This window comes from Crinia signifera, chromosome 19 (genome assembly GCF_055691185.1).
Source record: "Crinia signifera chromosome 19, ASM5569118v1, whole genome shotgun sequence".
Classification (NCBI taxonomy): Eukaryota; Metazoa; Chordata; class Amphibia; order Anura; family Myobatrachidae; genus Crinia; species Crinia signifera.
In genome coordinates this window covers 58,189,607-58,333,785 of record NC_139226.1, presented here as the reverse complement: position 1 = coordinate 58,333,785, position 144,179 = coordinate 58,189,607, and the positions used below count along the sequence as shown (strand labels likewise).

The 144,179-nt window shown below is 46.4% G+C and overlaps 2 protein-coding genes and 1 long non-coding RNA gene across 3 annotated transcripts; 1 reads left to right on the top strand and 2 right to left on the bottom strand.

The window, feature by feature from the left end:
• Positions 1–43,049: 43,049 nt before the first annotated feature.
• On the bottom strand, positions 43,050–85,049 carry LOC146042576 (branched-chain-amino-acid aminotransferase, cytosolic-like). The gene is made up of 11 exons (XM_083162631.1): positions 84,894–85,049; positions 63,737–63,814; positions 63,060–63,260; positions 61,153–61,263; positions 52,982–53,101; positions 51,401–51,564; positions 51,134–51,276; positions 50,363–50,448; positions 48,755–48,895; positions 45,579–45,653; positions 43,050–43,708 (listed from the first exon to the last, which is right to left on the bottom strand). Exons 1-11 carry the CDS (start codon positions 84,918–84,920, stop codon positions 43,670–43,672), a joined length of 1,185 nt encoding a protein of 394 aa, XP_083018757.1. The 5' UTR covers positions 84,921–85,049; the 3' UTR covers positions 43,050–43,669.
• LOC146042577 (uncharacterized) lies at positions 68,078–107,125 on the top strand. Its single transcript, XR_014463925.1, has 3 exons — positions 68,078–68,254; positions 79,206–79,364; positions 106,867–107,125. It is a non-coding gene; the product is annotated as an uncharacterized LOC146042577 (long non-coding RNA).
• On the bottom strand, positions 102,332–141,074 carry HSD17B14 (hydroxysteroid 17-beta dehydrogenase 14). The gene is made up of 9 exons (XM_083162630.1): positions 140,866–141,074; positions 138,348–138,383; positions 136,952–137,049; positions 134,975–135,041; positions 132,801–132,892; positions 115,287–115,391; positions 111,042–111,109; positions 104,848–104,944; positions 102,332–103,048 (listed from the first exon to the last, which is right to left on the bottom strand). Exons 1-9 carry the CDS (start codon positions 140,972–140,974, stop codon positions 102,884–102,886), a joined length of 837 nt encoding a protein of 278 aa, XP_083018756.1. The 5' UTR covers positions 140,975–141,074; the 3' UTR covers positions 102,332–102,883.
• Between the last annotated feature and the right edge of the window lie 3,105 nt (positions 141,075–144,179).

Here is a 144,179-nt window from a genome sequence, read left to right as displayed (position 1 = left end):
AAGTGTGCCCACTTGAGCTGGGTTCCAGTTTTATGTGGTCAAGGGCCACCAACTCGAGGGGGTAGGTGCTCTTGATGGGATGTAAGGGATCCTTTTCGCTGGCCTCTGGATGTCTTTTGAGACTACAAGGTACGCACTTCTGGCACCACTGCTCGATGTCTTCCCTCATGCCGATCCAGAAGAATCTGGTCCTAAAGACCGCTTCGGTCTTTTGCGTACCGAAGTGGCCGGAGGCATCGTGGTATGCTTTGAGTAATCTAATGGCCTGTTGCCGTGGGACGATCACTTGCGTGGTGGTCTGGTGAGTTCCTGGGTGGAGACTAACTCGTACAAGTAGGCCCTGCCGTTTCTGCAGCCGGCCTCGGTGTCTTAGTAGCTTCACCAGTTCAGGGTCTGCTGCCTGTCTCTGTTCTTTAGTCAGGCCACAGCGTCGTTGAAGGAGGCGGGAGAGGTCTTGAATCACCGGGCTCTTCTGTTGAACTTCAACCCAGTCTACCTCAGGCGTCCCAAAGGTGGGGGCGGTATCGGTTTGATTGGCGGCAACCAACAGAGGTTCTGAATAGACCATGGTTCTCCTCTCGGCCTGGAAGAGCAGAGCTTCCAGTTCTTCGGCAACCTCTCCACCCTCTTCGGCCACATCTTCCACAGGGAGGCGGGAGAGGGCGTCTGCGTTCCCGTTCTCTTTGCCACTTCTGTAGGACACTGTATATCGAAAATTGGCGAGGCGTGAGACCCAGCGTTGCTCCATGGCCCCTAGCTGAGCGGTGGTCAGATGGGCCAGAGGGTTATTGTCCGTCATGATGACGAAGGGTGTCGCGGCGAGGTAATTCTTAAACTTTTCAGTGACGGCCCAGATCAGGGCAAGCAACTCGAGTCTGAAGGTGCTGTAATTCTCGCAGTTGCGCTCGGTCTTGCGGAGTCCCCTGCTGGCATACGCGATCACCCTTTCTTTTCCGTCCTGTATCTGGGACAGGACCGCTCCCAGTCCTCTGTGGCTCGCATCTGTGTATACTTGAAAAGGCCTCTCGTAGTCAGGATAAGCCAACAAAGGGGTATTCGTCAAAGAGACTTTTAACTGCTTGAATGCCTGCTGTTGCTCGGGCCCCCAATCGACCGGGGCAGACCCCTTTCTCTCTTGCCCAGACTTTCCCTTTCAGCAGTTCGTGGAGTGGAGCGGAGATGCCGGCGAAGCCCTCTACGAATCGGCGGTAGTAGCCGGCGAAGCCGAGGAAGCTCCTCACCTCCCGCACCGAGCGGGGCACTGGCCAGTCTCGGACGACCTGAATCTTATCGGGGTCTGGTCTCACGCCCCGTGCACCGACGATATGCCCCAGGTAGGCTACTTCAGGCTTGAGGTGGTGACACTTTGCGGGTTTTAGCTTCAACCCAGACTTGGCTAGCAGCCGGAATACCTCTTCTAGGTGCTGGAGATGCTCTTCGTAGGTCCTTGAGAATATGATAACATCGTCTAGGTACAACAATATCATTTCGAAGTTGTGGTGGCCCAGACAATGCTCCATCAGCCGTTGGAACGTGGCGGGCGCATTGCACAATCCGAAAGGCATCCTTTCGAATTCGAAGAGTCCCATCGGCGTCGTGAACGCGGTCTTCTGCATGTCTTCGGGGGCCATCGGGACCTGCCAGTACCCACTCATAAGGTCCAACGTGGAGAAGAAGGCCGCGGTCTTCAACGCCGTCAGCGACTCCTCTATGCGGGGCAGTGGATAGGCGTCTTTGTGAGTCACCGCGTTGAGCTTGCGATAGTCAACGCAAAACCGCAGACTGCCGTCTTTCTTTTTCACGATGACTATCGGAGAGGCCCACGGGCTATGGCTTTCTCGTACGACTCCCGCTTCCCTCATCTCGTCAATCATCTTCCTCACCGGCTGGTACATTGCGGGAGGGATAGGCCGATGTCTCTCCTTGATGGGAGGGTTGGTCCCTGTCGAGATGTAGTGGCACACATCCTTCGCTCTTCCAAAATCGGACGGGCTTTGGCTAAACGCCACCGCATTCCTCCTGACGATCTCGAGGACGCCTTGGCGTTCTGGGTCGGTGGTGTCGGGGCCTCCTATTTTGATGTCTTCCCACCACACTTTCTCACCACACCCCTCTGGTGGGCTCTCCTCGTTTCCCTCGCCGTCCGTCACGGAGGTCACGTTATGCCCAACCACGTCCTGGAAGTCGACCTGGAAGATTCGGGTGACTGGGCAATGTTGATGGAGCTTGATCGGGTAATTGTGAGGATTGACAATTTGGACCGGTACCCTACCGTCCTGGACTCGAGCCAACGTTCTGGCCACAGCAAATGGTGGGTGGCCGTCATGTTCATAAGGTTCCAGGATGGCATCGTATGCTCCTCCTCCTGGGCCAATCCTGGCCTTACACCAGATGATGTGTTCCGAATTAGGCAGGAGCAGGATCGGTCGTCGGTCTGCGACTCGAGCTTTGCCGACTTCGCCTCGTCATCCGTGAACCTCCGTTGTCCTTCCAGAACCCGCATCGTCCGCTGCATCGTCTTTTTCTCTCTAGGGCCAGCTGTCCTCATCCCTTTCTTCAGGGCCTCGACCATCTCTTCTGGACAGTGTTTGAGGATATTCATCCCCAGGATCATCGGGGGCAGATGTCCACAATGGGCGGTCGTGACTAGGCAGCCTTGTCTCTGTAGGGTGGTTTTGCCTATCTTGACATCTGTCTCCCAGTAGCCTTGATAGTCGATGGGTTGACCATTACTTGCCAACAGGTGGAGCCACGTGGTGGGGGGTGCGACAATGTTCTCTCTAGGCCAGTGGCGGTCAAATTCCTCCAGCTTGATGGTTGAAACTTGAGAGCCAGTGTCCAGTAGCGCCTCCATTGTCACCCCATCGATCTCTACACTGATGTGGGGGCACTTCCCTACGAAGCGAGGCCACCAGTCTTCTTTCGGGGGACCTAGTAGCGGGTCTCCTCCCGAGGGTCGGTCCTCCTCCTCGGGGTTTCCCCGTTTAAATCGCCCTGAGGGCAGTTTCTTTTAACGTGGCCGCTTTGGTTACATCTCCGGCAGATTGGTCTGCCTTCTTCGTCGAACCGGTCGGTCGATCGTCTTCCTGATTCTCTGGGCGTACTCCACCGCGGTCTTCCTCCTCCTCTTTCTCTTCGCGGGCGCCACTCATTTTGTCTAGCTTCGCTCTGCTCCAGCCTTTGCCCCATTCTGGCCATGTTTAGAGTCAATTCTGTGAGCTTGCTATTTATAGCGGACAATGGATCTGGGCCTGCCGGCGATTGCGCTTCTTGAAGTACTGTTCTCTTCTTCGCACTACCAGGTCCCTGGTGTCTGGCTTCCCAGTGGTCCTCCGCCTCTTCTTCTCCCGCCGTAGCTCCTTCTTCCGGCTCTTCATTCTGGATTTTTTCCAACACCTGTAGTGCTGATTCTTTGAGTTCCTCGAAGGTGCAGCCTTGTTCTTGTCGCTTTATCATTCGGAGCTGGGCGCGGGTGGTCTCTTCTCTCGCCCCTTCTACAAAGAGGTCTATCAGCATTTCGTCCGCCAGTTGCACTTCTCTTGGGTCTGCGGCTTGGACTGCCTTCATGGCCTCGTGTAATGCCAGTGCGAAATCACGCAGTGATTCTCCTTGTTTCTGCTTCCTGGCATATAACCTGCTCTTCAGCATTGGCACGGTTTTGGCATCGAAGATCTTTGCCAGTTTTTTCAAGATCTTGTCCGCCGTCTCCTTGTCGCTTTTCGACCATGACTTTACTTCTCTCAGGGCAGACCCTCTCAGCTGTGCAAGCAGTATTTCCTTGCTTTGTTCCTCGTTTAGTTGGTATAGGGTGAACGTCGAGTTCATGCGGTCCTTGAATGCCTTGAAAGTGCTTGTGCCTTTCGTCCGCGTATCTCCCGAGAATGTGAGGAGCCACGTGGCCCCGAAGTAGTAGGGCATCGTGATCTGTGCCACCGCTGCCTTTGGCGGTTCTTTGTCTTCCGGTAGTGGTGGGAGACGTCTGCGGGGTGATGGTATTGGGGTACCGTCTTCCGACATTTTCCGGTCTCCTGTTCGTGGACGCCAAAGTTAGATGTGGTGCACCGGAAAAGACGGCCAGTAACCCTTTACCTTTCTCTTGTCCTCAGGAGCTCGACCACGGCGTGTCCTTCTTGCTTGAGACCCGCTGAGACAGGAATGAGGCTAGAGTAGCGGTTCAAGGGTGTTTATTAATAGTGCAATTAATAACTTCAACACGGTAGCCGGCAGGCCTACCACAATACCCTTCACTCTATAATGCAACACAATGCAAATAGGCTAAACACAACAGAATCAATGGTAACAATACAAAGCGATTTGAGCAACCACATAGAGACACACAGAATTATTAGCTCAATGACTTCACAGTGTAAGACAGTGTCACACAATAGTACTCTAAACAATCTTACGCTTACTGGGTACCCAGATTTCTAACATAACCTACTGCCTCTAAGACAGACCTGTGCACGAGGGTTTACAGTCACTGAAGGCCTCTATTCTTTGCTGTGCGGCATTCGTGAAACCTAGAACAGTCCCTCACGGCCGGATGGGCGAACGTTGGGTTGAACAATGTCCCGAAGAAAAAGGGGAAAACTGTGCTTTTTTGTGTAGTTCAAAAAAGTAGTGGCACTACCAAGTTTACGCCACAAGATGGCGCTATTGTTTCAGTGGTAAGAAATGGCTGCACTCTGTATATCGTAGATTCCTGGTCTCACAGCGCAGGGGCTGACGGTGGCTGTGGTGGGCAATTAGTGCGGTCACTGGGGCACTCTGGTCAGTGTAAGTCCAGGTGGGAGATTAACCAGATGCCAACACAGGGGAGTCTCTTGGGCGTATGGGGTGCTGTAATGTGAGTAAACAGACCCTTCTTGCTGCGGGGTACAGTCCCTTTACAGTGTGGAGAAGGGCAGGGGCTTAGTGGGACACTTCTGTAGTGGGCATGGCAGGCCGAGACCAAGGGGCTGTAAGTACCTGAGTAACCCCACCAGTTGCCAGCTCCTGCCGGTCGCGATCGCCTGACGCTCCTCTGCTGGGCACTGGGCGGCTGGCTGCAGTCAGTCTTCTCCTCTGCTCCCCCAACCGCTGGTCAGGCGGGTGTCAGGTCGCTGCCATCTGTGGTAGCTGGCTTCCTCACGCTGGGTCTTCAGCCGCACGCTGTCCTGCGGCTGCTGTATGGCGGTCGGCTCGCTGGACTTGAATGACGGCTGCTGGGCTCTCTCTCCGTCCCCGTCGCCCCGCTCTTCTGTCCTCGGGATGCTGGGGCGTCGGGTGATGACGCCGCAGGACGTCTCTGCGCTGCGTTGATTCTGCGCTGTCCTTCTCCCGGCGGTAGATCTGGAAGACGCTGCTGAGGGACACACTGCCTCACTCGCTGGTAATGGCGTCTCCCCGCAGTCCCTCCTTCGCGCCACACTGTCACTCCTCCTTCTCAGTTTCGCGCTCCTCTCTGGGCACCAATCACAGGGCACCCTTTTTCCCCAGGCTGGGTCTGTGCACCTCGGGCAGCCGCAGGGTCCCAAAGTCCTACTCCTACATTCCCAGCACTCCGCACATAGATTGCAGGGCGGTTGCCTAGCAACCCCCTGGGGTGTCAGCATAAGTTAGGTGACTCTGGCCACCAATGTGGGTGTTGGGTTAAACAAATAGGTATGCAGTCTTCTGGGGTGTCACATGTCCCCCTGCTAGAACGATGCCAGTCCTCTGGTATCAATTTAAAGATTAGCAAAAGTCCTGAACATAAATTCAAGGTAAGGCCCTGAAATGTCCTTTCAAAAGGGGCCACGGCAACCAGCAAAGGTCAGATAAAACTTAACACTGTATGCACTTTTATATACATTATTTACACAGAATTTGGTAGTACAGTACTGTTTACATTCTGTAGCGGAGTGGTAATACCCCTCTTGTGCACCGCTCAAATCTTCTGACAGGAGTACGGTGTTATGATGCCCACGGGGACCTAGGGTACTACAGCTGGTGATGAATACAGGAGGTCAGGCGTGAGCCCGCAGCCGGGACCGCCGGTTAGGACGGCCACAGCGGAAGCTACTCTAACTCTGTTGAGCCCCTGAGGCAGATGGTAAACCCCTGCAGAGCTAGGCTTCACCTGTGGCCGCCGCGTCCGAAGGAGCGAGTTAGGCCCACTCCAACCCCGATGCAGCTAGGTCTTATGTGATGGACAAAGGGTAGACGATCGCCACAGGGTACTCAAAAGGACTGCTAACTACTGGGCCTAGCTGGGAGATGAGCCCCTGGCTGCCGGCACCTGGCCAAACCGGGAAGCGACCGAGTCGCAGACACAAATGGGCCAGAGAAGGAGTCCCCAGCAGAAGCACAACAGGGAGATCGACTCCTCAAAACACAGAAGACCTACCGGAAGGTTCCCTGCCTAAAGAATCCTAATAGGAGGTACAGATAAAGAGACCCGGAAGGATGAATACTACCGAACCCACGGAGGGGTACGGCCACGGCGGGCCACGAGAATATGCTGGACAATGGATGCTGAGCCCACGGAGGGACTAGACCACGGCGGGCCACCGACTTAAAGAGAAAGCGACCCAGGCTCCACAGGAGAACTTACGTGACCCACGAGAGATGGAAGATGAGGGCCGACCGTAAGCGCCCACTGAGGCTGGATCCAGGAAGAAGGAGGACACCGGAGCTCCGGACACAGATGAGCCGGATACTGGAAAGCTGACCAGGAACACCGGCACACAGGAGGAGTGACAATAAATCCTGGGACACTGAAGGGACAATGAGAGAGGACAAGACAACTGGGACACAGGATAGAAAGCTCCAAGACCTAGGGAGCCTAGGGGACTGGGTGAGTGAACAGGGCACTGAGCAAACAACTCAGGGCACCTAAGTCTATAACCGGCGTCTGTGCCCAGCAGACGCCGGCTATTTATTTTGAAACTCGCGCCGCCTGACTGACGTCAGGCGCGCGCTTGCGTCTGACAGGCGGACGCTCGGGGACGTTGCTTGGCAACGTCCCGACGCCCTGTCCCAGAGCGAGGCTTGGAACGCTGCCCGGCAGCGTCCACAGCCTCCTTGCTCTGCCTGCCGTCTGCCGTCCGTCCGGGTATACTGTAGCCCGGACGGCGGCTCGCAACATACGGTGGGCAACAGGAATATCGGCAGGATCCGCTTGTTCTTCAGTTACTGGCCGTGCAGGATTTTCTTGCGGTACAGTCTGCACTGGCTGTCTGGGGATAGACCTCATGAATAACAACAGTTCCATTGGGTCATGAAGAGGAATGGGTTCCGTGGGCTCGATGAGTTCTCGGTCGGAAGAGTCTTCGTCTTCTTCTGGGGGTCCCTCGACGCTTGCGTCTGACAGGCGGACGCTCGGGGACGTTGCTTGGCAACGTCCCGACGCCCTGTCCCAGAGCGAGGCTTGGAACGCTGCCCGGCAGCGTCCAAAGCCTCCTTGCTCTGCCTGCCGTCTGCCGTCCGTCCGGGTATACTGTAGCCCGGACGGCGGCTCGCAACAGTACCCCCCCCTTGAGGAAGGGTTAACAACCCTTTTCCACCGGGCTTATTGGGAAATTGTCGGAAAAAAGACCTTCTTAAGTTGGGCGAATGTAAGTCTCTATCCGAAACCCAAGACCTCTCCTCGGGACCGAACCCCCTCCAATGTACAAGAAATTGCAAAGAACCCTTTACAAGTCTGGAATCCAGGATTTTCTCAACACAGAATTCTTGTTGGCCTTGCACCATTACTGGGGCGGAGCCCTTCCTTAGCCTGCGCGGAAATCTTTGTGAAAAGACCACTGGCTTGAGGAGCGAAGCGTGGAAGGTACTAGAAATTCTGAGGGACTTAGGTAGAGCCAGACGGAACGCTACCGGATTAACCCTCCTGACAATCTGGTAAGGGCCAATAAACCGAGGCCCCAGTCTCGCCGATGGTTGGTGAAGCTTAATATTACGGGAGGATAACCACACCCAGTCACCAACTTTGAAACAGCAAGGACGTCTGGATTTGTCAGAAAATACCTTTTCTCTAAACGAGGCTTCTTTAAGGGCCAGATGGACCTTTCTCCAAATAACTCTGAGTCGAGAGGCTGCTGAAGAGGGTGGACCGGGGGCATCAGGTCCCAAAGAGTTAGCCCGAGGATGAAATCCATAGACCGTAAAAAAGGGCGAGGCTTTGGATGCTGAATGATGTGCGTTATTATACGCAAATTCAGCTAACGGCAGGAAGCTGACCCAATCATTTTGCATTTTGGAAACAAAGACTCTAAGATATTGTTTCAGAGACTGATTGAGACGTTCCGTTTGCCCATTGGCCTGTGGATGGAATGCAGAGGTGAGACTGGTCTTAACTTTCAGGGCTGCACAAAACAGTCTCCAGAACTGTGCCACGAATTGTGGCCCACGGTCGGACACTATATCACTGGGCAATCCATGCAACCGAAAAATGTGCTGAAGAAACAAAGTGGACAGTTCCTTGGCCGACGGTAACTGTTTTAAGGCCACAAAGTGTGCCATTTTGGAGAATCTATCGATCACGACCCAGATGACCTGACACTGGGACGAGATCGGAAGACCAACAATAAAATCCATGGCCAAATGAGACCAAGGCCTGCTGGGAACAGAGAGAGGCAACAATTCTCCTAATGGTCGGGCGCGAGGAACTTTATGACGGGCACAGTCCGGACAAGACAATACAAAGTCTTTATTATCCTTGGCCATCCCTGGCCACCAGACCACACGAGAGAGGAGAGCGAGCGTTTTATATACTCCTGGATGGCCAGCAATTTTGGAGTCATGACATTCTGCCAGAACCCTGCGTCTTAGTAACGGAGGAACAAACAATCTGTTCTCTGGTGTTTGGGCTGGAGCTTGTCCCTGTGCTTGACGGAGGAGACCCTCCAAGGTTTGACTCACTCCAGCATGAATACAGGACGTGGGAACGATGGGCCCCAACTTGACTCTACTCTCCTGTTGAGGTAGAAAACATCTAGAAAGGGCGTCAGCTCTGATGTTTTTTGATCCAGGTCTATACGAAATAATAAAATTGAATCTCATAAAGAAAAGAGCCCACCGAGCCTGGCGAGCGTTTAGTCTTTTGGCTGACTCGATGTACTGTAGATTCTTATGATCCGTTAAAACAAGAATCTGATGAGCTGCACCTTCTAGCCATTGTCGCCACTCGTCAAAGGCCCATTTTATGGCAAGTAATTCCCTGTTGCCTACGTCATAATTGGACTCTGCTTGAGAAAATTTTCGGGACATGTAGGCACAGGGGTGGAATTGTAAAGACTCAGTATCTCTCTGAGAGAGAACCGCCCCGGCCCCTACTTCCGAGGCGTCAACCTCCACGACAAAAGGCAGCTCGGGATTGGGATGTTTAAGAATGGGCGCTGAAATAAAGGCTTGTTTCAGAGTCTTAAAGGCTTGCTCCACCTGCGGACTCCACACTGATGGATCCGCCCCTTTCTTGGTTAGGGCCACCAAGGGTGCCACAATAGATGAAAAAGAATGAATAAAGCGTCTATAGTAATTGGCGAAGCCAAGAAACCGCTGGACTGCCTTTAAATTAGTGGGCCGGACCCAGTCAAGAATGGCCTGTAATTTCTTAGGATCCATTTGGAATCCCCGAGAAGAAATAATATAGCCAAGGAAAGATACTTGGGTCACCTCGAATTCGCATTTTTCTAATTTAGCGAACAACTGGTTCTCCCTCAGCTTCTGTAATACCTGGCGCACTTGTGCTCTATGTGAGTCCAAGTCTCGGGAAAAAATTAAAATATCGTCTAAATAGACCACTACAAATTTGCCCAGGAATTCTCGAAGAACATCGTTTATAAAATCCTGAAAGACGGCTGGGGCATTGGAGAGACCGAATGGCATGACAAGGTACTCGTAGTGCCCCGTCTGAGTACTGAACGCCGTCTTCCATTCGTCCCCTTCCCTGATTCTAATCAGGTTATAGGCCCCTCTCAAATCTATTTTAGAAAAAATAGTAGCGGATCGTAGCTGGTCAAACAGAACAGTAATCAATGGAAGGGGATAAGTGTTTTTTACCGTAATTTTGTTGAGGGACCGGAAATCTATGCAAGGCCTCAACGAACCATCTTTTTTTGACACAAAAAAGAAACCGGCACTGAGAGGAGATTTTGAGGGTCGAATGAAACCCTTTGCCAAACTTTCTTGGATGTATTCATCCATTGCCTTAGTTTCAGGACCAGACAAGGCGTACAGCCTGCATTTCGGAAAAGGGGCATTGGGGATCAATTGGATGGCACAGTCATATGGCCGATGAGGAGGCAGACTATCGGCCTTGCCTTTGGAAAAGACGTCACTAAAATCCTGGTACGGAACGGGAACCCCTGCTAATGAGATGGAATTTACTGGGAGTGAGGAATGGAAGCACTGTTGCTGACAATGGGAACTCCAGTGAGCAATCTCCCCCCGATGCCAATCAATGATGGGATTGTGCTTCTTCAACCAGGGGAAGCCCAAAACGATGGGCACAGAAGGACATGATGTAAGAAGAAAGGTAATCTTTTCCTGGTGAAACATACCAATCTTTAATAGAACGGGAGGAGTCTGAAATGAGACCACCCCATTGGAAAGCACTCCACCATCTAAACCCCGTAGGGAGATGGGAACCGGAAGCGGGAGTTGGGGAATTCCCAAGCTCTGGGCGATGGTTACATCCAGGAAGTTTCCAGCCGCACCACTGTCAATAAAAACAGACCCTGAAAACTTACACCCCTGGAAAGATAAATACCCCGGTACTAATAGTGAATCTAGAGAGGAAAATAACTGAAGGCCAAAGTGAACCCTCTCCCTGTTCACTTGGCCCGGCCTTTTACTGGCCTATTGGGACAATTTCTCAAAAGGTGACCTTTACCACCGCAGTATAAGCAGAGGCCTGAGCTCAGTCGGCGAGCCCTTTCCTCGTGGGAAATGCGGGTTGCCCCAATCTGCATTGGCTCCTCACTTTCCTCAGAGGTCATCGGCACGTAGGGAACAATTCGAGTGAGAGCGCCCTGTTCTGACCTCCGCTCACGAAGGCGACGGTCGATTTTAATGGCTAGCTCCATTAATTTATCCAGCGTTTTAGGAGCTGGATATTGAATAAGACAATCCTTTATCTCGTCAGCCAGACCACAGCGAAATTGGCTGCGTAAGGCTGGGTCATTCCAGCCGCAATCGTTTGCCCATCGACGGAACTCAGTACAGTAGGACTCAGCTGGATCCCTCCCTTGCTTGAGGGCTCTAAGATGAGTCTCCGCTGAGGCTTCTCGATCAGGATCATCATATAATAACCCCAAGGAGCTGAAGAAATTGTCCAACGAGGTCAAGGCTGGGCTGTCTGATGGTAATCCGAAGGCCCAGGTTTGAGGGTCACCTTGCAGTAGAGAAATAACAAGACCGATGCGTTGGGCCTCGGAAGAGAATGAACGTGGCTTGAGCCGAAAATACAGCTTACAGCTCTCACGGAAATTGAAAAAGGTTTTGCGATCCCCCGAAAATCGATCTGGAAGGTTCATCTTAGGGTCTGAACCTCCTGTCTCTGGGGGCCGCATTCTTTGCTCTTGAGCTGTTACTTTTAATGACAATTCTCGCACCATCTGAGTAAGCCCTTGGAGCTGATCCGAGAAGGTCTGGGGAGTACTCATAATAAATAAAAAAAAAAACAACACAAAACAAAACACAGTAAGAGACTAATATGGTCTGCAAATTCTGGCCGGTTATAATGTTATGATGCCCACGGGGACCTAGGGTACTACAGCTGGTGATGAATACAGGAGGTCAGGCGTGAGCCCGCAGCCGGGACCGCCGGTTAGGACGGCCACAGCGGAAGCTACTCTAACTCTGTTGAGCCCCTGAGGCAGATGGTAAACCCCTGCAGAGCTAGGCTTCACCTGTGGCCGCCGCGTCCGAAGGAGCGAGTTAGGCCCGCTCCAACCCCGATGCAGCTAGGTCTTATGTGATGGACAAAGGGTAGACGATCGCCACAGGGTACTCAAAAGGACTGCTAACTACTGGGCCTAGCTGGGAGATGAGCCCCTGGCTGCCGGCACCTGGCCAAACCGGGAAGCGACCGAGTCGCAGACACAAATGGGCCAGAGAAGGAGTCCCCAGCAGAAGCACAACAGGGAGATCGACTCCTCAAAACACAGAAGACCTACCGGAAGGTTCCCTGCCTAAAGAATCCTAATAGGAGGTACAGATAAAGAGACCCGGAAGGATGAATACTACCGAACCCACGGAGGGGTACGGCCACGGCGGGCCACGAGAATATGCTGGACAATGGATGCTGAGCCCACAGAGGGACTAGACCACGGCGGGCCACCAACTTAAAGAGAAAGCGACCCAGGCTCCACAGGAGCACTTACGTGACCCACGAGAGATGGAAGATGAGGGCCGACCGTAAGCGCCCACTGAGGCTGGATCCAGGAAGAAGGAGGACACCGGAGCTCCGGACACAGATGAGCCGGATACTGGAAAGCTGACCAGGAACACCGGCACACAGGAGGAGTGACAATAAATCCTGGGACACTGAAGGGACAATGAGAGAGGACAAGACAACTGGGACACAGGATAGAAAGCTCTAAGACCTAGGGAGCCTAGGGGACCGGGTGAGTGAACAGGGCACTGAGCAAACAACTCAGGGCACCTAAGTCTATAACCGGCGTCTGTGCCCAGCAGACGCCGGCTATTTATTTTGAAACTCGCGCCGCCTGACTGACGTCAGGCGCGCGCTTGCGTCTGACAGGCGGACGCTCGGGGACGTTGCTTGGCAACGTCCCGACGCCCTGTCCCAGAGCGAGGCTTGGAACGCTGCCCGGCAGCGTCCACAGCCTCCTTGCTCTGCCTGCCGTCTGCCGTCCGTCCGGGTATACTGTAGCCCGGACGGCGGCTCGCAACATACGGTGGGCAACAGGAATATCGGCAGGATCCGCTTGTTCTTCAGTTACTGGCCGTGCAGGATTTTCTTGCGGTACAGTCTGCACTGGCTGTCTGGGGATAGACCTCATGAATAACAACAGTTCCATTGGGTCATGAAGAGGAATGGGTTCCGTGGGCTCGATGAGTTCTCGGTCGGAAGAGTCTTCGTCTTCTTCTGGGGGTCCCTCGACGCACAACTTTAGCTGATTTCTCGATACGGTGAGGACAGGCCCACCAAGGTTACGTTGGATCTGGTAAGTGTAGACGTCGCCACCCGGGATGCGAAGCACGGTGTATGGGGCGGTCTCCCACATTGTATCGAGTTTGCTTGACCGATGGTGCTTCCTCTTCCAGACCCTGTCGCCTATCTGGAGTGGCGTGGGGCGAGCATTGGCGTTGTAGTCGGTCTCTTGTCTGACGTGTGCTGCTTCCATCCTCTTCTCCACGATCTCCCGAGCGTTCTCCATCCTCTGCTGGTGTTCTTGCACCCAACTTTGTTGCAAGCGGGGCTGGTGGTCTAGGCCGGGTGACAGCTCCAGGTCCTTTGGCAGCTTTCCCCGTCGGCCAAACAGGAGGTAATAAGGGGTAAACCCCGTGGAGCAATGTTCTACATTGTTGTATATGTAGGTGAGCTCGGGGAGTAGGGTCGGCCAGCGAGTGCGTTGTTCGGAGGATAGGCTCCGGAGCATACCTAAGATGGTTCTATTGGCCCTCTCGCACTGTCCGTTGCCCTGGGGGTGGTATGCTGTAGTCTGGACCTTCTTGCAGCCATAGGTGGAACACAACTCGTGGAACAGCTGAGAGTTGAAGGCGGGCCCTTGGTCGGTCAACACTCTGTCTGGGTACCCGTATGGCTTCACAAAGTGCTTCCAGAAGAGTTCGGCCGTCGTCTTGGCTGTTAAGTCGCGGACTGGTACCACCACCAGGAATTTGGTATAATGGTCGGTCATTGTCAAAGCATAAGTGTGCCCACTTGAGCTGGGTTCCAGTTTTATGTGGTCAAGGGCCACCAACTCGAGGGGGTAGGTGCTCTTGATGGGATGTAAGGGATCCTTTTCGCTGGCCTCTGGATGTCTTTTGAGACTACAAGGTACGCACTTCTGGCACCACTGCTCGATGTCTTCCCTCATGCCGATCCAGAAGAATCTGGTCCTAAAGACCGCTTCGGTCTTTTGCGTACCGAAGTGGCCGGAGGCATCGTGGTATGCTTTGAGTAATCTAATGGCCTGTTGCCGTGGGACGATCACTTGCGTGGTGGTCTGGTGAGTTCCTGGGTGGAGACTAACTCGTACAAGTAGGCCCTGCCGTTTCTGCAGCCGGCCTCGGTGTCTTAGTAGCTTCACCAGTTCAGGGTCTGCTGCCTGTCTCTGTTCTTTAGTCAGGCCACAGCGTCGTTGAAGGAGGCGGGAGAGGTCTTGAATCACCGGGCTCTTCTGTTGAACTTCAACCCAGTCTACCTCAGGCGTCCCAAAGGTGGGGGCGGTATCGGTTTGATTGGCGGCAACCAACAGAGGTTCTGAATAGACCATGGTTCTCCTCTCGGCCTGGAAGAGCAGAGCTTCCAGTTCTTCGGCAACCTCTCCACCCTCTTCGGCCACATCTTCCACAGGGAGGCGGGAGAGGGCGTCTGCGTTCCCGTTCTCTTTGCCACTTCTGTAGGACACTGTATATCGAAAATTGGCGAGGCGTGAGACCCAGCGTTGCTCCATGGCCCCTAGCTGAGCGGTGGTCAGATGGGCCAGAGGGTTATTGTCCGTCATGATGACGAAGGGTGTCGCGGCGAGGTAATTCTTAAACTTTTCAGTGACGGCCCAGATCAGGGCAAGCAACTCGAGTCTGAAGGTGCTGTAATTCTCGCAGTTGCGCTCGGTCTTGCGGAGTCCCCTGCTGGCATACGCGATCACCCTTTCTTTTCCGTCCTGTATCTGGGACAGGACCGCTCCCAGTCCTCTGTGGCTCGCATCTGTGTATACTTGAAAAGGCCTCTCGTAGTCAGGATAAGCCAACAAAGGGGTATTCGTCAAAGAGACTTTTAACTGCTTGAATGCCTGCTGTTGCTCGGGCCCCCAATCGACCGGGGCAGACCCCTTTCTCTCTTGCCCAGACTTTCCCTTTCAGCAGTTCGTGGAGTGGAGCGGAGATGCCGGCGAAGCCCTCTACGAATCGGCGGTAGTAGCCGGCGAAGCCGAGGAAGCTCCTCACCTCCCGCACCGAGCGGGGCACTGGCCAGTCTCGGACGACCTGAATCTTATCGGGGTCTGGTCTCACGCCCCGTGCACCGACGATATGCCCCAGGTAGGCTACTTCAGGCTTGAGGTGGTGACACTTTGCGGGTTTTAGCTTCAACCCAGACTTGGCTAGCAGCCGGAATACCTCTTCTAGGTGCTGGAGATGCTCTTCGTAGGTCCTTGAGAATATGATAACATCGTCTAGGTACAACAATATCATTTCGAAGTTGTGGTGGCCCAGACAATGCTCCATCAGCCGTTGGAACGTGGCGGGCGCATTGCACAATCCGAAAGGCATCCTTTCGAATTCGAAGAGTCCCATCGGCGTCGTGAACGCGGTCTTCTGCATGTCTTCGGGGGCCATCGGGACCTGCCAGTACCCACTCATAAGGTCCAACGTGGAGAAGAAGGCCGCGGTCTTCAACGCCGTCAGCGACTCCTCTATGCGGGGCAGTGGATAGGCGTCTTTGTGAGTCACCGCGTTGAGCTTGCGATAGTCAACGCAAAACCGCAGACTGCCGTCTTTCTTTTTCACGATGACTATCGGAGAGGCCCACGGGCTATGGCTTTCTCGTACGACTCCCGCTTCCCTCATCTCGTCAATCATCTTCCTCACCGGCTGGTACATTGCGGGAGGGATAGGCCGATGTCTCTCCTTGATGGGAGGGTTGGTCCCTGTCGAGATGTAGTGGCACACATCCTTCGCTCTTCCAAAATCGGACGGGCTTTGGCTAAACGCCACCGCATTCCTCCTGACGATCTCGAGGACGCCTTGGCGTTCTGGGTCGGTGGTGTCGGGGCCTCCTATTTTGATGTCTTCCCACCACACTTTCTCACCACACCCCTCTGGTGGGCTCTCCTCGTTTCCCTCGCCGTCCGTCACGGAGGTCACGTTATGCCCAACCACGTCCTGGAAGTCGACCTGGAAGATTCGGGTGACTGGGCAATGTTGATGGAGCTTGATCGGGTAATTGTGAGGATTGACAATTTGGACCGGTACCCTACCGTCCTGGACTCGAGCCAACGTTCTGGCCACAGCAAATGGTGGGTGGCCGTCATGTTCATAAGGTTCCAGGATGGCATCGTATGCTCCTCCTCCTGGGCCAATCCTGGCCTTACACCAGATGATGTGTTCCGAATTAGGCAGGAGCAGGATCGGTCGTCGGTCTGCGACTCGAGCTTTGCCGACTTCGCCTCGTCATCCGTGAACCTCCGTTGTCCTTCCAGAACCCGCATCGTCCGCTGCATCGTCTTTTTCTCTCTAGGGCCAGCTGTCCTCATCCCTTTCTTCAGGGCCTCGACCATCTCTTCTGGACAGTGTTTGAGGATATTCATCCCCAGGATCATCGGGGGCAGATGTCCACAATGGGCGGTCGTGACTAGGCAGCCTTGTCTCTGTAGGGTGGTTTTGCCTATCTTGACATCTGTCTCCCAGTAGCCTTGATAGTCGATGGGTTGACCATTACTTGCCAACAGGTGGAGCCACGTGGTGGGGGGTGCGACAATGTTCTCTCTAGGCCAGTGGCGGTCAAATTCCTCCAGCTTGATGGTTGAAACTTGAGAGCCAGTGTCCAGTAGCGCCTCCATTGTCACCCCATCGATCTCTACACTGATGTGGGGGCACTTCCCTACGAAGCGAGGCCACCAGTCTTCTTTCGGGGGACCTAGTAGCGGGTCTCCTCCCGAGGGTCGGTCCTCCTCCTCGGGGTTTCCCCGTTTAAATCGCCCTGAGGGCAGTTTCTTTTAACGTGGCCGCTTTGGTTACATCTCCGGCAGATTGGTCTGCCTTCTTCGTCGAACCGGTCGGTCGATCGTCTTCCCGATTCTCTGGGCGTACTCCACCGCGGTCTTCCTCCTCCTCTTTCTCTTCGCGGGCGCCACTCATTTTGTCTAGCTTCGCTCTGCTCCAGCCTTTGCCCCATTCTGGCCATGTTTAGAGTCAATTCTGTGAGCTTGCTATTTATAGCGGACAATGGATCTGGGCCTGCCGGCGATTGCGCTTCTTGAAGTACTGTTCTCTTCTTCGCACTACCAGGTCCCTGGTGTCTGGCTTCCCAGTGGTCCTCCGCCTCTTCTTCTCCCGCCGTAGCTCCTTCTTCCGGCTCTTCATTCTGGATTTTTTCCAACACCTGTAGTGCTGATTCTTTGAGTTCCTCGAAGGTGCAGCCTTGTTCTTGTCGCTTTATCATTCGGAGCTGGGCGCGGGTGGTCTCTTCTCTCGCCCCTTCTACAAAGAGGTCTATCAGCATTTCGTCCGCCAGTTGCACTTCTCTTGGGTCTGCGGCTTGGACTGCCTTCATGGCCTCGTGTAATGCCAGTGCGAAATCACGCAGTGATTCTCCTTGTTTCTGCTTCCTGGCATATAACCTGCTCTTCAGCATTGGCACGGTTTTGGCATCGAAGATCTTTGCCAGTTTTTTCAAGATCTTGTCCGCCGTCTCCTTGTCGCTTTTCGACCATGACTTTACTTCTCTCAGGGCAGACCCTCTCAGCTGTGCAAGCAGTATTTCCTTGCTTTGTTCCTCGTTTAGTTGGTATAGGGTGAACGTCGAGTTCATGCGGTCCTTGAATGCCTTGAAAGTGCTTGTGCCTTTCGTCCGCGTATCTCCCGAGAATGTGAGGAGCCACGTGGCCCCGAAGTAGTAGGGCATCGTGATCTGTGCCACCGCTGCCTTTGGCGGTTCTTTGTCTTCCGGTAGTGGTGGGAGACGTCTGCGGGGTGATGGTATTGGGGTACCGTCTTCCGACATTTTCCGGTCTCCTGTTCGTGGACGCCAAAGTTAGATGTGGTGCACCGGAAAAGACGGCCAGTAACCCTTTACCTTTCTCTTGTCCTCAGGAGCTCGACCACGGCGTGTCCTTCTTGCTTGAGACCCGCTGAGACAGGAATGAGGCTAGAGTAGCGGTTCAAGGGTGTTTATTAATAGTGCAATTAATAACTTCAACACGGTAGCCGGCAGGCCTACCACAATACCCTTCACTCTATAATGCAACACAATGCAAATAGGCTAAACACAACAGAATCAATGGTAACAATACAAAGCGATTTGAGCAACCACATAGAGACACACAGAATTATTAGCTCAATGACTTCACAGTGTAAGACAGTGTCACACAATAGTACTCTAAACAATCTTACGCTTACTGGGTACCCAGATTTCTAACATAACCTACTGCCTCTAAGACAGACCTGTGCACGAGGGTTTACAGTCACTGAAGGCCTCTATTCTTTGCTGTGCGGCATTCGTGAAACCTAGAACAGTCCCTCACGGCCGGATGGGCGAACGTTGGGTTGAACAATGTCCCGAAGAAAAAGGGGAAAACTGTGCTTTTTTGTGTAGTTCAAAAAAGTAGTGGCACTACCAAGTTTACGCCACAAGATGGCGCTATTGTTTCAGTGGTAAGAAATGGCTGCACTCTGTATATCGTAGATTCCTGGTCTCACAGCGCAGGGGCTGACGGTGGCTGTGGTGGGCAATTAGTGCGGTCACTGGGGCACTCTGGTCAGTGTAAGTCCAGGTGGGAGATTAACCAGATGCCAACACAGGGGAGTCTCTTGGGCGTATGGGGTGCTGTAATGTGAGTAAACAGACCCTTCTTGCTGCGGGGTACAGTCCCTTTACAGTGTGGAGAAGGGCAGGGGCTTAGTGGGACACTTCTGTAGTGGGCATGGCAGGCCGAGACCAAGGGGCTGTAAGTACCTGAGTAACCCCACCAGTTGCCAGCTCCTGCCGGTCGCGATCGCCTGACGCTCCTCTGCTGGGCACTGGGCGGCTGGCTGCAGTCAGTCTTCTCCTCTGCTCCCCCAACCGCTGGTCAGGCGGGTGTCAGGTCGCTGCCATCTGTGGTAGCTGGCTTCCTCACGCTGGGTCTTCAGCCGCACGCTGTCCTGCGGCTGCTGTATGGCGGTCGGCTCGCTGGACTTGAATGACGGCTGCTGGGCTCTCTCTCCGTCCCCGTCGCCCCGCTCTTCTGTCCTCGGGATGCTGGGGCGTCGGGTGATGACGCCGCAGGACGTCTCTGCGCTGCGTTGATTCTGCGCTGTCCTTCTCCCGGCGGTAGATCTGGAAGACGCTGCTGAGGGACACACTGCCTCACTCGCTGGTAATGGCGTCTCCCCGCAGTCCCTCCTTCGCGCCACACTGTCACTCCTCCTTCTCAGTTTCGCGCTCCTCTCTGGGCACCAATCACAGGGCACCCTTTTTCCCCAGGCTGGGTCTGTGCACCTCGGGCAGCCGCAGGGTCCCAAAGTCCTACTCCTACATTCCCAGCACTCCGCACATAGATTGCAGGGCGGTTGCCTAGCAACCCCCTGGGGTGTCAGCATAAGTTAGGTGACTCTGGCCACCAATGTGGGTGTTGGGTTAAACAAATAGGTATGCAGTCTTCTGGGGTGTCACATGTCCCCCTGCTAGAACGATGCCAGTCCTCTGGTATCAATTTAAAGATTAGCAAAAGTCCTGAACATAAATTCAAGGTAAGGCCCTGAAATGTCCTTTCAAAAGGGGCCACGGCAACCAGCAAAGGTCAGATAAAACTTAACACTGTATGCACTTTTATATACATTATTTACACAGAATTTGGTAGTACAGTACTGTTTACATTCTGTAGCGGAGTGGTAATACCCCTCTTGTGCACCGCTCAAATCTTCTGACAGGAGTACGGTGTTATGATGCCCACGGGGACCTAGGGTACTACAGCTGGTGATGAATACAGGAGGTCAGGCGTGAGCCCGCAGCCGGGACCGCCGGTTAGGACGGCCACAGCGGAAGCTACTCTAACTCTGTTGAGCCCCTGAGGCAGATGGTAAACCCCTGCAGAGCTAGGCTTCACCTGTGGCCGCCGCGTCCGAAGGAGCGAGTTAGGCCCACTCCAACCCCGATGCAGCTAGGTCTTATGTGATGGACAAAGGGTAGACGATCGCCACAGGGTACTCAAAAGGACTGCTAACTACTGGGCCTAGCTGGGAGATGAGCCCCTGGCTGCCGGCACCTGGCCAAACCGGGAAGCGACCGAGTCGCAGACACAAATGGGCCAGAGAAGGAGTCCCCAGCAGAAGCACAACAGGGAGATCGACTCCTCAAAACACAGAAGACCTACCGGAAGGTTCCCTGCCTAAAGAATCCTAATAGGAGGTACAGATAAAGAGACCCGGAAGGATGAATACTACCGAACCCACGGAGGGGTACGGCCACGGCGGGCCACGAGAATATGCTGGACAATGGATGCTGAGCCCACGGAGGGACTAGACCACGGCGGGCCACCGACTTAAAGAGAAAGCGACCCAGGCTCCACAGGAGAACTTACGTGACCCACGAGAGATGGAAGATGAGGGCCGACCGTAAGCGCCCACTGAGGCTGGATCCAGGAAGAAGGAGGACACCGGAGCTCCGGACACAGATGAGCCGGATACTGGAAAGCTGACCAGGAACACCGGCACACAGGAGGAGTGACAATAAATCCTGGGACACTGAAGGGACAATGAGAGAGGACAAGACAACTGGGACACAGGATAGAAAGCTCCAAGACCTAGGGAGCCTAGGGGACCGGGTGAGTGAACAGGGCACTGAGCAAACAACTCAGGGCACCTAAGTCTATAACCGGCGTCTGTGCCCAGCAGACGCCGGCTATTTATTTTGAAACTCGCGCCGCCTGACTGACGTCAGGCGCGCGCTTGCGTCTGACAGGCGGACGCTCGGGGACGTTGCTTGGCAACGTCCCGACGCCCTGTCCCAGAGCGAGGCTTGGAACGCTGCCCGGCAGCGTCCACAGCCTCCTTGCTCTGCCTGCCGTCTGCCGTCCGTCCGGGTATACTGTAGCCCGGACGGCGGCTCGCAACATACGGTGGGCAACAGGAATATCGGCAGGATCCGCTTGTTCTTCAGTTACTGGCCGTGCAGGATTTTCTTGCGGTACAGTCTGCACTGGCTGTCTGGGGATAGACCTCATGAATAACAACAGTTCCATTGGGTCATGAAGAGGAATGGGTTCCGTGGGCTCGATGAGTTCTCGGTCGGAAGAGTCTTCGTCTTCTTCTGGGGGTCCCTCGACGCTTGCGTCTGACAGGCGGACGCTCGGGGACGTTGCTTGGCAACGTCCCGACGCCCTGTCCCAGAGCGAGGCTTGGAACGCTGCCCGGCAGCGTCCAAAGCCTCCTTGCTCTGCCTGCCGTCTGCCGTCCGTCCGGGTATACTGTAGCCCGGACGGCGGCTCGCAACAGTACCCCCCCCTTGAGGAAGGGTTAACAACCCTTTTCCACCGGGCTTATTGGGAAATTGTCGGAAAAAAGACCTTCTTAAGTTGGGCGAATGTAAGTCTCTATCCGAAACCCAAGACCTCTCCTCGGGACCGAACCCCCTCCAATGTACAAGAAATTGCAAAGAACCCTTTACAAGTCTGGAATCCAGGATTTTCTCAACACAGAATTCTTGTTGGCCTTGCACCATTACTGGGGCGGAGCCCTTCCTTAGCCTGCGCGGAAATCTTTGTGAAAAGACCACTGGCTTGAGGAGCGAAGCGTGGAAGGTACTAGAAATTCTGAGGGACTTAGGTAGAGCCAGACGGAACGCTACCGGATTAACCCTCCTGACAATCTGGTAAGGGCCAATAAACCGAGGCCCCAGTCTCGCCGATGGTTGGTGAAGCTTAATATTACGGGAGGATAACCACACCCAGTCACCAACTTTGAAACGGCAAGGACGTCTGGATTTGTCAGAAAATACCTTTTCTCTAAACGAGGCTTCTTTAAGGGCCAGATGGACCTTTCTCCAAATAACTCTGAGTCGAGAGGCTGCTGAAGAGGGTGGACCGGGGGCATCAGGTCCCAAAGAGTTAGCCCGAGGATGAAATCCATAGACCGTAAAAAAGGGCGAGGCTTTGGATGCTGAATGATGTGCGTTATTATACGCAAATTCAGCTAACGGCAGGAAGCTGACCCAATCATTTTGCATTTTGGAAACAAAGACTCTAAGATATTGTTTCAGAGACTGATTGAGACGTTCCGTTTGCCCATTGGCCTGTGGATGGAATGCAGAGGTGAGACTGGTCTTAACTTTCAGGGCTGCACAAAACAGTCTCCAGAACTGTGCCACGAATTGTGGCCCACGGTCGGACACTATATCACTGGGCAATCCATGCAACCGAAAAATGTGCTGAAGAAACAAAGTGGACAGTTCCTTGGCCGACGGTAACTGTTTTAAGGCCACAAAGTGTGCCATTTTGGAGAATCTATCGATCACGACCCAGATGACCTGACACTGGGACGAGATCGGAAGACCAACAATAAAATCCATGGCCAAATGAGACCAAGGCCTGCTGGGAACAGAGAGAGGCAACAATTCTCCTAATGGTCGGGCGCGAGGAACTTTATGACGGGCACAGTCCGGACAAGACAATACAAAGTCTTTATTATCCTTGGCCATCCCTGGCCACCAGACCACACGAGAGAGGAGAGCGAGCGTTTTATATACTCCTGGATGGCCAGCAATTTTGGAGTCATGACATTCTGCCAGAACCCTGCGTCTTAGTAACGGAGGAACAAACAATCTGTTCTCTGGTGTTTGGGCTGGAGCTTGTCCCTGTGCTTGACGGAGGAGACCCTCCAAGGTTTGACTCACTCCAGCATGAATACAGGACGTGGGAACGATGGGCCCCAACTTGACTCTACTCTCCTGTTGAGGTAGAAAACATCTAGAAAGGGCGTCAGCTCTGATGTTTTTTGATCCAGGTCTATACGAAATAATAAAATTGAATCTCATAAAGAAAAGAGCCCACCGAGCCTGGCGAGCGTTTAGTCTTTTGGCTGACTCGATGTACTGTAGATTCTTATGATCCGTTAAAACAAGAATCTGATGAGCTGCACCTTCTAGCCATTGTCGCCACTCGTCAAAGGCCCATTTTATGGCAAGTAATTCCCTGTTGCCTACGTCATAATTGGACTCTGCTTGAGAAAATTTTCGGGACATGTAGGCACAGGGGTGGAATTGTAAAGACTCAGTATCTCTCTGAGAGAGAACCGCCCCGGCCCCTACTTCCGAGGCGTCAACCTCCACGACAAAAGGCAGCTCGGGATTGGGATGTTTAAGAATGGGCGCTGAAATAAAGGCTTGTTTCAGAGTCTTAAAGGCTTGCTCCACCTGCGGACTCCACACTGATGGATCCGCCCCTTTCTTGGTTAGGGCCACCAAGGGTGCCACAATAGATGAAAAAGAATGAATAAAGCGTCTATAGTAATTGGCGAAGCCAAGAAACCGCTGGACTGCCTTTAAATTAGTGGGCCGGACCCAGTCAAGAATGGCCTGTAATTTCTTAGGATCCATTTGGAATCCCCGAGAAGAAATAATATAGCCAAGGAAAGATACTTGGGTCACCTCGAATTCGCATTTTTCTAATTTAGCGAACAACTGGTTCTCCCTCAGCTTCTGTAATACCTGGCGCACTTGTGCTCTATGTGAGTCCAAGTCTCGGGAAAAAATTAAAATATCGTCTAAATAGACCACTACAAATTTGCCCAGGAATTCTCGAAGAACATCGTTTATAAAATCCTGAAAGACGGCTGGGGCATTGGAGAGACCGAATGGCATGACAAGGTACTCGTAGTGCCCCGTCTGAGTACTGAACGCCGTCTTCCATTCGTCCCCTTCCCTGATTCTAATCAGGTTATAGGCCCCTCTCAAATCTATTTTAGAAAAAATAGTAGCGGATCGTAGCTGGTCAAACAGAACAGTAATCAATGGAAGGGGATAAGTGTTTTTTACCGTAATTTTGTTGAGGGACCGGAAATCTATGCAAGGCCTCAACGAACCATCTTTTTTTGACACAAAAAAGAAACCGGCACTGAGAGGAGATTTTGAGGGTCGAATGAAACCCTTTGCCAAACTTTCTTGGATGTATTCATCCATTGCCTTAGTTTCAGGACCAGACAAGGCGTACAGCCTGCATTTCGGAAAAGGGGCATTGGGGATCAATTGGATGGCACAGTCATATGGCCGATGAGGAGGCAGACTATCGGCCTTGCCTTTGGAAAAGACGTCACTAAAATCCTGGTACGGAACGGGAACCCCTGCTAATGAGATGGAATTTACTGGGAGTGAGGAATGGAAGCACTGTTGCTGACAATGGGAACTCCAGTGAGCAATCTCCCCCCGATGCCAATCAATGATGGGATTGTGCTTCTTCAACCAGGGGAAGCCCAAAACGATGGGCACAGAAGGACATGATGTAAGAAGAAAGGTAATCTTTTCCTGGTGAAACATACCAATCTTTAATAGAACGGGAGGAGTCTGAAATGAGACCACCCCATTGGAAAGCACTCCACCATCTAAACCCCGTAGGGAGATGGGAACCGGAAGCGGGAGTTGGGGAATTCCCAAGCTCTGGGCGATGGTTACATCCAGGAAGTTTCCAGCCGCACCACTGTCAATAAAAACAGACCCTGAAAACTTACACCCCTGGAAAGATAAATACCCCGGTACTAATAGTGAATCTAGAGAGGAAAATAACTGAAGGCCAAAGTGAACCCTCTCCCTGTTCACTTGGCCCGGCCTTTTACTGGCCTATTGGGACAATTTCTCAAAAGGTGACCTTTACCACCGCAGTATAAGCAGAGGCCTGAGCTCAGTCGGCGAGCCCTTTCCTCGTGGGAAATGCGGGTTGCCCCAATCTGCATTGGCTCCTCACTTTCCTCAGAGGTCATCGGCACGTAGGGAACAATTCGAGTGAGAGCGCCCTGTTCTGACCTCCGCTCACGAAGGCGACGGTCGATTTTAATGGCTAGCTCCATTAATTTATCCAGCGTTTTAGGAGCTGGATATTGAATAAGACAATCCTTTATCTCGTCAGCCAGACCACAGCGAAATTAGCTGCGTAAGGCTGGGTCATTCCAGCCGCAATCGTTTGCCCATCGACGGAACTCAGTACAGTAGGACTCAGCTGGATCCCTCCCTTGCTTGAGGGCTCTAAGATGAGTCTCCGCTGAGGCTTCTCGATCAGGATCATCATATAATAACCCCAAGGAGCTGAAGAAATTGTCCAACGAGGTCAAGGCTGGGCTGTCTGATGGTAATCCGAAGGCCCAGGTTTGAGGGTCACCTTGCAGTAGAGAAATAACAAGACCGATGCGTTGGGCCTCGGAAGAGAATGAACGTGGCTTGAGCCGAAAATACAGCTTACAGCTCTCACGGAAATTGAAAAAGGTTTTGCGATCCCCCGAAAATCGATCTGGAAGGTTCATCTTAGGGTCTGAACCTCCTGTCTCTGGGGGCCGCATTCTTTGCTCTTGAGCTGTTACTTTTAATGACAATTCTCGCACCATCTGAGTAAGCCCTTGGAGCTGATCCGAGAAGGTCTGGGGAGTACTCATAATAAATAAAAAAAAAAACAACACAAAACAAAACACAGTAAGAGACTAATATGGTCTGCAAATTCTGGCCGGTTATAATGTTATGATGCCCACGGGGACCTAGGGTACTACAGCTGGTGATGAATACAGGAGGTCAGGCGTGAGCCCGCAGCCGGGACCGCCGGTTAGGACGGCCACAGCGGAAGCTACTCTAACTCTGTTGAGCCCCTGAGGCAGATGGTAAACCCCTGCAGAGCTAGGCTTCACCTGTGGCCGCCGCGTCCGAAGGAGCGAGTTAGGCCCGCTCCAACCCCGATGCAGCTAGGTCTTATGTGATGGACAAAGGGTAGACGATCGCCACAGGGTACTCAAAAGGACTGCTAACTACTGGGCCTAGCTGGGAGATGAGCCCCTGGCTGCCGGCACCTGGCCAAACCGGGAAGCGACCGAGTCGCAGACACAAATGGGCCAGAGAAGGAGTCCCCAGCAGAAGCACAACAGGGAGATCGACTCCTCAAAACACAGAAGACCTACCGGAAGGTTCCCTGCCTAAAGAATCCTAATAGGAGGTACAGATAAAGAGACCCGGAAGGATGAATACTACCGAACCCACGGAGGGGTACGGCCACGGCGGGCCACGAGAATATGCTGGACAATGGATGCTGAGCCCACAGAGGGACTAGACCACGGCGGGCCACCAACTTAAAGAGAAAGCGACCCAGGCTCCACAGGAGCACTTACGTGACCCACGAGAGATGGAAGATGAGGGCCGACCGTAAGCGCCCACTGAGGCTGGATCCAGGAAGAAGGAGGACACCGGAGCTCCGGACACAGATGAGCCGGATACTGGAAAGCTGACCAGGAACACCGGCACACAGGAGGAGTGACAATAAATCCTGGGACACTGAAGGGACAATGAGAGAGGACAAGACAACTGGGACACAGGATAGAAAGCTCTAAGACCTAGGGAGCCTAGGGGACCGGGTGAGTGAACAGGGCACTGAGCAAACAACTCAGGGCACCTAAGTCTATAACTGGCGTCTGTGCCCAGCAGACGCCGGCTATTTATTTTGAAACTCGCGCCGCCTGACTGACGTCAGGCGCGCGCTTGCGTCTGACAGGCGGACGCTCGGGGACGTTGCTTGGCAACGTCCCGACGCCCTGTCCCAGAGCGAGGCTTGGAACGCTGCCCGGCAGCGTCCACAGCCTCCTTGCTCTGCCTGCCGTCTGCCGTCCGTCCGGGTATACTGTAGCCCGGACGGCGGCTCGCAACATACGGTGGGCAACAGGAATATCGGCAGGATCCGCTTGTTCTTCAGTTACTGGCCGTGCAGGATTTTCTTGCGGTACAGTCTGCACTGGCTGTCTGGGGATAGACCTCATGAATAACAACAGTTCCATTGGGTCATGAAGAGGAATGGGTTCCGTGGGCTCGATGAGTTCTCGGTCGGAAGAGTCTTCGTCTTCTTCTGGGGGTCCCTCGACGCACAACTTTAGCTGATTTCTCGATACGGTGAGGACAGGCCCACCAAGGTTACGTTGGATCTGGTAAGTGTAGACGTCGCCACCCGGGATGCGAAGCACGGTGTATGGGGCGGTCTCCCACATTGTATCGAGTTTGCTTGACCGATGGTGCTTCCTCTTCCAGACCCTGTCGCCTATCTGGAGTGGCGTGGGGCGAGCATTGGCGTTGTAGTCGGTCTCTTGTCTGACGTGTGCTGCTTCCATCCTCTTCTCCACGATCTCCCGAGCGTTCTCCATCCTCTGCTGGTGTTCTTGCACCCAACTTTGTTGCAAGCGGGGCTGGTGGTCTAGGCCGGGTGACAGCTCCAGGTCCTTTGGCAGCTTTCCCCGTCGGCCAAACAGGAGGTAATAAGGGGTAAACCCCGTGGAGCAATGTTCTACATTGTTGTATATGTAGGTGAGCTCGGGGAGTAGGGTCGGCCAGCGAGTGCGTTGTTCGGAGGATAGGCTCCGGAGCATACCTAAGATGGTTCTATTGGCCCTCTCGCACTGTCCGTTGCCCTGGGGGTGGTATGCTGTAGTCTGGACCTTCTTGCAGCCATAGGTGGAACACAACTCGTGGAACAGCTGAGAGTTGAAGGCGGGCCCTTGGTCGGTCAACACTCTGTCTGGGTACCCGTATGGCTTCACAAAGTGCTTCCAGAAGAGTTCGGCCGTCGTCTTGGCTGTTAAGTCGCGGACTGGTACCACCACCAGGAATTTGGTATAATGGTCGGTCATTGTCAAAGCATAAGTGTGCCCACTTGAGCTGGGTTCCAGTTTTATGTGGTCAAGGGCCACCAACTCGAGGGGGTAGGTGCTCTTGATGGGATGTAAGGGATCCTTTTCGCTGGCCTCTGGATGTCTTTTGAGACTACAAGGTACGCACTTCTGGCACCACTGCTCGATGTCTTCCCTCATGCCGATCCAGAAGAATCTGGTCCTAAAGACCGCTTCGGTCTTTTGCGTACCGAAGTGGCCGGAGGCATCGTGGTATGCTTTGAGTAATCTAATGGCCTGTTGCCGTGGGACGATCACTTGCGTGGTGGTCTGGTGAGTTCCTGGGTGGAGACTAACTCGTACAAGTAGGCCCTGCCGTTTCTGCAGCCGGCCTCGGTGTCTTAGTAGCTTCACCAGTTCAGGGTCTGCTGCCTGTCTCTGTTCTTTAGTCAGGCCACAGCGTCGTTGAAGGAGGCGGGAGAGGTCTTGAATCACCGGGCTCTTCTGTTGAACTTCAACCCAGTCTACCTCAGGCGTCCCAAAGGTGGGGGCGGTATCGGTTTGATTGGCGGCAACCAACAGAGGTTCTGAATAGACCATGGTTCTCCTCTCGGCCTGGAAGAGCAGAGCTTCCAGTTCTTCGGCAACCTCTCCACCCTCTTCGGCCACATCTTCCACAGGGAGGCGGGAGAGGGCGTCTGCGTTCCCGTTCTCTTTGCCACTTCTGTAGGACACTGTATATCGAAAATTGGCGAGGCGTGAGACCCAGCGTTGCTCCATGGCCCCTAGCTGAGCGGTGGTCAGATGGGCCAGAGGGTTATTGTCCGTCATGATGACGAAGGGTGTCGCGGCGAGGTAATTCTTAAACTTTTCAGTGACGGCCCAGATCAGGGCAAGCAACTCGAGTCTGAAGGTGCTGTAATTCTCGCAGTTGCGCTCGGTCTTGCGGAGTCCCCTGCTGGCATACGCGATCACCCTTTCTTTTCCGTCCTGTATCTGGGACAGGACCGCTCCCAGTCCTCTGTGGCTCGCATCTGTGTATACTTGAAAAGGCCTCTCGTAGTCAGGATAAGCCAACAAAGGGGTATTCGTCAAAGAGACTTTTAACTGCTTGAATGCCTGCTGTTGCTCGGGCCCCCAATCGACCGGGGCAGACCCCTTTCTCTCTTGCCCAGACTTTCCCTTTCAGCAGTTCGTGGAGTGGAGCGGAGATGCCGGCGAAGCCCTCTACGAATCGGCGGTAGTAGCCGGCGAAGCCGAGGAAGCTCCTCACCTCCCGCACCGAGCGGGGCACTGGCCAGTCTCGGACGACCTGAATCTTATCGGGGTCTGGTCTCACGCCCCGTGCACCGACGATATGCCCCAGGTAGGCTACTTCAGGCTTGAGGTGGTGACACTTTGCGGGTTTTAGCTTCAACCCAGACTTGGCTAGCAGCCGGAATACCTCTTCTAGGTGCTGGAGATGCTCTTCGTAGGTCCTTGAGAATATGATAACATCGTCTAGGTACAACAATATCATTTCGAAGTTGTGGTGGCCCAGACAATGCTCCATCAGCCGTTGGAACGTGGCGGGCGCATTGCACAATCCGAAAGGCATCCTTTCGAATTCGAAGAGTCCCATCGGCGTCGTGAACGCGGTCTTCTGCATGTCTTCGGGGGCCATCGGGACCTGCCAGTACCCACTCATAAGGTCCAACGTGGAGAAGAAGGCCGCGGTCTTCAACGCCGTCAGCGACTCCTCTATGCGGGGCAGTGGATAGGCGTCTTTGTGAGTCACCGCGTTGAGCTTGCGATAGTCAACGCAAAACCGCAGACTGCCGTCTTTCTTTTTCACGATGACTATCGGAGAGGCCCACGGGCTATGGCTTTCTCGTACGACTCCCGCTTCCCTCATCTCGTCAATCATCTTCCTCACCGGCTGGTACATTGCGGGAGGGATAGGCCGATGTCTCTCCTTGATGGGAGGGTTGGTCCCTGTCGAGATGTAGTGGCACACATCCTTCGCTCTTCCAAAATCGGACGGGCTTTGGCTAAACGCCACCGCATTCCTCCTGACGATCTCGAGGACGCCTTGGCGTTCTGGGTCGGTGGTGTCGGGGCCTCCTATTTTGATGTCTTCCCACCACACTTTCTCACCACACCCCTCTGGTGGGCTCTCCTCGTTTCCCTCGCCGTCCGTCACGGAGGTCACGTTATGCCCAACCACGTCCTGGAAGTCGACCTGGAAGATTCGGGTGACTGGGCAATGTTGATGGAGCTTGATCGGGTAATTGTGAGGATTGACAATTTGGACCGGTACCCTACCGTCCTGGACTCGAGCCAACGTTCTGGCCACAGCAAATGGTGGGTGGCCGTCATGTTCATAAGGTTCCAGGATGGCATCGTATGCTCCTCCTCCTGGGCCAATCCTGGCCTTACACCAGATGATGTGTTCCGAATTAGGCAGGAGCAGGATCGGTCGTCGGTCTGCGACTCGAGCTTTGCCGACTTCGCCTCGTCATCCGTGAACCTCCGTTGTCCTTCCAGAACCCGCATCGTCCGCTGCATCGTCTTTTTCTCTCTAGGGCCAGCTGTCCTCATCCCTTTCTTCAGGGCCTCGACCATCTCTTCTGGACAGTGTTTGAGGATATTCATCCCCAGGATCATCGGGGGCAGATGTCCACAATGGGCGGTCGTGACTAGGCAGCCTTGTCTCTGTAGGGTGGTTTTGCCTATCTTGACATCTGTCTCCCAGTAGCCTTGATAGTCGATGGGTTGACCATTACTTGCCAACAGGTGGAGCCACGTGGTGGGGGGTGCGACAATGTTCTCTCTAGGCCAGTGGCGGTCAAATTCCTCCAGCTTGATGGTTGAAACTTGAGAGCCAGTGTCCAGTAGCGCCTCCATTGTCACCCCATCGATCTCTACACTGATGTGGGGGCACTTCCCTACGAAGCGAGGCCACCAGTCTTCTTTCGGGGGACCTAGTAGCGGGTCTCCTCCCGAGGGTCGGTCCTCCTCCTCGGGGTTTCCCCGTTTAAATCGCCCTGAGGGCAGTTTCTTTTAACGTGGCCGCTTTGGTTACATCTCCGGCAGATTGGTCTGCCTTCTTCGTCGAACCGGTCGGTCGATCGTCTTCCCGATTCTCTGGGCGTACTCCACCGCGGTCTTCCTCCTCCTCTTTCTCTTCGCGGGCGCCACTCATTTTGTCTAGCTTCGCTCTGCTCCAGCCTTTGCCCCATTCTGGCCATGTTTAGAGTCAATTCTGTGAGCTTGCTATTTATAGCGGACAATGGATCTGGGCCTGCCGGCGATTGCGCTTCTTGAAGTACTGTTCTCTTCTTCGCACTACCAGGTCCCTGGTGTCTGGCTTCCCAGTGGTCCTCCGCCTCTTCTTCTCCCGCCGTAGCTCCTTCTTCCGGCTCTTCATTCTGGATTTTTTCCAACACCTGTAGTGCTGATTCTTTGAGTTCCTCGAAGGTGCAGCCTTGTTCTTGTCGCTTTATCATTCGGAGCTGGGCGCGGGTGGTCTCTTCTCTCGCCCCTTCTACAAAGAGGTCTATCAGCATTTCGTCCGCCAGTTGCACTTCTCTTGGGTCTGCGGCTTGGACTGCCTTCATGGCCTCGTGTAATGCCAGTGCGAAATCACGCAGTGATTCTCCTTGTTTCTGCTTCCTGGCATATAACCTGCTCTTCAGCATTGGCACGGTTTTGGCATCGAAGATCTTTGCCAGTTTTTTCAAGATCTTGTCCGCCGTCTCCTTGTCGCTTTTCGACCATGACTTTACTTCTCTCAGGGCAGACCCTCTCAGCTGTGCAAGCAGTATTTCCTTGCTTTGTTCCTCGTTTAGTTGGTATAGGGTGAACGTCGAGTTCATGCGGTCCTTGAATGCCTTGAAAGTGCTTGTGCCTTTCGTCCGCGTATCTCCCGAGAATGTGAGGAGCCACGTGGCCCCGAAGTAGTAGGGCATCGTGATCTGTGCCACCGCTGCCTTTGGCGGTTCTTTGTCTTCCGGTAGTGGTGGGAGACGTCTGCGGGGTGATGGTATTGGGGTACCGTCTTCCGACATTTTCCGGTCTCCTGTTCGTGGACGCCAAAGTTAGATGTGGTGCACCGGAAAAGACGGCCAGTAACCCTTTACCTTTCTCTTGTCCTCAGGAGCTCGACCACGGCGTGTCCTTCTTGCTTGAGACCCGCTGAGACAGGAATGAGGCTAGAGTAGCGGTTCAAGGGTGTTTATTAATAGTGCAATTAATAACTTCAACACGGTAGCCGGCAGGCCTACCACAATACCCTTCACTCTATAATGCAACACAATGCAAATAGGCTAAACACAACAGAATCAATGGTAACAATACAAAGCGATTTGAGCAACCACATAGAGACACACAGAATTATTAGCTCAATGACTTCACAGTGTAAGACAGTGTCACACAATAGTACTCTAAACAATCTTACGCTTACTGGGTACCCAGATTTCTAACATAACCTACTGCCTCTAAGACAGACCTGTGCACGAGGGTTTACAGTCACTGAAGGCCTCTATTCTTTGCTGTGCGGCATTCGTGAAACCTAGAACAGTCCCTCACGGCCGGATGGGCGAACGTTGGGTTGAACAATGTCCCGAAGAAAAAGGGGAAAACTGTGCTTTTTTGTGTAGTTCAAAAAAGTAGTGGCACTACCAAGTTTACGCCACAAGATGGCGCTATTGTTTCAGTGGTAAGAAATGGCTGCACTCTGTATATCGTAGATTCCTGGTCTCACAGCGCAGGGGCTGACGGTGGCTGTGGTGGGCAATTAGTGCGGTCACTGGGGCACTCTGGTCAGTGTAAGTCCAGGTGGGAGATTAACCAGATGCCAACACAGGGGAGTCTCTTGGGCGTATGGGGTGCTGTAATGTGAGTAAACAGACCCTTCTTGCTGCGGGGTACAGTCCCTTTACAGTGTGGAGAAGGGCAGGGGCTTAGTGGGACACTTCTGTAGTGGGCATGGCAGGCCGAGACCAAGGGGCTGTAAGTACCTGAGTAACCCCACCAGTTGCCAGCTCCTGCCGGTCGCGATCGCCTGACGCTCCTCTGCTGGGCACTGGGCGGCTGGCTGCAGTCAGTCTTCTCCTCTGCTCCCCCAACCGCTGGTCAGGCGGGTGTCAGGTCGCTGCCATCTGTGGTAGCTGGCTTCCTCACGCTGGGTCTTCAGCCGCACGCTGTCCTGCGGCTGCTGTATGGCGGTCGGCTCGCTGGACTTGATTGACGGCTGCTGGGCTCTCTCTCCGTCCCCGTCACCCCGCTCTTCTGTCCTCGGGATGCTGGGGCGTCGGGTGATGACGTCGCAGGACGTCACTGCGCTGCGTTGATTCTGCGCTGACTTTTATTAGGAAAGAGAAAGATTTGTCATATGGTGGTGCACCATTTATAAGAACTGGAGTCATAAAATATACCTTTTATTTATTATCATTAAAAAGGAACGCGAAATATGACAAACAAACAAGTAACATATACACAAGTGGGAACAGTGTGTTTTAAAAAGCACGTGCGGGTTCGAGGAGCGATTACCTTAATGGGTTTTTAATTGTATCACCTTATATTATTCCTTTCTAACTTAGGTAATTTTATTTTAAGGAAAAGGTGTCGATACTTATTCTGTCGAAGTTTGGTGTGTGCTGTAATACAGTATCTGCAGCCTAAAGGGTAGCTACTGTGTACAAAATAGTGTTACACTATAGCATATAGCAGGTAATAAATTTATTTATAACAGACTGAATAGTTTATTGGGTATCAGAGTTTTTGGCAGTTTAGCACAATGATTTTACTTCTGAGCCAAATATATAACAGTCTATGGTATATTAGGCGTAATAAATTTATTACTGAGGACTAATGAGTTAATTGGTCAAGTAACTGTTTTTTGGTACTGTGCCCGATAGGTGTTACTTCTGTGCCAATTATAAAATAGTCCAAAGAATAGATAAGGGCTGTAAGTCCTTCAGCTAGTATGATGTTGATCCTAGCGAGGCTATACAGTCACCTAAGCTAATTGTATGCTATTCGGAAATACACTCCCTAGACGGGAGATAGCTGCTATGTTTGAACACTATCGGACGCTGTCAGTCTCTCCCTGTGCCGCCGACAGCTTATGCTGCTCGTGCTACGGCTACCAGGGGGACTGCCGTTACTTAGGTCCGAGGTAGCTAACAAGCGAGCATTCCCTGTGTAGGGACAAATGCCGCTACTGAGTTAGCCGTCCGTCTAGTAAGCATTCCCTGTGCAGGGACAAATGCCGCTACTCAGTAAGCCGTCAGTCAGACGTCCTGCCCCGTACCGCTGTCAGCTAGCGTTGCTGTAACTGCGGTCTTGGGGGGATTTAAGACTGTTAGGCTGCCGTTACATTAGAGTCCTGAAAAGGACTGATAAATACATTAACACACACACAACAATTCGAGAGGGTATCGCTCAAGGAACGTGCGCACGGCTGAGTCAACAAAACCCTCTGTCTTTGATTCTGCGCTGTCCTTCTCCCGGCGGTAGATCTGGAAGACGCTGCTGAGGGACACACTGCCTCACTCGCTGGTAATGGCGTCTCCCCGCAGTCCCTCCTTCGCGCCACACTGTCACTCCTCCTTCTCAGTTTCGCGTTCCTCTCTGGGCACCAATCACAGGGCACCCTTTTTCCCCAGGCTGGGTCTGTGCACCTCGGGCAGCCGCAGGGTCCCAAAGTCCTACTCCTACATTCCCAGCACTCCGCACATAGATTGCAGGGCGGTTGCCTAGCAACCCCCTGGGGTGTCAGCATAAGTTAGGTGACTCTGGCCACCAATGTGGGTGTTGGGTTAAACAAATAGGTATGCAGTCTTCTGGGGTGTCACATATGTATGTGTCCCTTCATTTTGCCCATTATAAATGATGGAGGTTGCAGGGGGGGATCAAATCTCAAGGAGGCCCCACAAATTGTGTGGGAGGGGGGGTGAAAATCACGGGAGGGGGAGCGGTTTCTCTGTCTCGCAGACCTCATTCCCTCTGCGCTCTTTCTACGCTCCCTGCCTTTCTCTTGCTCTCTCCCTGCTTATCTTAATATTTGGGGGCAGGTGTTGGGAGCCAATGTGAGGGCCATACTGGAGAGGGGCCCCCACAAGCATTAATCCGGCTCTGGCTAAGCTTTATATGACAAATCAGCTTTGTGTTAAGATACTAGTGTCACGTAAATGCTAAGGCTTTGGTAACAGTCATACAAGAGGATATTTGGTCATCGGGCCTGATTCAGATGTGGTTGGAGTTGCTGTCTCTGTTATTTATACACCTTTCAGACATACATGAAAATCCTGATGTTTTCACATGAACGCGCATCAACCCGGGACTAGCGAATATCTGAAAGGGTCTACCCAGGATTTCACTCCCAGATCCTAAGCACCTGCAATCCACCAAGGTCACTAAAATCCTGTGATCGAACCCGGGAGTAAAATCCCAGGTAGTATGTCCGAAAGGAGTATTACATGGAAGCAACAGCGATTTGCAATAACATGACAATACAGCAGGAGACATCACCCCTGTATCGGATCATCTCGAACACCATCGGCTGCCTGAGTTACACCTGGAGTCGCGTAAGCGGTCTGATGCACCTTCTTTAAAAAGGTCAGTAAATCTCTGTCCTCGGATGGAGATACTGGCCCCACCTCCTCCCCTCCAACGTCACCACCCCCTCCCCACAATCAGCAGCATACTGTCAATCACTGAATCAGGCCGATTGTTCTTTAATACTCAATATCACAAATCATCAGGTTATGCAATTACACCACGTAATATCTCTGTAAGGGTGATTTACTGCAAAGTCTGAAATGTAGCAGACTGCATAGTAACAGTTGTCTTATTTCTTTTTGAGAGTCATTGTGGTTATGAAGAAGTGCTGGATTATACTCTGTCTGGGACAAGTGGAACATGCAGACATTAGATTGATCATTTTCTCACATTAAAACGTGTGTTGTCTGTGTAATAAGTGTACCAAGTTCTCATTAATCCGAAGATACTGTAGATCCAGGCTGTGTCCTGTGAGTGACCGATGTCATCAGCCCGACCACGTCACTCCGTTACTACTGCCAAAATGGCACAGAATCAACGTGCAACCATCGACTGTGTGATTGTTAGCAGCTCAGGATAAATGGTGAGGATTCCAAGACATAATGGATGTATTAAGTGACAATAAGCCATGTTTTAGGGATTTAGGGCGAGATGTACTAAAGGGAAAATGCGGTAAAACCCCCGTTTTACCGCATTTTCCTATGTACTAAAACCCGTTCGCCACGTCACCGCAGGGCAGGGTATCGCCACCTTTGGGTGGCGATACCCTATAGAAGCCTATGGGCTTCTTTTCGCCACCCGCCGCGTCGCCGCAACCCCGCCGCCTCGCCGACCCCCCCTCTCCCCCCTCCCTTGGGCTTACCTTCTTGCAGGTCCTCCTGGACCCCGGAAGGTAAGCCCTTCCTCCCCCTAGCAACGCAGCCGGACGTCCTTCCGGCTGCAGGGGGAGGAGGAAGCGCCGGGGACAGCTTGCTTAGCTGTCCCCGGCGTGAAAGCAGCAAAAGCCGGCTGGGAGGTGACGGAGCCCCCCCGCAGACCACAGTACAGGTATCGCGGGGGGGCTCCGTCACCGCATCGCGATGCCAGCCGCATATGTTAGTACATATGCGGCGGCATCGCGGCGGGGGGGGCGCGAAGGGCGGCGATGTATTTTAATACATCCCGCCCTTAGGGATGCAGTTTTTAATTGCTTTGTTTCAGTAAAAAAAACAAGTTTCCATGGTAACTCTCTCTGCACACTACATTTGCCCCATCTGTAGTGCACTATGGTTTTGTCCATTAGAGGAAAAAATGTTTTTTTCGATCCAGTCTGAATTAGACCCTTCTTTCCATATCTATTTAGTATAGATTCTAGTTTTTCTGAGTTGTCAAAAAAAAAAAGTGACTTTTTAAATAATTTTATGCACCAATCGGATGCCTGTCCGTGTTATTGCTTTGCCCAGGGGGGCGCATGCCTATGTCCCTTTAGGTACGACTCATCTGCTGTCACTGGAGAGAATAGGTGAAACTACACTCCTGTCACTCATCAGCAGAGGTGGCTGAAGTGCTGACCGAGATGTGCAGGGAGGAGGGGAAGGGCGGAGATCACAAAGCACATACTGTATATACATGCATACCCTCCAACCAGAGCCGAATTTCCCATTAGGCACATGCCTAGGGGCGGCACTTGGATGCCTGTGATAGTACTGTCAGCCCAAAATGTAACAATAACTGCAAAATATCCACTGTACTATATTCCATCTTAAATAGAGTGTAAATGGATAGGACAAGCAGATACTGCCCCTGTAATCTGTCCGACTTAGAAAATATGTATTCATAATAAAAGAACATGTCACAGTTAGTGGCTTCTTTTAATAAATCCATTATATTGGCTATTATCAAATGAGGGCTTATAAGTAATCAATAAAAATAATACAATTAGGTGGGGGCGCGAACATTATTGTTGTGCCTAGGGGCGCCCTCATCCCTAAATCCGCCCCTGCCTCCAACCTCTGAACGGCAAAAAATGGTACAAGTCCGGAAAGGGGGCATGGGCACGTCTTCTGTCCTATACTTTAAATGGAGTCACAGACCCAGAAAACAGGTACAGGCTGGTACAGGTCAATAAAACAAGTTACTGTACCGACCAAAAAAGTACAGTTACAGGGTAAGTGCATGTAATATATGTGATGGATCAATCCCCCAGGTCTCATCTGGAATACACTACTGTTGCTTTGTACCTATTTTCTGCACTTGTAAGTAGTACAAATGAGTGAGTTTAGTTGCTACCAGAATGCCACAAGTTAGTAGTAATCTACAGAGGAGACAACATGAAGTCACGGTTGCTATGACAGCCTCACATTCTTAGGATTGTCATAGAAATGCTAGTAGCTTCGCTATGGTGATCGCTAAACATTAGCATACCCTCCAACATGGCCCATTCCATTAGGTACAAAATGCTCTGTTCCTGGACTTCCCTGCCAGTGGCAGTTGCAGAGGTGGGGCTGCAGCACAGTCCAATATTCAAAAAAGGGAGCCACACCTACTGCCACCCCAAACACCACTGTCCTGGATTCACTGGCAGTTGATGTGACCCCCTCTTTGAATTTTGGACTGTGCTGGAGTCCAACCTCTGTATCTGCAACTGGCCGGGAAGTCCAGGACCCGAGCATCTTGTACCTAATGGAATGGGTCACGTTGGAGGGTATGCATTAGTGCAGTGCTTCTTACACCCAATGCTTGGGACATGCATGTTTTCCTTATCTCCTTGGTACTGACCCATTATTAAAGGCCCACGGGTAGTTCTAACTATTTCACTTGTAATTCTAGGAGACCTGGAAAAGTAGAATGTTGTGCTCACTTGTAGTAAGTAAGTAAGTAAGTTTTATTTATATAGCGCACTTTCTCCAACAGGACTCAAGGCGCTTTACAGACATTAAAAATAATGCACATACTGTAATACAAAGGGTTGTCAAAACGGGCAACAATGGCAGTACAGATATACATCACACATACAGATATGCACTAGATGCATTCTATTGAGGGACATGGACAACATATTTACTGAGCTGTACAGCACCCAGGCAGCCATTCATCGGCGCCACATGGTGATTGCACCAGCCAGAAGGGTAGACAGGTAAGACAGTACAGATATAGGCCACATACAGATATATACTAGATGTACTCTATTGAGCGACACGGACACCGGAACATATATTTACTGAGCTATGCAGCACCCAGGCAGCCAATCAGCGGCGCCACATGGTGATTGCACCAGCCAGATAGGTAGCCAGTAACAGTACTGATATATATATATACTAGATGTATCCTGATGGGGAACACGGGGACAGGGAACATATATTTACTGAGCTATGCAGCACCCAGGCAGCCATTCAGCGGCGCCACATGGTGATTGCACCAGCCAGATAGATAGCCAGTAACAGTACTGATATATATATACTAGATGTATCCTGATGGGGAACATATATTTACTGAGCTATGCAGCACCCAGGCAGCCATTCAGCGGCGCCACATGGTGATTGCACCAGCCAGATGGGTAGACAGGTAAACAGGTAAAACAGTACAGATATAGGACACGTACAGATATATGCTAGATGTATCCTGATGGGGGACACGGACATGGAGCACACAGTGTAGGCCGCTGCTGTCAGGCTATGCACAGCAGAGGCGCAACAAGCGCTGCGGGATAACAGGAATAAAATTTAAGAGAATACTACAGTGGCATACAAGGCAGTATTAAGACAGTGGTAAGGTCAATAAAATTATATTTCACATGTTTCAGGGAGCAGCAGATGATCTTTGTAGCAATAATGGAGCAAGGGGGTCCAGACGCGCGAGTGGATGATATAGTCAGAAGGGTAAACAGAGCAAGTAGGTAGATGAATGCGGTCCTTAGCAGAAGAGTTAGCTGACAGGATAGTCTCCATTGTTCGTCTGATGTTTCCCTTCTGTTTAACTCCTGTATAACTCCAGCTTCGATATAACTATTGTAATATCACTTAGAATCTGATCAGCCTTGGCTATATTAGCCTAGCACTCACTATAAGTAGGGCTGCTATCAGGTGTCCACACAAAAATCACCCCACCCCCACTAGCCTTCCTCCAACAACAAAAGGTCACCAATTAAGTAAGCAAATGGTGAGAGGGCAGTCTATACAATACAGAATCAGTGATTTCCTGCCTTAATTCAAAGTTTAAAATAAGAAGGGGAAATATGCTGTAGTCAATTACCAATAAATTTCAAAGCTGGGATATACAAATTCAAAGCAATAGGGTTTGTTGGGTGTTGTAGTCAATTACCTGTGGATGATGTGGACTTGTAAATGATACCACAGACTGGTGTATAGAGTAAGGAGAACACTGTGCCTAATTCAGCATGGCTCCCTAATTAGAGAAAACACAAATCAGGCGATAATCGAATGGCGCATGTGCCGCGTTCGCATCGCGCATACTGTCAAAACAGTGACCGAATATGTGAACACATAGCAGTCGTAGATTGACTGATGGGAAACCATTGTTAAATGGTGGCAACATGGCGTTTTTGGAGTGGGTCTCTGACATCAGTGCTAACTGCTTCCAGCATTCTTCTATCGCATTTATTATTATTATAATCGGAAACCGGAATTTGCAAATGGATTCGCAATTTTGCAATGGGCAATTTATTCTTTCTTTCGGGGCGGTGTTTTTTTGATGGCAGCTTTATCTCAGCTTAGCGGGCCAGGCTGAATCAGGCCCATTGTCTTTTCAAATAACCAACAATTATCTTTAAAACACCATTAAATTAGCATAAATATAGCAAAGGACTAAAATGATTCTATATGAAACAGCCTGATAAATACTTTAGTTATGACAGCAATGGCCTCATATCTGGATTACATTTTTACACCTGATTATAATAGATATCCTACAGATGGAGCCCTCTTCAGCTATCCCTTTAATAGGATTACTCTGCGAATCCCCTACTGTATTGTTCTATGTATTGTATTGCTGCTGAGAACAATAGGATAGCCATGGTGAGCCAAGGCCTAAGGAAGATAGCTGACAGGGGCTCCATCTGTATGTTCTTTTCTAATGAATGTCTATGCGGCCTGATTTAGGCACGGACAACCATTGACTGAAGTGTGGCGGGTGCTAGAGAAAATGGGAAATTACGGTTATTATTGTCGTGCACAGCAGATAGCAAATACTCTGCCAGTGTCTATGAGGGAGCACTGCATAGCACAGTGTAGAGTCTGCTCTGGGTACCAGGAGTGCACCATGCCGCCATTTTAGATACACCACTTCCTCCCACTCCATATGGATCTCATTATTTCCCTAACACATTCTCTTTTAAACCTAAATGCGGTTGCACTGGGCCAGATGTACTAAGCCTTGAAATGTGATAAAATGGAGGGATGTAAACTACCAACCAGCTCCTGTCATTTTTCAAACACAGCCTGTGACATGGCAGTTAGGAGCTGATTGGCTGGTACTTTATTACTTTTCCTGGCTTAGACCATATGGCCTTTTGTCAGGTACTTCTTATTACATATAATGTAATTTCTAAAATACTTAAATTCTTAAGGTGCCATAAACGGTGCGATGATCGCACCCGTTATGGGCTGGATCGCATCGCAATGCATGCGATTTGCGTGCGATTCGATGCGAGGGCAGTACAAGCAGTATGTGCCGCACATACTTTTTGTACTGTGTGATGAGATGCCCACTGGAGCGCACATCGCATCACACGGTAAAAATGCACCATGAATGGGCATCTTTATGTAATCATTGTTACATACAGTATTACAGTGTCAATCCTACGGCCGAACATGATGCAGGCCGAACTCAGGTTTTTTTAAAGGGCGATCATTTGCAAGGCACAACCACAACTTAGGTGTATCTTTTTGTTCCATTTTCAGAACAATTTTAATTGTGGTTTTAAGATAAGATAAGATAAGAGCTTGAAGAAAAGGTATCAGTGTGTTTTATGCAGACGGTAGAACTGAGCTACATTCAAGGAACCCCCATTTGCAGATTGGGCGGTATTCAATTCCGGCTGCAATTTTAGCCGGTGAAAACAGTGGCTGTTGCCCATTCGATGCTGTCGATTCCGACAGCATTGAAGGCAGTTCCCGACAAAACAGATCTGACTTTAAAAAGTTGGATCTGTTTTGTCAGAAAAGGCTGCGGATTTTGCGACAACCCGCTGCTTTTTTTGCCATGCCTTGGACTTTCTGACATTCGGGAGATTGAATTCTGACTGTTGAGTTGCAGTCGCCGTCAGAAGGACTAAAAATGGCCTGGTATTCCAATTGTCGGGACATTCTGCAAGAATCCCAGATTGAATCCCCCCCCATTATGTCCTATAATTAAAATAAAAGCTAACAATCTATGCGAGCTCTGTTAACCTAAAACTTGTCAGGAATTAAACAAATTGGGTGTGATTCAGGATTTACTAACTGATGTGCCTGGTTTCAACTGTGCAAAGATTTACTGGGTAGAACATTTTACCCCTTCTCACCCAATTAGCAGTTGAGGGGTAGATTTATTAAGCTCGGTGAAGTGATAAAGGGTCTGGTTTTTATCACCGGCCAATCAGATCCTAAAAGTCATTTTTCAAACCAAGCCTGTAACTTCACAGTTAGGAGCGGATTGGCCGGTGATAAAAAACAGACACTTTATCACTTCACTGAGCTTAATAAATCTGCCCCTGAATTTGAAAAATCCCTGCTTATTGGGTGGCTGCAAATAATGGTCATGGTTTCCAGACCACCCAGCCGATCACGTGATGCCGGTGTGCCAGCAAGTGCACAAGGAGGGTACTGTTACACTGGTGAAGCATTGTAAATGGCAGGTGGGTGTTTTTCCACATAACTCCAAAAAGAAAAAGAACATCAATATGTTCTGCAAATCTATGGAGTTTTAGATAGTTTGGTATATGATATTCAGATACGGGCATGATAGAAATATGTCACATATAAAAGTTGACCTTCTGCTATTAATATGTACATCTACTACACTGGTTCAAGAAAAAGGATTTATTTTCATGGTCACCATATGATTTCACACCACAAAGGAACATGATACGGTTTTATTGCCAAAAAAATACTTTTATTGCCAAAAAACTTAGATGTTTAACAGAGCCATTATTCACCCTATTATTCCTGACTCCAGTGATTTAAGGTTCAGGGTATGTGGCCCTGCATAGCGCAAGTGTTCACATACCGACTACATCGAGAAATTCTCATCACATACAGCAAAGAGATCCAAACTATGGCCCCACCACCTGCTGCGATGACCCTCCGCTAACCTCTATGGTCTGCAAAACTGATGTTACAGATGTGTTTGATCTTTCATCTTGGATATGGAAAGCAAAGTGACAAAGTAATACACATGCCTCATTCAGCAAAATAACCATGTCCAACAGACTGGCAAATACCAGTTTTGCAAAGTACAATAATTCTTAATGACCGGCCTTCTGGTATTTTCAGGGTTTTTTCCTTATGTTCAAGATCCTGAATTGAAATCCTTTAACAAACACTAGCACGGACCAATGTTACGAGAACCTATATAACAGTACTGTATAAATTGCTTCACTAGTGCCCCCTCTAGTGTTGACTTGTGATTTTGCAGTTATTGGGCTTAGTGAAAAACAACCAGCTCCTAACTGCCATGTTACAGACTTTGGGCCAGATTCTCGAAGCTTCAAAAGTGATAAAATAGAGAGTGATAAACAGCCAGCCAATCAGCTCCTACCTGCCATGTCACAGACTGTGTTTGAAAAATGTCAGACAGGTGCTGATTGGCTGGCTGTTTATCACTCTCTATTTTCTCACTTTTGAAGCTTAGAGAATCTGGCCCTGGGTTTGAAAAATGACAGTTATGAGGGCTGGTAGTTTATCACTCTCCACTTTTTGAGGCTGGGTGCATCTGACCCATAGTGTTTTAAAAGGCAAAAACCTTCCGCAGCTCAGGACACGGGAACTATGTTTAATAAGGAAGCGTGGAGAGGATTGAGAGAAATCTCAGTTTTTTGTCATATTGCAGTAAGATCATAGAACCCTGTGCATAGCAGCAATGAGGAAGACCTGTTCTAGATTGTATCCCTGTAGCACCACCCATGCATGTAAACTACAGAACGTACAATACGCAAGAGAAAACACAAAACCAGCACCAACGATCACTGAGTTCATCTACAGTTGCACTGCATTTCTAGTTCATCTACAACCATAATCTCTAGTTCCAATAAAAACATTAAAGTAAAAGACGCCAGCTGTCTGCCATCTTGGAGTATTAAAAAGTAACTGATAGATGAAGAGGCTGCAATGATGGAGGTAGAAGCTCTTGTTTTTGATTCTCATGACGATCCCCAAGAAAAGTGAAACCGCTTATAAATAAAATCCATGGGTTGCAATGCTGTTTTGGAATGGAAAGTTTTAGTCACGTCACATCCATCTCAGACTAGGTACGCCCAGTCGCTGGGAGTTCGGCCATACTGTAGAGAGAAAGACATGGTCAGTTTAGAAACACATGCTGGTACATAAACAGAGCATTCTGGGGAATGTAGTTTAATAACAGCACTTGTATACAAATGAAAAGAAGTGCCATCCATTTATATATAATGACTGTGTATAGTGACGGCTGTGCGCTAGGAGACATTGGGGGAAATTTACTAAGATGTGTCTTCTACTTCACATGTGATGTTGCTATGGGCAACCAATCAGAATCTACTTATTTATTTAGCACCCTCTAGAAGATAGTAGACTGGATCTGATTGGTTGCCCATAGCAACATCACATGTAAAGTAGAATACACATCTTAGTAAATTCCCCCCATTGTGTTGTGGGGCCATTTACACCATGATAGACTTGCCCTTTATTTCCCAATTAATTTGAAGCTGTTATACATATACTGTATACTTTAGAGCTTCGCTCATGTGTAAATCTGTTTGACACATGACCACTGTTCCATTATCTGCCATAGTTATATACCTTCCATAAACATCTGTATATAGTTGGTTCTGAATGTATTAATTCGATAAACTGAGTGGTATCATATGTAGAAACTGATTGGTTTGTACGGGCCACTGGTCCACTGTCCTACTGCTCACTGCTTCATACCGTACAGAGACTGCGGAAGGGGACCTGGTTCACAGTTCAACAGGAGTAATATCATACCTACTGTATTAATAGGTTAAATGTCGCCCCCTGGTGTACAGTGAATGCACTTGTTTTCTGTATTGATCAGGTTTCCCAAAGGAGAAAATGACTATTTTACTTGCTACGTCACTCACACATTTATATTTGGAAACACATAATGGCCAGTATAATGTAACTGAATAATCTATTTATTAAATAAATGCGATAGCAGCAGTTTCTCCTCCTAGTTAAGAATACCGGTACACACATTTCTGTTTCATGTACACCTATTTCTTAGAATGCTATATCAGTTGTTTGTCATCTGTGCATACTCCATTTTGAATGGAAAAAGATGATATTTCCTATATAAAAGGTAAACCTTGCAGGTCATTATGATGTATTAAAAAAAGTTTGCTTGCCAATTTTCACACCGACTTTGACAATTCACTTGCCACGCAAAGGGTTAGATTAGGTCATTAGAATGCTGAACTAGCAGGGACTACTTGGGAAGTTGAATGCGCTGATCTTGTGGGACACCTGACCTATCTTATAACATAATGGCCACATGCTGCATCCAAATTGGTCACGCAACTGATCCAGTATTGGTCACGTGGCTGGATATGGCAGGGCAATGTTATTATGTCATAAGAAGTTCATAGGAAGAGTGAAAACAAATGGATTCAGTCACAGATTGTGACTTTGGCCCTCATTTTGGTTGACAGTCCCCAGTGTGTTCGCACGGGGGCCAAAGTTAAAGCACTGCGCATATTCACTTATGCGCATGGCTTCTGTGCGGGTGCCTTTGGAGACTTGCATAGTCTCCGTAGCGCTAGCGAGGGGAGGGGGATGGAGGCGTTCCCTGGGCGTACACCTAGGAAAATGATGGGTGTCCCCATGCGAACACCGGCCGCCCCGTTTTCGGACCGCGCAAGTCTACGGCAGCCCAGACTGACTTGGTTTTGCGAGCAGGGGAAAAAAAATTATTTGATGGTTGGAGAATAAGGAATGATTTTGCCCCCATACGCTACCCTGCGCATGGATGTTTATGCAAACCACCCATCTTCAGTGCGACAGGGATGTGCGGACCGTGGCGGCGGGGGGGGGGGGGGGCAGGGCATTCCCACGACCGGCAGGCGGTGTTAGAAGGCTCACTAAGCAGCGAGTTTCCCTTGAGTGTCAAAAGTTATTAGTCTCTATAAAATCTGAATAAAGTATAATTGTACATACCTGAATGTCGGTCAGCTCTTTTAAGAAGCGTTGTGAAATATCAGGGCCATTCTCCATGGTAGGTATGTGATAATTCTAAAAACCCAAAAACAAACAAATGCAGATGATGCATAAATTAATAAGCAAACACACACACTAAAGCAGTGAAGACTAGCAGTACGTACAGGATCTATGGACGATACGTAGATCAGGACATGCAGACAGACGGTATCAAATGGCGTCATCATTTCCAGAGGTGATGAAATCATGGTTCGGAGTCTTCGTTTCATATGCCTAACCCACAGGATATTAGCCTGATGCACGCAGCTTCATATGAGGCCGCATCTAGAGATTTCTTGCTGAGGGCGCCCTGGACTGCATAAGCATAATTTGCATATTTATATTTGTAGCCGCTACATGGGTGTTTCTGGGTGGCACAAGGTGACTGCACATGAGAGAACGATAGTGTGGGTATGCCAAGGTTTGTAATGGTTTGTAATGGCCGTGTTGCTAGAGATCCACACTTTTCCGAGTTATGTGTAGGCATTGGACTTCCTGCACCTAGTATGGGGTAGTTGTATGTGCCATGAAAGGGGTGACTGCTACTCTGAGCTGAGCAATGGGGGCTATGTGATCGCAAAGATGTATACAATACAAGTGTATACTAGTAGCACTACACGGAACAAAGCCAAGGTGCTGAACCAGGAAATAATATCGCTGAACTAAGCAACTGATAGAAGGTTGCTAACCAAAAGCTACACAGAAAAGAAGAATATAAACAGCGGGGAGACTAATACACACTGCTGTGATTCCGGGGACAAGTGCTAATATTATACAGTATAAGCCGCATTTAATGTTGGCATTAAGAATACTGAGCTCTTCCATATGTCCGCAACCAGGATTTCATCTGTATCAGCCTAAATTGCATCTAACCTTCTGGTGACAAATTGCCAAATACTATGGGGTACATTTATTAAGATGGGATGTTACCAATAGCAACCAATCAGATTCTAGCTTTTTATCTTTGAGAAGGTGATAAATAGGAAGTAGATTTTTAGGGGAGAGGGAAAATGGGATGTATCTGCACAGGCAGGTGCTATAGCACCAGTGTGCCCCAAACGAGACAATCTTATATATAAAGCTCGGAGGGGGTGCAGCCAAAGACATAGGAAAATAAATAGGAAGTAGACTCTGTTTGGTTGCTATGACAACATCCCATCTTCAATAGAACTCCCATCTTAGTAACTGTACCCCTATATGAGCAGGACTGGTCCTGATCCCTTACTAAGAACTGAAGGTGGGATATTAATATCCAGCTTGTTTGCAGGAGGGTCTCGTGATTTTTGTTTGAATTGTTTTGAACTTATGCATTGTATGATATTTAAACTCACATTTGCATTTATTGATTAACCACTTTGGTGGTATGCCTGGAAATTTTCCGAGCTCAGCTGAGATGGCGCAGTGGGCTGTCCCAGAAACTTTCTGGTCATACCACCAGTAGGTAGGTGTGCGCCAGTGGTGCACTACCCGCCCATTGCTCCTCCCCCTCCCCCCTGATCTCTGCGCTCGTACAATGGAGCTCCCCTGCAGCTGCTTCCACCATCATTCGCACTGCATCAGTGACCATGTGACAGGCTCGGGGGGAATCGGGAGCGCTCGGAGTTCGGGTGCCCCAGTCCCTCTGAGCCGCCCCAAACCTCCCCGAGCGTGGCCTGCCACCTGGTCACTGCTGAAGTGTGAATGGCAGCAGAGAGCTCCGGCGTAAGATCTCAGGAGGGCGGCGGTTAGGAACAGGTGGGGGAGCAACAGGAGAGGTGGAGTCGGGACTGGCTGCTGCCCTTGAGTGGTGAGTATTGCTGGGGCAGGACAAACCTGCCCTGGTAGGTTTGTCCTGCCCCAGAAAATCCCACCACTCAAGGGTTTAATATTGAGAATGCCAGCGATGTGCACCAGCGATAAAGCATGGGATATTTAAGTTAAGCAAGTAAATTAACAATGGGAGACTTAAGCAACTTAATGCAGATCGCTGATCGTTATCGCCCACTAGACAAAACACAATGTGCAATCTCTTGCGGGTGTGGGTATGGCGGTCCGACAGGGGGATCCCAACGGCCAGTATCCCAACTGCCAGTGCTCCGACAGGGGTGAGAGCGCAAAGAAGCACCTTGTGGGCTCGGTGGCTCGCTTCAATCGCCACAGGTTCTATTCTCCCTCTATGGGGGTCGTGGACCCCAACAAGGGAGAATAGTCCCTGTGAGTCGGGATCTACAATGTCAGAGCACCGGCAGTTGAAATTCCGACGACATCGGGATACTGACCGTCGGGATCCCCCTGACGCGAAGTCATCTGGCACCGGTCTCTTGCTAAGCGATCTGACTAGATTAATACAGAAGGCTAGTTTTACATCTCCCAGCGATAGTGACATGGGGGGCCCCTTGTCGCTATTGCTATGTGCCCTGCACACATATCGATGTGTGCTTAATTTCTAAGCGATCTAGTCACATTAAGTCAGATCGCTTAGAAAATAACCCTTTATCACTACATGTGTAAGCCATGTACAGATGGAGCACCCTTCATACTTGCAGGTGGAAATCGCCAGCCGCCAGAAGGGGATGCGTGCGCACGAGACGCACGTGCTTCCCCTTCTACGGAGCTCCCCGCCGCCCGATCCCACCTCCCTGCTCCCCCCTAACCCTGCCTGTTTCCCTGAAGCAGAGACAGGCAGGGTTCGTGTCCCCCACTGCCCGGAATCTGGGACGCGCGTCCCAGTTAGATGGAACGCCGGCACGCCAGCGGGGGCATTCTGGCGAGCCCCAGCACTGGCTGAGAGGCGCTCCATCTCTAAGTCTCTCATATGCCCCCTGTGCACAGCATTTCCCCTGCAAGCACTAAAGAAGAAAGTCCACAATGACAGGTGATCCTGTCACTGTACACGATGATACTTACTTATCCTGCCTTATATCTCATTTATTCCCCTGGTAGTCCCCACAATGCTTCTCAGACAGTCACAGCAGGGGGTAATCCCCTGGGCTGCTATTTGATTCCACAACGACTGCACAAGTGTTGACAGCAGGATTGGTCCTGAAGAGGAGGTAGTACATTTGACACTGATGCTACCCCCTCCCAACTGTCATATCTAGGGGTTTGGAACTTCTGGAAAAATATGCCCCTTTTATGTAACAGTATTCAGTACTCACCTCTCCATTATAAAATATCCGGCTCACTGGACAGACTACACAGGCAGTTCCTGCTCCAAATATCTCTTTTACCCGGTTTTCTTGCAGCCCTTTAATCACTTCAGGCATAGTAACCGAGCGCTCGGAGACCTTGATTTCCCCCTGCACAAAAACATAATCAATGTATTGTAATAACAGTCTGTCAGCAAGAGGACAGAAGTCATTGCACCCAGGGAGTCATCAAGGTGCGAATGGAGTTGTTATCACTGCGGCTTCCATGCAAGAAAAATAAAATGAGTTTACCTCTAACATATATATTACTGTTATATTTTATCTTATTATGTTTTTTTTTATGTTTTATGTTTACTGTTTATTTTTAATGTATTGGTCATAAATGATTATATATGATTAAATCTGATATTCTTGGACTTATGACTGAAGGATAATCATATTGTTAATAAATGTATTACAAATGTAAATTTTTGTTCATATTTGTGTATGTGCATAGTGACCCTGCTTCCCAGTATCACTAGTGCAGAGAGAGAGAGAGAGAGCGAGAGAGAGAGAGAGAGCGAGAGAGAGAGAGAGCGAGCAAGCGAGAGAGAGAGCGAGCGAGCAAGCGAGAGAGAGAGAGCGAGAGAGCGAGAGCGAGCGAGCGAGAACATATTTCAGAACTCAGAAGAGATATCAATGGCTTCAATTAATGTCTTTAAAAGAGTTGGTTTTTTTTGTGAGGTGTGTTCAATTGCAGTGTAAGAATAAAGCAGCCAGTATTTACCCTGGACAGAAAAACAACATAACTCCCCAAATCTAACTCTCTCTGCACATGTTACATCTGCCCCATCTGCCGTGCACATGGTTTTGTGCATTTTGAGAACAAATTTTGTCATGCAATCAGGCCTGAATGAGGCCCTGAGCATTTAATCATGAATTCGCACTGTAGCAGTTGGCTGCAGAGCTGATTTGGTTCTCTGCAAAACATCTTTGTCTATACATATTTTTTATGGTGACAGATATCAGACATTGGGCTTAAATGTTCAAACATCCATGTGTGCATTTACCAGCACTAGGTTTCCTTGGTATGTACTGAGAACACAAACAGGTAGATTTAGCTTTTATGCAATAATAAAAAATAAAATAAAAAATAATAACTGGATCCCAGTGCAAACAGTAAAAATGCACAGTCAGCACATTCTCAGTTATTCTAAGCATGCATACAAGCTCACGTGTAGCCTAATTCTGTTTATGGCTGGTTTCAGATGGTTGCTAAGAGGCAAACACCTTACGTCTGCACCCCCACTAACAAGCTCAGCTCTCAGCGATGTGGCAAAGACACTAGTCACAAGCACCCAGAGCGATTGTACAGCTCACACAGCCCTAGGAACAGCCCTGTATGTACCAGAGTTGTTCATAAGACTCTTAAGACTTCATCCAGGCAGTTAAACTATACTCTATACCAGATCTGGCCAACCTGTGGCTCTCAAGCTGTTGAAAAACTACAAATCCCAGTCTGCCTTGACGCAGAATTACTTTTAGGTTATACAAAAACTATGGCAGAGCATGCTGGGATGTGTAGTTTTACAACAGCGTCGAGGCCCATTCTACACAAAATACAAGCCAAAAACATACCCATTGCTTTGCCAGATCCAGCAAACTTTGTCGGGTCACTCCAGGGAGGATTAGGCCATTGAGTGGTGGGGTCAGCAGCTCTTTCTCTGGGTAAATAAAACTACTAGATGAAGTTCACAATGCAAAGGTTTCACATTCATGTAATATAGATTCCAAAATGAAAAAGTATTTTATCCAACCATTAAACATTTATGCATTATTGTACATACTAATATGTCATTTCAGCATACTTAAGCAGCATGAAAATACATAAAGAATCATGTTACATAGCTAAAGATGTTGATGTAACTTAGCTTTGGAGATTGTTAAAGTGGACAGAGAGAGTGGGACAGGCTTATTAAGCCTGGTGAAGTGATAAAGTCGCCATTAACTGTCAAGTTACAAGCTGGGTTTTGGGGGGAAATGGCAGTTAGGAGCCAGCTGACTGCTGCATTGTCACTGGCCACTTTATCACTTCACTGGGCTTAATAAATCTGCCCCAAAGTACAAGTCAATCATCTCCTAACTGCCATGGTGCAGGATGTGTTTGAAAAAAAATTCAGTTGGGGGCCAAGTGGTGGGTAATTTATATCTCTTCCCTTTATCACTCTCCGAGGCTTAGAACATCTGCCCCAGTACCTGATCTGATGAAGCTGTGGGTTGTCCCATAATTAAATGTGTCAAGTACGGTACTGGACCAATCGTTAAAACATCCTCAGCTTACAAATCACGCACGTTATAGTAAGTATATAATTCTATTATTCTGAGAGGAGCAGAAGAGAAGCAGCTTACCTCCTTGCTCATTGATCCAGTACATGAAGAAGTTCATGGTACCAGCTTCCGTCACTTGATGGTCATCCCCATACAGCCACAGCACTTGCTGACACCCTACCTTTGCTGCCTCTTGCTGCACATATATTGTGGAGCCATAGTTTCTGTGTGAATAGAATCACATGCATCAGGTAAAATTCTATGTGAAACAATATAAATGCATTTTTCAGTTTACGGGCAGAACAATGAAAGCTTCATTTGCTACTGGTTGTAGCCGTGGTTACTCACCCGCCCACCTTATAGTCTCCCATGCCCCCCATCCAGGCACGCACATATTTCGGATCAGCCAAAAGTGAAACTGGAGTAAATCCTCCCCCTGTAAAGTATGGTCCCACCGGGCCAACAATGATGTACAATAGAGCTTGAGTGGACTTGGCAACTCCAAGAGACGGCTGTGGACGGATAAGAAATGAATTGCAGCAAGATGGTTACTCATTTTGTTAATACGGATCTCCTCTCTGAAAGCAACATCTTCCTAAACATTCATATTTATTTTTAGGTTGCCTTATTAAGGATGGGGAACCTTTGGCGCTCCAGCTGTTGTTGAACTAAATATCCCAGCATGCCCTGCTGTAGTTTTGCTATTTAGCCATGCTAAAACTGCTCACTGGTCTCCAAACCCACTGTGCACAGCTTTACAGCTGCGTCCTCATACACGGTCGCTCGAGTTGTGGCACATAGCACCTCGAGGGACGCCGAGTCCTGTGTGATTTGGTCTGGTTAAGCATCTTTCAGATTCAAAATGGGCCTCATACACATAACTAAAACATCTGGGAGTGACAAAACTACTGTGCTAGAGAGCATTGATAAATTTGATGTGTGACACTTGTACATCTGTGTGCGAATGAGTCCGTATCTGTGCAAGAAGTGCTTTCTCACAGCAAGTTCTGTTGTGCTTCATCCGCAGCTTTGAATGTGTTTGAAAGTAGTTCCTGCGTGGTTATATTCACAGCCCAGTGATCCTACTACTTAGTCAGGTACATACAACTAATAAAGAAATATGATCAAATAGCAGTGTTTCTAAAAGGTGCCCACACACTAGAAAGACTCCCCCGTCAGCCTTGAAAAATGATTTAGTGCAAAATGTACATTTGACAAAGATTTATCTTAAGATTTCAGATAAACTCTAACCCCTCCGTTATGTCCGAAGGGGTGTTTTTTTTTCCAGGCTGAGCTGCGCTGCAAGTGCATGCCACTGACATGTAGAAGTACGCCAGTCGTTGCTCCCTGCCCTCATGTCACTCTCCCCCCATCAACCACACCCATCCCCACACCTCTAGCCTGGTCAAATATTGGCTGATCGGCCCAAAAATCACTGTAGTGTGAGGGCACCGTTAGTCTTGGACCTCGGCATTCTTGATGGTTGACATTTTGCACAGACCACCTGGCTGGTGCACAGGCGTATTCACTACTAACACTATGTACATACTTAAAAGATAAGAGAAACGAGTCCCACTTTTATTTATTTATTTTTTTGAGAGATAAAACAATCCTGATAGCATCTTTAAAGTAGAACCGATGATCCAATCATCTAATCTGACAGAATAATTAGGGCTCGTATGTGCGTACACACACACACACACACACACACAATCCAATTTTATCACTGATCATCTCTATAATTGTAGCGTATGTACTCAGCTTGTCATGTGTTGGTGCACTCACTAATAATGGACCTTAAGATACAAAGGTGGTCTGCAAAAATATGAACTTATAGGGGTCCTGAGGACTGAGTTTAAATGAATCTGCTCTACAGGCATTGAACCAAGGAATGAATAGAGATGCAGGTCATATATATCCTCAACTGACCTCTGTGCCAATAAAGGTTGGTCGGATATACAGACTGGCAGAAGTAGAATGTGGAACCCAATCTCGGTCAATGTCAACTAGTCTCCTCAGGCATTCTAGAAGCTCGGCCTTGTCAAAGGACTGAAAAGAAATAAAACATGAGAAAAGGCTGAGCTGTTACAGTACCAATAACCTGACAATTACAGCACGCTTTAAAAATCCTATTATACATACAATGCAATTGCTACACATACTATGCAAGTCATAGGGCTGCATTCAATGCTGCGGCCAGGGGGTTTTCTATGGCGAGGATGGCTTATTTTCGGTGAGGAAAAGCCAGCCTCCCCGTAAAACCCCCTCGCCGTATTCAATGTTAGGGAGAAATCCTTGCCGTGAAAGGATGGATCCCCTTAAACGTTGAGGTTCGCCGCAAATGTAGCAAGTCCGTTCTAATGGCCACCCTCTCCGTTTCATCCTCACGAATGGAACCAGCGAGGTGGAAATGGCGAGTGAAGGGGAGGGAGTTGAATGCTCTGACAGCAAGCTATCAGCACTGCTCGCCATCACTTAAACCAACCGGGCTGAGAAATCGAGTGAAACCGGGCCAAATCGCATAGGTTTGACATCTGCTCAAAGTCGGAGGTCGGATGTGCTGCACTTAAGATAAATCGTATGTGCAGCAGTCAGCAGCACATCTCTGGTGCTTTTTAGCACCTGTGATATATTGTATCAGACTTCCCTAGAAAGCCCCCAGCAGCAACCTGGGAGTCCTTTTACATGGGATTGCAAAAAAAAAAATGGCGCATTAAGTACTAAGTCTAATGCTAGCCTTCCCAGCGAGCTACCAGGGGAGCTAGTATATGAGGGCCTTGTCTAGATGTTCATGAATAAAGGTGCCTAAACACAGTTCGATTCCGTTTCTATTCAATTTCTATTATGGAATATTCGACCTGCTCTGAAGTTTTTCATACTCCTTTTCGATTTCCACTATTTTCTATTCAATTTTCCATTAGATTTGTTTTTATATCAACACTGGCTTCAGGCAGGAGATGGACATCGAAGTGAATGCTGCAGCGAACACATTAGATTTCCACTATATAGTCTTGGCTGCCAAGACTATTTTTCTATTTGATTGAAGGTGTGTACATACGCATCAAATTACTTTTGATTCAGCCTATTCCACCCCCTTTCAATTTGGCCTTTGCTTTTACATTCGATCTGCACTTTTGCATTCGATATCGAATTCGATTTACATTCAAGGCACAGTGTACACATTCGATTTATTGGATCGAATTCGATTTTTCCTTGCCTGCACAGACTATTTTTCTTTTCGATATAGAGAAAACGGGAGCGCGCATCGACTCAAATGCAGATCATTCAATTATGATTCGATTTTGCTTCTTTAACCCCTTCCTGACAGAGCCAGTTTTTGCGTTCCTGACAGAGCCCTTTTTTTCAAATCTGACATGTCTCACTTAAGTGGGGATAACTTTTTTTTGCTTTTACTTATCCCAGTGATTTTGAGATTGTTTTTTCGTGACACATTGTACTTCAAATTAGTGGTAAATTTGGGTCGATACAGTCTGTGTTTTTTTGTGAAAAATACCAAAATATCGTGAAAAAATGGAAAATTTAGCGATTTGCAAAATGTTAAATTTTCTGCTTGTGAGACAAATAATCTTACCACTCAAAATAGTGAATAACTAACATAGACCATATGTCTACTTTATGTTGACATCATTATTTCAACTTCCTTTTAATTTTTTGGGACACTAGGAGGCTTACAATATGAATAGCAAATTCTCAAATTTTCAAGAAAATTTCAAACACTGATTTTTTTAGGGACCAGTTTAGTTCTGATGTGACTTTGAGGGACTTGTATGTGAGACACCCCCATAAATGATACCATTTCAAAAACTGCACCCCTCACAGTATTCAAAACAGCATTTTGGAAGTTTGTTAACCCTTTAGGTGTTTCACAGGAATTAAAACAAAGTGTAGGTGAAATTTCAAAATTTCTTTTTTTTTGCAGATTTGCAATTTTAATACATTTTTCTAAGGAACACAGTACATTTTACTAGAGAAATGTGACTGAAAATTGATTCCCCCAATTCTTTTGTTTTCATAAATATCCTACATGTGGCCCTAGTGTGCACGGTGACCAAACCACAGGCTTCATAATAGAAGGAGCACCTACTTGATTTTGGAGCCTCCTTTTTATGAGATTATTTTTTAGGCACCATGTAGGTTTCTAGGCACCATAAGATGCTAAAAGTTAGGAACCCCCCCACAAGTGACCCCATTTTGCAAACTACACCCCTCAGGGAATTCATCTAGGGGTATAGTGTACATTTCAAACCCCCAGGGGTTTCACCAATTGTGGTACAACTGGGCAGTGAAAATGAAAAATTATTTTTTTTTACACAAAAATACAGTTCTGGCTCCAAATTTGTCATTTTCAGAAGGTATGAAGGAGACAAAGCACCCCAAAATCTGTGCCCCAATTTCTCCCGAGTACGGCAATGCCTCACATGTGACCAAAAAATACCAGTTGGGTGCATGGCAGGACTCAGAAGGGAAGGAGTGATTTTTGGATTTTGCAGCTCAGATTCTGGTGGAATTTTGGTGGGTGCTATGTCGCATTAGCAAGACCCCCCAAGCACCAATACAGTGGAACCCCCCCACAAGTGACCCCATTTTGCAAAGTACACCCCTCAGGGAATTCATCTAGGGGTATAGTGTACATTTCAAACCCCCAGGGGTTTCACCAATTTTGATACAAGTGGGCAGTGAAAATGAAAAATTACATTTTTTTACACAAAAATGCAGTTCTGGCTCAAAATTTTTCATTTTCAGAAGGTATGAAGGAGACAAAGCACCCCAAAATCTGTGCCCCAATTTCTCCCGAGTACGGCAATGCCTCACATGTGACCAAAAAATACCATTTGGGTGCATGGCAGGACTCAGAAGGGAAGGAGTGATTTTTGGATTTTGCAGCTCAGATTCTGGTGGAATTTTGGTGGGTGCTATGTCGCATTAGCAAGACCCCCCAAGCACCAATACAGTGGAACCCCCCCACAAGTGACCCCATTTTGCAAACTACACCCCTCAGGGAATTCATCTAGGGGTATAGTGTACATTTCAAACCCCCAGGGGTTTCACCAATTTTGATACAAGTGGGCAGTGAACATGAAAAATTACATTTTTTACACAAAAATGCAGTTCTGGCTCAAAATTTTTCATTTTCAGAAGGTATGAAGGAGAAAAAGCACCCCAAAATCTGTGCCCCAATTTCTCCCGAGTACGGCAATGCCTCACATGTGACCAAAAAATACCATTTGGGCGCATGGCAGGACTCAGAAGGGAAGGAGTGATTTTTGGATTTTGCAGCTCAGATTCTGGTGGAATTTTGGTGGGTGCTATGTCGCATTAGCAAGACCCCCCAAGCACCAATACAGTGGAACCCCCCCACAAGTGACCCCATTTTGCAAACTACACCCCTCAGGGAATTCATCTAGGGGTATAGTGTACATTTAAAACCCCCAGGGGTTTCACCAATTTTGATACAAGTGGGCAGTGAAAATGAAAAATTACATTTTTTACACAAAAATGCAGTTCTGGCTCAAAATTTTTCATTTTCAGAAGGTATGAAGGAGAAAAAGCACCCCAAAATCTGTGCCCCAATTTCTCCCGAGTACGGCAATGCCTCACATGTGACCAAAAAATACCAGTTGGGTGCATGGCAGGACTCAGAAGGGAAGGAGTGATTTTTGGATTTTGCAGCACAGATTCTGGTGGAATGAATGGTGGGTGCTATGTTGCACCAATATAGTGGAACCCCCCCACAAGTCACCCCATTTTGCAAACTACACCCCTCAGGGAATTCATCTTGGGGTATAGTGTACATTTCAAACCCCCAGGGGTTTCACCAATTTTGATACAAGTGGGCAGTGAAAATGAAAAATTACATTTTTTTACACAAAAATGCAGTTCTGGCTCAAAATTTTTCATTTTCAGAAGGAATGAAGGAGACAAAGCACCCCAAAATCTGTGCCCCAATTTCTCCCGAGTACGGCAATGCCTCACATGTGACCAAAAAATACCAGTTGGGTGCATGGCAGGACTCAGAAGGGAAGGAGTGATTTTTGGATTTTGCGGCTCAGATTCTGGTGGAATGAATGGTGGGTGCTATGTGGCATTAGCAAGACCCCCGAAGCACGGTGAAATTATGAACCTAATATTCCATAGATGTGTGGTATATTTTAAAACACTCCTTTATACATAGGCCGGGTTTGTCGGGGCAAGTGTCACACTGGAAAATAGTTTGCTTTCTTATTCCCTTTTTATAGCAAACTTTGCACCTTTTTTGTGTCCTGCCCTTTTTTCCAGTGGAGGGGATTTCATCAGGAAAATGCTGCCCTGGTACAATACGGGGGCCAGTACTAGAAGTACTGGGGCCCTCTGCCTGCTGGTTCCCAAATATTAGGCCCTTTATGACTTCCTCTTGAAAGTGCATAAATGTCCCCCTCTGGCCGGTAGAACGGAATAGCACGTAAGCGTTATACAGTGCCATCTGGATGATATACACGGCCACCTTCTTGTACCAGATTTTTGTTTTCCGCAGGGCACTGTACGGCTTCAGTACCTGATCTGAAAGATCCACTCCGCCCATGTACCTATTGTAATCCAGGATACAATTAGGTTTTGAGGTGTGGGTACTGGTACCTCGTACAGGGACGGAGGTGGTACTGTCTCCGTGAATTGTTGTCAGTATAAGGACATCCCTCTTGTCCTTATATTTGACCAACAACATATTTTCGTTGCATATTCCCCTGCTTTCACCCCTTCTCATTACTTGGGCAATGTGCGTTTTTGGGAGGCCTCTTTGGTTCTTGCGCACAGTACCGCAAGCTGCTGTACCTCTTGAACCAAGGGCCTTAAACAGGGGGATGCTAGTGTAAAAGTTATCCACATAGAGGTGATAACCTTTATCCAGGAAGGGGTGCACTAAATCCCAGACAATTTTCCCACTAACACCTACGAGGGAGGGGGGGCATTCTGGCGGTTGAATTCTTGAATCCTTCCCTTCATAAACCCTAAACCTGTGGGTGTACCCTGAGGTGCTTTCACACAGTTTATACATTTTTATGCCATACCTTGCCCTCTTACTGGGAAGGTACTGGCGGAATTTAACCCTTCCTTTAAAATGTATAAGGGACTCGTCGATACAAATAAATTTTTCAGGGATGTACACCTCTTCAAATTTGGCACTGAAATGATCAATGACCGGCCTGACTTTGAATAGCCGGTCAAAGGTGGGATCATCTCTGGGTGGGCACTGTGCATTATCGGTGTAATGTATAAATTTAAGAATTGTCTCAAATCGAGTCCGGGGCATGGCCATACGGTAAAATGGAGTACTGTACAGAACATCTGTACTCCAATATTGCCTAATTTCTGGCTTTTTTACTATGCCCATATGAAACACCAGACCCCAAAACGTCATCATCTCTACTGCATCTACAGGGGTCCACCTAGCAAATGATGACGTGGGGTTTTGAGCAATAAACTGCTGGGCATATAAATTAGTTTGGTCCACCATTAAATTTATAAAATCATCAGAGAAAAATAATTTGAAAAAGTCAATTTCTCTGAGACCTGTGGAATCAAATTGGATTCCTGGCATGGCCAAAAACTCAGGAACCTGGGGCTCAAAATTGTCTGGTGGTGGGGTCCATACTAGATCAATTATTGGGGGGGGAATCTCAGCTGATCTACGGGGGCGTCTTTGAGGGGGTCCCTCATCACCAGAGGAGGAAGAGGAGCTTAAGACGAATCCTTCAAATTCCCCGCTTGCATCACTGCCTGTGTCAGAGTCAGAGGCAAGCATGGCATATGCCTCCTCCACTGAATACATTCTCCTGGATGACTGGGAGGACATTTGGGAGGACATTTGGGAGGACATTTGGGATGCCATTTTTATTTTTGTGTTACTGGTAGTGAAATGTTTCAACACGTGTATAGTGTAGGGGGGGGTACAAACTTTATTTCAACCCGGGGGATATGTAGTGTGTATGTAGTGCAGAAAAAAAAAAAATACTTTATACCAATAAAAAAAAAAAAAAAATGAAGGGGTTAAAAATAAAAAATTGAAGGGGTTAAAAAAAAAAAAAAAGGTCCTGCGCCAAAAATTGAGCACAGATGTTGGTCAGTAACGTCTGTCACTGAACAGCGCTCAAAGGCAACAGGAATCTGATCAAAAAAAAAAAAAAAAATAGATCAACCCTGTGCCGAAAAAGCTGATCAGTGATGTACGTCACTGATCGGCGCACAGTGGCCACAGGACACCCACAAAATCAGTGTGTGTAAAAAAAAAATTAAAAAAAGACCCCACAGCACTCACAAAAAAAAAAAAGGTGATCAGTGATGCGACACTGATTACCAGTGAGGGACAGCAGGTGCACAACCTTTGGTGCAACTGACAGTGCAACTGGCAGCAACTGACAGGTATATATATAAAAAAAAAACCTCTGCGCCCCCAAAAAGTTGCTGATCAGCACAGATATACTGATCAGCACAAAAGGGGGGGTAGCAGACACAAAATATACACTCTCTATCACTCTCTGTCACTATCTCTCTCTATCTCTCTATCTCTCACTATCTCTCACTATCTATCACTCTAGGACACTGCAGCAGCAGCACTGACAGTTATATGTATAAAAAAAAACCTGCACCCCCAAAAAGGGGGGGTAGCAGACACAAAATATACACTCTCTATCACTCTCTGTCACTATCTCTCTCTATCTCTCTATCTCTCACTATCTATCACTATCTATCACTCTATGACACTGCAGCAGCAGCACTGACAGTTATATATATATAAAATAAAACCCCTGCACCCCCAAAAAGGGGGGGTAGCAGACACAAATCTCTCTATCTCTCTACCTCTCACTATCTATCACTATCTATCACTGTATGACACTGCAGCAGCAGCACTGACAGTTATTTATATATAGAAAACCCCTGCACCCCCAAAAAGGGGGGGTAGCAGACACAAAATATAGCTCTCTCTGTCACTATCTCTCTCTATCTCTCTCTATCTCTCTCTATCTCTCTCTATCTCTCTCTATCTCTATCTCTCTATCTCTCTATCACACTGCAGCAGCAGCAGGAAGTCTCAGGAAGTCAGATCCAGGAAGCGTCCAGCACGCTACAAGCAGTGATAAGGTGATCAGGTAAGGTATTTGCAAGGATCAGGTAAGTATTAGCAAGGATCAGGTCGGTATTCACGGCAGGCAGGCACGGTGACCGTTCTGCACGCTATTCCAGACCGGAATGGCGTCTGCAGCGCAGTCACCGTCAGTTTAAATGTCGCGCCTTGGCTGTGATTGGTCCGTGGGTCCCACGGACCAATCACAGCCTTGGGGGCAGGTGGGGTGAGGGTGGGGTGAGGTGTCATCGTCACCGATGACCCCCTCATGCCCCCTGACGCCCGGCGGTGATTGACACCTGTGTTACCGAGCGTCCGATTCGCTGGTAACACAGGAAAACGCTGTGAATGGCTGTTCACACTGAACAGCCAATCACAGCGATCGCCGACGGGGGGGCGGCATCGCAGCCCCCCCTGGGCATGCAGGGACATGTCTGCTGTCAGGGACAGCAGACATCGTCCCTCTGTCACTGCGTCTCGAGACGCAGTGACAGTTTAAACTCATGACGTACATTTATGCCATGTGTCGGGAAGTACCTCCCGGCCATGACGTAAATGTACGTCAAATGTCGGGAAGGGGTTAAGCAAAATCGAATCGAAAACCTGTCAAAATCGAAGCGAGTGTACACCCTTTGACACGACACAGGAGCGCGCATTGCAATCAAATCTGCAACAAATGTAGAAAAACCATTCGATGCTCATTTGATTTTCGATCTCACCGTGTGTACCCTCTATTAGATCAAGGGAAATAACAGAAAAACCTCTTATATCTTATAATGACAATGTATACATCTATGTGTTATGGTGGGTTCATGTCCTTTATACAGTAGTTTGGGCCCTTCCTCAAAAATAATTGTAGGAACTATAACGCTCCAGTTTATTGTCCAACTCGGGATCATGTGAATACAACTAGACAGGTAGAACATTATATGCTTTATTAAACGTTCTTCTACATTTCCTACGATAGATTGCTTATACTTACAGGTAGAGACGTTCTCAGTGCTGTCCGGTGCATTCTCGCCATGTTCAATGTGGGTCGAAAAAGACGGATTTGATTATCTTCCCCTCTGAATGCTTTCATACCCTCAAACAGCTACAAGAATAAGACCAAATAAATTAAGGGTGCAGATATGGCACCAGATGTAATAGCCTCTGGATTCGGTGACCGTATGGGATTTTTGGATGAACTCGGATTTTTCTTTAAAAGGGGCAATGGCTTGCAAGTCATGGTTTTGCGTTGCAAATGATTGCCCCTTTAAAAAACGTCCGCGTACAGCCAGCATACCGAACACAGAGGCTAGTACATCTGGCACATGACATTTATAGTTCAAGTTTCTCCTGTGTTTGGCTCAGAAATGTGCAGCCATTTACTGTAACCCAGTAGTAAGGAGATTTAGGTATGACAACGGTTGCTGGGGTCCTTAGTAAACATATGAGATATTAATGCTGCTTTCACACCGCAAAACCTGCTTAGACCAGGTAATTAAAACTTTTTTTTTTTTTTTTACGGGTCAGAGCAAGTTTAACCCCTTTCACATCGCATGTAAATACCTGGTCTAAAGCAGGTTTGCGGTGTGAAAGCAGCGATGGGGATCAGGCACCAGAGCCCGCACCTAAACTGCCAGCAGGAGCTCCTGCACTGCAGGCAGGGAGGAGATCTGCAGGACGCTGGAAGGGTAAGGGTAGGGGGTCTGACAGGGAGCAGTAGCTGATCTGCTCTGAGACAGCGCAGTGCATATTTAATGAGCCGGACACTCATTACATATGCGCATGTGTAATGAGCAGCTGATTACATATGCACATATGTAATGAGCGGCCGACTCATTAAATATGCACTGTGCTGGGGACCAATAGTGTTTACTGCTGCCTGGGTACCGTTTCAGTCCCGTTCAGACAGCAAAAAAAAAAAATAGGTTCTGAAATGGGTAAGACTCTGCATTTTTACAGTTTCCAAAAACCGTTTTTTTGGAAACGGTAAAATCACTCTGCACCTTTCAGACCGCACATATTACCGTTTTAAAACGGTTAAAAATCGGCAAAATACCGGTTTTTTTGGTGCAGTCACAAAGGGGCATCAATGTCACACTGGTAAAACAAAGCGGAGTTGGAGGGAAGGATCAGTCTGCTTCTCTGTGGGAGGCTGGTTATTATATTTATCAAGCCCAAATCTTTTCCAATCCAGGCTAGGACCTGGTTAACACGGGTATGGGAGACATATTAGGTCGACATGCATTGGGTTGACCACAGAAGGTTGACGTGGCTTACGTCGATGCATAAAATATGTTGACATGGCTAAGGTCAACAGGATTGGAAGGGCAATGGCTAGGTCGACAGTCAAAAGGTTGACATTTTCCACTATTTTTTATTATCGACAAGGACACCGTCAAAGTGTACCGCTGTGCTAAACATTCTCCAGGCATGGTGCTTTGCTATGCTTGGCACACCCTAGCGGATGGTAGGGCATGAAGTACCACCTGTGGGCACATGTCAGCTAGAAAACAAAAAAGTGAAAAATCCATGTTGACCTTTTGACCGATAACCTAGCCATTGTCGACCTAATGCTTGAGTCGACCTAGCCATGTCAACCTCCAGTTGTCTACCCAATGCATGTCGACCTAACAACTGTATACCATTAACACTATCACTCCACAATCCTGTTCACTATTAAAATCAGAGAAAACCTTTCTTTCACAGTCAGAAACTTGCACAGCGAAGACCATAAGGACTCTGCAAAATGTTCAGCAGAGCTCTGTAAAATGCACCACAACATGGTGTAAATGTAACAAAACATTTGTATTATTATATATTAATAAGGTCTCATGGAAGGATGGGTATTAGTGCGCAGTGTGTAGCAATTAGCAATTTCAGTAAACTGTTACAGCAACTTACCTCTACGGAGTAGTGCAGGGCAGAGGTGGCAGGGTGAAGGGAAAGGTTTTGGAAGGGCTTAATGTGGGGCTTACCCCAGCCTTTCTCACTGTTCCATTCAATAGTCAGCATATGGTCTGTGAACGTTTTTCCAAATAATAACTTTTCCACAGGCAGCTTCTCTTTCGGCTGTTTGTTTAATTCTATTTGCAGGTCAGAGGCCTAAAGTGAAAGGTGACATTTGTATCAAGTAATAACATTATATTTAATATGTACAACAGTATGGCAATGAAACCATCTTACTTATGTGGCTTTGGTTCACTCATAAAGGGTAACAGGTTGGTAGGATGCCACTAAACACCTGTAGGTTATGCTGGATGCAATGCTTCTTTGCAGATTTGCTTAGCCTGTATAAAGTACTGACTAGTAATAGTTTTAATCCATCAATGAACAGAATGTCACAGTGCTTAGAGATTTACTTCCTCTATATAGCATTGTCTGACAGATCCAAGCTTGCCAGGTATTACTTTTATATAATAATGAAAAATACAAAGTATAACTAGGTATCATAGCAAATATGAAATAACTTGGGGGAGGGACAATAGCAATATAGGCATCTCAACTGAAATAAACAGACATCCAATAGTACATATCACACAAGCCGTCCTGTCTTCCCTGACTGATGAAGCGTTCCTCACCTTGAATGTAGTGCTTGCAGCTCTCCATGTGATACTAGGCCAACTGCGCGGAGCCGATACCAGCTGTTTTCCCAAAACCTATTGAAGTAAGGTTCAAAAAAGTATTAGGAGAGATTGTATTCAAATGATGTATATTTGTAGATTAGTTTGCATTCCATTTCAAGTAGAACAGAACATGACTAGGCCTTTGCACTGGGTATAACCAGCATGTCAGCGGTGCGCTCTTTTTTAACCAAAGTATTATTCCGTTTTCAGGAGTTCTCACATTTCAATTGTATCATGAAGGTCAGCAAATGGTTACTCGTACAGGTAGATACAGTATATAGTGGACTGCATTTACAAAAAGGCACAAGGCACATTTTCAAGCACCTAGATTACCGGTTCCCCAACTTTCTTGAATCCCGGCATCCCAGAGAACGCCAAATGCATTTCGGACCGACAGGTCCTTCCTCAGCAGCGTCCTGCTGAGGAAGGACCTGTCGGTCCGAAATGCATTTGGCGTGTCAAATGCATTTTGACTCACTTGCGGGATCCACGGCTCTAGCCTCTCTCAGTATCCGGATCTGGAGGGACTCTGCACCTTGGACTTATTCCTGTGACCGCAGTTTGCCTAGAGCGATTGTATCAAATGCTTTTATCATCATCCAAATTGTAACTGCACAACTATATTAAAACATACCTGTTTTTAAAGTTACGCACTATTCTTCTTTTATTGTGTCATTTCATATACCCGCCACCACTGAGAGGACGTGGTTAGTGGAGGATTTAAACTTCGGAAATTCTACCCTACATGGGATCATCATTGGTAACTTTTCCTTTGATTTCTTTGTGACATTCCACACGGATTTATTTTTGGGAACACCATTAGCGCTAATTTAACAGTTTCAATTTGTCTTGTATCCCCTATCTAAGGTGTTTATTGAATGTCACCCTAAACTGTTGATAAGCTGCTCTTGGTTTTTGTTGTGCGCACAAGTCAAAGTACACCCCTCAGTTCATTTAAATTGATGCCAAAAATAGCAACAAGGCTATAAAGGGGCCGCCCTTGTTATATACGACCAGTGTGTGTGTGTGTTTACTGTTTCTACTGAGCAGAATGAGTCTAGAAATGTGCTTTTTCAGTGAAGTGTTATTGGAAGGTACATTGGCCCTTATTCTGATTGAGTCGGATGGCTCAGAGTGCGGCCGGACAGCCGATGGTTGGTGTTTGCGCATGTGCAGAGGCGTATCTGCGCACGTGCGAACGCCTCACATGTACGAACACGGCGTGAGGTCCGTACAGAAAATAATCATACGGAACCATCCGAGCAGGGGGTGGAGAGGGGCGTGAAGGGCTGTTTGGGCTCATTACCATATGCGTACACCCCGCATTTCATGGCCGTTCCAATGAAAACACTGGGCGTACGTATGGTAATGCAGCCGTGACGCACGTGTGGGGGGGTGGACAGCTGACATAGCCGGATGTCAGCTGCCCGCCCATATCCCTGCTTTCATACGGAAAAATGTCCGAGTGGTCTGGAGCACTCGGTGCTGTCTGACCACTCGGTCCATCATTCGATGGTCGGCGACCATCGGAGGATGGGGGAGGTTCCCACAGATGGAGGAGGTGTTCACATGAAACATCCACTCGCAGACCGGTTAGTCTGCATTTTACCGCATTCGGACGGTGAGAGCGATCCCTACGATAGGCGGGGCTGAGAACACTCAGTTCCTGTCCGAAATACCGATTCAACTAGAATAAGGGCCATTGTGTGACGGAGATCAGCTCAGAATTGCTGAGAATACAACTATTTTTGTGGAGTGAAACCAGGTTAGTGTCCTTCTGCACAACAAGGAATGCATGTACTTGTGTATTATAGCGGCGCCCCCGATGTTGGTCGTGCAATGTTTTTATCGCATCAAATGCCATACAACCGATGGCATGCGATGCGACGCGATTTTACACCACTATTCGATTAACAATTGTACAAGCACCCTAATGGGTGATTTTAAGCACCCTAATGGGTGCTTACAATGTAAAATGCACCACTATGCCACCCCCCACTATAAACGTGAACCCGAAGAGTGGCGAGCGCAGCGAGCCCACGAGGGGCGGCGGTACGCGTCCTACGACCTTTTCATACCCCCACTATCCACGTCGGTGTGGAGTTGATTTTATATAGTGTGGCGAGCGCAGCGAGCCACTGAGCCCGAAGCGTGGCGAGCAGACGCGTATACCTGTGAAGTTATGCGTGTCCGCTCGCCACGCTTCGGGCTCGGTGCGCTCGCCACACTTTAGAAAATCAACTCCATGCCAATGTGGATAGTGGGGGTATGAAAAGGTCGTAGGACGCGTACCGCCGCCGCTCGCCACGCTTCGGGTTCACGTTTATAGTGGGGGGTGGATTTAACATTGTAAGCACCCATTAGGGTGCTTTTAACATTGTAAGCACCCATTAGGGTGTATTTAACATTGTAAGCACCCATTAGGGTGCTTATACAGTTTTTAATCGCATCCCATCACATTTTATGGCATTGTATGCCACATACAATTTTAAAATTGTATGCCATTGTACAACATCACGCGATATCGCATCGTATGCCTTATGGTATACGATGCGATGGGCGCCGCTTTAATACACAAGTACCAATGCAGCTACAGCCCCGCTCTAATTCATTTTATAATGGTCTACTTCATAGTTAAATTGCTTCTGTATTTATCAGCAACATGTCACATAATGACCAGTGCAAACGTTGGCTGCTCTACACATATATTAATGTGCATTGGGGGCAAACAACATGTCACCATAGAGCAGTGACAGTGTTCTGGGAGCTCCAGACAGCCCCCTGCACACACCGCCATCTTTCACACAGGTGATTTACAGCCAGCAGTAGCCATGGTGACAATCAAATCACTAAAGGGTAGATGTATGGTCCATGGCAACCAATCAGCTGCTCTGTAGAATTTTACATTATGCAACTTACAGATGTTACTTCGGTGTGGATTGGTTGCCAATGCCATGGGCCACTTCTCCTCTGGCTCACTTCTCCTCCCTTATCACTGCTTCATACATCCACCCCTAAGGGCTGGGTTACATATAGCTGCCAAGCTCCTATGCATCCGCCCACACATTAGCGACTGGATTTTCGGGAAGAACACATACATTACGGTGTATGTGTTCCCACAGTGCGATGTGTAACATTACAAATCCGGTAGACAGTGGCCGGATCCCGTTCTGCAGGATGCGGCCACACCACTGTGTGTGACCCTACACAGCCTCCTTCCGGCCAAGCGGGTCACGCTGTATGGGACCCCCTTGGCTGTTATGTGTGGCTCCAGCCTTAGACATTGTAAAGAAAATGTATAAAACCTTTTAAAAAGAGTGATACGTTGAACAAAACAACCAATCAGCTTCTAAGCTAGCATTTATCCAGTATCCTATAAAATGGTAGATCTCAGCTCATGGGTTGGTATGGTCAAATTATCCACTTGTACACGTCTCTCCTCTTTCAAGGGCTTGATAAATCTCCCCCTATGTCATCCAATCAATGTTTCAATCAATGGCTATATCTTGGCGCCCTAGCCAATCAAATAGGCTCAGCAAGAGATAGATCTAGCCAGGACTTGCTTTGCAACACAGCTATTTGGTATTTTGAACAATTAAACCCATTTGCATCGCTCATTCCATACAAGTTCTACTTTGTTTACTGTTATGTTGCACCCAATAGGAAGCTTCCCAAAAACCAGCAACAATAGCAGAGGACAAGTGGGGGTTTAGAGCACACAGACTTTGGAATGCTACAGAAAATGTAGAAGACAGTCTTAACAAAAAGGAAGACAAGCAGCGCAGCGTAGCCCTAAATGGGGTCACGAGTAGCAGGGCCTCAAAAAAGTTCTACTCGGAAGGAAAAAATATATATAAAAAATAGAATGTATTTGTTTCAGACAATACTTTAATGTGTGTGCTACTGAATTGCAACTACAGGCTATGCAAGCACAAATCTGGGGTATTTTCGATCTCTGTAATAGTGTGGAACAGCTTCGTATATGTGAGCTTAATAACACTGCTGGTGATTTAACTACTACTGGAAGGATTTGTCCTGATTTTCCACAAAGGGATTAACAGGACTGCATTAATTATCATACTGGCAGCACACTGAGGTAATGTCCCACTGGCAGACAGGGTACAAAAGGCAAATGGCTGATTTGCATTCTGCACAGCTCAGCAAAAATAGTGGCGTGAGAAGCAACCCCTGGCATTCAGGCCCCTCCTTCAAGGTGGGCTGTAATGGGACGGTCCCCATCCGCACCAATCCCAAAGCAGACTACCTTGACAGTTGGCCCAGAATACTGAACTTTGGACCTTAAAAATTGACAGATAAACACTGCCATGAACAGTTATCTCCACCAAACAGACCGGAGGCATTTCTCTTGGCATTCCCTGCAGAGATGATGGAGAGGCATAGACGTAAGCATTACCTACTGATCGGCAGTGTTTAATACACAGCTTTGTCTTATGAGGATGCCACACAAAGGAGGTGAGTACATAATATTTCAAAGGACTTTTAAGTTTGAGGCAGCTCAAGTGTTGCATAAGTATGTATTCCATATAATTATTAGGACATTAAATGTCACAAATACTACTAAATCCTGATAGAAATCTACTTATTTAGGCATCATATGGGCAGTTACCTGTGCCTGTTCTCTTTAATGTAAAATATATATTGTATATATTCTGTAGCATATCCTCCCTAGAATTAGTCAATGGGACGTTCTTCAGGTCACGGTTTAGAGATATTTAAGCCTTTTAAAAAGTACCTGCCACATCTGCAGCAAATGGGCCCATTTCGTAATTATGATATATGTAACACACAAACTACCCCTGTATTGCAGTTTGTTTTCTATTATCTAATATTTAAGGTTGCAAATGGGAAAAGGGGTTAGGGGGCACAAAAAAATTGAATGTGCCTTGGTAAGAGGTACAGTGGAGAGGGATAGAGTACTAGTTAACCAGCTGCTGAATTAAAATGTTCAAACTCTGCCTATTGGCAGTTAGGGGCTGACTGAATGGTATCTCTCTCCACTATGGGGTCAATGTAATAAGCCTTGGAGAGTGATAAAGTACTGCTCCTAACTGCCATGTTCCAGGCTGGGTTTGGAAAATGAGTTAGGAGCTGGTTTGTTGGCACTTTATAACTCTTCAAGGCTTAGTACATAGACCATACTGTTTTGAATCATGGAGCCCTATAACAGGGGTTCTCAAACTCGGTCCTCAGGACCCCACACCGATCGCTTTTTCCAGATCACCCGGCAGGTGCATTCATTACTCATTGACACATTTTAAAAGATCTACAGGTGGCGATAATTATTTCACTTGTGATTCTTTGAGGAGACCTGCAAAACATGCACTGTGTGGGGTCCTGAAGACCGAGTTACAGAACCTGTGTCTTGGAGAAATCTGAATATTTCTTCACGGCACCCCTAGACCAAAAGGTTCCCATTGAGAAATTCTGATTTAAAAAAAAAAAGGATTACATTAAGAAAAAAGCGTTTATAGGTCATCCGTAGCTGGTTATGTAGTGAGGAACAGGATTAATTTCTGCTTATCTACATATAAACAGACGCAATTGGCATTGACCACAAATAATTTGAACTGCTTCTGCACCACCAACCCAAGACACTCCACCAAGTGCAATGTAGCTGTAGCACCCAGTTTGGGAACCAGTGACATAGACCCCTTCATCTCTTTCCAAGCCTTAGTACATACTTCTCTCAGTGAGCAGGATTATTACACAGACCGATCCAATAGTAATCTCTAGATTAAGAAACTTTACAGTTTAGGGATCTATATTCTGTATGGAGTCCAAAATATATTCAACCTCAGAAACTTTTCAGGGTTCACTTTTAAAGAAGAGCAGTACTAGTACTCAGTGCTTTGTGGTAGTTTTTTCCCCCAAAAAGGCTTAGAAAAGTAGCAGACTGCAATTATCTTACCAAACGCAGTCATTAAAAATATAAAATAAGGAAATAGATAGGAAATAGCTGGTTAGCCATAGCATTTATTCCAGAGTCCTCTGTGTAGCACCATACAGTAATCCTAACGGTACTGTCATTGTGACCAGTCTGTTCCAGTGTATCGACATATACAGGAGTCATGCCATCAAAGTGTCCAATGCATAAACTTCCTTCTGATATCAAATAAGCTTATAGCCTACACCAAAACTGATCTCATGTACTAAAACCTCATTTGCAGCAGGTGACTCCAGTTCTATTAATAGGTGTGAATGTACAGGTGTGTGTACATACTGGTTATCTTTATTACTAAACATTGATATGCCAAGTGGTCTCATTGTTAACCAATGCGCTCCTGCAAAACACTGTAGTCCTATACACATATTAGACTGAGGTGGGTGCTCGCTGAAAGCTGCTACAGCCAGAATGGTCTTCTCTGAGAAGAGCTGCGTGAGTTTAGCCCAAAGGGGAAATGGCACTCAGATTATACCGTAAGATCCTGGGCCAGATATATCCAAGCTTCAAAGAGTGATAAAAAGGAGAGTTATGAACAGCCAGCCAATCAGCTCTTAACTGATAGGTTACAGGCTGGGTTTGAAAAAAAGAGGTAGGAGCTGATTGGCTGGTTGTTAATCACTCTGCATTGATCTCTTTTTGAAACTGAAAACATCTGGCCCATAGTGTTCACTCTAGCAACCTGCATCTTTCAAAACCCGTGTATTTCCTCTTGCCTGCCTGGCATGCCACTCTCTGCTGTGGTGCTTCAAGCACAAATCCGGTCTGCATATCAATGCTGAAATACAGATGACATTGTGCTAGAAGCACCACAACAAGAGAGCAACACTCCAGGCAGCAAATAACTTGAGCTTTAAAAGATGCAGGGTGCTAGAATGAACACAAAAATATATTTATGAAAAATATTTTTGGATAATGAAAACGGGCTGAAATCACGCAACTTTGCTGCGGTATCAGAAGAGAGTATTCAGCATAGTGCACACTTTGGCCCTGAGCCACAAATTGCTGCAACAGTTTTAGTGTGTTTTCCGTAGTTGCACATTTCTGAATAGCCACCTCCCATAATGAACCCTTTCATCTAAACATAGGTGATGTACACAAAATACTATAAGTATTCAGAGTATGATGCAAATGTCCACTTACTGCTTAATATACATAATTCATGTATGCCAGTGGTTCTCAACCTCGGGCCTCAGGGACCACCAACAGTGCATGCTTTGCAGGTCTCCTCACAGAATCACAGGTGATATAATTAGCCAGTGAGTAATTAGCACACCTGTGTATCTGTGAGGTGACCTGGAAAACGTGCACTGTTGGTGGTCCCTGAGGACCGAGGTTGAGAACCACTGATATATGCAGTGCTTTTACAGTAGCTGCACATTGCCAAAGTTGGTTTTTAAGGCATCCTAACAGGAAAAGTTTTAAGGTTATCCATGGTGTAGGAGCACAAATGGTGAATCGATATGAAGTATCCAGTAAGTTACCTGAGGTCAACAATGTCCATAAGACTTGGGGGACAATCCTAATAACCACAATGATCTTGCAGGTGCGGATTATCGCAGCAGCAGACACACATACTGTATGGTGAACCGTTTACGCACAGAAGTGCTTGCCAACCCATAGAGGTCAGAGCAACTTTGGGGCTGGTTTTCAGTCGGCGAAGCTGCCATTAATCAAGTAAATATACCAGAGACCACAAACAGGGTGCCAAAGCTCCACTCCTACTCTATATATGCTGCTGTTGGCAGGGAGCCGGTATCATGGGCAGCTCTGTATTAGCTGACAAATAGAAATGAGACAGATTCTACGGATGATCAGAATCAGTCTGACTCTTGTCTGGTATTAGCCACGGAAACTAACAAAACTGGAATAAAAGCGGAAGCTTTATTGAGATGGATGGTTCTTTAGATGGATGTTTTATATTGATAAGTAATTCTCTATAACATCTCTTCTTCTAGTAGAGAACAGCTGGTTTCAGCAACTACTCATACACTTAGAAGTACAGATGTGTCCTCATGCATCTAGCCTCAATACAGCATACAGTATGAGATGTCTGGCGTGGTGTCCATTTTTTCCCCCCTGAAAATGCATCTAATGGGGCCCGCACACGGTGACATGTGGTAACGAGAGTTCAGAGCGATGCTAGATGTCGCTGAGCGATTGGTCAGGGTCAGTGTTCTCCGGGGAGAACACTGGCCAGAACGATTATTATCCAGCATGCCGCATAGTAATCGCTGGGCGATAGTGACGCGCAGGGCCACATTTCGATATTGCCCCTACAAGGAGCGATGTAGGGATATTTTTTAAGTGATCTAGTCAGATTGCTCAGAGAATGCCTGTATATTGCTACGTGTGTAGTCATGCAACTAAAGTCTAATTATCCTGATATAGGACACGTTTATTGTGTGTAACGGAGTCCGTATACAAAGCACAACGAAACTTGGCATGAAAAACTGTCTACAGCCGCTGCATCATAGCGCGGGGTATACAGATTCACAGCTTCAGTTGCACACAGATACACAAATGCCACATATCAGAATTAATCATTAGGTGTCTCCCAGTGTGTGCTATGATTTGGGCGCATTGTCAACAAAAGAAGCCTGACGCTAGCAGAGTCTCATGCGTTCTGGCACGCTGAGAGGAGCTGGTTGGTGCAGCAATGATGTACAAGGACACATCTGTAGACACAGGCAGGAGAGGAACAGTGCATCCCTAGGCCCAATAGCAGCATTTCTGTCATTTCCAGCAGAAGGTACCCGGGGAATGAATGAAGGCTGCGGTTGCCTGGGAGCGTGCTGCCAGCGTATACTGGGCGTCCCCCAGAAAATGCACTGGCCGTTGGAAGGGAGGGCTTCATCAGCGGCCTCCTCCCCACAGCCTTCACAATGCTGAGTGAGCCCTAGCTCACTCAGCGCTGTGAGCAGGGGTAAAATCATTCAATGGTAAATGATTTCCCCCCTGTGTGCAATGCTGCAGGGGGGGGGGGGGGGGGGGCAGCTACCTGCCCGGTGGGCTCCGAACTCTTGCGGGTTCTCATGAAGTCTATTAACCTAACCTACTAGTTTTTCCATTACAATATAGAAACAAAGTAGAACACTCCCACCTACCCTCCTATGCTGTAATTACATGTGCAGCTAATGAGACACAGGCATGGAGCAGTCTCTATAGATGGGTGTGGACCGTATTGTCGACAGCACTTAGGTCAACATGTGTCAAGGTCGACATGTTTTTTTTTTTACTTTGGTTTCGACATATTGACTGTTGACCCTATGATCCATACCCGCCATAGAAGAGCACTCTGTAACCATGAGAGACGGTTGCTGGATTGACACTCTGAATGTCAACATACATTAGGTCGTTGACTAAAGGTTGACACATGAAATAGCCTTAAACAAGCCTTAGGTCGACAGTCAAAAGATCGACATGAGTTTTTCACGGTATACCCTGCCATCCACTAGGGAGTGGAGGGGGAATGTAACGGTGTGCCGAGCAATACGGTGTCCATGTTGACATGTCGAAATTCAGGACAAAAAACGTAAACTCATGTCAACCTTTTGACCTAATGCATGTGTTGAGCTTCTGACCCTGTCGACCGTCATGCAGTCAACCCTATGAACCATATCTATAACTAGGATACAGTGTGCTATTACAGATAGAGGCGCTGGTGCACAGTGAGTGCTGTGCTAGCTTGCATTATGTTTCCTAACCCTTTGAGTGCCAACGTTGCTGTGAGAGATTCTCAAAATACCCGCTACAAATGCTCACAGCGGCTGTCCTTTTAGTATAAATAAATACAAACACAGACAAGTCAAATAACTGAAGAGACATGTTTGCTGCTGCTGCTGCTAGGCATTGAATCTAGACTGCAGATGTAAATATACACTTACAATCATGATAGGGCAAAAAATAGGCACATATGCTGCCGATGTGGAGGTGACTGCATCAGTCCTGCATATGGGTGTAAATGCACTAGATTTGTCTTATCCATATTTTACACATACTTGCCGACTTTTCATCTCCCCTTTGCGGGAGACCAGGGAGAGGGCAGCTAATTAGGGGGCGTGGGAGCTCTCAAATGTAATTTGGATAGCTCCGCCCATGGACATGCCCCATTTACGGCACAAAAATGGGGCGTGGCCATGGGCGGAGCTATCTAAATTACATTTTTAGATGGTACCGTAGCACTGTTTAAAAGAAGGAACCCTATTAAAGAAAAAATGGGCGCAGAGGGAGAGAAGCAGGAGGGAGGCACGAAGCAGCCAGCCGCTATATTACCATCTCATCTGCGGCGCTGCCTTCTGCTGCTCCTGCTCCGATGGCTGCCCCCTGCCGCTGTAGGCAGTGTAGCCACTGCTGACAGATCCCCGGCGCACAGTCGCGGCACTTTGTAATTAGCGCATGCGCAGTCACCTTTTTTTTTTTTTTTTGCCAGACGGGCTAAAAAACCGGGAGGATACCTCACATTACCGGGAGACCGGGAGGAAGGAGCAAAAAACGGGATACTCCCGCTAAATGCGGGAGGGTCGGCAACCCTGATTTTACACCTATTTTCCTATGTCCCACCTTCTCTTATGTCTGCCTATCTTCTTCCTGTCCACCATTGTCTAATAGTCTGTTCCCATCACTCCATGCCAGTCTCATCTCATGATGGGTATACGATAGAGCAGGGCTTGACAAATTTTTCTAAAATCTAGGAGCCAGGACAAAAGTGTAGGAGCCAGACAAACTAAATTGCCCCCCAAAATAAAATTAACAACCCTGATTGTCCCTTTCTAAATTTAAAAAATAAAAAACCATCTGCTCATTGTCACTATACCAGCTCCTGTGCGGACACCTGATGAGGACGGAGCTGAACTCTGCTCAGCTATGCGGGCAGGTAGTGTTCACTCTAGGATATTTTTTAAGGCTGTGTGCTGACCACCAAGCAGGGCACATTATACAGTAATAATGGGTCAGATGTATTAAGCTTTAACAAGAGATAAATCCAAGGGTGATAAGGAGAGATAAACGTCCAGCCAATCACCTGCTAACTGCCATGTTACAGCCTGTGTTTGAAAAAAGTCAGTAAGGAGCTGATTGGCTGGACGTTTATCTCGCCTTATCATTCTTGCATTTATCTCTTGTTCAAGCTTAATACATCTGCCCCAATGCCCCAGTAGTGCCATGCTGCCAGTAGTGACACAGATATAATTATCCCATAGTGCCATAGCCATAATTTGCGCCGCATTTTATTTTATTTAGTTTCTTATATAGCGCAGCATATTCCGTTGCGCTTTACAAAAGGAGACAGTGATACAACAAACTGGGTATTTACAGACAGTCAAAAGGTGGGAGGGCCCTGCTCTCAAGCTTACAATCTTGACACACATATACACACCTGTATAATGCCCCCGGCAGTGACACATACAGTGTATAATGCCCCCAGCAGTGAATCATAGTGTATAATGCCCCCAACAGTGACACCCATATAATCCCCCCTGCAGTGACACATACAATGTATAATGCCCCCAGCAGTGACACAGACATAGTGTACCAGTAATGCTCACCACCCCGCCCTCTCCTGGGCCCTTATTCTGGTTGGTGCGGCCGGAGCCGCACACGGTGCTCCGGCCGCACAAACCAATCCCCGCCCACGAGACGGATCGCCACGGCCGTCCGTACACGGACGGCTGGCGATCCGCATAAAAATGGTGGGGCGTACGCCTCCACCATGGTGGGAGCTGCCCCCTGCATTCGATGGTCGTCGACCATCGAAGGCAGGGCCGCACGCCACAGCAGCTCCCGCAAGCTGAGACCACACGGACAATCGTCCGTGTGATAGCTTGTATGGGGGCTGAGAGCTGACATCCGGCGACGTCAGCTTTCCGCCCCCATCAGTGGCGTCATACCCTGATTAGCATGCATACGCCCCGCGTTTGCATGGGAACGCCCATGAAACGCGGGGCGTATACATAGGGAAATGAGGGTATGAAGCCCCTCACGCCCCTATACGCCCCCTTTGCGGCGGACGAAATACGTCTGCGGCGAATGGGGCTGCACATGCGCAGATTGACCTCTGCGCATGTGCAGACTAAAAACATCGGCGGTACGGCCGCACGCGGGCCGTACCGTCCGATTCAGAATAAGGGCCCTGGTGCTGATGCTCCAAACTTATGTTAGGGGAGAAGCAGAGATTGCCCCGACAGCCATCTGAAATATGGAGCCCACTTGTTAGCCAATCACTGACCCCGGATGCCGGCACCTGACCTCCGATTGGCGGGCGAAGCTGCGTTAACATATAGAATACTTACACAGCCGGCTGTGTGTCCCCCATGCCGCAGCAGACTGCTTGTCTGTGGTCAGCCATTGCAGATGCCAGTCCCAGCATAGGGGATCACCCCGCTGAGGTCTCTTTTTAACAAAGTCAGTGCCCTCACTAGGTAGGGGAGCGGGATTCAAATAGCCGGCCCCTGCACACAGCGCAGGAGCTGGAGCAGTGACTGTTACTGACACCAGCTCCTACGCTGACAGTGACACCCGCAGCACTCCGCTCAGCTATGCGGGCAGGTGGAGCGGGATTCAAATAGACGGCCACAGTGCAGGAGCTGGAGCAGTGACGGTTACTGACACCAGCACCTGCGCTAACACCCTTGTGAGGACGGACGGAGCAATGTGCGTGTTGGGACTGGGAGGGGAGAGGAGGGGTTGGCGCGGAGGTCCGGATCTCCGGAGTATGCTGAGAGGGGGGCGGGCCAGCCAGCCAGCCAGTAATACTTACAATCAGCAGGAGGGCGGACATTTCGGAGTCAGAGGGTATTTATCATTGGATAGACAGCAAATAGATCGACAAGCATTAGGTCGGCATGCATGAAGGTCAACATATAGGAAGGTCAACAGGGTCATTAGGTCGACAGTCAAAAGGTCATGGGGTTTTGACATTTTTCAGTCCCGAATGTCGACACAGTCAACATGGACACTGAAACACTCAGCACACTATTCTGCCACCATGCCCTAGTGGATGGTAGGGCATGAAATACCGCCTGTCGGCACATGTCAGCTCAAAAAACAGTGTAAAAAACAGTGTAAAAAACCAATGTCGACCTCGCAACCTAACCCATGTCGACATACTGCATTTGTCGACCTTGTCCCATGTAGACATCGACACCTGTCAACCTTCATCCACGTCAACCTAGAACCCTGTCGACTTTGTTGCCTGTTGACCTAATGACTGTCGACAATACGACCGTATCCCAAGTACATAACAGTAGTATTTACCATAAATCACATACAGTGAAAGGGTCTTTGGTAGGACCCAGTGCAATGACAACATTATTTATTTATTAACAGTTTCTTATATAGCGCAGCATATTCCGTTGCGCTTTACAAAAGGAGACAATGATACCACAAACAGGAAAGGTAGGAGGGCCCTGCTGGCAAGCTTACAATCTTATTACTGGTTCTGATCCCAGCCATGCTACAACGCATGCACAATCATCAGATTGCAAATGTGCGAGCACGGTGCCAGGGAAGGGTCATAGGTTGACACGATGAAGGTCTATATATATTGTGTCAACCACTAAATGTCAACATGGCTAAGGTCGACAGGGTTGAAAGGTCAACGCAAGCATTAGGTTGACAATCAAAAGATTTCCATGAGGTTTTCACATTTGTTGACCCACTATCAGTGGACTGCATGCTCTCGCCATGCTTCGGGCACGGTTCCTCGCTGTGCTTGGCACACTGTTATATTCTCCCTCCACGCCCTAGTGGCAGGGTCTAATACAGACTGTTTTCGGGGGGGAAAAAACATGCAAAATTCATGTCGACCTTTTGACTGCCAACCTTCCCATTGTCGACCTAATTCACATGTGTTGTCCTTCCACCCCTGTTGACCTAGAGACCGTATCCCATTCATTCCCTCTCCCAGAAAATATTGCCTAATGTAGCCCATAGACTGTGCTGCAATTATCCAATGGGGCTGCACTAAAGGCCCCATACACGTATGCGATTTGAGCTGATTTCACCTGATTCCAACGGATCGGGCTGAGAGATCAGATAAAATCATCCCAAATCGCAAGCGTCCAAAATCCCATCCAGTAGGACTTGCTCTCGTACACATCGGATTGGAGGTCGGACCTACCTGCATGTCTGACCTTCTTGGACGCCCTCCCAGCAGTGAGGAACAGGGTCACATCACATGCAGAAGGACCCTTCCGGGCAGTGCAATGGGGATCGGATGGCCATACACCGATGCAACTTCTCGCAGTAGTGTATGGTCACCTTAACAATGGAAATTGGGAACCACAGCAGATATCTCCGGTATACCTTGTAGTCTCCTATACTGACAACAAGAGGCTGCTTAATATTTGCAAATAACCACCAGAAATGGCTATTTGTTTTCATACCCTGCAATTTATTATTTTATAAATATTCTCCTACACGTGCAGCAGGATCACAAAACCTCTACAAAAGTTATACATTTGTGGTGCTGGAACACAAGAAATGCAGTACTTTTTATTGAAGTTTCTGCATTTAGCACCCGTGCTGGAAAACCCATTGAATATAAAAGGCTATTGAAAGGAACAGAATGCACTCACACGCCACTTGTATTCAGAACACTTTTTTTTTCCTCCAAACTTTATTTAGCCATGGGCACACAGACAACGATAAATACAGTGGCAAAAAAACAGAGTGCAGCACAATAACTAAAAGCTTCATCTATAAAAACAAAGGTTTCTGATTAACAAATATGTAAATGGATGGGGTTAGTTAAAACACAAAGAGCGAGGACAAAGAGGCGCAGAAGGTAGCTTTTCCATTCTTCCTATGGCACACATTTGTAAGCAAACTCAGATGCATACAGTATCATATGCAGCCTGTAACCTCATATCAAACGCATGCTGAAATGCATAGCCAATATATGCATATTAACATGCAGTTTGCAATGCCAGCTTCCCACAGAAATGAAGATTAAACCTGTCCAGTCCTATTAAATAATCCACACCAGTCTGACAAGTGACACAGATTAACACAGAGAAAATGGTAAACAAGGTCTTATGTAAAGTGTATCAACTAAACAACTAATGTTAAATAATATATGTCCCTGCGGGGCCTGTTAACACAATACTAATAGGATGTGCACACGGTGCGATATGGCTTCCGATGCTGCCGATATAGTGAACATCGGAAGCCATATCGCATGCTGATTGTGTGCGCCGATGCGCGCTCAAGTGTGAGTGAACATCGGCAGTCAAATAGAGAGGGCAGCCAAGACTATATAGTGCAGATCTGCACTATATAGTCAAAATTGTGCCCCTCCATGCATGCAGTGCTATGCGAGTCCCGATACGATCTGATCGTATCGGGACTTGTATCGCATGGCATATCTACCGTGTGTACACACCATTATTGTAAAAGTTCATTGTACTGTGTTCACGTTACTGTAAAAACGGCCACAGTTGATCTCTCTCCTTTTGTTATTAGCAGAGAAATGATGCAGAGGATGTTTCTGAAGATGAAGGCTAAACAACAATAAAATGCCAAACCTAGATTACACAAAAATCGGAGACAAAACAAAATCCCTCTACTAAGGCTGCACAGAATGCTCCCATTCCAGACTCCTCAGATGGAATGCGCATATCAGTAAGTATAGGACACTGGAATTGACCCTCGTACATTCGGGTGCCGGACACTTTCCCGACAGTCATAACCACCACACTTGGGGTCCTGACGGCCATCGGGTATTCTCCCTCGTGGGGGTCCACGAACCCCATAGAGGGGGAATAGAATAGGTGGCGAGCATAGGTAGGTACTGTGCCGGCAACGGGGCTTTGTTGCGCTTGCCCCACTGTCTGAGTCCGGCCAGTCGGGATGCCGACGTCGGGCCCATATACCACACCCGTACATTCTTTATCACACGGTTTTGCCATTTGACAGGTTATTGCTAGACAAATGTAAAAGAGGGAGGGATGGAGGGAGGGAGAAATAAAAATCCCGCATTTATAGGTAACGTCCCACCCCCTGGAGCCCTCCGCATTATGTGAGAAGGGACAGAAATGCTCTTCTGAAGGTCAGAATTTATAGAAGGGTTGCAGAAGCGGTTTAGTAATTGGAGACACAGGAAGTCACTGCCTCCTTTCAGTTAGGTGATCACAATACCCCGGCAATGCAGATAGAAATCTCCTCACAGGTGTCCTTCCCAAGATGGAGGTTTCCATATGTCCCTGCATTTAAGTCCCACAAGAACGCTATTAACATTTAAATGTCATTTATAAGTACTTTATAGTACCAGCATTTTAAAAAGTGCTGTACAGAGAATATTTGTCATGCCCGTAAGTCCATGTAACATTGAAGCATAGTTTAAATTCCTTGACACACAAGTGTACACACACACACACAAAATGAATGCTAGTGAGTATGTTTATGTGTAGATCTCCAGAATCCTAGTCTAGTCTATCAGTACTACTCCTTTCACATCACAAATGCCGGGTCGGACCCTGGATTTGGACACAGGCCCGTCTCAGGAGTGACCCAGCAATTGTGAGAAGCTGCCCTCAGCGACCAGGCAATAAGCCGAGTCGCTGACATCACATGAGGGCGTGGCGTCATGGGAGGCGGGGTTAGCACTTGGGTTTCCCGTTTACACTAACCATCAACCCGGGTCTGACCCAGGTAAAACCCTTCTTTTAACCCAGGTTGGAATGCCTGATTGCTGGATCGGGCTTTTCCTTTTGGCACTTTTACACTGCACAGAGACCCGGGTCAGACCCTGGTTATTTTTGCAGTGTGAAAGGGGTATTAGTTTTCCATAGCATACAAAAGGACCCCATGCAAACAATGGGAGAACATACAAACTATACAAAGAGGGCCTTTATTGGAGATTGGACTCATGACCCAGTGCTGTGAAGCAACAATGCTAATCACTGCGCCAACTTTTTAACAATGTTCTCTACACTATGTAGGGTATGAAGCCGTGATAAAGGAGGAAAAGTAGGCCAGAGAAAAGGGGGCTCATGGAAACCAATCAGTTGCTCTGTATAATATTATGCAAATTATAGATGTTCCTTCAGTGCTGATTGGTTGCCATGGGCCACTTCTCCCTTATCACTGCTTCATACATCTACACCTCATTGATTAGGCTTACACATAAATGCTATAATAAAGCACTTAGATTCTAATTACTATGGCATACAAATAAGAAATAACTTTTGTTGGGTTAATAATTAAACAGACCTGTGAGGAAGCACAGAAACGCAGTGCCCTCTACTGTCCTGGACAGCATACCTTTATTACCAGTTACCCATACTTCAGGAAAGATGGTTGCTTTTGTGTCTACTTATGGTATTGCTATCAAAACATTGGCAGTTTCTTTACATTAAAAGTATGATACACAAATCCATACCAAACAGACCTTGCTTTCATTGTCTATCTTGCAGTATGTTTATTATAAATAACCTGTCATTTACTTTACTGATCAGTGCATTACATGCTGCAAAAGCTGTAGATACTGTTGTTAATAAAGCGGATTGGCAGACCCCTAGCTAGGAGACATCCATTGACAGCAGCTGTGAGGTTTACATTCAATGTTCTTATTGACTGGCTGGTTTGTCCTCTGCCACATCTGGGATTGCCCTACATTGACAGAATGTATAGCAGGAAATCATTTGCTTATTCCCATTGAATGGTTCTAATTACTATAGCAAACCCGAGGCACACCTATAAAGATCTCTGTGCCACCTCAGGATGTCATGGCACACAGTTTGGGAACCACCGTTCTAGTCTATCAAATTTACAAATGACTCAATTCCCAATGTAATAATGTGCATGTACGGACATGACAAAACAAATACATGAATGAAGCTGCAGTATACACATCAGCTCCAGACTCTCCACATAACCGATCTGTGCAGACATTCTTTTCAGTGCTCCACGGGGATATGGATCATTAGCTTGACGAACTTTAAAGTCAACATACATTGGGTTGACCACTGAAGTCAACACAGACAAAAGGTCGACAGGGTCAAAAGGTCAACATGGGTTCTATCAATTTTCTTGTCCCAAATGCTGACATAGTTGGCATGGCACCTTATCTGTGCACTGCTGCACTCGCCATGTTTCCGGCAGGATGCATCACTACCCTCGGCCCACTATTGCTGTCGGCAATGTCTGCTAAAAAAAAAAAAAAAAAATGAAAAACCCATATCAAACTTTTGACTGTCGACCTAATGCTTGTGTCAACCTTTTGACCCTGTCGACAGTTTGTCTGTGGTAGACAGTGGTCGACTCAATGTATGTCGACCTTAATGGTGTCAACCTAACGACCGTTTCCCCTCCGTGGTTAGTCTTGCAATCCCAGCAGACAACCAATGCTGTGTGGTGCCTAAGAGGAAGGGGGGCAGGAGGACCAATGAGAAACTGCAATCACAGATACTGTGGCACCCGATTGGTCCTCCAACTCACACCCATTGTAAGACCACTTTGGGTGGTTGTGCAGCTTTAAGTTACAAGTCACATACTGATAATAAGGGACAACACAAACTACAAGTATCATTTGCTACCAAGTAATGGCAAATCTGTCACGTTTCTTAGTTGTAAGAAATAACATTAGAATTTGTCTATTGCACTGATTTTTTTTTTTTAATATTAATTTGTATTTCTCAAAAAAAAAAAAAAAGTTTCTATAAATGGTCTGAATAGAGGACTAAAGTATTAATAATACAGGGTTGGTTCAGTACCAAGAGCTGTCAGGTGTGTAGCGTTCTCTTTTTCATTCTAGTTTCCCGTCAGGCCAGAGTAGGTAAGACCACAGCTTCCCTAACCTCAGCCACATATCAGTCATACTGTCCCAACATCATCTGTAAGATGTTGATTCTGGTGGAAACAGGTGCGTAGTGTGATAAGATTTCAAAGGGCAGAGGTGTACAGTGATTACATCAAGCCACGGAAACAGGTTCAGGTTTGGTGCACTGATAATGACAACACAGACTCGTCCTGCCGGACGCTGATTTTCAGCTGTTGATATGCCCTTTAGCCATAGAAATTTGGTCACACTACGCACCTCTATCTGACCATGTTTTTGCCAGCCCCTCCATTTTACGCCTGATGTTAAGACAGTATGGGGTCCAGATTCCCACAAAATGCTCATTGCTCTGAAAACTTTAGTGCTAAGTAGGGCGGATTTAAGCCTGTGAAGGGCGAGTCAGGCACCACACTATCAGCGTTTAAACACCACGGCAAGAGCACATTATACTCTGTGCATACATTAGGATAGATACCCTATGGGCCACATTTATCAAACAACATTTGCAGCTAAATCCCCTAAGGGGTTTTCGGGGTTAGCCGCAAATATTGGGTGCCAGACGGCTCCCCGACAGTCGGGATTCCGACAGTCATTCCTCCGACGTCGGAATCCCGACTGCTCCCTCGTGGGGGTCCACGACCCCCATAGAGGGAGAATAAAATAGGTGGCGACCTGCAAGGGGCTTCATTGCACTCCCCACGCTGTGCAGTTGGGATTCCGACGTCTGACTAATGACTGTCGGAATCCCAACTGTCGGGCTAATACCACACCCCAAATATTAAATATCACCCGAATGTACCAAAGGAATCTCCGATCCATGTTGCGACACCCCCCCTGCATCGTTGCCTGCCGCATCCCCCTTAGGTTTCTATGAGGGATGGGAAGCTGCCCGATGCATCAACATCGGGCAGCCCGGCTTCGCATTACTGGGCTATTGCCATTCTGAGATGGTGACAGCCCATTGTAGCCTATCTGCGACAGGATCGCACTGCTGCCTGGGCAGTGCGGTCGGCTGAGGGTCAGCACTAACCGCGCATGTGCAGACCCCCGGCTTCCAGCCGAGCACATCGCAGGGATGGGCTCCTTTAGGAGCCCTGTCCCTGCACTTGTGGGATGATATATTCCAGCGCTAATATTGCATTTTAAAATGCGATCCGGGGCAGTAAATTGCAAGTTGCAATCAAATGGCCATGAGGGAAAGCAGTGGTCTACCTGCTCTGCCATGGTGGGAACATTACACACGAGAGGTTGTTACCTTAATTATTAAACCGTCATATTTCCTATACATACAGATTGTCTCAATATGCATTTTGGGATTTTTTTATATCTAGAAAAATTTAGGTCAAGATTTTAAATGGCTAAGATTTTGATTGATGTTATATATGTTTCCATGCAGGGGAGAGGGGTGCAAAGTAATCAACAAGGGAACCTTGTGGTAGTCAGCATTAGGAAGCTGCATTTGCTTTTGACAACCAACAATTTATAGCACAAGTAGCGTTATCATGAGATCTGCACAGGAATGTAGGTCAGCCAGGTCATTCCTAGAACAGGGAATATAGTACAGATAAGGGAAAGGATTTGGGATGTGTTGTCAAACTATGCTACTAATAACTGGTGTGGTAGTTTAGGTCGACAATGAATAGGTTGACTGCAAAAGGTCGACACATGTAAAAAGGTCAACATGGGTTTTTATGTGTCAATTTGTAGATTTTATAACATGGAACCCAAATAAATCTACAGCTATGCTTTGAGCAAGGTGCCCGACTCCGCTACCACTGCCCTCAGAAGACCAAAACTAAGTAATGTCAACCTTTTGTGCAGGTCGACCTTGTCATTGTTAACATATGGTGATGACATTGTCAATCATCAATATCCCATACGTATATATTTACAGCGTTGTAGCCTGCATGTCAGAGGTCGGATGAGCACACTGTAATGTGTAAAATGTTACACATTTTATATACGGTAACTAATGTATATACTGTATATCACACGCAAACATAATTATGAATGCAAAAGACCTATATAGATTGAATAATTTAACACATTGTAGTGTACAGTGTACCCTATTGGCAGGTTTTATGTGAATAGAGTCTCAGGTACAGATACGTCACACATGTACCTGCAATGTCACAGAGTGTGGGAGGAGGGGAGTGGGAGATGTCACAGCTGATCCCCCCCCAGGCCAGGTACACTCCACAGCATACCCAGGAAAGTTATATGCTCCATGCCGGTTGGCAATGTGATCGGTGCTTGCTGCCAACATGCATACACTGTACCTAACATTCCCTCCGTGTGGCAGCACCCCCACCCCGGGCGCACACACAGCAGCGGGTCACCACCGCACACAACCACCCAGCAGCAGCGCTCACCGTCACCCAGGATAATGCTGCTGCCATGTCTGCTGCCGCCGCGCTCCCGTTCTCTGCTGCTCCTTCCGCCGCTCTCAGGTTCCTACCCGCGGGCGGCCTGAATAATAACTGATAGAGCGCAGGGACTGGGGGGGAAATATCAGCATCAGCAGCCAAGCGGGCGGGGCCAGCCTAAGCCGTCCCAACCAACGTGCTACTGCTGCCGTGGTGTGTACAGTCAGTCCCGCCCCCTATGTACATATCACATACACCCCACTCATCTTCATGTACACTGTGCTGCACACTATTATATACACAACAACACATGCACCCGACTCCTCTTCATGAACACAACACATATCACATGCACCCCACTCCTCTGCATATACCCATATATGACATGCACCACCCACTCATCTGCATATACACACGCTGCACCCCATTCCCCTATATACACATAACACATGCACTACACACTCCACACTACACAATTCCTCCGTATATACAGGTCATATGCGCCCCCACTCCTCTGCATATACCCATATATCACATGCACCACCCACTCATCTGCATATACACATGCTAAACCCCATTCCCATATATATATATATATATACACATAACACATGCACTACACTTCTCTGCATGAACACATATCATATCACATGCACCCTATTCCTTCGTATATACAGGTCATATGCACCCCACTCCCCTGCATGCACCGCACTCCTCTGCATATACACATACCTCATGCACCCGAGTCTTCTGCAAAACACATATCACATGCATCCTTTGCATATATACATGCTGCACCTCATTCCCTTATATATACACATATCACTCCACTGCATGTACTCCTATCACATGCACACCATCCCCTTTTATATACTGGTCACATGAACCCCTCTCTTCTGCATGTACACATATAGGACATGCACTTCACTCCTCTGCATATACATATAGCATCCATGTACACAACGCTGCATGTACACACATTCCTCTGTATGTAAATATCACATGCATATATTGCATACATGTATCATAGCATCCACTTTACTCCGCTGTATTTATACACATCACATGCATCACACTCCTCTGCATGTACACGTATAACATGCACCACACTCCTCTGCAGGTACACGTATCACATGCACCACACTCCTCTGCATGTACATGTATCACATGCAACACACTCCTCTGCATGTACACGTATCACATGCTCCACACTCCTCTGCATCTACACGTATCACATGCACCACACTCCTCTGCATGTACACGTATCACATGCTCCACACTCCTCTGCATGTACATTTAGCATCCACCTTACTCCGATGTATATACACATATGACATGCACCGCACTCCTCTGCGTGTACACGTATCACATGCACCGCACTCCTCTGCATGTACATGTATCACATGCACTCCTCTGCATGTACACGTTTTGCATGCACCGCACTCCTCTGCATGTACATGTGTCACATGCACCGCACTCCTCTGCATGTACACATAACACAACCCATTGTTTTGCATGTACACTTCATGTGAAATGCACACCACTCCTCTACTAGTAAATATCAGGTACCCCACTCCTCTTCATATACACATAACATGTACCACACTCTCATTTGCAAGCATGTACATATAACATGTACCCCACATCTCTGCATGTATATATTACATACACCCCACTCCTCTGCATTTACATAACAACATGTACCCCACTCTTGTAAACGTACATTACAATTACATTACATTCCATATACAACACTCCTCCCAAAGCATGTACATATCACATTCAGCTCACTTCTTCTGATATACAGATCACATATACAGTAAAACACACCCACTTCCCTGCCAGCATGCTTGTACATATCATATATACACCAATCCTCTGCAAGCATATACAAATCACCCTCCACTGCAAGCATGTACATATCATGCATGCCATTCATTTACATTCTACTATCTGCTTATGAACTACAAGTAGACATAAAAGAGACACCCCATTCATGGTATATACATGTCTGAATCACAGAAACACCCTGCTTATGGTAACACTAACTACATGTAGACATGTCAGACACACCTAATTCTCTGCATGTTGCCATGACACAAGCACCCCGCACGCACTACCCCCCTGCTCTGTAGTGTACACACACCCTTGTTGTGATGAAACATGTGCTGCTGTTGCTGCTAACCCCAAACTACAGGACATTGTCTGTAGTGACCACAGGGAATGGGTGTGTTCCCACAACTGCTACAAACATATCCCAGTCAAAAGTAATCCTCCATCCACCCTCCATTGCCTGAGTACATGACTGGATACAGGCGGTCAGATCTCACACTGCTATGTTTCCCGGGGGCGGTATTTCCAGTGACACTAATTCATACAAAGGCCACATGGAGTGCCTTCCAACCGCCTCTCTGACTGCCGACCAATCATTGAGCATCTCCGGCCCCACCCCTTTACTGAGGACACTATACACACCAAGGACGTTCTGTGTGGCCAATCACAGGCCTCCTCTCATTCACACCTCCATGCAACCGATCAGCTGATGCTGACGCTGAACATAAACATATAATAGCTGCACACGTGATATTGGTGAGGTTACTTCAGGTCATATGTGGTACCCCCATAAAAGTTACTCAGGGATTGAAGGGGTTAACATGGACATCAGGGGTTAACTCTCTGTGAACAGCACAAGACTGCAATGTGCTGGGAAGGAGGGCTTTAGGACCCAGCATTGCCTGCCCTGCAGGGGAAAGAGCACATGGAAAGAGAGTGAGTGTGCTGAGACAGGAAGCCTGTGTGAGGAAGACCTATGCTGTTGCTCTGAGGATCTGGAAAGAGAGAGTACCAGGCAGTGCTGAGAGCTGTATTTTGAGCAGGTCTTGGACCCTGAGCTGTGGAAAGTTGCAACAGAGGATGCAAGGTGTGAATCAAGTCCCAGAGACTGAAGGGCAGCATTGGGTACAGAAACTGGGAGCAGAAGAAGCAGAGGCTTGTGTAGGGCACCAAAGGGGAGCTATGAGACATGTCTTACACTTGCAGCCCTGTATAAGACAGTCCTATAGCTTCAGCAGAGATATCTACAGCAGCTGCATACAGAGCCCCAGCAGTGAGAGGTCATCCTGCTACTATAGATAAGGTGGTCATACATCTAAAGCTGTGTACACACGGGCATAAATCGCTGGCAATATGGTCGCTGAGCGTGGGCATGCTGGAGACTTGCCCACCTTCCCAAGGGACTCGATTTTCGGGAGCCTCCTGGTTATTCCGGGAGGGTAGGCAATTATGCCATACATCAGAAAGACCTGCTTACAATCCTGATTGTGTCCAACATTCCCTTCAACTCCCCAGCAGTCCACGTGGTTTTTGGACACACAATGTACTCATAATCCATCATACAATCCAGCTGCTGCATACAACCGGTTGCCTCACAATCGATTGTATGCAACTAAACTGCCTGATAACTGCCACTCAAATGAAGCCGGTTGTTTGAGCCATTGTACGAATGATCGTAGATGCTAAAAAGTACATGCAATCTGCTCCCAATCACGACTGATCAGATGTGCAGCAAGTCTGATTAGAGGATCAATCCTCCAACCTGCGGGGCTGCGCATTGCATGATTATGTGCACACAATCCATCATACAATGCCTCCAGATTGTTTGATTGGGTACAATGTCTTTCAGGTGTATGGGGGCCTTTACTAACACAGACTAAAGTTTTACTAAACAGAAGTCAGCAGGCCTCCGTGTGGTGAGTCAGGGACTGTATGACATTGTGCTATCCTTGCATCACCCATAGACACTTGTTTGGCACATGACTTTGGCTTCATCTATTTCAGTGGTCAGGGAACTCGGTCCTCATTACCCCACACAGTGCATGTTTTGCTGGTAACCCAGCAGGTGCACAGGTGTACTAATTACTCACAGACGCATTTTATAAGGTCCGCAGGTGGAGTTAATTATTTCACTTGTGATTCTGTGAGGAGACCTGCAAAACATGCACTGCGTGGGGTAATGAGGACCGCTGGAACCACTGATCTATTTGCTGGAACCCATGACTGCCCTGTCCAGTTTATTAGCGGGTATGGATCATTAGGTCACCACCATTATGATCGACATAGTCATTAGGTTGACATTGAAAAAGTCGACATGTTTTTTTTTTTAACCAGATTGTCAACATAAACACTAAAGCGTAGCACCATGTGCACTCGTTATGCTTCGGGCACGGTGCCTCGCTGCACTCGGCACACTATTTTATTCTCCCACAACGCCCTAGTGGATGGTAGGACATGAAACACCGCCTGTCAGCACGTCGGCTCAAAAAACAGTAAAAAAAAACATGTCAACCTTAATTCAAGTCGACCTTCCTGCTTGTCCACCTTAAGTCATATCCATCAGCATGAACCATCATGCTGGTGACCCAATGACTGTATCCCTTATTAGTATCTGAAAGAAAAAACGGTACTCTTTACCTAGCACGGCGCCCACGATTTTGATCGTGGGCATCGCAGGTAAAAAAATCGCGGGCATTGAATGCACTAAAAATCGGGTGCGACGCGATGCCCGCGATTTCCCATAGGGAACAATGTTAAATGTCTCAATTGACCCGATTTTCATGTTCAATGCCTCAGATGACCCGATTTTTCCATAGGAAACAATGTTAAATGGCCCACAGAGGCCAAATAGCCACCCTGAAGTGTGAAATGGCCCCCACAATTGTTAACGCCACCCCACGATCAACGTCAACCCGAAGCGTGGCGAGCGCAGCGGTACGCGTCCTATGACCTTTTCATACCCCCACTATCCACGTCGGCATGGAGTTGAGAATAGAATAGTGTGGCGAGCGCGGCGAGCCACCGAGCCCAAAGCGTGGTGAGCGCAGCGGATACCTTCACAGGTAAACGCATCCCTTCGCGGGCTTCACAGGTATCCGCATCCCCTCGCGGGGCTCGCTGCGCTCGCCACACTATTCTATTCTCAACTCCACGCCGACGTGGATAGTGGGGGTATGAAAAGGTCGTAGGACGCGTACCGCCGCCCCTCGCGGGCTCGCTGCGCTCGCCACGCTTCGGGTTCACGTTGATCGTGGGGTTGGCGTTAACAATTGTGGGGGCCATTTCACACTTCAGGGTGCCTATTTGGCCTCTGTGGGACATTTAACATTGTTTCCTATGGAAAAATCGTGTCAATTGAGGCATTGAACAGGAAAATCGAGACATTTAACATTGTTCCCTATGGGAAATTGCGGGCATCGCGTCGGTCGCGTCGCACCCGATTTTTTAGTGCATTCGATGGCCGCGATGGGCGCCGTGATAAGTAAAGAGTACCAAAAAACTATAATACTGTCCCTGTTACACCCCTGTGGCTGGATCCAGTATTGCAGGAGCCATGTATTTGTTATAGGCAGCAGTTCTCCAAGCCGTTTGCAAAGGATTAATTTATGTTTAAAGTGCAGCTTCCTAATTAATTGGCCCATAACGCGATCTTACGATGAAGATTTAAGCTCTGTACACACGCTTAGATTTTTCCCTGTTTTCGATTCGATTTTGCTTATAGAAGCAAAATAGAATCCACATCGAATGGTTTTTAGGACACTTTCAATTCGATGCGCGCTCCCGTTTTCTCAAAATCGAATTGAAAAATCTACTGTGCAGCCAAGGAAATCTCAAATTCGATCCAGTAAATCAAATGAGTACATTGTGCCTACATTGTGAAATCGAAATTGAATGCAAAAGTACAGATCTAATGCCAAATCGAATGGGATGATCTAATGCCAGATCTAATAGAAAATCGAATTTAACATCAAATCTAAAGCAAATCTAAGCTTGTGTACAGTGCTTCTGTGGCACTGTTCCTGGATGCAGGAATACGGGGGTTAACGCCAATTCATAGTATGCACAGTTATATGTTATTCTATATTGGGTGATAGTTTTCACATAAAATGCAAAGTAATTTTTGAATATTTACAATATTAGCAAATAATTGAATTGGTTCCTATTTTAGTGAACAGCTTGCTTGCAGCATCCAATAATCGGTATTCACCAAATTGCAATTGTCTATAATAAATCTGTTCTCTGCGGAGGAAACGGTACTTGTGTATTTTGGCGGCGCCCATCGCATCGCATACCATAACGCATACGATGCGACGCGATATCGTACGATAGTGCACGATGGCATACAATTTTGAAATTGTATGCCATTGTACATGGCATACAATGCCATACGATGCGATGCGATTAAACATTGTATAAGCACCCTAATGGGTGCTTATACAATGTTAAGCACCCTAATGGGTGCTTACAGTGTTAAATGCACCCCCACGCCACCCCTTCACTATAAACGTGAACCCGAAGCGAGGGGCGGTGGTACGCGTCCTACGACCTTTTCATACCCCCACTATCCACGTCGGCGTGGAGTTGAGAATAGAATAGTGTGGCGAGCGCACGCGGATACCTGTGAAGCCCGCGAAGGGACGCGTTTACCTGTGAAGGTATCCGCGTCCCCTCGTGGGGCTCGCTGCGCTCGCCATGCTTCGGGCTCGGTGGCTCAAAAGCACCCTTTAGGGTGCTTATATGATTTTTTATCGTATAGGGGGTCAAAATCGCATCTCATGCCTTCGGGTACATGGCATACGATGCGATACGTTCATCGTACGATGGACATCGGGGGCGCCGCCAAAATACACAAGTACCGAGGAAACTGTTTAACATAGCCCTTGTCTTCAGTGACCTTCCTTACCTCTCTGAAGAGTGGAGAGAATGTGAACCAGGCCCAGAAATCCAGGTTACCAGGTAAAGCCATGCAGTTGCCATTTCATACCACTCGTTGGTGTCACACATATACATACACAGCGCTGTAATGTGCAATGTCATTATAAGGGGAGTGAGTGCAGTATGCACTAGTGTTTCTCTAGCACGCCCTAATCTGACAAGCAGCCATGATAATTGAATATGAGTGAAGCAGGTAACCATTTTGTGCATTCAACCTATATAATTTTCCCTATGGTGGGAAATACATTCTGTCCCCTCATCAGTGACAACCACCCACTGCTAGCAATCACCCCACCCCTGCATCCGATCATCAGTGGCACCCCCCTGCTAGTATATCCCCCTCACCCGATCATCAGCACACCTTTCCCCATCATCCCCCCCTCAATGCTGAGTACAGTCTACCGGTCCTCTGCACAGAGGCCAACGGTACCCGCAGCCACACATCCCCAATCCCCAGGTTTAACAGCCAGTAATAACGATAACCAGTGACTCCTCTCCCTCCCCCCCCACCCCACCACAATTTTTATTGGTTGTAATAATCCTTGAGTCACCCCATCACAGGCAGAAATTTCCGCCATAGAATACAGTAAAGTGTTTTTTTCTTTTGCACCAGTCCCTGAGTGACACCTATTCTTTGCAATATTAGACGATGTATAGATGAAGGGGCCCATTTATCATTGATCACATTTACAATGCGATCTGGGTGGAATATTACCACCCAGGATCGCATTGTAAAATGCGATCAAATCACCTAAATGTATCGCCTGCCAGGCGCATGGACATCCCTGCGATGCGCTCAGCCGGAAGCCGGGGGGGTCTACGCATGCGTGGTTAGCGCTGACCCCCACCGACCATACTGCTCCGGCGACATTGCGCTCATTAGCCCATAGGCTACAATTCTCAGAATGGCGATAGCCCAGGGAAGTGAAGCTGGGATACCCGATGTTGATACATCGGGCAGCTTCGCATCCCCCATAGAAATCTATGGGGGAGGCGGCTGGCGGCGGTACAGGATGGATCGCAGCAGGGATCGGAGGGCTGAAATGAGCAGGACACGGTCATTAGGGCTACAACAACTAGGTCAACACCACTAGGTCAACATGCAGCAACGTCGACATGGGTCTAGGTCGAAATAGCATTAGGTCGACACAATTAGGTTGACATGGGCTAGGTTGACAGTCAAGAGTTTTTCACTGTTTTTTTGAGCCGACCATCCACTAGGGCATGGTGGGAGAATAAAATAGTGTGCTGAGCGTAGCGAGGCACCGTGCCCGAAGCATTGCGAGCGAAGCGGTGCACTTCAAACTGTGTCAGGGTAAAAAAACAGAGAAAACCCCATGTTGACTTTTTCACTGTCGAGCTAGTGCTTGTGTCGACCTAGACCAATGTCAACCTTGCTGAATGTCTTGCTTAAATAACTATGATATTTTACTTAAAAAATAATAATATTGAGTGACACGAGGTGTGATCTCAGTTTATAAATTAATGGAACCTTGAAGAAAATCTGTGATTATTTTGGAGAAACGTGGATGACCAATGTTTTGATAGTTTTAAACCACAGGTTCTCAAAGTCGGTCCTCAGGACCCCACACAGTGCATGTTTTGCAGGTCTCCTCACAGAATCAAGTGAAAAAAATTAGATCCACCTGTGGATCTTTTAAAATGTCAGTCAGTAATTAATGCACCTGTCAGGTGACCTGGAAAACATGAACTGTGTGGGTCCTGAGGACCGAATTTGAGAACCACTGTTCTAAACAATGTGGCGTTTAAAGCATCCAGTGGTTCACATTTGGGACTACACTTCTTGTTACGTTGTGTGTTGCTGTGCATACAGGAGAACCCCCCTAGTTTCTGCTTGGAGTCCCTCTATGTGCAAGATGTTTGCTACATTAGCAGGAGAGGGTCTGATGAAAGCACCACTAGATGAATATCATGATACAGCACACGTCCTTAGCAATGAATGGCAACAGGTAGGATTCCTGCTGGTCTATCTTAAGCTGAGTAAAGGCCCCCATACATTAGTCCGACTTGTCCTAAGGACAAGTCAGACCTGATTTCACCCTGCAGCTCCCCGGGAGGGGGACACACGATTAGGCACTTGATGTGCCAAGGTTTGCATATGATAAATCGCATGGATTTATCATATGCGGTCCCCGGGGAGCTGCAGGTGGAGGGAGCCGTGCGGAGGGGTCATCAGCGGGCGGGGAATGCCGGCTAATAGAGAGCCGAGCAGGGGGAGGCTGCATAGGGAGCCGGGCAGGAGGAGGGCGACAGCGGGAGCAGCGTGCTGGGCAGGGAGGATGATGCTGGCTGACGCAAGCCCCTGTGAAGGTATCCGCGTCCGCTCGCCACACTTTCTATTCTCAACTCCACGCCTACGTGGATAGTGGGGGTATGAAAAGGTCGCAGGACGCGTACCGCGGGCTCGCTGCGCTCGACACGCTTTGGGATGGCGTTAACAATTGGGGGGGGGGCCATTTCACACTTCAAGGTGGCTATTTGGGGTCTGTGGGCCATTTAACATTGTTCCCTATGTAAAATCGGATCAATTGGGCCATTTAACATTGTTCCCTATGTAAAATCGCGGTAATCGCGTCTTTCGCATCGCATGCGAATTTTTGGCCGCATGCGATGCGACCTACGCGATTTACATTTTAACATGGATTTCTATGTAAAATCGCGGGCAGCGCATCGCATGCCATTATAATGGCATGCAATGTACATGCGATGCCCGCGATGGGCGCCCTTCTAGGTAAAGAGTACCGACTGAGCACTCGCTAAGACGCTGCCCGGCTTCTCCCATACCCGGCAGTGCAGCACTGCGCAGGGTGATGAGGTCAGAGGTCACGCTGCGCAGGGCACAGCCGCACAACCCGCCTCAGCCGTCCGCCCGCCCACCCAGCCTTCCCGGCTCCCGGCCACCCCGCCTGCCAACCCGGCGGCAACCCAGCCAGCAGCCCTCCCGCCCGCCCACTCAGCATACCCAACTCCCAGCCACCCAATCAGCCCGGCCTCCCACTCAGCAACCTCGCTCCGCAAATGTAAGTAAATAGTGGGCGGCCAGGGCGTTTTTTTTGACTGACGCGTACTTTACGTTTGTGTTTGTGTGTGTGTGTGTGTGTGTGTGTAGGGATGCCAAAGCATGGCCAAATAGCAAAACTGTAGCAGGGTAGTATGGGATGTGTAGTTCAACAACAGCTGGAGGGCCAAAGGTTCCCCATCCCTAGTCTAAATATTTATCCTCCCTCCAATCCTGTCACCCTCCATAAATGTATGTTAATTTTGAAAAACAGTATGAATAAAATACTATTTAAAAAAACAAACATTTGATTTTTGCTTTCAAATAACTCGCACTGTACTATTGATGTACTCAGATTACCCTAGACAAAGGAACTGGTTCCTGTAACAAAAGGTTGCATGGAATGTAAATTCCCACAGACTGGTATAACAGGACACTTGGCTTTTCCAAGCTTAGCACTAATCTTAGCTAATACATGCACTGCATGATTTAATAAAATACAGCAGCAAACACTGACCTATATATCCTGGTATTTCAGTTCAAGGTAATATATAGATTTATAGCTGAAATTCCGAAAAAAAAATAATTTGTGGTAGATGTACTAAAGTTTCTAAAACAGACAAGTGTTGCCCATAGCAACCAATTAGGTTCTGTCTATAATTTTCTTGAATACAATAGAGCAGTGGTTCCCAAACTGTGTGCCGTGGCACCAGGGCAGCCGAGAGGTATGCCATGCCCTGGCAACATTTTTGGCCGTGGCCTAATCACGGGAGGTGTGGTCACCTCCAGCGATTAGGTCACGCCCCCAAACATTTAGGGGGGGGTGAAAACACACTTTAAAGGTGAGGGAGGAGTGTTATTGTCGCCCTCCTCAGCAGCAGCACATACCTACAGCATGTGCTGTGCTGACAGCAGGCTCAGCATGAGCTCTCATGCTGTCAGTGAGACACACATGCTGAGCCTGCTGTCAGCAAAGCACATGCTGTAGGAGTGTGCTGCCCTGGAAGAACGGAGGAGCAAACCTGGGCACGGGTAATTAGTACCACCCCCCACCCCCACCCCCCGGCTCGGGTTGGTGGTCCAGGACTGATTCAAATTATGGTCAGTGTAATTGGCAAAACCAGAGCTTGTGGCTGCAAATAATACAGTATGTGGACAAACAGAAGCAAATCTTGTCCCTCACCACATAACTGTCCATACAGATGACATATGAACACAATTTATTTAATTGAGATTTTTTTTCTTAATTTCTCAATAAGAATCTTTTGGCCTAGGGGTGCCATGGACAAAATTATATCCAGGGCGTATTAAATAAGGTGGCAGTCTGTGTACAGCCTCTGTCTACCCCCCCCCCCCACACACACACACACACACACACACACTTTATCCAGCAGCATGGTACACTCTGAGCACTAGGGTCACTAGTAGACCCTAGCGTAAGTCCAGGGAAAGGAAGAAGCAGTCATTTTGCTTGTGATTTCTGCAGTACTGCTACCACAGGTCACCTGAGTGGTTAGTATTGAAGAAGTGGGTACACTGAGTCAATCCCAGGCGCTATTTCTGACAGGGGAAATAGCACCCGCCGGCTAATCAATGCTGTTGTTTCCGACAGCATTGAAGGCAGATTCCGAAAAAATAGATCTGGCTTTAAAATCAGTCGGATCTGTTTTGTCAGAAACGGCTGTGGATTGTCGAAATTCATGGTCGTTTCTCGACAATCCATGTCTGCGTTCGCCGACACGCACCCTTTTCTCCACTTGACAGGTGGAATATTGAAATACGTCTGTCGGGAAACTGTCAAGCCGGGCGAAAACATGACAGGATTCTGACTGTCGGAGCGGAACCTAAGATTGAATACCGCCCGATGCAGAATATTAGAATTGCCTACAGAGAATCCCTACCCCAAGCAACATAGAAGAGTAACACATTTCAGGGAACTTGCGATGTCATGAAGCACATGGCTATGACAAATTATTATTAATTCATATTTGACAAGGAATCTGTGTGTTTATCCACCCCAAAACATAATAGAATAATTGCAATCACTCTACACTTTGCTTTGTTATTAGGCATTAAGGGACAGATTGCAGTTAAGAAATTTCGGTACTTGTTTCTTAGCATGGCCACACCGATGTTGATCGGGTCGGTCGCATCGATCGCATCGCATGCGATGCGACCGACGCGATGGTCCCGATTTTTACATTAATTGAAATGTGAATAGGGTCCCTGGGACCCTATTTTACATTGGATTCAATGTAAAAGTCTCCCCAGACCCCAATTTTAACCCTCTCAATGGCACCCCACGATTGACGCCAACCCGAAGCGTGGCGAGCGTAGCGAACCCGCGAGGGGTGGTGGTACGCGTCCTCCGACCTTTTCATACCCCCACTATCCACGTCAGCGTGGAGTTGAGAATATATAAATGGCACAAGACCGACGCGATGAACGCGATTACAATGTTAAATATATTTTAACATTGAACCCTATGGCAAAATCGGGTCCATCGCGTCGGTCGCGTCGCGTGCCATGTTAATGCACCCGACCGACGCGATGGACCCGATTTTGCCTTTGCCGGCAAAATGGACCTGATTTCAAAGGAAATCGGGTCCATCGGGGGTAATCGTGTACCTTAACTTAAGGTACACGATTACCCCTGATGGTGGCCATGCTAGGAAACAAGTACCGAAATTTCTGACCAGTAATAGTAGCTGATTTCTGCTCACTCCTCCAGAGGCCACCAGCAGTTAACATGTACAGCCGCTGCGACTTTTGCGTGCAGGTACCATGCTCTTGCAAGTGTCCCTAGAAACTGCATTGTCTCTCGTATAGAGATGGGCCCAGAATGCCAGGACCATGCATTCTTATGACCAGCCTTGCCCCTACCTGCACATTACATGCTACAAATCTCATTATTTCTCTACACACAGTATACATTGCAAGGTCTTTAAGCATGAGCATAGGCACTGGCTGCAATGTAGTAACCTGGGAGGTGCATCGTTTCTCCACTTGCAAGTCATTTTATTGTCTGCAAAATATTGCACAAATTACTGTAGAAACGTGAATTTAATTTGACTCTTAATAGAGCAGGTTATTTCACTTACACCTAAACGTATGCAGCATTTCCAGTTTCCTGGAGATTGCCACCTGTATGATCCAAAGAGAGATCACATGGACATACAACAAGAGAGAATGTTTTACAATTGGAACTCCACTATAAAACAAGGTTAGATGACGAGATCAAGCGGCGGACATTGGGGGTTATCCAGACCTGATTGCTGCTCAGCTAAATTGCAGACCCCTGCTATCAGGTATAGGCCGCCCTGCTAGAGTGAAATCCCACCCTGCGCAAGTGTGCGAATTGCTTAGCAGGGCTTCTGAAAATTAGCGGAATCAGCGATTCCCTGCAAATCCATTTGCAAGACGATCATTATCTAATGATTTCTCCAGTGTGTGCAGTCCGTGCATAGCCTTGGACTCACTCATTGGTTGCGACAGAAGCAGTCAGATACGCTGCGTCCGGCCATTGATAAAAAAATAGTAGCAAGATTTTATCGCAGGATGGCCTTGTGCATGCGTGCTAGGAACCAAACGCATGCGCAGTCAACCAATATTTCATGCTATCAGGTCTGAATAACCCCCACTGATAGAAGTTCTCCAGTGGTTCCCAATCATAGGGGTGGTATTCAATCCGTGCCTATATTTCATCACAGGGAAATATCAGCATTCTCCTATTCAATGTTGTCGGTAACGACAGCATCGAAGGGTGTCAGATACGACTATTTTTTAAAGTCGGATCTGATTGTCGGAAATGGATTTGGATTGTCAAATTCACAGCTGTTTTTTGACAATCCGTGTCCGCATTCACCAATTCACAGACTTTCCGACACTCGACAGCCGGAACATTGAACCCCGACTGTCAAGTTACTGTCTGATTGGACGAAAATTAACGGAATCCCGGATTGAATACCCCCCCCCCCCCCCCCATGGCTTCCATTCAAAACCTTTTTCACGGTACCCCTAGGTTAAAAGTTTTTTATTCAGAAACTGTATAGTCATTAATTAAATTAAGTAAATTGAGCCTACCTGTCATTCTTAAGGTCAGACGTTTTTGTGGACATTTGTGCTTCTGATTGTCCACGTTTTTAGTTTGGCAGCCACCAGCACTTGTTTTGCCTATCACTTTAACCATAACTAATCTGACTTGGTCTTAGACCACCATCCCAAGGCACCAGTGCAAGAGTTTATGGCACCCCAGGGTGCATAGGCACACAGTTTGGGAACCACTGCATTAAGGGAATCATAATTAGATCATTATTGTGCTGACATTTGTTCCTCTTACATGTATATAACATTGGAAAGGAATGGCACTGGCATGGGTAGTAACAACAAATAATTGTCATCAGATAACCAACATGAGACAGCCTTTTTTGGCAACTACCTGCGGTAGCTAGTTGCAGGGCCCGATTACCAATGGGATCTGATGGAGCTGTAGCTTCAGGCCCACTCTCCAAACAGGTCAATTTGTAGCTGAGGGCCAGGGCTTTTCAACGAGCCCAGCCTCATTTTGCTAGCCCCCCGGGAACCGGAGATACCACCAGGCAAACCTGGAACGTGTCCCCATAGGATAACATGGGACCCGCTAATTCCGCCCCCCACCTGGTTCAAACGGCTGCCAGTTCCCCCTCCAGCATCAAAGAAGCTTGAGGTCGATCTCATTCAAACCTATATAGCTGGGTCTTCAATCTGATATTAGGCTGGTCCATATGGGTTAATTGGTTTCAGAGATATTAAATGTAAATGGGTCAGTTGGTTCTGAAGATATACAGTTGGCTAAAGGGGGGAGGGGGTTGTTTTCTGTCCCCCTCACACCAGAAAATGCAGGGACTAGGCTGGTGTAAAAGGGGCATGATCCTAAGAGATCCTAAATATTCCCGGGTAACTCCCTGCATTTTCTGGTGTGAAAGGGGTAGTGCCCCCTGCTCTCTGCCCGGCTGTCAATAATTTTTAATAGGCATTATGGAGTTTGGCATAATATGTAATTGACATTATGGTGTGTGGCTTAACATGTAATGGGCATTATGATTTAGATTTTTAATGCGCGCCTTCGGCACGCAATGCCCCTGTTTATGTAGCATGTTTGAGTTTTTGCTTAATCCATTTGGTATAGTGTGTATTTTGGCTCAATCCATGTGGCATAATGTGTAAGAGGCAAGTACAGTATAAGGGGGTTACTATTGTGTTGCATGATTTGTGTAAGGGGTATATGGTGTGGTAAACTTAGGTGACCACATAAAAGGTGCTGAAATGTTGTTTACCAAGTTTTGGCTTTCAGTATTTTTTTATGACTGGAATGCCGCCTCACCCCGCAAGTATATTAGGACATCAGCGTTTTCTTAATAAGTTTGGAGCCTTTTGTGGGCCGCCTACTTTCCTGCGACCGTATAGAATGGAATCACCCCAAGGAAGATAGATAGATGCATTAAACTGCACAAGCACTTTTCTTAATAAGTTTGGAGCCTTTTGTGGGCCGCCTACTTTTCTGCGACCGTATAGAATGGAATCACCCCTAAGGAGGTAACCCAGATTTGGGACACCGTAGTGCCGGGGAAGATAGTGTGTGTGTGTGTGTGTGTGTGTGTGTGTGTGTGTGTATATAAGTGACTTGAAAACAGTTAATAAACGGATCGTCATCAGATGGAGTAGTCATCTCCTTTATTTCTCCTGTTTTGTAAGTCCGAGTGCCGCACCTCTACCTTGGCTATATTATATGCCATTGCACTCTTTGGCTGGAGGGAGTGTGCACATATATCATCCGATTCTCTCAGTGTGGCGATACATGGTCGGCACTGCAGCCCAAAGTCTGCAGCCGCCGCTGGAAGGTAAGTATATCTGCAGCTTCTATTTTCCCGCTTTTCTGTGCCAGGCCCTTGCATATGCCAACCTCTTTGCCATTTTCCATCCTATACTAAACCCTTTGCATTTTTCCTATGCCAGCCCCCTGCCTTTTCCAGGCATATATAATTAGTTGAAAGTATTTACACAAATAGAGACACACCCATGAGCAGACCGCCCAACCAGAACACTGGTCACGCCCCCCACATTATTAGTTCCTGGCCACAACCCCTATTATTGCGCATAATAGGCCCTTGATCATTTTCAGCTCCAGGCCCATTTAGACCTTAATCTGGCAATGCCTGGTTGGCGGTGCTCCCAAAAAAGTTCAGTGTTAGAATTGAGAAAAGGGGAGGTTCAAGGAGTGACCGAGAAAGAACCAAAGAGTTTTGGGGCACGATTTATATAATATATATCTATAAATTTATATAAAGCGTGCCCCAAAGCCCCTTGGTTCTTCCTTGGTCATTCCTTGACCCCCTTTTCTCATTTGATCCTCTTACCTCTGTTACTACCCCACCCCCCCTCATCATTATATACCTGTACTTTTATATTGCCTTTTTGAAACAATTATTAATTCGAAGGTTATTATATGATATTTGCTTTCCTTCTACACAATAAAACACTGAACTAGTTCCAGCTTCACCTAATGGTATAAGAAGGGATTTTGAATTGCTGTAGATCAGCTTTTGTATTTTTATTATAGGTATCGATCACATACCGGTAGCTGCCAACATTTTACAATGATAATACTTTATTAATCCTGTGTCTTTTTCTGTGCACAGGGAGCACACACAGTATTGTCTGACAGATCATGGAACATGGGGGTTATTCTAGTTCACTCTTTAAATCTAATTCTCTCTGCACATTTTACATCTGCCCCCCCCCTGCAGTGCACATGGTTTTGTCCATCTAAGAAGGAATTTGTCAGAAAGAGTGAACTAGAATAACCCCCATGGTAACTCAAAGAGGCAAATGCAGGAGGGGGGGGGGGGGGGGGGGTTCTGGTTGCCTGGAAACCCCCTCCTCTTGGCAAGTGTCTTAAATTATTACAACAATAGCACTGGTATATAGTATGATCAATATAGCTACCACATCATGCAGTGTAAATGAAAGAGCAGAGCTGCTGCACATGCCCAGTGTATTTATTTATTTACAGTTTCTTATATAGCGCAGCAGATTCCGTTGCGCTTTACAATGGTAGGCAGTGATAAAACAAACTGGGTAACGACAGACAGACAGACTTGGAGGTTAGAGGGCCTGCAAGCTTACAATGTACCAGCTTCTTCTACCACATTTACTATTTGTGTGGATCTGAGCCCTCAAACATTGCACTGGACCAGAGGGCAGCTGCCAGGAGGAAGAGACAGGAGCCTTACCATGAAGTGGGAGATTGTGAGCTTAGAAAGTGCAGTACTGGTTCTATTATGTTTGTGTATTTATTTATTACATGTTTAACCTTTTCCTGACCACTTATCTTATTTAAATGTGTGAAACAGACAAATACTAATTTAAAATGTTCTGTATTTATTTGAACTTTATATTATATACGACAGTATGTTTGTCACAATGTCTCAATAAAAAAAATTGATAAAAAAAAAAGTGTGTGAAACAGTCTATACTAAAGACCATCTGTACTGTATGTGTATAAACATGCTGTTACCACTCCACCAGACTCCCATACTTAGTGCAATGCTTCTCTACAGTTATAATGACCGGAAAAGATTGAGAATATTTGGCAAGAATTGTATCCAACACATGGAAACACATAGAAAAAGAACACTTTTATTGTGTAGTCCGTAAATACGTACTGACATTTAATTAAAGTCTTTGAAACCTGGACCTGGAAATTAGAGATACTTGGCACCTACAGTATACTATAATAACTATGAGCATATCTTCCGCGTCTAAGGGTGGGTACACACCTGAATGATGTGCAATCAGGCCAATGGTCAACCTAAATTCAGTTTGGTCTGGACCATACCACTTTGCCCATACACACCAGGGAGAATGAATGAAAGATGGAACAATCATTGTTACTTCCTTTATTAATATGCACCAGGTCGCCTGCGATATTTTCTGGTTAGCCTTGCAGCACAGCCAACCGAAAAAATAGCATGTAACCAGCCGGGCAATATGTCATCCTGATTCATCCAGAAATGACATATCGTACTGACACTGTTAAGTGTGCCCACCCTACCTTTGGAGAAAACCTGGTTGAAACTTTCTTCAGATGCCTTTATATATTTTATAACAGAGGAAAATCTTGCAGCCACATCCACCCTGTGACATTCAAGGCACTGAAATGACATTACAGTCAGTGATAAATGCTGCTGTGTGTCTTCTGCTGGTTCTTATAGGCATAATTGAGTTCTGCTCCACCGGTTAGGAAAAGATCAATACCGGTACAGAATGTCCCTTCTGCTGCCAGGTACAAGGCGGCCTTGGCACACTCTTCGGCCGTGCCCATACGTCCCAGAAGCTAAGAACACAAAAGGAACATATGAGAAACGGATCTTGGGAACAAGTAGCAAACTGAAACCGAACTATAGTGGTGAACGTTAAACGCTATAGAATACTGCAAAAATATTGACGTTGCAAAAACCACGTATGCTGAGACAATTCCCATAAAGGAATCTACTGTATAATGGTAAAACGATGAAACATTGGTGGTATGAAGCTGTAGTTATACAGACTAGCTTGCATCGCATCAAGTACGTTTTGCAATGCAATGAGATGCAATCTAGAACAAAAAGTATGTGTGTGGGAGCGCGTATCTCATCGCACCCTGCAATTGAACCCTGTATGGCGCCTTAAGGTGCCCATACACGGTGTGATTATTGTATGGACTTTTAAGTTCAAAACGCATTGCATGTAGTTCAAATCGCACAGTTTTTCTGTGGGGCTTACAATGTATTTATTTATTAACAGTTTCTTATATAGCGCATACATATTCTGTAGCCCTTTACAGAGAATATTTGAACATTCACATCAGTCCCTGCCCCAGTGGAGCTTACAATCCATATTCCCTACCACATGCACACGAACACACATTCATTCTAGGGTTAATTTTGTTAGGAGCCAAATAACCTACCAGTAATTTTTTGGAATGTGGGAGGAAACCGGAGTACCCAGCGGAAACCCACGCAAGTATGGGGAGAATATACAAACTCCGCACAGTTATGGCCATAGTGGGAATCTAATGGCATTGTATAGAAAAATTGCATAGTATTGAAGTTCAACTTGTACAGCACCATTGTATAGTTCAAATCGCATCTACAATACATCGCACCGTGTATGGGCACCTTTACTCCCTCATCCATTTCATGTTCAATCTTCCCATTACACTGTGTGGTGTCCTTTCTGACAATGGGCATTATTCTGCTTCACTCTCAGAGGCAAATTCCTTCCCAAATGGACAAAACCATGTGCATTGTAGCGGGTGTGGTATGTGACTCCGACAGTCATTATCCCGACGTCGGGATTCCGACTGCCCGGAGTCAGACAGCATGGCGAGCGCAAAAAAGACCCTTGCGGGCACGGTGGCTCGCTATGGGAGCCACCTATTCAATTCTCCCTCTATGGGGGGCATGGACCCTCACGAGGGAAAATAGCGGGTGGCCGTCGGGAACCCGGCATTTTTGACAGTCGGGATCCCGACGTCGGGTAAATGACTGTCCGGATACCGACTGTCAGGAACCCGTCCGGCACCCCATTGTAGGTGGGGCAGATATAACATGTGCAGATAGAATTAGCTTTGGGTGGGGTTTTTCTTCAAAGTGAGATCTATATTGCAGTGTAGAAATAAAGCAGTCCGTATTTTCCCTGCACAGAAACAAAATAACTCACCCAAATCTATTCAGATCTGATCGCAGTACAAATTTGTTCTCAAAATGGGCATAACCATGTGCACTGCAGATTGGGCAGATGTAACATGTGCAGAGAGAGTTAGATTTATGTGAATTATTTTGATTCTGTGCAGGGTAAATACTGGTTTTCATTATTTTTACACTGCAATTTAGATTTCAGTATCAACACACCCCACCCAAATTTAACTCTCTCTATACGTTACATCTGCCCCCCTGCAGTGCACATGGTTTTTCCCATTTGAGAAGGAATTTGCCTCTAAGAGTGAACCAGAATAAGGCCCAGTCTTTGGTGAAGAGTCTGAAGCAGTAGTAAAGGACAGGGATGCACTCATTATTTGGTCTGTCATTGCCTGATATTTGCCGTGAATATATTTAACTTACACCACTGTATCTCTGCTATACTTTTTTTTACCTGAGCATCTTTACCTCCCAGGATCATGGCTTCAGGATTATCAGATTGGCTGGAGAGCTCCTCCCACAATGGTGTCCATATGTTTCCAGGAGAAATACTAAACAAATACAACAATATTATTATCTAATGTAAATTAATAATTGTATAAATGCCTTATCTAATCCTGACTCAGATAATGGTAATATCCTTCTCAAGTTTTTAAGTATGTTATCTGCACAGCAGCCTGGTCCATTAACGAGGTAACCGTAATCACAACCCTGCTCTGTTCTGTAAACAGGTAGAAATGATTTTTATTGGCAAGTTGTTGTTAATGGTTGTATAATAATTAACTGGCATGCACACTAATGCATTCTACTAATCTATATTAAAATAGATGTATGTGTGTGTGTGACTTGGTACACATATAGTTTACAATCTGGAAACATTACTGTGGGTGTAATGGTGAGTACACACGGTGAGATACTGTATGCCGTGCGATGCGAGTCCCGATGCGATCAGATTGTATCGGGACTCGCATAGCACGGCATGCATGCAGTGGCACAATTTTGACTATATAGTGCAGATCTGCACTATATAGTCAATGCAGCCAAGACTATCTGCCTTGCGATACGTGAACGACCGTTAAAACCCTTGCGATCTGCATGCGATGCCGACACGATGTTGACTATATCGTCAACATCGGAAGGCATATCTCACTGTGTGTACACACTATAAGACACCCCCTAGCACCACCATGGGCCCAAAAAGGGGTCTGGCCATTACACAAACTGGGTCAGGGTCCAGGAAGTAAGATATTGATTGGGGACATTGATTAGGTCCATATTATAAATTTACAGCCACTAATGTGTACACATGGTACAATCCAGCATGAGATTTTGACTATATAGTAAAAATCGCAAGCAGATTGCACAGGTTTTTTACCTTGCGATCCCAATGCCCGCTCCCGTGGCAGCACAAATCGAAACCCAGATAGACAGGGCAACACTGACTATATAGTACAAATCGAATGTAGATAGCATGCATTGTATGTAAATAGTACAGAGTTAGCAAAGATTGTATAGCAGGGAATCCTTATACCTCCAGGATTACAAAAAGGGGTCCAGCCACTACACAGGAGGTAAAATAAGGCAAAGTTGCATAACATAGAGAGGGTAGAGGACATTGATTGGGTACAGATTATATTCACAGCCGCTAACACCCGTAATCCTAACACCGCCGGGGGTACAAAAAGGGGTCCGGCCACTACAGAGTGGGTCAGGGATGCAAAATATGGTTGAGTTGCATAACATAAAGGGGTAGAGGACATAGGGTTTAAGAAAAAAAAAACTGGTCAGATCCGGGAGCCCACCACAGACAGGTGTATGCTGGTTACACCATGGGCACATGGGCATGGTGAGCAGTTAAGGGCATGGTACCTCAGCTAGTAACTACTACAGGTCGAGTATCCCGTATCCGAATATCCGTTTGCTAAAAACTCACTGGGGACATTTGTAACAGCATCACTGGGGACATGATATGTAACTGGCACTATATATGTGCAAGACAATGATTGCTTGGCATTCAAATTCAGTGCTGAGATAGTACACACATTTTGTTTCACGTTTTGAAACCTTGTTTTTTGAACAAATAAAATATATTTGTGTGTATTTTATGTGGTAATAAAATATATTTGTGTGTATATTATGTGTTTATACAGCATAAATGCAAGATACTTCAAAATACATCATTGAAATATTAAAATATATGGTCCCGAGCATTTTGGATAAGGGATACTCAACCTGTATAAACAATCACTATGAAATACAAATTATATTCAGCTATTTTCAGATAGGGACATAAATAGTAATTTACAGAAAACAACATAATTCCACATAAGGTTTCTATACTAGATCACAACACCTTATCTTTTACTAGCAATATTACAATGGCATCATTGTGATCCATGATTTCATGAGGTAAATCTTAATATTTCCCAAATCAACCCTATGCTGTAATATACCAGTCAATTACATTTTGCAGGATGGTAAATTCATGGACACAGTAGCCTGAGGCATACACTTGGAACCTTTTGGCTGGACTGATACCCTCTCTGCCTGGACTGATAGAGGACTGGGATACCGGTGCCCGGAGTCTCCTACACATTTGAACATCTAGTTCCTGGTCGGAGGGAAAGAAAAATTCTGCAGCCGCTTTGCCTAAGGACCTTGTTTTATATGCGATTTTTAATCATCAAATCTGTGAGTTTCCTGTATCTAATAAAAATCTTTGTTACCCCCTGGATACTGCACAATGATCGCTTTCTATTGATATACCCTTATTCCAATTCCCCACTCCAACGTGGGAGAAAGGTTACATCATTTCTTGTTGTTTTAGATATTTACCATCCTTGACCTACATCAGGATTGCTGTTTTCTAAACAAGATATGTATTTTTACATTTAATCACACAATTAGCGCTAAGTGGTGTCACCATTTCTTGTATATTTGTCACGGTTGTTGAGTGTTCATATTGACAGAACACTTGGTGTACCCTACTGGCTGCATAAATTGTAAGTGTCAGCGCTAGTCCTTGTACCTTAATCCCTTTTTGTGTCATTATTGTATACCTAATGTCATTGTACACCCTATACAATATAAATAAAACAGCACTGAATACTTTACATAGGAAAATCGGATCGCATTGCATTGGTCGGCCCTTACAATGGCCCATGCGATGCGATTTCCCTACTCAGAATAGCCCACTAAGCAAATAGCTTAGTGGGCGCTGAGATAATACACAAGTACCGATTTCAGCACTGAACAAAAACAGTCACTGGAAACCAGGATCAAATACCTTTAAAATGTCGTCGCCAATGTCACAGAATAGAAATTATAATATTAATATTGCAGAGTTGCCAACTCTTTTGCCCCCCTCTCATCTACAAAGCTATCAACCATTCCTTCCTCCATACATGTTCTACCTCATCAAACTCCAAACTCAACAAAGCCCCATCTCCCCACTGAGAACATCCCACTTCTGAATCCATGAAATCTCACGTTCAATCAGACTCCCCACCAGCCTACTAGGAATAAATTGCTCAGGAGAAAATGTATTTTATTTATACAGCGGCATCATATTGTTGGTAATATTAGTACTAATGTAGGTTGCTACAAGTCATATGATTTCTAGCAATATGAGCCCGTGGCCAGTGCAAAAATTTCACATGCAAATAAAATACGATTAATTTTATGGCAAGGTTGGTGGTTTGTAGTAGGATGAAAGAAGAACCGGTTCATTTGTAGCCATTTCGAGCAGCCGAGCAAAACATCTTAAGGGGCCTACACATGGGCGGATGGTGAAGCATTCAGTGGAGATCTTATTCTTTAAAATGGTACCTCATTTATAGATTTTGGTTAAGTATGAAGGGAGAAAAAGGGATTGTCATTTTCACAAGGGCCTAGTAGGTTTTATTTATTTTTTACTACATTTAAGACATACCTCAGGAGGAGCCCTTCCCCCCTTATAGAAGAGGGGTCCGGGTCTCTGTCATCTCGGGTGCCTGATACATCCTTCCCTGTCTGCTGTTGGGAGCAAATTAGCCTACCAGTATATTTTTAGAGTTTTGGAGGAAACCAGAGTACCTGGAGGAAACCCACGTAAGAACAGGGAGAATATACAAACTCCGCACAGTTAGGGCCAAGGTGGGAATCGAATCCATGACCTCAGTGCTGTGAGGCAGTAATGCTAACCACTACACCGTCCGTACTGCACCAAGCATATGTCACTGTTACGGCTTTATCAAGGTCATACATGATCAGAAGAGGTGCCTGCTCTGCCCTTCTGAGAGTACAGAGGATGCCCTGGCTGAAACCATTGCCAGACCTCTACCCAAACTTTATTATGGTACTTGACAATGCCTGATTCACTTTGCAGGCTTGAGACAGATGATATTGGAACAAATTAAACCACAGAGATTTAACCCTGCCCACCTTACTTTCACAGCATGAGGTTCCCAAAATGAAGATGACAACTCTGGTAAGTGGCATCTGTGAACTCACGTCAAGGCAATACACACTTCCGGTGGGAGCCGGCGCCACAAGTGGCAGTGGACATGTTTGTGCAGGGGAGCCCTACCTAGGTATCCATTATAACTTTGAATTTTTAAAACAAAGAAGGAACTTCGGGTCACAGTGACCCAGAACCGGAAGTACAGGTCGGACCACATGAGCTGGAGGCGTGGAACTTTAGTCACTAGATATACGGTTGTGGCAAGAACCCCTTCTGTATTCTGACTTCTCCCATCATGCCTGGGTCTAGGTATACCTGGAGGGGGGAATATAACAGTGTGGCGAGCGAAGCGAGCTTGCAAGGGTACAATCCAGCTGCAATAAATTAAATAACCTAAACCTACAAAATAGATGATGAAATAAAAACGCTGTGAGGGCAACTACAACTTCCATCTTCACATAATGTCACAACCTTGTCAAAGGATTGAAATGGATCTAGACACAACCATACATATACCCTATCAAGCTAAGCACTATTCTGGAATCCTGAGGAAGAGAAATCAGACATCTCAAAACATGTTAATTCAGAACTAGTGCCTATTCTATCTAGTAGAAAGGTTGGAAAGAAGGGGAGTGCATTTCAGGTTGTTCTGCAGATTGCCTTATACGGATCATACATTATACTGTGTGCACTGACACTGCATTTACCAACACCTGACTTCCAACCCCCTGTATATTTGTTACTGTGAAATAAAAACAGTTGAAAAGAAACCTTGATGAGCAGCTAACCACTTTAAACACTGAGTACAGTTATGCCACCCAATACCTAAAGAAACCTTGATGTGTTTACCTTTACGTTATATCGTGTGAGTTAGGTATGCCCCACACTACATCTATAGAAAATATTTTCAACTACACGTGGAGTGTGAACTGTAATACACATTATCATTTATTATCCCTGTATATGAGAACTACGAGGAGTAAAGCATTATAAGAAACTTCATCAAAAAGGAAGACATATACAACTCGGGATAATCCATATACGGGATGTATTTTTTCTTTATCTTCTCCATGTGTTACACTTCACCACTAGACACCATTTCCGGTAAACCAAAGAGGGGCGCGTCCAGCAGGATCCAATACCTGAGGATGCAGGTTGGATCACTACTGCAGCAGGAGGCATCTGCTTGTAATACATGCCTGCTGCTGCATTGCCATACCGTGCTAGCACTGTTCCTTCCTAGGAAGCAGCAACGACAGCAACTCCAACCACATGTGAATCAGGCCCACTGTTATTTCATGCTATTATTATAATTTTATTAATAAGGCGCCACAAGTGTTTTGCAGCGCCGTACAAAGAACAGTACCAGGAGACAAAACTTAGCATTACAGTAAGTAAATAATAAAATAGAGTACAGGTAAAATGAATGCAACAGTTCAATACACATTACAGCTTAGATGTAAGCAGTGAGGACTTGATCAACGTACTACTAGGGGCTGGTGGCCAAAGATGGAGATGAGTATGCAGACGAAGATGGTCGCTGAGTGTTTGAGTATGGGAGAGCTGTGAGTGAAATGTGAAGAGAAGTGGGCTTTGTCAACAGGAGGGAAGAGGGCCCTGCTCGGAGGAGTTTACAATCTAGTAGGAAGGGGAGACAGACAGATTACATATAGGTGCAAGGGAGTGGGAGGTGGCTTGATGGCAGGAAGCAAGCAGGCAGAGATGGTTAAGGCACGAGGTCGGAGGACTCATAAAAGCTGTAATTAGTTATCCCAGTACAAACGATGTACCGGGTATTTTTGCAGCATACAGTGGGGAAAATTTACTAAAATGGGCGTTGTATTTCACATGGGATGTTGCTATGGGCAACCAATCAGATACTATCTATTATGTTCCAGAAGGTGCTAGATAAATAGGAAGAAGATTCTGATTGGTTGCCCATAGCAACATCCCATGTGAAATAGAACTCACATCTTTCGCCCAGTGTGTCATAGCTTGTTAGTACTACCCCTAGTATTGCCAGGTCCCCAGAAGAGATATGGGCGGAGACACTGAAAACGAAGAACAGGGCTGGGAATCCCCTACATCATCATTCAATATATTGACACCCTCACAGTGCACACTACACAATCAGTGTTACATTATGAAGCTGGTTATACTCTGAGTTCTACAAATGTAAAAACTATACAAGAATGTAATCATGTTACCTGTTCACTCTGACATTGTGCCGGCTCTCATCTACAGCCATCGCCTTGGTCATTGCAGTTACTGCTCCCTGGTATATATAAGGGGACATTTAGCTGGACACACATAAGAACACAGTATCCAATACAACTACACACACAGACATTAGCCTGGTAAATGGCTGTATGCAATTGCTCAAAAGTATTTTTACAAACATTTAATAAACTAAAAGAAAAAAGTATACAGTCAGCAACAGAATAATCCTAAATTGTATGTTTTACCAGGGTGGTTCAATAAGTAAGGTAACAAGATGTCTCAAGTGTGTAATGTTCTCCGTTTCATTCATGTGCCAGCCTGCACATATACACACAGGAGTCCGTGTCAGCCTGCACATATACACACAGGAGTCCGTGTCAGCCTGCACATATACACACAGGGTACAGTGCCAGCCTGCACATATACACACAGGAGTCCGTGTCAGCCTGCACATATACACACAGGGTACAGTGCCAGCCTGCACATAGGGGACAGTGGAAGCCTGTACACACTCACAAAGGGACAGTCCCAGCATGCTCACATGCACACAATGGTCAGTGCCAGCTTATGGAGCAACTACAGGTAGAATAATACACTCACATCAGACCAGGCTCTCCTCCGAGCTCCCTTTTCATTCTCACAGCCTGTCCTAATTACTGGGCCAGCGGCTCCTTCATCCAGAAAGGGGCTTCCTGATTTGCCACAGCCACAGTGTGCAAAGGTGGTGCGCCACAACCAGGTGGACCTCGCTACACAACCAGAGTGCTGCTCTCTTTGAAGACGGCATCCTTCAGATGCGGTCACTGTATACGCCAGCTACCGCCCGGAAGTCTATGCAGGTGGCAGACTGTTATGCTGGAGGTGTCTGGAATCTGGAGCTTATGTTGCCTCTCACTTATGGAGAGAGTGACAGCACCAGCAGAATTTTTCAAATATGGTGCCAGCCATGTGCCAATTGTAGCTCACAGACCAGCAGCCAATCAGGAACCAGCTGCTTATGATTGGCTGGTTATCTGTGAGTCCTAACTGGTTCACTGCCAGCACCACATTTGAAATGCTGCAGATGTCATTAGAGTCCTTAGAAGGACTGGAAATCAGACAGGGGTAAAGGACGGCTAGAGGGAGCGACCGCACGGCTGTGGAGGCCGGCGTACACTTTGCAGGTTGCCCTGAAGAAGAACTGCGAAGCGTACACCGGCCTCCACAGCCGTGCGGTCGCTCCCTCTAGCCATCCTTTACCCTTGTCTGATTTCCAGTCCTTCTAAGGACTCTAATGTTTTTGTGATTGTGCAATACTTATCTCATTTAACTTACAAATGTGTATGTATGGGGCTCCGTGACATGTTCTGAAACATTATTACCTCGTCAGTCCCAGTGTGCTAACACACGGTGAACTGCAACACAAGCAGTTCACCTGAGAACCTGATATAGACCGGGCTACTCCACGTGCTTAACTGTGCTTGTCTACCAGTCCTTTTTAGGACTTTAATACATAATTGTATCCACAAAAAAATAGCCACAACAATCTGCCTCTATAAGACACCACATATTGTAACAAATAAGCAGCTTCTATACGCCTAAAGTGTGTTGGTGAGTGGTGAACTGTAATACTAGCAGCTCAACCAATCAGCACCGTACACCCCAGGCGAAATCTGCCTGTATTCATCAAATACAATATATGCCTGCAAATCACTGTGCTTGTCCGCCATAAGGACCTATCTGTCATCAATACGTATATCATAAATCTCCCAATACACTCATAAACAGTGATCATTATTGTACTGTTATTAGCTGAAATAGAGTAGATTTCCCTCAATAGTGGATACTGCAACATATTGTAACATATGTCTCTATCTTTAAAAGCACCCTACACCCAGTGTAACCAAATGTACCAATTGATACAATACTTCTTACCTAAACAGGTGTCTGCCCATGATAAGATCCTGTATCTAAACGTGATACTGATCATTGCATTTTAGCGGGAACTGGGACTCACCACGTATATTGCTCAAGCCCCACTACCAACTGACAATAACGAGATTTAAGAATTGCACACAGACTCTAGGGAATCGTTTCAAATAATTTATTCATGCCTACATATCTGAATGTGAATACATATTGTGTCTCCCCCGTATTATTCATAGGCTATATAGCCAATATTAAAGGGAAAGACGCAGTAAAAATAAGTAAAGATTTATTCAAGGATTAAGTGCTAAGGGACACCGCATGTGCAAAAGTTTTTAACATGCACTATACTCACCTTGTCTTTGTTTCATGTTTCATGTAGTTTGTCATATTTCGAAGCTTTTTTTTATATATAACCTAATAAAAGGTATATTTTAAGTCCCCAATTATTTCTTGTGGGTGCACCATTACAGTGACAAATTTTTTCCTATCCCTAATCACTACTCTCCCGGAATGGAAGGGAGGCTCCTGAAAATCAAGAGGCCCTCCCGGCCACCCGGAAAGGTGGGCAAGTCTCCCACATGCCCCCCAATACTGGCAATCGCGGATCTCCGGGGATGAAAATTTGCAAAATGCATCTTGGCCCACCCTCTCCTCAGGTCTTGATGACATTAAGCTCTGTCCCCAGCCCCCGAAGTTAAGATGAGAGAGGTACAATTAAAAAGTGGGTAAGTAGGAGTAAGGTGCACTAAACAGTCAACTTTCACATTGCCTGCTGAAGGAAGGACCTCTCCAAAACATATGGCAGGTGGCTTATCTATAATGGGTGCACCCATTTTGGTAATAGTTACCGCCAGGAGTCTCATGGCAGGAGCGCTGCAGCCATTGCCGTAAAAATGGCGCGGCTGCCATTTTTTGATGATCTGCGCATGCGCAGTGGAGTCTGAGGGCTCTAGTGCTCAGACTCCACAGCATAGCAGAGGTTTGCTCTAAGCACTAGAGCACCCAGACCCTACTACTCCCGGCAGAGAGGAGGGAGCCTGACCCAGGAGGCTGCACACGGGCCTCGGGAGGGGTCTTCCAGAACTTGCTTCACTGGCCACCAAAGGTTTACATTAATGAATATAACATTAAGTACATTTTAACATGTATATAAATACAAGTCAATAAAAATACACATGGCTGATGTACATATATGACTTTTCCTCTTAACATGGTCTACCTTACATTATAATAAGCAGCACAATATAATGTGTAAAGTATTTAAATGTACCTTGCTATGTATAAATTATTTATATAATTATTTACCTGTTTTCTACCTCGCACTATACCCCTATCTACCAAAACATAGCTACACATAGTTATATTGTTATACTGTCTCCTTACATACTTCACTTTAACCCTTTGTCTGGGTTACACATGTAAATATTAAAAGATCAAACAATGTAAAAACATAAACTGGTTTTATACAAGGAAAAGACTTAAGGTAAAATGTGCAAACAATATACCTGTACACCACCGATTTTCCGGCAACCATTGGTCCGAAACCTTTTTTAATCCGGACAATTATGCTTTGTCCGGATTAAAAGAGGTTAAGGACCTCTTTTAGGGCCTTATTTTGATTCATTCTTTCTGACAAAATCCTTCTTAGATGGGCAAAACCATGTGCACTGCAGGTGGGCCAGATGTAACTTGTGCAGAGAGAATTAGATTTGGGTGGGGTTTTACTTCAAAGTGAGATCTATATTGCAGTGTAAAAATAATGCAGCCAGTAATTTCCCTGCACAGAAACAAAATGACTCACCCAAATCTAATTCTGTCTGCACAAGTAACACCTGCCCCCCTGCAGTGCACATGGTTTTGCCCATCTAAGAAGGATTTTGTCAGAAAGAATGAACCAAAATAAGGCCCTTAATCCGGAATATTTTTTGCGCATGGGCGTAACACGCAATAGGTGCAAGTGCCACTGGGTACAGCTTCCGCGGACACTGCAGGTGACACAGGACGCATCGGTGGGGCTGTTATGGCGTCTAAGGTCACAGCAAGTACCGCACATGGGCGGAACACACAGCATAAACAAGTGTCACTGGATACAGCTGTAATAAACAGTTTGCCTAAACTACTGTGTTTATTCATTAAGTAATATTATAGCATATATTTTACTATTTATTGCTTTAGAAATGTCCTGAAGGTGCAAAATTAGACATATTAACAGATCCTTCTTTAATCCGGCAAAATCGACAATCCGGTACGGCACTGGAACAGACGATGCCGGAAAATCGGTGGTGTACCTGTATAACATTTCCTATCATCAGATGGCAGTGTACCTTTGTGGCAACATACGGTATTGCATGTTTCTGACCAATGATTCCAACAAGACTTGATATGTTGATGATATTCCCTTGTGTTTGTCGAAGATAGGGCAAAGCATACTGAAATAGATATTTAAAAATATCAATTAAAATTATGAAACCGAAGCGTCATCCACTAGGTTTTTTAAACTATAAAATATGCAGCAGCATGATAGCTCGCAAAATATTACAGCTCTACACAATAAGAACATAAATATATTTATTATTATAATTAATAATAATAATAATAATATTTTTAGTTGAGACTTTTGTTATTTTACATAAACAAAATATGTAATTTGATTTGGCACCTGGTGTGGGCAGAGGGCTCACCAAATAGGCAGGGGGGCCTCCCTGCATCAGAAGATCTAAATTGGCAGGAGGGGGACTGGTGATCCAACCAATAGCCACATTACCAGTTAGGTAACCTACATCTGGCCAACCGGTCGCACATTTGCATCTGCACAACCTTAATTGATCAAGAACACAATGGGTGAAATTTAATAGGATGAGAAATTCAGAAAGTGAGAGATTTGGTAATGGGCCCCACACACAGCACAATTTTCAGGCATTTTCTGAGCGATTTTACTAAATCACTCAGAAAATGCCTGAAAATGCATGTAAATCGCTGTGTATATAGCCCACACAGCGATTTACATGCGCGCACCCGCCGTTCTGAATCTGGCAAAGATTCAGAACGGACGGGCTGTACAATTCAGAGCAGTCGCTCCGAAAGCTCCTGCTCATCTCCCGCATGTGTGGCCGCGGGCAGATGAGCAGGGCTGTTCTGAGCGGCTGAAGCCCCGCTGAACTGCGCCGCTGCATCTGAGAGGACAGTGGACACCGGAGTCCGGACACCACCGCCGCCGCTGATCCCGACGACATCAGGCACCGTCGGAGACCACCGCCGAGCCAATGACGTCACACCGCCAGAGACCGCCGCCCCTCCTGATGACGCCGCGGGACAGAGAGGCAGCGATGCTGGACTCCGGAGTAGGTAAGTATATATATTTTTTCCACTGTGCCACCAATGTTTGGGGAGAGAATATCACTATACCACCAACGTAATATCTTGGATAGTTCTTATGATCTCTAGCATTGATTTCATTCTGAATTCGTGCTAATGAGCTGTTATTGGCGGTCCTCTGCCTGTGGTAACATAAAAGCAAGGTGGCATCTGTGTGATACACGCCACATAATACATGTCTTCACTACCTCAGTGACATACAGTATGTTTGCATACCAGACATGTTCCATTTTTCTTTTATTCACACATAGCATTTCCCAAATACAATAAAAGCTGCAAACCATTGCCAGTGAGGCAATAATGCTAACCATTAAACCATCCATGCTGCCCACACACACACATATATATATATATATATATATATATATATATAGAGCAATGAAAATGAAAACAGGCGCTCGATAGTGCGTGAGTCTGTTTTTAAAAATTTATTCACAGCACAACACAAGACAAGTTAGACCATCTGGAGGATGGAATCACGTACCAAACAAGGCGGTCTAAGATACCGCAGATAAAAAAGCATGAGAAGGTATATCACCCAGTCAGTTGGAGCCGGTTACACTCTCACTCGATCTCCTTCCTTCTGGTGACGACGCTAGGCCACGCCCCTACGCGTTTCGTCAATGGACTTCGTCAGAGGGCTGGCCTAGCGTCAGTCAGTATCCTCCTTTTATTCCCCGCTGAGACTGTAATTAGCAGAAACAGCTGTCTTAACTGCTCGTCAGGCAGAAGACCATGTGATTTTATACCACACATTAGAACGGCATTCTCCGCCGCCTCGTACACTGTATATGATACAAAACGTTTTTTGCATAAACCTTTAAGCATAAAAAATCACGATAAAAACTACAAGAAGAATATACCAACGATGTGTTATTTTGAGTACATGAAAAGAATCTAAAAAAGCGCATGTAATTGTACATTAAAAAAACATGAAAAATCGGCACCCAGCAATAACATCCAATCCGACATGCAACCTAAGCATGTCAAATAATTTCATAAAAATTGATTTTCACATATAAAAACATTTTGACCATTAAAAAAAAATTTTTAAGTTTTTTTAAGTATATATATAACAATATATATAAAAAGACAGAAATAAATATAATAAAAATATATATATAAAAAATGAATGAATGAAGCAGCAATGGGAAAGGAACAATAGCAGCAATCACGAAAATTTAAAGGGGAGCCGTACATTTAACCAATAAAGGCAGTAATCTCCATCCCTTCGTTTAACCCCTCGGGGTGTACGGTCTGCAGGCTGTACATCCAATAGGATTCCCTTTTGAGCAGTAACTTTTCTCTATTACCTCCCCTGATATCCAACAACACAACCTCAAGGCCAACAAATTTCATACCTGTCGGATCACCATTTTGACAACTTAAAAAATGACGGGGTACACTGTGATGTTTGAATTTATTTGGTACTTGTTTCCTATCTGGGCGCCCAGGTTTTGTACGTACGGCACCGTAATGAAATCGGATCGCATCGCATCGTACACATACACGATATTGAACGATGCGATGCGATGCGATCCGATTCGATTTCCCATAGGAAACAATGTGAAATGGCTCAATTTAGCCAAATTCTCATAGGAACAATAGTAAATGGGCCAAAAACACCCCTGAACATTGAAATGTCCCCCCAAAAGTAGTTTACGCCACCCCGCCATCAACGTGAACCCGAAGCGTGGCGAGCGCAGCGAGCCCGCGAGGGGCGGCGGTACGCGTCCTCCGACCTTTTCATGCCCTACTATCCACGTCGGCGTGGAGTGAGAATAGAATAGTGTGGCGAGCGCAGCGAGCCACCGAGCCCGAAGCGTGGCGAGCGCAGCGAGCCCCGCGAGGGGACGCGGATACCTTCACAGTTATACGCGTCCCCTCGCGGGCGACGCGGACACCTGGGAAGCCCGCGAAGGGACGCGTTTACCTGTGAAGGTATCCGCGTCCCCTCGCGGGGCTCGCTGCGCTCGCCACGCTTCGGGCTCGGTGGCTCGCTGCGCTCGCCACACTATTCTATTCTCACTCCACGCCGACGTGGATAGTAGGGCATGAAAAGGTCGGAGGACGCGTACCGCCGCCCCTCGCGGGCTCGCTGCGCTCGCCACGCTTCGGGTTCACGTTGATGGCGGGGTGGCGTCAACTACTTTTGGGGGGACATTTCAATGTTCAGGGGTGTTTTTGGCCCATTTACTATTGTTCCTATGATAATTTGGCTAAATTGAGCCATTTAACATTGTTTCCTATGGGAAATCGAATCGGATCGACGCGGACACCTGGGAAGCCCGCGAAGGGACGCGTTTACCTGTGAAGGTATCCGCGTCCCCTCGCGGGGCTCGCTGCGCTCGCCACGCTTCGGGCTCGGTGGCTCGCTGCGCTCGCCACGCTATTCTATTCTCACTCCACGCCGACGTGGATAGTAGGGCATGAAAAGGTCGGAGGACGCGTACCGCCGCCCCTCGCGGGCTCGCTGCGCTCGCCACGCTTCGGGTTCACGTTGATGGCGGGGTGGCGTCAACTACTTTTGGGGGGACATTTCAATGTTCAGGGGTGTTTTTGGCCCATTTACTATTGTTCCTATGATAATTTGGCTAAATTGAGCCATTTAACATTGTTTCCTATGGGAAATCGAATCGGATCGCATCGCATCGTTCAATATCGTGTATGTGTACGATGCGATGCGATCCGATTTCTCTACGGAGAATAGCATGGTGCGCAATTAACTTAGTGGGCGCCCAGATAGGAAACAAGTACCATTTATTTTTTATATTCCGATAGTGCTCCAATAATCGGATCTTTAGAGCTCTTTTCGTTTGTCCCACATATCTTTTCCCGCAAGGGCAAATTATCAGATATACTACGTGTGTGGTGAGACAATTTATCGGTCCTTTGATTTTTAAATCTTTACCATCTCTTCCTTTTATTTGTTTGTGTCCTTTTAAACCAAAGGGGCACATCTTACATTTCCCGCAACAATAAAAACCTTCAAACGCTGGAAACATTGTACAGGTATTTACTGGTTTCGGCATCAGTGGCAGCAGACTGGGGGCAAGTTTACTTTTTAAAGTATTGGCTCTTTTATATATAATTTCAGGGCGCACACCAACTACATCTTTAAGTATGGGGTCCATTTTTATAATCGGCCAATATTTCTGTAGAATTCTTTTAATTTCTCCATTCTGGATATTAAATTGGGTTACGAATGGGCAGATCAATTTCTTATTTTTTAGTTTCTTGTCTTTGTATACCAACAGATCTTTACGGTCCAGGTTTCTGCACTTAGTAAAAGCTGCATCTATTAATTCCCCTGGATACCCTTTTTCCACGAACCTAAGTCTATAGATCTCTGCTTGTTGTTCAAACAAGTCTAAAGAACTACAGTTTCTCCGCAACCTCAATAGCTGCGAGTAAGGGAGATTGGTCTTCCAGTGCTTAGCATGACAGCTATCGAATTTCAAATAGCTGTTGCTGTCAACAACTTTAAAAAAGGTTGAGGTTTCTATGGACATTTGGACATCATTCTTTATGTCCAAATTGAGATCCAAGAATTCTATGGTTTTGGAATTAAATTTAAAAGTAAAACTTAAATTATATTGATTCTGGTGTATATATTGGATAAATTCCATAAACCTCTCTTGGGGACCCTTCCAAACCACTAACAGGTCGTCTATATACCTTTTATATAAAATCAGGCAGCCTGAAAAGGGGTTATTTTCATAGATGTGCTGGTGTTCCCATTCGCCCAGGTAAAGATTTGCGAATCCCGGGGCGCAGGTCGTCCCCATCGCCGTCCCGCAGAGCTGAATAAAATACTGTCCCAGAAACGTGAAATAATTAAATTTTAAGACAAATTGCAAACATTTTACTAGAAAGGTAATTTTATCCCCGGAGAGCTCGCTGTCCCTTGATAGCACATTCCGTATACACTCAAGCCCCTTCTCGTGGGGTATAGACGTGTATAGAGAATTTATGTCTATCGTGGCCCAGCTGTACTCTTCCTTCCACTCAATATTGTCAAGTACCTGTAAGACGGCTGTGGAGTCTTTAATGTAAGATTCCAGTTTCGGGACATATTTTTGCAAAAAATGGTCTAAGTATTCTGATAGTCTCGCCGTCAATGACTCTATTCCCGACACTATCGGGCGACCGGGTGGGGAAGATTGATTTTTATGCAACTTAGGTAAGTAATATATTGTCGCTGTTCGTAAATATTCATTCCAGAGATAATCGTATTCATTCTGGCTAAGAACTCTTCCCATTCTCCCCTCATCAAGCAATACTTTTAATTCAACCAGAAACTCCTTTGTGGGGTCTGTAAGTAGGTTGAATTAAAAGTATTGCTTGATTAGGACGGCGATGGGGACGACCTGCGCCCCGGGATTCGCAAATCTTTACCTGGGCGAATGGGAACACCAGCACATCTATGAAAATAACCCCTTTTCAGGCTGCCTGATTTTATATAAAAGGTATATAGACGACCTGTTAGTGGTTTGGAAGGGTCCCCAAGAGAGGTTTATGGAATTTATCCAATATATACACCAGAATCAATATAATTTAAGTTTTACTTTTAAATTTAATTCCAAAACCATAGAATTCTTGGATCTCAATTTGGACATAAAGAATGATGTCCAAATGTCCATAGAAACCTCAACCTTTTTTTAAAGTTGTTGACAGCAACAGCTATTTGAAATTCGATAGCTGTCATGCTAAGCACTGGAAGACCAATCTCCCTTACTCGCAGCTATTGAGGTTGCGGAGAAACTGTAGTTCTTTAGACTTGTTTGAACAACAAGCAGAGATCTATAGACTTAGGTTCGTGGAAAAAGGGTATCCAGGGGAATTAATAGATGCAGCTTTTACTAAGTGCAGAAACCTGGACCGTAAAGATCTGTTGGTATACAAAGACAAGAAACTAAAAAATAAGAAATTGATCTGCCCATTCGTAACCCAATTTAATATCCAGAATGGAGAAATTAAAAGAATTCTACAGAAATATTGGCCGATTATAAAAATGGACCCCATACTTAAAGATGTAGTTGGTGTGCGCCCTGAAATTATATATAAAAGAGCCAATACTTTAAAAAGTAAACTTGCCCCCAGTCTGCTGCCACTGATGCCGAAACCAGTAAATACCTGTACAATGTTTCCAGCGTTTGAAGGTTTTTATTGTTGCGGGAAATGTAAGATGTGCCCCTTTGGTTTAAAAGGACACAAACAAATAAAAGGAAGAGATGGTAAAGATTTAAAAATCAAAGGACCGATAAATTGTCTTACCACACACGTAGTATATCTGATAATTTGCCCTTGCGGGAAAAGATATGTGGGACAAACGAAAAGAGCTCTAAAGATCCGATTATTGGAGCACTATCGGAATATAAAAAATAAATTCAAACATCACAGTGTACCCCGTCATTTTTTAAGTTGTCAAAATGGTGATCCGACAGGTATGAAATTTGTTGGCCTTGAGGTTGTGTTGTTGGATATCAGGGGAGGTAATAGAGAAAAGTTACTGCTCAAAAGGGAATCCTATTGGATGTACAGCCTGCAGACCGTACACCCCGAGGGGTTAAACGAAGGGATGGAGATTACTGCCTTTATTGGTTAAATGTACGGCTCCCCTTTAAATTTTCGTGATTGCTGCTATTGTTCCTTTCCCATTGCTGCTTCATTCATTCATTTTTTATATATATATTTTTATTATATTTATTTCTGTCTTTTTATATATATTGTTATATATATATACTTAAAAAAACTTAAAAATTTTTTTTTAATGGTCAAAATGTTTTTATATGTGAAAATCTATTTTTATGAAATTATTTGACATGCTTAGGTTGCATGTCGGATTGGATGTTATTGCTGGGTGCCGATTTTTCATGGTTTTTTAATGTACAATTACATGCGCTTTTTTAGATTCTTTTCATGTACTCAAAATAACACATCGTTGGTATATTCTTCTTGTAGTTTTTATCGTGATTTTTTATGCTTAAAGGTTTATGCAAAAAACGTTTTGTATCATATACAGTGTACGAGGCGGCGGAGAATGCCGTTCTAATGTGTGGTATAAAATCACATGGTCTTCTGCCTGACGAGCAGTTAAGACAGCTGTTTCTGCTAATTACAGTCTCAGCGGGGAATAAAAGGAGGATACTGACTGACGCTAGGCCAGCCCTCTGACGAAGTCCATTGACGAAACGCGTAGGGGCGTGGCCTAGCGTCGTCACCAGAAGGAAGGAGATCGAGTGAGAGTGTAACCGGCTCCAACTGACTGGGTGATATACCTTCTCATGCTTTTTTATCTGCGGTATCTTAGACCGCCTTGTTTGGTACGTGATTCCATCCTCCAGATGGTCTAACTTGTCTTGTGTTGTGCTGTGAATAAATTTTTAAAAACAGACTCACGCACTATCGAGCGCCTGTTTTCATTTTCATTGCTCTAGAAATTTACCTGTTGGACCCAGGGAACACCGTTAAGGTGGGAAAACAGAGCTGCCGGGTTTAATCCTCAACCTGAGTGCTTGGAAGACTTGATTGTTCCTAATATTGGACTGATTCGCACAAACTGCTGGGACTTTTTAGTTCCTTTACAAGTACTTTTTCTTTTTGCGCACTGTTATTCTTGTATATATATATATATATATATATATATATATATATATATATATATATATATATATACACAGGGCAGTTTGACGGCATGTGCGGCTGTGACAGTCGTGACAGATTTGAAATCTCCCGTGCTGAATCTCCCAATTTGAATCTCTGACACAAATCTCTCTGTACGTGGCTCATTGTCTGAAATAAGCCACAAGAGTAAAATCTCTTGTGCTGAATCTCCCGTTATGTATCTCTGGCACACATCTCTGCGTATGTAGGGCCCTTAAGAAATCTCCAGGTTTTTTTAAAGCGGCAATGATTCATACTGCAAAACCAGTTTGATTTTGAAATGTAAATGATTGCCGCTTTAAAAAACTGAAGATTTCTTATCAAATGTCTCACTTTCTAAATCTCTTATCCTATTACATTTCACCCAATATGTAGAAACACATTGAGGGCCAGGTTCTCTAAGCTTCAAAAGTGATAAAATCCAGAGTAATAAACAGCCAGCAAATCAGCTCCTACCTGCCACGTCACAGACTGTGTTTGAAAAATGTCAGGCAGGAGCTGATTGGCTGGCTGTTTATCACTCTGGATTTGATCACTTTTGAAGCTTAGAGAGTCTGGCCCTGTATGAATGAATAGATTTGCTCCTCCAAACCATTGCCTGCTTTTTCACCAAAGATCATGGTTGCTGGCATATGAACCAGCCAGTTTACTACTGAGCACATACACCAGAGGATCACCCCCCTTAAGCCTTCAGGTAAGTCCTGGATTCCAGTGGAGCCTTTCACTACTGAAGAGCATAAAAATCCACACAAGAGTCAATGTAATTTGGAGTTGTGGGACAATAAGTGAGGGCCTGCCCAGGATTGCACTGGCCCTCTGGGGACTTGGGAGAGGGAGAGAATCACGGCTGCCAGAAAGATGTCACAAGGAGGTCAATTATAGGTCACACCATAATACTTGAGAGCCTGTATAATAAGCATCCGTAGGCTATATAGTAGTCCACTCCAAACTTGTAATAAAATGTCTTATTAGTGAGGACACTGCTTTCCTGCCCCCGGACTCTTCACATCACTTTGGCCCTAGACATATTTCTGCTTCCCACCATTATTTTATTTCCTTGCAGCCTCTGTTTAATGTTTAATGTGAGTCAAATTGACCTCAACTTATCATACATACTGGGGAACCCTGCCGGAACTACATCCCCCGATCTGCAGCCCATAGGCTTCAATTTGCATTCCCGATATTGCATTCAACATATTGCAGTATCACATCCCCCATAGAAACCTACGGGGGATGTAGCTGCCGGTGGTAATTGAGGGGTTGCAGCAGGTATCTGTGATCCCTCCTTCTTACATTCAGGTGTTACTTAATATTTGTGGCTATATAGTATAGTATGAACACGGGCCCCTGAGACCCAGGGGCCCCACACTGCAACCATTTCTTTTTTTTTTTTTTTTCCTTTTAATATTTTTTCTTTATTTCAAATAACAATTCACATACAAACAAGAAAAATAGAAAACGGACTAATGCAATACATTTAAAACAACGACTGTTAACTTTAACATACATATTGCATGGTCCATGTTAAAACACTAGTAAGAAGGCAGTTGGACTAGTTGGCTAATTAGGCAGCCTGGGACAAACAAGCTTGGTTTTATTTGTTCTGATGATGCTCAGGGGGAAGGGTCGAGTACGGAGCTTCGCAAACTTATTATAATAGTTTGGGTCGCCCCAAGACATATAGGAGACTTAATAATCCAGGCAAAACATAACATCTTAATCTATTACAGTTGATCATACGGTTTTTAATTAGGATTGTATTGTAATTACTACCCTTCTAGTTACTCAAAGTATATGCTAAGCCAGGGTTGGCTTTAAGTTTATATCTTCAATCCACACAGTTAAATAATAACAAACACATTAAGTATAAATATAACATTAGATAACAATATAACGACGACTTTTACATTTTGCTTCTCATCTACTCCTATCTCATCTACTAACCAATGATTGAGCCGAGACATGGAGTAGGCTCGACACCGAGTTACCTATACAGGGGTTCAGATGATACCAATACTGGTTCCTATTAACAAATTTACAAGTAATATCCTAGCTTAATCCTCTCTATCTTCTCTTCCTCCATAATAATTGACCCTCACCGCTTAGTGATCAAATTTATAATTCATAAACACTCATCCTGTGCTGCTTAAACATATGTATTTATGGTATATAGTTTAGTATAAATCACCAGTGAAAAAAAGTTTATTAAGTGTGAGCTATACTCATTAGTTCAAGGCCACTATTTAGCCCAATTTTTTTAAACAATCATATTTAATTTTTGTGCAGAAAATTCTGTTATTGTCATATTCTATATAAAGAAAAAAAAAGGGGATAGCAAAATAATATGCCGTAGAAGAAATGACAGCACACCGTAAAATAGGGCTAGGTTTGTTTTTTTTGTTTTTTTTTCCCCTTATATTCATTCATAAACACTCATCCTGTGCTGCTTAAACATATGTATTTATAGTATATAGTTTAGTGTAAATCACCAGTGAAAAAAAGTTTATTAAGTGTGAGCTATACTCGTTAGTTCAAGGCCACTATTTAGCCCAATTTTTTAAACGATCATATTTAATTTTTGTGCAGAAAATTCTATTATTGTCATATTCTATATAAAGAAGAAAAAAGGGGATAGCAAGATACTATGCCTAAGAAGAAATGACAGCACACCGTAAAATAGAGCGAGGTTTTTTTTTTTTTTTTTTCCCTTATATTAGCGGGGATGAGAAGAAGCTACTTGCATCTTTTATTCACTTTTGTGCACATTAATTGCTATAGGCGTTAAGTTATGTCAAAGGACCAGTATTTTGAGGCTCTCCATATACCCCATATTTTCCCATACTTATCTAAATTATTCCTAACTACATGTAGGCTTTTCTCTTGGCGGGCTGTGAAGTTGACAAGTGCTTTCCACTCCTCTAGTGGAGGGCCCGTTTTTGCCATCCAATATCTAGATATAACCACTTTCGCAAGTGCACATAAAATCGTGACATACCTCTTTTGGCCCCAATCACAACGAAACCCGGTCAAGGTGCTGAGAATGCAGTTTTTAGTAGATAACATATCGGCATGAATGCCGGTTTCTATCATAATTTCCCTAACTTCTTCCCAGAACCTTGCCACTGGGCCACATTCTGATAGTAGATGAAAAAAGGTACCCTCTTGTACTTTACATCTTTTACACATCAAAGAGGCTGAAGCATCAAATTTAATCATCCTTCTATTTGTCAAGTAGGATCTATGAAGTATGTAAAATTGTACTTGCTGTACACGCAGGGAATTGGAGGCTTCGGTTACGCTAGAGATTGCTCTAAGCCACTCATCTTCCTGTATGGGCCCCAGATCTTGCTCCCACTTTTCCTTAAGAGTGTTTAAATACCCCAGAGCAGGTTCGTTCGTTAGGGATCTATAGATCTTAGATGTAGTTTTTTTTTTACCGGAGGTTATTATTTTCCTTATGGGAGAGGCCTGAAAACTCAAAGTATTATGTTTCCATAAATGTTCAAGTGCACTTCTCAGTTGTAAATAGCGAAAGAAGTAGGCTTGAGGGATATTAAATTCCAACTTCATTTGTTCAAATGTCTTAAAGCCATTGCTTGTATACAATTGATGTAGGTAACAAATTGAGAAGGGGCTCCAGACCTCACGAATCTGGAGTTCCCTGAAATCACCCCCCATTTTCTTATCTTCTATAGGATGGAGTGGGTCAATTCCTTCATGGTTTATTATTTTATTAGCCTCCCTCCAAATCTTTATCGCCTAAACTAGTAGGGGAGGATCTTGTAATGTTACATAGCCCTGAAGTATTCTAGATAATGGGGTAATCCCGGGAGTTGACAAATTGACCAAATCCTGGATTAAGTTCCCTTCTATTTTATCTACCTGCCAATCTCTTAATTGTGCTAATTGTGCAGCCAGGTAATAATATCTTAGGTTGGGTAAACTCAAACCTCCCTGTTCTTTTTCCCTCATTAAAACCTCTAATCTCACCTTAGGTCTCGAGTTTTTCCATATAAAGGAGGAAATCAAACTATTGATTTTCCTGAACAGGGAGGGAGGGATATATACCGGGGATTGTTGTAATACATACAGCATTTTTGGCAGGGCTATCATTTTGACCAAATTTATGCGCCCTGTTGGAGTGAGGGGGAGTCTTTTCCAGGCTCTAAATTTAGTCTCAAAATATAGCATTAACGGCTCAATATTTAACGATATGAATTCTTTAGGATCCATGGAGATCCAAACTCCTAAATATTTAAATTTAGATACCCATTCCAGCGGAGATGAGTTTTGAGAAGATAAATTAGGTACTTGTTGTATTGGCATTATACTTGATTTGCTCCAGTTAATTTTAACCCCTGATATCCATCCAAAACGGTCGATTGCTCGCAGGATACCAGGCATTTCTGTTCTGTAATCTGCCACGTAGATCAAAAGATCATCTGCATATAAAGATGTTATATCTCTATTTGGGCCCGCTTCAAATCCCTTAAGTTCCATGTGTTTTCTCAGCATGCAGGCCAGTGGTTCTATCGCAAGGGCAAACAAGACAGGGGACAATGGGCACCCCTGCCTTGTTCCCCTTGCCAGTTCAAAGGGGGCTGAGATCCAACCATTAACCGAAACCCTGGCTACTGGGTTTGTATATAAAAGCTGGATCCACCTTATGAATCGCGGACCTATACCAAAATGCCTAAGCACGGTCCATAGATATGGCCACTCGATCACGTCGAAGGCTTTGGTGGCATCAAGTGATGCCACCGCAGCCCCCGAGTTCCTTTCTTTAGGGATCTGAAGATGGGTGTACAGTTTGCGCAAATTAAGGGAGGTGGTCTTACCAGGCATAAACCCATTTTGATCTGGGTGAACTAAATTTAGGATAAATCTATTAATACGGCTTGCCAATATTTTAGCGAGGATCTTGGCCTCAACCGTTAAGACTGATATTGGCCTATACGATTCCACTTTAGTAGGATCCTTATCAGGTTTTAAAATGACTGATATTTTAGCCTCAACCAAGGAGGGGGGTAAATTGCCCCTTTCAAAACATAAGGAAAAAGTTTCCAGGAGTAGCGGAGAGATTCGATCTAGATGTTTTTTATAGAATTCTACTGGCAATCCATCAAGGCCCGGAGCCTTTTTCCCTGGCAGTTCAATAATGGCCTTTTTTATCTCTTGTAATGTCAAAGGGGCCTCCAGGTCTAGTCTCTGCTGTGGATTCAAAGATGGAATGCCAGTTCTAGTAATGTATTCTTCCAGATCTTCCTGCGAGCAATCAAGAGCTGAAGCATATAGGGACGAGAAATATTTATTAAATTCACCTGCTATTTCTGTGGTATTATATGCAGTAGACCCATCTGATCTCTCTATACCTAATATATTCCCCGCTGGTGCTTCAACTTTTGTTATATAAGCAAGGTATCTACCCACCCGATCTGCGTTTTGATATCCTCTACGTACGCTGCCTTGCATTAATTTAACATTTTGCTCTTGTAATGACTCCATCCATTCTTGTTGGGCTTTTTCCCATTCTAATCTAGATATCTCCCCCCTGTCTAGAAGATGTTCTATTTCTCGCCTCTTACATTCATTTTCCAGACTGGATATTTTATTTCTACTTTTATTTTTCTTATCCGCTATTTGCTTTTTATACACCCCTCTTACAAAAGCCTTAAATGCATCCCAAGTGACAGCAGGAGAAGCTGTACCCCTATTCTGCTCCCAAAATTCCTCCCACTGGGAGAGTATTAATTCTTCCTGATCTAAACCCTGCAGCCAATATGGATCCAACTTCCAGAATTGGTACCCTCCTTCTCTCATCTCCAAAAGTTCTAGAACCATCGGGGAGTGATCAGAGATACCCCTTGCCTTATAATAGGTATTAGAGATTTGGGGCATCAACTCACGGGAGACTAGGGTGAGATCGATTCTGGAGAACATCCGATGAGTTGCCGAGTAGTAAGAATACTGAGCATTGGTCGGATTCCTATGTCTCCATATATCAATCCACCCCAGACCCCGGATAAAGTCCACAAACCCCTTATTCCCCTCCCTCTTAACATTTGGAATTTGCCTCCACTTATCAATTGAGGGGTCCATAATATTATTAAAATCACCCATACATATTGATGGTATTTGCGGAAACTTTGCCAAGTATTCTGCCGCCTTAAGTAATATCTCCATGGAGAATGGAGGAGGGATATATATAAACAACATCAATATACACATATTATTTATTTTACAGTTTAGGAATATATATCGCCCTCCATGATCGATTTGTATATTCTGGCATTCAAATGGGAAGTTTTTGCGAATTAAAACTGATATCCCTCTAGAGGAAGTTGTGAATGGGGCATGATAGACCGCTCCGACCCATGGTCTTTTTAATGATAGTAATTTCCCACCAGTCAAGTGGGTTTCCACCATACATATGATGTCTGCTTTAGATTTTTTAAGTTGGTCCATCACTAAGGATCGTTTGACCTTATCATTTATACCCCGTACATTCCAGGTTATTAATTTCACCATGGTACTATATTCTCAATTTTTCCTATTTCTTCGTTTCTTCCCTTCCCCCCCATGAGTCTGATTACTAGGAGCGGTCCACCAGATCCGATCCACTCACAACTCGTTTCCCCCTGCCACATCAGAACAAAATCAAGCTGCCTCTTCCTACTAGTACATTGAAATGTCCAACAAACAACAAACCCCATCCCAAATCCCCCCTCCCTCTCCTCCCCCCACCCTGTATACCTTCCCCGTGATGGCATACTTCAATTATCCAGAACCCTGTAGACAATACAAAAACTTTAAATATCGAAAAAAAAAAAAAAAAAAAAAAAAAAGGAAGGAAGAAAAAGAAAAGAAAAAGGACGAAAAGACAAGAGGCTTTAGTGAAAAAGATCCCTTGACCACCAAGGTATAGGGGAGCTCTCTGACCTTATTATGCTATATCAAAACAAAAAAAAAATAAAAATACATATTAACGGCTAGCCAATTGGTGTGTGCCTGGAGCGTTCTTATCCAGCCAAGTAGCTGCCTCCTCTGGAGCTGAAAAAAAGAGGGTTTCGCCATTGCTGATTATCTTAAGCTTAGCGGGGAAGATCATTGCATATTTGATGTTACATTCTCTTAACCGCCTCTTAATATCCAGAAATTTTGCACGGTTCTTTTGCACATCGAGCGCAAAGTCCGGAAAAACCGATACTTTATGTCCATCATATTCCAATTGTCCTTTTGTACGGGTTAATCTGAGAATGGCATCCCTATCGCGAAAATTCAAAAATTTAGCAATAAATGTGCGGGGAAATGCTCCTGGATGGGGGGGCTTTGAGGGGACTCGGTGGGCTCGTTCCACTGCGAACTGAGGTGTTAGCTCTGCTTTACCGAGTGCTGTTAAAAGCCATTTCTCCAAAAAGGCCGAGGGCTCGTTCCCCTCTACGTGTTCAGGCAGGCCTACGAAACGTAGGTTGTTCCTACGGAGCCTTCCCTCCATCTCTGCCATTTTTGTTTTTATTTCTGAAACTTGTTTACCAAGATTGTTAATTTTTGTCGCCCAGGAATTGGTGGAGTCTTCTAAAGCAGATATCCGTGTCTCGGCCTCCTGGACCCTCTCATTAATAATTTTCAGGTCTGCTTTAATTGACAAGGTTTCATTCTGAACTACTTGGATATTTTCAGTGAGGCGTTGCTCACTGGCCGTAATGGCCTCTAATATTTGCTGCAAGGTAATTTCCGGGGGTCCCGGAGGGGTGCTGCTTTTATCTTTAGAAGGGGTTGTGTGGGGGGTAGAACTTGGGGTCTGGGTGGTGTTTGTTTGCGCACGGGCAAACCGCTCCAGGCGGGCGGCTGCAGTGGCATTATTAGATTTACCCATATTTGCAATTGCCTGACCATCCACTGCGTTCCAATAAGGCAGGTCTCCAAATACCAGGCAAGCAGGAGAGTAGAGGAAAAAATGTCTAAAAATGCAGCAATCTGTGCCACCGGCTGTTGCAGGCTACCGCTCAAATTTACAAAGTAAAGCACTTTGCACAAATAGTCAATCCCCCAATATTTCAAGTGTCCGACTTTCCCACCTTCACACAATAACCCCACCAGAAAAATACCTTATTGCAGCTGCGGGGATACTTCACACGATTTTTTTTTTTTTTTTTTTTCAGCAGGCTGTTTCTGTATACCAGGGACCTCTCTTTAGTACATCACCGGCCACATGTAGTAACTTGAATATATTTCACTCCCAGCTAGCAAGCAGGTCCAGGGCACGTCTCATTCTTAGTACAGGAGAGATATATCACCAGATTTCTCACTGGGTAAGCGAAATAGGATGCTGCTGCGGCTGAGCCGCTTGCCGCGCCGGGCTGCCAATACAGAATGTCACTGTGGGCCGGCGTCTCTCTGTAGGCGTCCTCGTGCTTCTGCTGTCACTGGCCGCGTATAGCTACTTGGCTGCGGCTTGCATCCAGCTGGCAGGGAGTTCCAAGGCAGACCTCTTGCTTAGTGCTGGAGGAGTCAGGTGCAACTAAGGCTGTGCCGCTTGCCGCGCCAAGTCGCCGATGCAGGGTATCGCAGTGAGTCAGCGTCTGGCCGTGGGCGTCCTCGTGCTCTTACTCCGGCTCTCACCGCACGCCACTCCAATACACACAGCCCGAATAGGGAGGTGCTATCCCCGGGGCTGAATCACAGTGCTGCCGCTGCCGGATGGAGGTCAGAGAGCTCTCTCACACACCTCACTCCCTACCCGCCGTGGTCACGCCCCCCCACTGCAACCATTTCTTAATACTTACCCTCCGGAGTCCCGCGTCGAAGGCGAATCACCAGAAAAATGGAAGCTGCGCATGCACAATAGAGTCTGAGTGCTGTTGACGCAGCAACGGACAGGCTACGCTGTTGCAGCAGCAATGAACAGGCTACGCTGTTGCAGCAGCAACGGACAGACTACACCGTTGCAGCAAAGGACAGGCTACACTGTTGCAGCAAAGGACAGGCTACACTGTTGCAGCAAAGGACAGACTACACTGTTGCAGCAAAGGACAGACTACACTGTTGCAGCAAAGGACAGACTACACTGTTGCAGCAAAGGACAGGCTACGCCGTTGCAGCAGCAAAGGACAGACTACACTGTTGCAGCAAAGGACAGACTACACTGTTGCAGCAAAGGACAGACTACACTGTTGCAGCAAAGGACAGACTACACTGTTGCAGCAAAGGACAGGCTACACTGTTGCAGAAAGGACAGACTACACTGTTGCAGCAAAGGACAGGCTACGCCGTTGCAGCAGCAAAGGACAGGCTACACTGTTGCAGCAAAGGACAGGCTACGCCATTGCAGCAGCAAAGGACAGGCTACACTGTTGCAGCAAAGGACAGGCTACACTGCTGCAGCAAAGGACAGGCTACACTGCTGCAGCAAAGGACAGGCTACACTGCTGCAGCAAAGGACAGGCTACACTGTTGCAGAATGATATATCATCTGATATGTCAGTGAATGACATAATTCACACACATATCACCCTGGCTGTGCAGCATGGCAGATGCAGATATATAGGTTCATCTGCCTTTATGTTCAGGCAACCTGTCCCCAAATCATGCCTCCCGCAGTAACCGTTATCAATGATGTCCCTACCAGTTCTAGTTCACAGGAATGTTGGGCAGTGCTATGGTAAGTGTGTATGCACAAAGTCATTTGTTCACAAACCTTAAATATCATTAGATTGGATGGCAAAGTGTCTACCTAGAGTTAGTCATTGACATCAGGTAGAAGTTACTGAATTGGAAACTGGCCATTTAGCTTTTACCTTTGCAGTCAAAAAGTAGCCAATCAAATTCAAGTTTAAGAGGTCCCGAAACTCCTGGGAGCTTGTGTTGTCGATGATCTGCTCCGGGGGATCTAGAATTAAATATTGAAGAAAAAGTAAAATTATAAACTTTGTCATGTGTAGTACACAACATTCAAGAACATGTATTGTGCGTTTAAAGTGCCCTTAACTAACTCTAAACCCTATCCCAAATCCCTAAAGTAACCCGAATACTCCAATCCCTAACCCTAAAGAGCAGAATGTATGGGCCATGTGGCTCTTATCTGCCATCAAATTCTAGGTTTCTGTGGAGCAGAGTTATTACAAGACATGTAGGGGTAAATTTACTAAGATGGGAGTTCTATTGAAGATGGGATGTTGCCCATAGCAACCAATCAGATTCTATTGTCTTTTAGATGGAGAAGTGATAATGTAATAATGTGCACTGATACCAGTCGTCCCCACACAAATCGTTTTCTTGCATCTTCCCCATTGCCACCACTAGGGGGAGTTAGCTGTATCAGTGCACATAGCGGTGCGGATGCTGCTTCAACCTTGTTATGTCTGCCTTACGTTTCTAGGTTTCATCTCCTCCATACAAATATTTGGAGACCATTTTCCTGTGGCAAATGTGTATGGCTCATAGGGTCGACTCAATGAAGGTCAACACCTTAAATAGTACAACATGGCTAAAGTCGACAGGGTTGGATGGTCGACACAAGCATTAGGTCGACAATGGGACGGTCAACATGAGGTTTTCACCTTTCACTCATTATACAGAGGGTGACCCGGGTTTATCTCTTCGGTACTTATGAGTTATCTGGGCGCCCGAATTTTTGATTGTATGCCTTAAGTTAAGGCATACAATCAGATACGATGCGATGCGATATCGCATCGCATCGCATGCGACCATCGGATGCGATGACCCGATTTTTCCATAGGAATCAATGTTAAAATGGACAGAGTCCATTTTAACATGGAATTCAATGGGAAAAAGGGGTCCTCTTCATACCCCTACTATCCAAGTGGGCATGGAGTTGGATATAAACCTGTGGCGAGCGTAGCGAGCCACCGAGCCCGAAGCGTGGCGAGCGAAGCGAGCCCCGCGAGGGGACGGTATTCTATGTCCCCTCGCGGGGCTCGCTACGCTCGCCACGCTTCGGGCTCGGTGGCTCGCTACGCTCGCCACAGGTTTATATCCAACTCCATGCCCACTTGGATAGTAGGGGTATGAAGAGGACCCCTTTTTCCCATTGAATTCCATGTTAAAATGGACTCTGTCCATTTTAACATTGATTCCTATGGAAAAATCGGGTCATCGCATCGCATCCGATGGTCGCATGCGATGCGATGCGATGTGCCCGATCCGACCCGATTTAGAAATCGGGCGCCCGGATAACTCATAAGTACCATCTCTTCTTATAACTCGGGTCGGATTGCCAGGTTGGTGGACCTACTGTAGGTTATAAGTTTAGGTGCTTATACACTGTAACCAACCCTGCAATTACCAGGGTCCAATGCGCGGTGTGAAAGGTGATCAAATGTAATTTGGGATTAGATTCGCTGTGGTCACGACAAAGGCAAGTGAGAAGCTTGTGGATATAAAGATCTGTGCAGGAATAATGCAGTCACGCTGCGGCGCTGCATTAATGTTAGGGTTCCCACATGGGCACTTTCCAGTTGACCTGAGTTACATTTCCCAACATCAAAATGCAGCTAGGATGCTCCTGGACTTTTGCAGTAAAATACAGAGGGGTAAATGTATGAAGCTTGGAGAAGTGTTATCTATCCCCATAAAGAATGTTATGTGCAAGGTGATAATGCACCAGCCAATCAGCTCAATCAATTTACATATTGGAGCTGATTGGCGGGTTCATTATCACCTCTTTTACTGTACAAGCAAGGAGCCCATGTGTAGGTGTAGAACAGTGGCACAGTGGTTAGCATGGATATTCACAGCACTGGGTTATGAGCGACAGATTGTATGCTTTCCTTTTGCTTGTGAGTATATATGTATGTATGTGTGTGCCATTGTGCAGGGGCTGATGTGAATGGGTGGTGCTATATAAATAAATAATAATATGATGGAGTCTATGCCCTTCACACATTCATATTTATGTCAATTAATCAGAAAAAAAAAACCCTGGATGTATTGTGGTACTTGTAGTACTTACGCCACCCAGCATTGTTGATCACGCAGTCTATTTGTCCATATGTTCTCACAGCTACATCAATCAGCCTCTGTTTTGAAAGAAAACTGGTGACTAATGCAATAGGTCATTGATATCACATGCAACTTATGGAGGTCATTGCAGCGCAACGGAATATGCCAGCGCCATGTATTGTAATGGTCAATAAATGTTTATTTTAAGAGAATGTCATATTGGGCCTTATTCGAGTTCACTCTTTCAGACAAAATTCTTCTTAGATGGACAAAACCATGTGCACTGCAGGGGGGCAGATGTAACTTGTGCAGATCTAATTAGATTTGGGTGGGGTTTTACTTCAAAGTGAGATCTATATTGCAGTGTTAAAATAAAGCAGCCAGTATTTACCCTGCAAAGAATCACCAAAAAATCAGCAAATCTATTTCTATCTGCACATGTTACATCTGCCCCCCTGCAGTGCACATGGTTTTGTCCGTCTAAGAAAGATTTTGTCAGAAAGAGTGAACTCGAATAAGGCCCATTGTTACATTGTAGAACTTCTTTCAAAATTAATTCTGCTTTTCTCTCATGATTACTATTGCATATTTCTAGAGAGCTATCCCATGCAGAAGGATTTTTTTTTTTTCATTATATAGCAGATTTTGTGCCTAATTCAGACCTGTTCCCAGGGCTATGTATGTTCGCAGCCTAGTGAACAGGTAAATGCCGCCTGCCCCCCCCCCCCCCTCCGTGCGAATCCCCGCACTTGCATGCGAGTTGATGTGTACGATTGCACAGCCACACACATGCGGTTGCACGGGTGAAAAATCATTCGAAGGTCGCTGACTTTTATCCTGGCCGGTGATGGATGAATTTGTGGCGGGCGCTGATGTCAGGCACCCGCCCGAAGCAGGCATCAACATGCCTACGTGTGCAGTGGTACACCCAGCATTTCTATCGGCAGGCCCATAAAATGCGAGGTGCGGCGGCCTCCTCTAGCATCCTTAAAAACAGTCTGCTATAAGGGGTAGCCATTTTGGGAGGGTCAGTTTTCATTAGGAGAAGTAAGAGGAGTGCCGGACCGCAGCGCAGATCAGCCCAAGAATGCAGCGGCGGCGGGGTAAGGAGGGAGGGGTTAACTTTACTCGAGGGAGGGAGGGGTTAACTTACTTACTAAGTAGGGATTGCCATCGTTGCCATTACCATCAATGGCAATTCTGCAACTGGCCATCGATAGTGCTTAACTATGCAATGGATGACCATCGATATTTTTACATATCGATGGTCATCCATTGTGTTTGACTGGTTGGCCTGTGGGCCAATCAAATCATGGGGGCGGGGCTTTGCGGGGGTCAGGGGCGGAGCTATGCTCCGTGTCCCGGCACTTTGACAAAGAAAAAAGAAAAACATTGTGTTGCTGTTCCATCGATGGAGGGAAACCATCTGGTTCTCCCCCATCGATGGCAAAAGTATTCGACATCGGCCATGAACCATCGATGATTTCGAATCATCGATGGTAATCCCTATTACTAAGCAATTCTTCCTACAGAGAACGTGTACTAATGATGACATTATTGTTTTTAAAACACTTTCTTTAAAAGAAATAGATCAGAATTTGTATACCTATCAACATTGAGTGGTCAGTAGTAGTACTATTCCCTGTGAAAGGTGTGAAATATAAAGCAAACTCCAGAAATGGCACCCAATCTTGCACCTCTCACAGCCACTTTTATTGCCCAAATTGCAGATTTCTGGAAGCCAGCGGTAGCATAATTGAAGCAGAGCACCCCACTTACTGGCAAATATGATGTTTATCAGGGGAATTGAATTGACCCCTATTCCTTCCTTGGCCTTCTATGGCTCACTGCAAAAAGACTCCCTGTGCATCAGTGTTTAAATAAATGCTAAACCAAATTGTAAGTGTGGGATCATAATCCTGCCACTCAGTCAGGGGCGGCCATATTCAGACATGAGTATCTCCAGCAGGAAATAAGCTGTGGTTACCTGGATATCTTCCTCTTTGGTGACATCACAACAGACATATATAGCAGCTCCTGGACTGCATTGTCTCAGTTCAGCCTCAAGGTCAGTAGCGGTCTCTTCTGAAAATCACAGGAAGGGGAGGGCTGAGAAAATAATACGTTTGTGCACAGAATTTGTGTTTCATACCATTGGCATCACTGGCGGGGTGCATGGAGGGTCAATCGCCTAGAGGTGGCATGAGATACTTGGGATACTTTCCCGCTTTTTTATGTATACTCTGAGGAAACCATTAGATATGAATGCTCTTTAATGCCGCTCATTAGGTGTGGAAGCACTTGTGAGATCACCTCAATATTCAGTTCAGGAACACTAAATATAAACTAGGACTTCTGTGGATTACCTACTAGCCAGAATTACAAATCCGGTGGCCTCGTTACTCAACACAGTAGTTAATATCAGAGGCTATGCAACTTTACATTACTTAAAGATGGTACGAATTAAACTAGCCACAAATGACATTGTTTTTAGGTCAACAATGGAAAAGTCGCATGAGTTTTTCACATTTTTTTTGAGCCGTCAGGCGGTATTTCATGCCCAACCATCAACTAGGGCAGTGGTTCCCAAACTTTTTGAATCACGGCACCCTTAAGTATCAGAATATTTTTAACGGCACCCCTAGGCCAAAAGTTGGTTACTAATTTCATGAAAAAATATTAAGTAAGTTGTGATTTAAATGTTTTCCTTAGGTCCAGTTATGTGGTGAGAAACATGATTCACTTCTGTTTACCCACATATTCTTAATTGGAAGCCACAAGCACTGATTTTGCCTATTTCATTGTCCATAAATAATTTGGATTGGATCTGCACCACCAACCTGAGGCACCCCAGCAAGTGCTCCGAGGCACCCCAGGGAGCCTAGGTGCACAGTTTGGGAACCACTGAACTAGTGTGCCAAGCACAGCGAGACATGGAAAGGGACGTGGTACATTTTAACGGTGTCAATGATGGGGGAAAAAACTTGAAAAACTTTTGACTGTCGACGTGGCCATTGTCCACCTATAAGCTTGTGTCGGCCTTAGCCATGTCGACCTATTTCATGTGTCGAACTAATGACCCATGCCCTATCTGGGATGGGCCCCACTCAGGATGTGTCTCAGTATAGCACATGGGGACTTGAGAGCTAGGTGTACTGGACACTGTTACTGAATAGGCAGGTTCAATGTCATGAAAAAGTACTTTTTGTAGACTTTACCAAGACTTTATCAACGTAATAAAAACAAAATCCATATATATATAATTGAAATGTTAATGTGTGAAAGGTCTGCCAGGAAACCACTGGTTGTTATTCCTACTTCCCGTCTCTGAGGCTGTGTCTCGTGATGTATGTGTAATTGTGGCAGTAGATCAGCAGTCATACCTTTGGAACAAAACACCACTCTGGCTCCATTCTTCACTGTGTAATAGCCCCAGACAGAACAAAGAAGAGAAATATTTTGTTAGTTAATACAGAGGTTATTTATTGTACTAAACATAATGAATTCTCGCTTTGGGAAACATACTTATGAAGGTCAATTAAGGAAATGATGTTGGACAGTTTCTCCTCTCAGGTCTGGGCATGCTGGCACTTGTGGAACAACAGTTTTGGTGATGTAGTTTTAGACCAGTTAGGGAGGGAGCATGCTGCACTTCTATATGAACACCTTACCCGCATGCTTTAGCACCTGCTATCCTGATTCCTGACATATGTGCATTTCATGCATGCATTGCTTTGTGCAAAACAAAGTACGGTTTTAGGTGGAGCAAAAGATAATACTCTATTTCTTGTCCAAAAGATCATGTAATAATGACAAAGTAAATTGTGGATGTGAATGTGTGACAAAGTACCACAAAAAGGACTTTAAGGTTTGCTCTGGTCCAGCATTGACTGGAATTAAGGGCCCTTGTGCAGTGTGAACAGTGTCATCCACAGTCAGGGCCAGATTAAGAGCCTATTGGGTCTCTAGCCTTAAAATGTTCAAGGGCCTATTATGAGAAGTGGCAGGGAAAGTCGCTGGTGACCAGCGACCATTAGGGGCTGAAAACGGGAGCGCGCACCCGTCGATTTATCGCCGGTGCACACTCCAATCGCTAGCAATATGGTCGATCAGCGACCATATTGCTAGCGATTTTTGCCCGTGTGTACGCACCTTAAGGCTGTATAAATGCACAACAACATTTAGGGTTTCAAAGGTAACAGTTAGGAACTGACAAACATTAACAAAAAGAAAATGTGCACTTTGGATTGTGCTGCTAAATCAACAAGAGGGATAATCCTTTACTTGTGAGATAAAATAAACTTTAAATTCAAAACCATTGGCTGTGTCATACAGAGGTAACTGTGATCTGTGGATTAGTATAACCGGAATCTCACATCGCTAGTCTGTGCTGTTGGAGTATCCTGTTACTTTTACTATCAAACTTTCAGACTGTGGATGTTGCAATCTTCCTCATACCATTATCTTGTTCTTGTAACTTTATGTTGTAACATTTTTTTTTATGTCTTACTTCCTCCATATAGAGGTGTAGGTAGAGCTGGCGAGATTGAAAGGGCTGACAGCATCTCTTCAAATACTAACTGGGGTCTTAGCGCACCAACATTTCTGGGACAACAACAATAATGAATTACAGAGTTAAAGGAGTGGATAAATGACAATGTGGGGGCTGGGGAGTACTAATGAAGGGTAGGGAGGGTATAAAGGGGGTGGGACAGGGGCAAGAGGGGAGGTAACACAGTGGGAGTCAGGAAGAAGGGAAAACTACAGGAAACATTAAAATGTAGTAAGATGGGAGTTCTACTGAAGATAGGATGTTGTCCATAGCAACCAGATTCTACTTATTTATTTAGAGCCTAACATATAATAGATAGCATCTGATTGGTTGCTATGGGCAACATACCATCTTCAATAGAACTCCCATCTTAGTCAATTTTCATCTTAGTGTTGATAGGGACATGATTTTTGGGTTAGCTGTTCACGGACTGGAGAAATATGAAATTGTTCCTGTGTTTTAGTTCCCACTGCTACTACTTGTTTCAACATCAAATCCTACCACACAAATTATATAGGGTGTACACAGGGGCCGACCCAACGGCAGTTGATACTGATTTGATATCGATGGGCGCTGGGACCTGGCGGGTTTCCCAGCATCGGGCAGGAGGGACGGCGAGAGGATGGCATGAGATAATCGAAGCAGAAATAGGGTTATGTCACTTGTAAAACCACTCACAGAGGCAGCAAATATACTAGATGTCAGGAGTCCAAGGGTTACTACTAACCGATGTCTCTAACCGGCATACGGTCATTAGGTCGACAAGCATTGGGTCGACACCATTAGGTCGACATGCAGGAAGGTCGACACAAGCATTAGGTGGACAGTCAAAAGTTCGACATGGGGTTTTTCACTTTTTTTTTTGAGCATACATGTGCCGAGAAGCAGCATTTCATGCTCTACCATCCACTAGGTGTGGTGGGGGAATAAAATAGTGTGTCTGAAGCATGGCGAGCGCAGCAAACCATGCGAGAGGACGCAGTCTCAATGTCAACTGTGTCAACATTCGGGTAAAAAAAAAACAGTGAAAAACCTCACGTCAACCTTTTGACTGTCGACCTTGCCCATGTCGACCAAATTACATGTCTACCTACACCCATGTTGACCTTTCTGCATGTCGACCTAATCATGTCAACCTAACTGCTGGAGACCTAATGGTCCATACCCGTCTAACCTGCAGAAAATCTTCTAAAATAGCCTGAGTATAGCACAACAGATTATAATTAATTAAAAAGGTGCACATACACAGCATACAGTATTATGTGCATTATTATTTGCAGTAAGATTACTTTGCTTTTAAAGGGCATCTTCATTCATAAAGTTAGAAAACAATCACCACAAGTTCTTACCAAATACCTTGACAATTGCTTCTCCAATGCCCTTTGTACCTCCTGTGACAATAACCACCCTGTTGTGGTACCGCAGGCTGCTGCTGGTTTCTGGTCCACTAGTAGCCATGGTGCTTTGCTCATAAGTTGTGATATCTATACTAAAGTATTTGTTTCAGCAGCAGAGTTACAATCAGTTCCCATCAGCTGATCTGTTCAGAAAGAGGAAATTGAACTGGGCATGCTCCAGCGACTGAGGCATGATGGAAGATGTAGTTTATTCATTCAGATATTAAGTAAAAGGAAAATACAGCCAGTTCAAACATCAAACAATCTGTCATCTTAATACAATTTCTCCAGTAAATAAATTCTGTTTATGTATTGTACAAAATATGGGTCAGATTTAACAACGAATGTTAAACGGTTCTCCAGCCAATTAGCTCTTTCCTTACTAGCATGTGTTTAAAAAAAGACAGGAGCTGATTGGCTAGAGACGGTATTCCCAACCACGGTCCTCAAGGCACACCAACAGTGCAGGTTTTTGTGATATCCAGGCTTCAGCACAGATGGTTTAATCAGAATCCCTCAGATACTAATTAAGTCACCTGTGCTCAAGCCTGGATATATACAAAACCTGCACTGTTGGTGTGCCTTGAGGACTGTGGTTGGCAATGCTTGGGTTAGAGCATCATTTAACACCCATATGGCGAGATATATACTATGGCGAGATAGAATCGCCAACCGATCACACGCCCTGTTCTGTTGGAGCCCACCGCGCCCTCCCGCTGCTCCTCTGTCGACGTCCGCAGCCCCCACTAACCCTGCCCATCTCCCTCCCACCATGCTGACGGGAACGCGCAAGCGTGTGAGATGCTCTCGCCTCCCCATCAGATGGAGCTCCTGTCCGCCAGCCTGCACCAGCTCAGGGGATCTAGCAATTCCTCAGGCTGGCTGACAAGCATTCCAACCTGTCTCAGAATGGTTTTAAAAATGACAGATAGGAGCTGATTGGTTGGAGGTTTAGCGCTCTCTATTTTATCACTAATGAGTTATAACAAAAATATCACTTGTTTTTAAATCAAAACCTATTTTTCCAGAAACAGGGCTGATTCAGGACATACCTGCTTACTCTCCTGGAATAGCCAGAACATAGGCTTCAGAAAATCATGTGGATCTCCCAGCACACCAGTAAGGCAGGGTTGCCTACTTTTACGGTCTCTTCTCCAGGAGAACTGTGGGGGGGGGGGGGGGCCCTCCTGAAAAGCCATGACTCGTGGTCAGGGCCGGATTAACAATGGGCCTGATGGAGCTACAGCTCCAGACCACTCTCCAGGCCCATTTTGTAGCTGAGGGTCAGGGCTTTCCAACAAGCCCAGCCCCGCGTTTCTAGCCTCCCGGGAACTGGAGATACCGCCAGGCAAAGCTGGAACATTTTCCCCATAGGATAACATGAGACCCGCTAATTCCGACCCCCACCTGGTTCCAACGGCATCACAGATGCTCGAGGTTGATCTCAGTCTAACCCAAATTGCTGGACCTTCAATCTGATTTCAATCGTTTCTGAAATGTAATTTTATGGCTGTTCATGTTGTTTGAGGACAGATTTCTCTGGAACCAAATGGCCCAGTTTCACAGGACCAAAATCATTTGAAAATCATTCGAAGCCCACATGTAAATGGGTCAGTTGGCTCCTAAGATATAGCTGGTTGTTTAAAGGGGAGGGGTAGTTTTCTCTCATCACACCAGAAAATGCAGGAACTAGGCTGGTGTAATAGGGGCCAGCCCGGGTAAATCCCTGCATTTTCTAGTGTGAAAGGGGTATTATTTCAAATAGCCGGGACCTACATTGCTCTGAAAACAGCCGGGCAGCCCCCTGCTCTCTGTCCGGCTGTCATTTCTGCCCGGCGGCGGCTGTCCCCCAGTTACCGCAAGCAAGTATTCCCCCTTGGCAATGAGCATGCAATCCCACATGGCAATGAGCATGGAACCCCTGGCAATGAGCATATAGGTAAGCAGCACTTATACAGCATAATTTTTAATAGGTATTGTGATGTTTGGCTTAATACGTAATGGACATTATGCTGTGTGGCTTAACATGCAATGGGCATTATGGTGTAAATTTTGGTGCGCAATGCCCCTTTTTATGAAGCCTTTTGTGCATTATTGCTTACAGTGTGTATTTTGGCTCAATCCATGTGGCAAAATGGAAATTTTGCCTTAATCTGTGTGGCATAACGTGAATATTGACTCAATCCGTGTGCCATAGTGTGAATTTCGGCTCAGTCGGGATTAATTTTTGCTCATTCCATGTGGCATAATGTGTAAGAGGCAAGTACAGTATAAAGGGGTTACTATTTTGTTGCATGATTTGTATAAGGAGTTTATGAGGTCCCGTATGATATGCCGGTGGTCGGAATCCCGACCGCCGCAATGCCGACAAGGGGGAGCTGTGGATTGCTCCCCCTTGCAGGCACACTGCGCTGGCCACGCAGCGAGCCCGGTACCTTGCTACGCTCGGCACACTATTTTATTCTCCTTCTATGGGTGTCATGGACACCCAAAGAGGGACAAAGTGCCGGCATTGTGGCGGTCGGGATTCCTGCATCGGTATTTCGACCGTCAGGATTCTGACCGCCGACATATTGACCACATACCGGTATATGGTGTGGTAAATTTAGGTGACCACATAAAAGGTGCTGAAATGTTGTCTACCAAGTTTTGGCTTTCAGTATTTTTTTTATGACTGGAATGCCGCCTAACCCCGCAAGTATCTTAGGACATCAGCATCCTGTGGGTGCAACTTTGGAGGGCACCCACCAATATATCTCCATGCATTTTTCCTATACCAACCCTCTGTCTTTTCCAGGCATATGTAATTAGTTGAAAGTAGTTGCACAAATAGAGAAGCACCCATGAGCAGACCACCCAACCAGAACATTGGCCACACCCCCCACATTATTAGGTGCTGGCCACAACCCCTATTATTGCGCATAATAGGCCCTTGATAATTTTCAGCTCCAGGCCCATTTAGACCTTAATCTGGCTCTGCTCGTTGTATTTACACAACAGGACGAGGATGGATGGGTTGGTGGGTCATTAAAGTTGGGAGGTAGGCTTTATCTCTCACCAAGGCTTAGTAAATAAACTACTTTGTTTGATCAGTGACAGAGAGAGGGATGCACTAAAACAGAGCATATGGAAATTAAGTAAAAAACAAGAAAACCCTGTTATCTTGGTTTTTACCGCATTTCCATATGCTCTAACCCCCCTCCGCCGGATCAGTGCTTTTGCTGGCGATCCCTTAAAGGGATGGGCTTCTTATCGCAGCGCTGTGT

Bases quoted from the DNA above. Each gene is read 5' to 3' on its own strand.
- LOC146042576 (XM_083162631.1), bottom strand. From the start codon at position 84,920: ATGGCAGCAGCATTATCCTGGGTGACG. The intron at 63,261-63,736 runs GTGAGGAACGCT...CTTTCACTTTAG, and splicing joins CTGCAAGCACTACATTCAAG to GCCTCTGACCTGCAAATAGA. The intron at 51,277-51,400 runs GTGAGTAACCAC...CTATTCACACAG, and splicing joins GGAGACTATAAGGTGGGCGG to AAACTATGGCTCCACAATAT.
- HSD17B14 (XM_083162630.1), bottom strand. From the start codon at position 140,974: ATGGCTACTAGTGGACCAGAAACCAGCAGCAGCCTGCGGTACCACAAC. The intron at 138,384-140,865 runs GTAAGAACTTGT...GCTATTACACAG, and splicing joins AGCAATTGTCAAGGTATTTG to TGAAGAATGGAGCCAGAGTG. The intron at 111,110-115,286 runs GTACACTGCCAT...TATATATACCAG, and splicing joins TACCGTATGTTGCCACAAAG to GGAGCAGTAACTGCAATGAC.